Source organism: Carcharhinus amblyrhynchos, chromosome 19 (assembly GCF_965287045.1).
Source record: "Carcharhinus amblyrhynchos chromosome 19, sCarAmb.v2.hapA, whole genome shotgun sequence".
NCBI classification, from domain to species: domain Eukaryota; kingdom Metazoa; phylum Chordata; class Chondrichthyes; order Carcharhiniformes; family Carcharhinidae; genus Carcharhinus; species Carcharhinus amblyrhynchos.
The window spans coordinates 46,428,439-46,572,617 of NC_137342.1; the positions used below are offsets into that span (position 1 = coordinate 46,428,439).

Here is a 144,179-nt window from a genome sequence, read left to right on the forward strand (position 1 = left end):
CCACTTTGCCTTCTCCGTCCTCGGCTTCCCAAACTGTTTCTTTCAATAAAGCTCAGCCCAAGAAGAAATAGAACCTCAAACTTTCTATTATGCAATTTACAGCCTTATGGAATTAACAGATTTTATAAACTTTAGACACAAACCATTTTTCATAAGACGGTGGGCACTCCCTTTGTCTTCCTTTTCCTCAGCTGAGGATATCCCTTCCATTGTGGTAGGCAGGACCTTGGACTGTGTTCATCTCATTTCTTGCACTCCCCCCCGCCCCGCCATCAAAATATTGCTTGTGTCCTCATCTTCTACTCCATGAAAGAAATCACTCACTGTGTAAGGTTTTTTTTATTGTATTATAATTTACAAACTGCAGAAGATTCCCATGACTTTAACAGAAATACTGTCCATTATCTTCAAACAGAAACTCGCTTTTATTCATTTCCACTGGCTTCTTCCTGGAGCATCACGTTTACCTGCAAAATTAACAATGTGATAAGCAATTGAGTTTCTCAGGATTATTTCCATTAAGTACAAATCCTATCTTATCTTCTCACCATTAAGGTGAGTTTCTGTCGGTGTGAAAAGTATGAAATGTTTATTTTCAAATCTACTATTAAACATAGTGCACAATCAGGACAAATTAAAAGCATTGCAATTCTGCATTCAAATCTAATGGTACAAAGCAATTTTAAAAAAAAAAAATCGGTATGACGACCTGGAGTTATATTTCCAGTGCTTCATACTGCAAACTGTTAGACTGGCAATTCCTTCAGAAGGATGAAAGTCTGGTATTTCATATTTGTGATCTGGACTTGGTGCCTAACCAATCCTGGTTAACTGCTGAATAAGATTTGTGACTAAAATTGTACTAGAGAAAAGACTGGTTTTCTGTTCTCTTCAATGACTTAAGTTACACATCGAGCAGACAGAATAGGAAGATCTATTCTACAATTTGCTACCAGGCGTTGTATGTTTAACGATCCTTTTTTTTTGCCGCCTATACCAATATAAACCATTACCTCTTTGTGGTCCGAAAATGCTGCCGAGAGCTTAAAAACTCCTTGTAATCGCAGAAAGTAAAAAAAGGAAATATAATGATTCATGAAGCTGTACATGCGATTCAGTCATGGCCAAATTTAAGCCCAAAGTAACAAAGACTGCATGCCAGATGCATAAAAGCTATGTAAATTTAGTCAGAACAGCACTCAAATGTATTATGAAAATGATAAGCAAAAACACTATGTGGAATGCACAGAGCTACAAATGAAACTATAACGCATGCAATTTAAAGCCACACTTGACAGGAACAGAATTGATGCAGTGACAAACTATAATGAAAATAAAGTGAAATCAAAGCTAAACTGATGGCACGCATTCACCTATAATCCAATGTCCCTATAGCAAAACGTGACAGGGATTATTCAACACTGCAGGATGACATGGTTAGCTGACACCATGAGCAGATAGGTGCCAGATTCAATTAATTGTACAAAAGAATACATAAAATAATACATTTGTGTAAGGAAGAATGGGGAAAAGAAATACACCTTAAAGGATAAGTTTCAAATGTAGTGGAAAGCATTGGGATTCCCATTCTCATATGTGGTCTCCAAGATTATGATGGGTTATAAATAATGCTATTTCAGTGATAAGCGAGACAATAAAGGATTGATCAAATTTAAGATAATCGCAAAAAGTTATAATGGGGCAGTTACAGCCAGTGCTGCAAAAAGGTGGTAGATCCTCCTTCACTGCGCTCCTTTTACACCTCGCTGCTGGAGCCTTTGAGCTACTTCACTGTTTCACCCTCACTTGGCCTGAATCAGGAAGCTCAGATAAGACAGGGGCTTTGGGTTTCAAGCAAAGCTAAGTTGCAATGGAATGGTGATCCACTCCGAGAAGGTTACAGGCCAACGCAAAACAATTGCTGGAATTTTACTGCCTCGCCTGCCTGAGACTCGTAAGATCCCGCCCGAGGCCAACGGAGAATGCCATTCTGTGAACTTCCCCTGCCCCGATTCCGCAGTGGGCATGTTGGTAAAGTTCCACCTAATGTCTTACTTCACAAACTCAAATGTTATGACTCTCAGAACATAAAGGAACAAAATACTGTTTAAACATAAATCATAATTTTGTGTAGCCTTAGGGTGTTTAAGAATCCCAAGAGTGTAATACAGCACCTGGCCTTAAATTATCACGTCCTATTTTTAAGTAGTTTTTGAATCCTGGCATCTAGATTTCACATTATTAAGCTCTCATTCTTCACCTTTACACCAATTTGTTTATAATAGATATTTTTTGTACATTGCTCACTAAACTCTCCCCCTCCCATAAATGGGATTATACATTCACCATTATACTTACAGAGCAGCAGCACCGGAGATAATCTCAATCAGCTCCTTTGTAATGACAGCTTGGCGAGTGCGATTGAACGTCAACGTCAGCTTGTCGATAATTTCAGCTAAAAGAAATAATTTTATTTAAGAATGTTACTTTATTTCATTGTCTGCAAAGGTAGCTACTGACTCAGTTAACTAACATTCTGTATTTACATAAAAAGAAATATCAAGTTGCTGAATATGATTTTCTACTGAAGGTACTGACTTTATATTGGCAGGATTTCTGCTGGCACTGACTGCCCTCCAGTACTATGCTCAAGTGGCCATCATTCACGTGTACACCAACAGCATGAACAGACTACTCCATGATGATCAATCCTACTCCCACCAGCACCCCAATGCTCACATACAAGGATGAGAAACCCTGAGCAGCAATTCTTTCTCTCTAGTGCTCCTTGTGTGACTTCAGTTAATTTACTACATACCTGGTACCAGCTTGACATCTTCCTGCTCTGTAGGGACTTACGCACTCATTGCATACATTTGGTGAACCACTAGGAAAGCTAGAGCTCAAAATATCTCTTTGAAAATACTGTACAAGTTTCTTACAAGCATTCTTGCTGGCACTATCCATAGCAGTCATCCTAGCACTCTGCTCGCTTGTAGTGGATTCCTTCAAGCTCAGGTAAATGATGTTTGCCAGAGAGAACTCCTGGTAGTTTCGCAGAACATCGGCATCAATGTCATCATAAACACTAAGGTTCTCTAGAAATAAAATCAAAGATTGATTAATAGTTAGGTTTTCAGAAACATGGATAAGTTACATATTCGACAGTGATCTAAAGTGTGAAAACAAGGACTAAATTCGAACCAAGTTCAACTTCTTCCATAATAAATGTAAAACAGAAATATTTTCTACACAAATACTTAGATATAAAAACCTCACTACATTTGATCTTTATGACAGTACTTGTGAGATTAACACAATTCTGCATAACAGCAAGATACATTGCAAGGTTGAGCCACAGAATTTCCCCAAGAACTTGCAATAAGACAATATATTCGAAACCCCAGAAAATGTCTACCACCATACATGAAATTAGATGACAAGCCCTTTCTCCCCCCAACTCAGTACCATCAAGTGGATCTTTAAATGTGACAACAGGTCTGCTTCCATGTCTGAATGATGAAGTACACATGAAGATGGTTTCCATTTATAATAAATTACATTGCAGTCAAGTGAGTTGCATCACTGCAAGAGTACTAACTGAAAGATTTATGTCATTACCCTGTTCTGTATTTCTTTTACAGCTACTTGTTAAAATATAAAATAACCTTTATTTTATTAGATTTGTTTTGTAACGTTAAGTGTAATGCATAACTATCTCTGCAGAGTTATTTGCTTAGACTCAATAGCATTTCTCATTGGTAGTACCAATGTCAGTTATATATTTTGAAATTGTATTGAGCTACCACGATGCAAAGTGGCAATTCAACAAGGTAAACCGGAGTAACAGGATATTCACTTATCTACCTTACAGACAGCATGTTAACTTACCAGAGTTTGAAAGAGCATCAAAAGAGAAGACTGGTTTCTCCTCAGTCTTATAGGAAATCACGGACCTAAAAACAAGGATAAGTTATTTGTGATAACATTTAAGATTCAGCGGGGAGACCCTTTTAAAAACAATTAAGCTGAGTCTGTAGATTACTGAAATATGTAGTGCACAAAGTGGAGTAAAAGCCACATGATCCCAAAGCATTTTTCTTAACTTAAATGGCACCTAATGTATCAAAATGTTTTCTTCCCCTCTTAGGTATCTAATGTGTCATAGATTCTGAATCAATAAACAAAAGACATGCACTTCCTCAAATCGATCATGAAAACAATAAAAGTTTATTTATTATTTATTTGTCACAAGTAAGGCTTAACACTGCAATGAAGTTACTGTGAAATTCCTCTAGTCGCCACAGTCGGGTGCCTGTTCGGGTCAATGCACCTAACTAGCACATCTTTCAGACTGTGGGAGGAAACTGGAGTACCCGGATGAAATCCACGCAGTCACGGGGAGAACGTGCAAACTCCAGACAGTGACCCAAGCTGGGAATCAAACCCGGGTCCTTGATACCGTGAAGCAGCAGAGCTAACCACTGTGCTACCATGCCATCCCAATAGTACTAGCATCTTGATTCAGGGATAAAATATCCCAGTGCAGAGATCTGTACTGTTGACATAATTATGGAGGAATTTCATTGTTGACGTGGACTAGCATGGATTCTGTGCTGTGAACAGGGCAGAAGCCAGTTTGAAGCGTTTGAAACAGGAAATAGAGAGAAATTGGTTCCATGCAGGGAAACAATGCCATGTGTGTGGGGGATGTGCTGCTTAAGTGAATCAGCTATGTCAAAGTTGACCATTAGTGTCTGGGGGATTACCAGGGTAAATACGTGAGGTTATGAGGATCAGGCCTGGGTGGGATTGTTGTTGACATGATGGGCCAAATGGCTTCCTTCTGCATCGTCGGGATTCTATGATAATTGGGTAAACAATGCTTAGGAAAAGTAAAACATTAACAATATATTCTTTTGGACCAGTAGCTGGCCAAGCAACCTACCTAAATTTGTTGAATATAATAGCTCCTTTATCAAAGTCAAAGCCAGAGTTCAAGAGCTCAGAGGCAATAACTGAAGCATCACCAAATGTTGGTGGTTTCCGGCCAACCTCCTTAAACATCACCAGCATGTGACTTCCATGATTTCTGCAATTTAAAACAAAAACAGAGACAGACTCATTTGTTTTGAAAAGTTATAGATTGTTACCTTCCCACCATTTTTGCAGATGTGGTTTTACAACCTCTGAAATCGATGCCACTTTGCCTTTAATTTGTTAAACTAAGATATTGCTAAAACTGGTATCGGAGTATTACCTTGCAATTACACAAATATTGTAGCAGGCACTTTATAATTTAGCTCAATTCTGCATTGCTGTCAGTGATGTAAACCTCCAATTTTTAAGAATAGATTAAAATTTTGCAAGCAATCTGAACAATTGTCTTTAACCGCTTCGTACAGCAAAAACTGAAGACACAGTTAGTCTGGCGCCAAGAATTTTGCATCTTAAGACTGGTATAATATTATCAAATCCAGCATAAGATGAAGTCTAATATGGAAAGAGCGTCAACTGCAAAACCAGCAGTTCAAGTAGTTACAACAGCCTAAATGATGCTGGGGAAAAATAATGAACATTTAAGATGCACTTCTCCCAGCTAATGTTATGGAAGGTAACAAGCCATTTAAAATGTCATTACTAAAGTAGCAAAAAAAGCGGTGGTGGTAAGTATTCATATCATCTCAAAGCTACAGCATTTTAGCCAAGAATAGATTATCAATGTCCTTTGTTATTCAGCATGAATGTTCTCAAGCTCAAAGCCAACACATACCTATACAGCAGTGCTCTCAGCTTCTCACCAATTGTAGCAACCTTAACCTCTTTTCCTGCAGCAGTTAATTCCTGTATTTGACTTCTTATACTCTTAGCAACACTACTGTGGATACCACCACAGAGACCACGGTCAGAGGACACCCCAATGATCAGGTGTCTGGCTTGTTCTTCAGGAGGTTGAATTTCTGCCTTGTCATATAGAGCTTAAAAAACAAAAGGCTCATTAATAAAACTTGTATTCATATACTGCCTCTTCGCACTCATCAAAATAAGAACATAAAAGCACTTTTCAGATACAATCAATTCAAGTGTACAGCCTTCAATGTAAACAACCCAGCAGCTATCTTGCATAGCAAGATCCCATAAGTGGTGCAAGACGTGCTCAGTTTTTGGTGGAATTTGTTTAGGAAAAATGGCCAGCAAGAATCTACAAATAAATTATGTAGTTCTGTGGAAACACTAAATGGTGCAGGCTGCATAATGTACCAGAAACATCTTATTTGCACTGTATCTGATTACGTGCTCATTTACAGAATCTAAGTTTGACCAAGAGTCGTTTGCAAACAAATGAAATTGCTCGAACATTAAGATCAATAACCAGTTTTGCTCCAGCAGGAGTCACAAGACAGCATTAAGTGAACAAACTGATTCAGCTAGTTTCAGTCTCTCAGAACCCAACAGTTAGGGGCATCAACCAAAAAAGTTCCACATTCTTGTCCACAAATGCGGTATCTGTTACTAGGTGAGAAAGTCTGCCTACATCTCTATATTAAAATGTAATTATTCAATCATTGTAGGTCAATTGTTTTCTGTTTTCATACCAAGTGCTCCCGTTCCATAAATTCTTGCTGGTTTCAGTTCTCTCTCTGCTCTTGCATATTTAGCTGCAGCCACCATTTTCATGGATTGGGTAATCTTCTGGATGTTTTTGATGGACTTCAAGCGCCTGGTGACTGAAAGTAGGCAAATATTTAATCAGATAGCAGTTTATCAGGGCAATACTTTCACATGCCATAGCCAATACATTTTTCCATGAAGTCACCTTGTTCTACCAGCTTTTAAATATCATGTTCATCATCGCCAACCGTGGTTTCCTCTGGAAGAATATGAAAATCTATATTATGGCAGAAATACCTACTCAAATAGTAAAATTATCCAACTAAAAAAGGATTCATATTAATGAGAATGTCTGGCTGCATTCATTGTTTTCATTTCAATTAGGACTTTTTCCTATCTACTTGCACAAAAATAAAGAAGCCAATATTGAAGAGAGGGCATTTGTCAACTTCGTTCCTTTTTATTTTAAAAGAGTCCTTTGCCCCCAATATTTGGATCAGCGGTCTTTTTGATTCCAAACACAGGAATTCAGTAATAAAAGGATTATTTTAAAAATCAATCTCAATCTAATCTCAACACTGCTCGTGCTGTAAACTTGCTTCACTTTTTAGAACATAAGACCTAGGGGCAGGAGTAGGCCATCTGGCTCCTTGAGACTGCTCCACCATTCAATAAGATCACGACTGATCTTTTTGTGAACTCAGCTCCACTGACCCGCCTATTCACTATAACCCTTAATTCCTTTACTATTCAAAAATCTATCTTTGCCTTAAAGACATTCAATGAGGTAGCCTCAACTGCTTCACTGGACAGGGAATTCCACAGATTCACAACCCTTGGGGTGAAGAAGTTCTTCTTCAACTCAGTCCTAAATCTGCCCCCTAGTTCTAGTTTCATCTGCCAGTGGAAAGAACCTCCCTGCTTCTATCTTATCTATTCCCTTCATAATCTTATACGTTTCTGTAACATCCCCCCTCGCTCTTCTGAATTCCAGTGAGTATGATCCTCATAACCAACCGTCTCAACTCTGGAATCAACTTAGTGTATCTCCTTTGTATCCCCTCCAGTGCCAGTACATCCCTTCTTCAGTAAGGAGACCAAAACTGAACATGCTTCTCCTCCAAGTGTGACCTCACCAACACCTTATACAGCTGCGGCATAACTCCCTGTTTTGAAACTCCATTCCTCTATCAATGAAGTACAAAATTCCATTTGCCCTCTTATTTGCTGCATCTGAAAACCAACTTATTGCAATTCCTACCAAAATGGATAGCCTCACATTTAGCAACATTGTACTCCATCTGCCAGACCCTTGCCCACTCAAACTGTCTATATCCCTATGCAGATGTTGTCTTCTGCACCTTTTGCTCTACCACGCATCTTAGTGTCACCTGTGAACTTTGAGACACTACACTTGGACCCCAGCTCCAAATCATCTATATAAATTGTAAACAACTGCGGTCCCAACATTGATCCCTGGCGCACACTAGTAGTCACTAATCACCAACCAGATAAACACACATTTATCCCCACGCCTGGCTTTCTGTTAGTTAACCAATCCTCAATCCATTACCTGTTATGCTGCGAAACATTAACTTATGCAGCAGTCTTTTGTGCGGCACCTTATCGAATGCCTTCTGGAAATCCAGATACACCACACCCATCAGTTCCCCATTATCCACCATGCTCGTAATATCCTCAAAGAATTCCAGTAAGTTAGTTACATGTGTTCTTCAGAGCAGTGTACTTGGAAAGTGCTGGTGGTGAGTGGCTGAATACCTGTTTATTTCGAGATTTTTTTTCTCCTTTTCCTGTTCGCGAGGTTTTTGTTTGTTTTTTCTCTCCGTTGCGGAAGTAGCGCGGAAGTATAATAAGAAGGCCGCAGTAGACAGCGGGCAGCAGAGTGAACTGGGAGCAGAGTGAGAGCTGTAAGGGCTTTGGCTCACTGGGCTCAGGCGAGAGCAGGCATAGGCGAGGTGGGTGTTTCTGTTGTTGTCTTTCATCTTTTCCCTTTTTGTGTTTTGATCCCCAAAGGTACTCAGATAAATGGCATACTCAACTGGAAGACGAATTAACTGCATTCGGTGTCACATGTGGGAGTTTCTTGGGACAACTTGTGTCCCGAAAGTCCACATCTACGCTAAGTATTGGGAGCTGCAGCATCTGAGAGACCGGGTCAGGGAGTTAGAGCTGAGGCTTGAGGATGTACTTCTAGTAAGGGAGAATGAGGCAATAATGGATATGAACCATAGTCAAGTGGAGATACCAGGGCCTGGGGGGGGGGGGGGGGGGGGTTTAGAAACAGGTGGGTACCCGCTAGGAAGGGGAAAAACCGTTAGGAACGGAGAGAGCATTGGAAGAATACAGAGACAGTAGGAGAGAGCTCAAAACGGGGAGGTAGCAGGGTGAAAAGGGGGCATGAAATGGTCTTGGCAGACAGGATTAAGGAAAATCCAAAAGCATTTTACTCCTATGTTAGGAATAAAAGGGTGGTTAGAGGAAAAATTGGTCCTCTTAGGGACAGAGAAGGGGAATTAAGCCTAGAGTCCAAGGGAATGGGGGAGATCCTGAATGAATACTTTGCATCAGTATTCACGAAAAAGAGGGACCTGTTGTCAGGTACTGTCTTGGAGAGAGTTGTAGACCCGTCAGAGGAAATATCTATTACAAGGGAGGAAGTGTTAGGGTTTTTAGGTAGTATTAAAACTGATAAATCTCCGGGGCCTGATGGCATTTATCCTAGGCTGCTTAGGGAGATGAGGGATGAAATTGCTGGGCCTCTAACGCAAATCTTTGTCTCTTCTTTGGACACAGGTGAGGTCCCAGGGGACTGGAGAATAGCGAACGTGATACCGTTGTTTAAAAACCCAGGTAATTATAGGCCGGTGAGTTTGACGTCAGTGGTAGGGAAGTTGTTGGAAAGGATTCTTAGGGATAGGATGTACAAGTATTGAGTGTGGCAATTTGATCAGTGATACGCAGCATGGATTTGTAAAGGGGAGGTCGTGCCTTACGACTCTGGTAGAATTTTTTGAGGAGGTGACAAAAACGTTCGACGAAGGACAAGCCATGGATATCGTCTAAGTGGATTTCAGGAAGGCGTTTGACAAAGTCCATCATGGTAGGTTGGTGGAAAAGGTTAAGGCTCATGGGATACAAGGACAGGTGACTAGATGGATTGAGAACTGGCTTAGTAATAGGAGACAGAGTGGTAGTGGAAGGGTCCTTTTCTAGCTGGAGGACTGTAACTAGTAGTGTGCCGCAGGGCTCAGTACTGGGACCTTTGTTATTTGTAATATACATAAATGACTTAGAAGAAGGAGTAAGTGGTGTGATCAGCAAATTTGCAGAAGATACAAAGATGGCTGGACTTGCTGATAGTGAGGAGCAGTGTCAGGCAATACAGCAGGATATAGATAGGCTGGTATATTGGGCAGAGAAATGGCAGATGGAATTTAATCCAGATAAATGCGAGGTGATGCATTTTGGAAGAAATAATGTAGGTGGGAGTTACACGATAAATGGTAGGCCTATTAAGAGTATAGAAAAGCAGAGGGACCTGGGGGTGCAAGTACTCAAGTCCTTGAAGGTGGCAGTACAGGTGGAGAAGGTGACGAAGGTGGCCTATGGTATGCTTGGTATATAGGGAGGAGTATAGAGCATAAAAGCTGGCGTATAATGTTGCAGTTGTATAGAACGTTGGTCCACCCGCATTTGCAATACTGCGTCCAGTTCTGGTCGCCTTACTACCGGAAGGACGCGGAGACCCTGGAGAGAGTGCAGAGGTGGTTTACCGGTATGGAAGGACTGAGCTACGAGGAAAGATTGGGCAAATTAGGGCTGTTCTCCTTAGAAAGGTGGAGAATGAGGGGAGATCTAATAGAGGTCTATAAGATTATGACGGGTACAGATAGAGTGAACAGTGGTAAGCTTTTTCCTAGGTTGGATACTATTAATTACGAGGGGCCACGGGCTTAGGGTGGGGGGGCGCGAGGTATAACTCGGATGTTAGAGGGAGGTTTTTCACACAGAGGGTGGTGGGGGCCTGGAATGCACTCCCAAGTAGGGTGGTGGAGGCAGGCACGCTAGGGTTGTTTAAGGCTTACTTAGACAGGCACGAGCAGACTAGAGATGGAGGGATACAGGAGACTTTTCTAAATAAAGATCGAGAGCTTTGGGATGTTCCTGGGAATCAATTGATTCCTATGGACCTTCCAACATATTTCATGGCTCACTTGCTTTATTTCTGCGCTTCTGGGGATTTCGTAAATGTCTAAGTTTTGCATGTTTATTGATGTCTTTTCTTTTACTTAACAGGTGATTTGGTCGGCCTTGTTGACCAACAAGGGGCATACACGCGGTGGGTCGTACGAGGGCTGCTCTTGGATGTTGCTTCGAGAATTGCCTAGTGCTTCACGTTGTTAGTGTACGCTTAAACTGGACCATCTGACGGGCAACATGACAGCTCAGTGACTATCACCGTTTGCTTTGCAGATACATGGATTTGGGCCAGTGTCTGCGGGAGTTTGCACATTCTCCCCGTGATTGCGTGGGTTTTCTCTGGGTGCTCCAGTTTCCTCCGACATCCCAAAAACGTGCTCTTAGGCTGATTGGTGTAACAAATTGTCCCTAAATTAGTCTTCCCTCAATCTTCCCCAATAGGTGTAGACAAAGGTCACGGGTAGAGGAGGGCACTCAATGTTAAAATGGCGGTGCGGGCTCGTTGGGCCGAAGGGCCTGTTTCCCGTGCTGTTTTGTTCTTTATGACCTGCCCTTCATGAATCCATGCTCCACCTGCCCAATGGGACACTTTTGATGCAGATGTCTCTTTATTTCTTCCTTGACGATAGATTCAAGCACTTTCCCCACAACAGAAGTTAAGCTTCAGACAGAAAACTACTAAACTTATTTTATCCTGGTTTATACTAAAGTTTACATGCAATTTTTAAGGTTTTGTTTGATGCAATACCAAACTCTCGCAATGCAAATGTATGCCAGATTGCTGGCCTTTGTACATCCTATAATCAGTAAAAACACTGCATTCCAACAAATAAGTCATATGCACATGCAGAAATGCCAAGTGTCAGTACAGTATGTCTTTTAAAAATGTTATGGTACATAACATAATTTTTAACCAGGCAAATATAGACAATTAACTTTTCATGGATTGAAGATATGCTCATCAATCTCCCACAGTTGGTAATGTGGGTGGTTAGGACAGCCAATTAAGCTATCATTTTTACAATATATAGAGCCACAGCCAATGAGAAGCTTAAGTGGTGCAAAACTGCTCTTTCTATGTGATCTTGCCTACAATGAAACAGAAAGTTAATACCCATCTAACCAGTGATATCACTCATCTTGTTAGTTACCAACGCAGAAACCCATAAGATATTCATTGTTAATGCACCAAAGGAATCTTTGAAAACCATGATACCATAAAGGCACTCAGGTTAAAAACAGTCACGTGACTTGTTCGATATCTAAAAAATGTTCTATGATAATGGAAGAAAGTAGAATACTTACTGTCCTTCAGAGTCGCCATATTTCGGACTTGGCCCCTGTAACATAATTGAAACTAGATTTTAGCAATGATCAGCAAAAACATACATGTTATCTTGATGGGAAGAAACATACCTAATGTTTAAAAACAAAATTAAAGAATAGAGATTTTAACCTTTCTCTCAACACAGCAATGCTGGACAAATTGGCTACTGCAATCATGTCTATTGGCTGATTTTCTGGGATGCCTAAAGCTCTCAATCTGAGATGCAAACAGATAAATCCAGACTATAAACTTTGGCAAAGCTCTCCATGTTACAATTTGGTTGCTTAATGCATGAATTATCAGTCAAATTTCAAAAATATTGATCACGGTCTGTATTGTGCCAGACAGGTCAATGATGCTCAACTCTCTGCTTTGTTACGACTTTTTGGATTAAAGATCAGGAACAGCAAGTTATACTTTTTGATATTCCCAATTGTTCATGAAGGTCAACTGGTTCTATGTTCACAAGAGTCATTTAAAGACACCGTTACTTGTTGTGGAGATTCTAAGTGTACTGCTTTATAAGTGATCACAACTTCAGAATTTCAGAAATTCATCCTGTCTTTCACTGGAAGGTCAACAGAAAGCAATGTTTATTTCCTCTCTTTGCTGGGAACCCATAAATAAAATTTGATGAAATGCACAATGGCATGTATAGAGTTTATTATTACGCTATCACATGTTGTCAGTGGTGACATTTATATTAATAATATAAAAGGTGTCACAGAAAGAGGTTCTAGAGAAGTTGTGTTCTTGTCCTAGGGTTAAATAGAATAATTTATCACAGAAGACCTCACGTAAAACAGGAAAATATTTCCCCCTTGTCCAGAAGAGATTAAGCATTGTAACTCCAAGAGTGCTAACATCTTGATTCACAAAAAGGCAACTCTGAAAATCTTCCTTTACTCCACAAATCAAGCCAATTGCCTTATAACACTGGAAGCTGCAAGCAAAACTTAAAAGGAAACTTTGTATATTCAGCCCAACATTGAAAATAGTTTATATAAGTTAGTCACTTGAATATTTTCACATTGATTACCAAGCAAAGATAACACAACCTAATTCCACACAGTGGACCAGATTCAATTTCTGACCAGTATTAAATTAGCTAGCTTCTTTCAGATCAGTGATAAAGCAGTAGAATTAAGCAAATGTAAATAAAACACAACTTCCAACCCTTACCACTATACCTGTCAGAAAGTGTGAATAAGAGTCAAGGCCAACTTGTTCCCTTCTGTTATGTCCATCATAACAGAACAGAACATAACATTTAACATCGAAGGCCACAAGGCCTGTACTGCACTGTAATGTTCGATCAACAGTCATGAGGGGAACACCAATAGCTTAGCCTACTTTGTGTCCAAACCTTGACATGCAGAAATGACCAATTAATCACCTGTTGCTGCCTTTGGTGCTATATCCCAGTCAAAGTCACCTATTGTGTGAAATGGCAGGCAAATTGCAAATTTTACAATTGCAAATTTTACAAATCTCACTACAATAAAACAAAAGCACAATGCTGCAGATATTGAAAATCTGAAATAAAAATAGCAAATGCCGGAAAAACTCAGGTGTGACAGCATCTTGAGAGAAAGTTAATTTTTGAGTCCTTCTGATTCTTCATTCTGAACAGCATTCTATTTCACACTCAAGGATTTGTCATGCATTTCCAGCACTTCTGTTATAATTTTATATTGTCAATCACGATTTTTCTGCCCAATTTACCCCTCAGGTGGATAGTCAAACAAAAAACCCATGACATTATTGAAGACAAGGTCGTTAACCCAGTACCCTGATCAATATTTATCCTCAACATCAGAAAAGCTTTAAGTTTTCCCAAATGAACATAAGAACATAAGAAATAGGAGTAGGCCATCTAGCCCTTCGAGCCTGCCCCGCCATTCAATAAGATCACGGCTGATCTGAAGTGGCTCAGTTCCACTTTCCCGCCTTCTCCCCATAACCCTTAATCCCCTTGCCTATCAAAAACCTATCTACCCATGTCTTAAATATATTTAGTGAGGCAGCCTCTACCACTTCAACAGCAGAGAATTCCAGAGATTCACCAGTTGCCAATGGTGACATTTACTTTAGATAAGTTAAATTGCGTTTATTTATTAGTGTCACAGTAGGTTTACATTAATGCTGCTATGAACTAACGATGAAGACCCCATGTCTCCACACTTTGGCAGCTGTTTGGATACACTGAGGAAGAATTTAGCATGCCCGATACACCTAACTAGCATGTCTTTCAGATTGTGGGGGGAAACCAGAGCATCCAGAGGAAACCCATGCAGGCACAGGGAGAACATGCAGGCTGCACACAGTGACCCAAGCCGGGAATTAAACTCAGGTCCCTAGCACTGAGAGGCAGGAATGCGCCACCAAGCCGCCCTGGTCATCATATTGCTATGGGGGCGGGGGGGGAAGAAGCGGGGAGCTTGCTGTGAGCAAATTGGCTGTCAGATTTACAGCATTACAAGAGGATCTATAGTTTCATTGGCTGTAAAGTGCTTTGGGACATCCTGTGATATGGAAGGCACTATACAAATACAATACTTTCTACTTAAACAACTAGTCATCCCTCCCCAGCAGAAAGGAAGAAACTCCCCAGTAAGTGACTGCCCGGCATGGGGGCTCAGGTTAAATACAATCCTGGGATAGTGGGCATGCAGAAAGCATTGACAAGCCATGAGAGCCTTTCCAAATGAGTGTAAGCTCAGTGTACCAGGGCCTCAGGATTTCCTCTGGAAAAGGCCTCCAGCCTTGGAGGGGGTCATGCAACAAGTTCAAAAACACCGGGGTTACATCTGACTAGAACCTAAAACAGAATACTCTTCCCCCGAAGGAGCAGGCTGCCCTCTCCTGACTGCCAGAACCATGTCCTTTACCATTGGGGCTGAAAGAGCAGAGCGGAGCCACTTCTCGCGAACATGGTGAATCCTCCCGAGCGGATGCGGCTGAAGGTCAGACAGCGGCGACCGCGCATGCGCCTCCCCCCCGTGATGCCAGACACACGTGACCCTTCCGCCTTGGCGCGGTGCGCTGTGGGAGCTGTAGTTCTCCTCCTCCGCCCACACACTGCGGCCCGACAGGCGCGTGAACTACAACTCCCAGAAAACCCCGCGGCAACCCGCTCCAACCGAATTTACCTGCGATAAATAATTCCTCTCTCCATGTTTTATTATCCAGCGAAACCGAAGGGGGTCGAGAAATAGTGGGAGGGAATGAGAAATGAAATGGTGAAAGCAGTCGAGAGGCGGTTTGTCGTGGTTGAGGAAGCACGCAGGAAGCGGTGAGGTCAGCGCGCTCCGTGCAGTCAGGCCGCCGCTGCAGCGATGGGAAAAGCCGAGTTCCTCACTCCCAAAGCCATCGCCAACCGCATCAAATCCAAAGGGCTGCAGAAGCTGCGATGGTACTGCCAAATGTGTCAGAAACAGTGTCGGGACGAGGTGAGCCAGCTGGAGTGGCCTGACCCCCCCCTCCCCTACCCTACTGGCCTCTTGGACGGGTTGGGCCGAAGGGCCTGTTTATCTCTCTGAGTCTTTTAAAGGATTGGGGGCCTGGTCAAAGAAAAGACATTGTACCATCCCACCACCGCCACCAATTGTGTGAATTACACAATGAATCCCCACAGTGCAGAAGAAGGCCATTCAGCCTATCGAGTCTGCACCAACTCTGACTGAGTAACTTACCCAGGGCCCCCTGCCACTGTATCCCTGTAATGCTTAAAACTTTGTTTATTAGTCACAAGTACGGCTTACATTAACACTGCAATGAAGTTACTGTGATTTACCCTGCTGATACATCCAACCCAAACATTTTAGGGCACTAAGGGGCAATTTAGCATGGCTATAGAAGCTAGAAGTAGGAGTAGGTCATTCGGCCCTTTGAGTCTGCTCCACCATGTATTTTGATAATGCTCAATCATCAAATTCAATATCCTGATCCTGCCTTCCCTCCATACCCCTTGATTCCCAAGAGCTATATCTAATTCATTCTTGAAATCAGACAACAAATCAGCCAGTCAGCCTGCAAATCTTTAGACCGAGGAGGAAACCCACACAGGCCTGGGGGAGATGTCCAAACTCTACACAATTACCCCGAGGTTGGAATTGAAACCAGGTCCTGGGAGCTGTGAGATATCAGTATTAACCACTGTGGATTGCAAGGAAGGTTCACTCGGCTGTCTCCTGGGCTGATTGTCTGATGAGGAGTCTCAAGTAAACTGGGCCAACGTTCCCTGGAAGCAGTTCCAAAGGAGAGTCATATTGCCAAAAGCAAATTTACTGTGGATACTGTAAATTGGAAACAAAAACAGAAAATGCTGAAAAATCTCAGGGGGAGGGGGTTTGTTGCTGGTGCTCTGAGGAGCTTAACAGGCTGTGCTGCAACCATTCTACGAGCCTATGAAAATTTGTAAATGGCCTGACAGGATAGATGCTAAGAAAATATTTGGAAATCAATAAACAAGGACAACCATTTAGAACTGAGATGAGAATTAATTTCTTTATCAAAGTCTGTATTCCAGAGACCAGTGGATGTTGATTTATCAAGTGTATGCAAGACAAAATGGCAACAACAAAGTCATTGCTGTGGTAGTGAACAGTTGGTGAGATGCACAAGGAAGTGTGCAAAAAGATACCCAAAGAAAGGGGAACTGAAATTCAACTTAGTGGGCATGGACAGTGGACAACATTGCTATTGCTGCCTGTTGTATGAATTGTGCAATCCATTGATTTTAATGAAACTAAATATTAGGCGGAGGATTTAAATAGTCATAGATGTGCTTCTTGTTTTCTCGCCCAAGTCAAATTTCACCCTGAGTGTTTGACTGGGAAAGGATGTGAGGGCAGTTGGACAGAATGAGAATAACATATCAATTTTGGGATATTGATCATAGGAAGAAGACTGCCAGGATTGTTTGACAAATCTTTTAGTTTCTTTTTATGAACTTGCTGTCCTTGTGAATACGGATGAAACACCCTATGTTTTTAGAATGGTCAATCCACCTAACCTGCACATCTTGGTACTGTGGGAGGAAACTGCAGCATCTGGAGGAAAACCATGCAGACACTGGGGAGAATGTGTAAACTCCACACAGACAATGACCTGAGGCCAGAATCAAATCTTGGTTCCTGGCATTGTGAGGCAATAGTGCTAACCACCGTGCCACCCATACAAAAGTAAATCAAATGTTAGGGTGTATTTCTAGAAAGAAATAATTGAAAAATAGTCAAGCTATTAGCCTTTGTTAGACCACATTTGGAGTCTTGTGTACAATTCTGGTTGTCATATATTGTAAAAATATACTGAGACACTGGTGAGGGAGAGGGTTTATAAGGACATTGAGAAATACTACATGATATGCGACACTTTTTTTTGGGCATATGGGTCATTTTTAAAAATGATTTAAACTGGAATCAGTTCAAAGGTGATTAAATTAAAGGTATTGTCTACATGAAAGTTGTAGCTAATTGTGTCATTAGTACACACAACTATAGAGATTTACAGATAAAATTGTGGGCTGGAGCAGTTTAACATGAATAGGTGTGAAGTCATGAGACAGGGCAACATGAATACTGGAGGGAGAAGTTTCAGAACAAGAAAGGCACCTTAGAATATTGATATAGACATTGGTGGTACCAATAACCCAATATCCCAGGTAATAGAGAAACAAACAAAATATAAGAATGCACAACAGCATAAATCATTTCACAGTAACTTCATTGCAGTGCTAACGTCAGCCTACTTGTGACACTAATAGATCAACTTTAAAAAAGAATGATCTTCACATTCTATCTGGCTGAGCATGACTGCATTTGAATTGAGACCAGTTTTGATTTCTTACACTGCATATGGGATATCATGATATTAAAGCAGATTCAACAAAGGACTGCAAGATTCGTATCGGGTTTAAAATGATTGAGCTATAAAGAAGGTTTGTTTATTCGGGATGTTTTCCTTGCTTGACAAAGAGGAGACTTCATAGACAGTGTACAAATGTGTGGCAAACAGCTAATTGGACAATTGAATAGTTTCTGAGCGAAATCAGACAAAAACTTGCATATGCAGAGATTCATTTTGTATGTTGAGAGACTTCACCAGAAAGAAAGCAGATAATTGAATGGCCTTTTCTTCCCTGGAACATGTAGATATGCTAATATTGTGATTGCTGTTATATTCCAGAATGGTTTCAAATGCCACTGCATGTCAGAATCTCATCAACGACAGCTTCTGCTGGCATCAGAGAACCCACAGCAGTTCATGGACTACTTTTCAGAGTATGTACAGTGTGACACCTTAACACCCTCTGCTAAATGTGCTCAGTGTGATATTGTGTATTGAAACTCGTGGCTTTTAGGCGATGCATGAGGTTTTAACTTTGAAGTAAAATATAATTTCTTGGAACACCCCCCTGCCCTATCCCATCTTGCTGTATTGAACTTCCTTTATTCCAATGTTTTTGTCCTTTCCTGCCCCATTACAATTCCGTAAAATAATTTATTACATCTGCTCCAACATTACCAGGATAATCAATTTGACAACAGGGTCTGTATTTAATAAAACAATAATGTATATGTTTTTATTTAAAATTTTAACATCTTAGAATATTGCAGCATGCAGAAAAGACATCCATTCCTTTGAGTTTGCACCATTACTTTCCTCAGCATGAGATTTCTTGCTCGATCACACTCTTCGGCTTATAAGCCTGAAGTGAATTGGAAACTGGAAGGAGTATTGTACACAATCAATGGATTTCACCCAAGTCCTTTTTTTTTTAAAACAGTGATCTTGCATGTTCAGCAAGGTCCTGTAATTGGAGAAAGATGCGCACTATCGTTTAACTTAATGTTTGAATTGCTAAAAAAGTTGACCAATCTTTACATTGGTCTGATGTACAGTGTAACTGATGACAAGCTGATCTGCCTTTGTGAGGCTGCCTTTTATAGTTGATCTCCCAGGTTCCATGCGAATGCCAAACTAATGTAATTTGTGCTGGAGCCATAGGACTTGAGGTGTGGTGGTTCAATTCAATTACTTCAAAGCAATGCAATTGTTTGGTGTAATATCCCATTAGAGATTGAGAGCCTGGAAGTAATATCATTGGCAAAGGTGCCAGCTGAGATGAGATTTGTTTCTTACTTAATAAATTGTCCCGAGTCAAAATAAATTACCTGTTCGGTTGGTGGCAGTAGATTCAGTGGTAATCTTAAGGTAATTGTAACTCTCCTTAACAAAGGAAACGTTTGCTAGGCTATCAGTAAAAGTAATTTAGGAGATAGTACAACTTGGTAGTCTTTTCAGAGAGCAGGCATAAGTCCAGTGGAACAAATGCTGCCGCCTTCTGTGCTATATGTTGTTATTCTATGACTCTGTGGCATTTTGAAAAGATGTCAAATGTTACAGTGCCATGGTGGGACATTGACCACAATTTCTTTTCCTCTCCAGGGAATTCCGCAATGAATTTCTTGAGCTACTCCGAAGACGTTTTGGTGAGTTTGTGCCCATTTCATGCTGTGAACAACCTTTTTGGATCAAATTTTAAGTGAGCTACTGATAAATTTGATCAGCATTTGATGCTGGCTCATCTTTGTTTCTTTTTGAGCGGCATGGCACAGTGGTTAGCACTGTTGCTTCACAACGTCAGGGACCGGTTTCAATTCTGGCCTTGGGTCACTGTCTGTGTGGAGTTTTCATGTTCTCCCCATGTCTGCATAGGTTTCCTCCCACAATCCAAAGATGTGTGGGTTAGGTTGATTGACCATGCTAAATTGCCCTTTAGTGTCAGGGGAATTAGCGAGGTAAATATGTGGGATTATGGCGATAGGACCTGGGTGGGAATGTTGTCTGTGCACGCTTGATGGGCCTCCTTCTGCACTGTAGATTCTATGTTTTGTTTTAATAAGATTATATTGATATTAGCATTGCTCCGCAGTACATCATTTGTTCCCAGAAATTGAACTTACACACTGGCCTGCCATTCTTTTCCAGCCTGTCTGCTCATTCATGTTAGTTGACATTATGTGGCCTCTTGATACAATGATGACATTTACCCCATTTTCCTCTGATGATGTTAGAAGTGTGCTGTAGAAAATGTGAATACTGCTTTAGTTAATCTTTATTAGGACATTTATATTTTCTTCATGCCACATCAGTGTTCCCATGATGCACCATATTATGTAGTTTGCAGAAAATGTAAATAATCTTCCTATAGTGCTATCAGTGCCATTATTGAACAGATATTAATGCGCAATAATGACTAGCAGTGGCTTCCTTCCTGATCTGATTGCCCTTGTGGCGAAGGATGGTTACTTGTTGCTGTCTACCTCTTCCAATTTATCTGCATTTGGGATTTTTCCATACATGGAATACCAGGAATGGGTGGAAAATTAGGTGCTACACTTTGATACCACCTGTATTCATATCATGTCAGCCATATGGGTTTGGGATTTTGTTTTAATTTCTTACTGATAAAGATAGATCCAATGATTTCTGTGACTACAATATTCATTTTTTCTGATAGTAAGATATATGATTTAATTTTTTTCAGGAACCAAACGTGTTCACAACAATGTTATCTACAATGAATACATCAGTCACCGGGAGCATGTTCATATGAATGCGACAATGTGGGAAACGCTGACTGACTTCACCAAATGGCTAGGCAGAGAAGGTGACTGATTTCTGTGTGATTGTTATTCTTGAGTTAATTATTTGTGCTTCTCCTCAATATCTTCAGTTAATTAAAAATTGCCCTTTTGCATTAGTTTCACAATCTATGGTGCTTGGACCCAAGTTTCTCCACCTTTACTGAAAAATGGAGATTGCAGATAAATAGTGCATTAGAATTGGATTAAAGTTTAACTGAAATTTATTCCAAGAATCATAGCTGGAAGCAAACAAGTTGAAATGAAGCATCTCCCATCACATTTCACAGTAACTTCATTGTTAACGTAAGCCTACTTGTGACACTAAAATAAACTTAAAACGTTTATTTTTGCATCAAATCTGATTAGCTGAGCTGTTTGAGATCCATGTGTTATAAATTACTGTTCAGGCAGTTGTAATTATTGAACATAAGCTTGCACATATTGATCACCATAGCTTAAGTTCATTGCATTCAATTTCAGGTTACTGCAAAGTAGATGAAACACCCAAGGGCTGGTATATTCAATACATTGATCGAGATCCTGAAACTATTTGTAGACAACAGGAACTGGAGAAAAAGAAGAAGCAAGAGCTGGATGATGAGGAAAGAAATGCCAAGTTTATTGAAGAACTGGTTCGGAGAGGAAAAGAAGGGAAAGAGGAGGTAAAATGTTGATCATTTGTACTTGGCAATCATTATTATATTTCACTTTGTGGTCCACCTTCATGTTACCTGTTCCAAAGCACGCAGCATATTATCTGCAGTGGTTTACAGTCCTATCAAGGCCAGTTCTCAAGTGTTCCAAGGTTCCATCCTTGTGCTCTCTCATATTCCTCAACTACTTGTTTCCCTCATTAATATCATTCACATACTGGTGAACTTTAACCAATAACAGCTTTGGCTCCTGTAGTCATCATTTTTGACTCCATAGCTATCATTGTGTGACATGATCATGTGTCCAACATCAACTTAACATTGTGAAATTCACAGCCACCCATTCAAAAATTCCACATCTTAAACCTGTCTCCATCCACACCCGCAACCACTCCTCAATCCATCTCCTTCATCTGCACCAGATGGCAGGAAACTTGAGGGAAATCTAACCTTGAGCCTAGCTGCCATTCTCTCTCTTTTATTCCATCCATCACCAAGATCATCTATTTCCACCTCTGCAGCATTGTCCACCTCTATTTCTGTTTCATCTGAAGACCACTGAGACCCTTATCCATGCATTTGCCAGCTCTGGATTTGCTTCTTAATAGCACGGACTCCTCCAGGCACTGCTTGCTATCACCTTGCATTCTCCTTTTTCATATATTCAGTTTATCCAATATTCCAATAAAGTATAGATAGATGCATATACTTTATTCCACAACACATTGATTCTGTTCTCCATTGGCTTCTTGCCATCCTATAATGCAATTAATTCAAAGTGTTTATTGCTGTATACAAATACCTCCATGGCCTTTCCCATTCTACAATGCATTCTCTACCAGCCTTGTATACAGCTATGTATCCTCATACCTGGGTCTAACATCTCTCTACACTCTATGCTCCCTTTCCCTTCTCCACTTATAGTGGCAACTGTTTTGCTCTTTCCCTCTGGGAAGTCTTTCTAAATTGGTACGTTACCACTGTCCCCATCTTCAGAAGTCTCTACAAAACTTAGTTCTTCAACCGTGTCTCTGCTACAGCTTCTCATTTCACTGTTATTTGCTTACTGTCCTTTTTTTTGCATCTGAAATCCTTTGAGCTGCTTACAGTACTAAGGACAGTAATTAATGAACAGTAATTTAACTTTAGCCTTAGAACTACCGGGGAACACCTTTGGAAGTGCTGTCACTTGAATCCGTTGATGTTATCACTTTTACTAGTAACTCAATATTTTGATGGAAATGCTTGCTTTGTGACTCTTCATCTTGAAAGTAAACTCAACCCTATTTAGAAAAATAACTTGATTATTTGTATCAGATTGTATTTTGAGAAACTAATAAAACAAGTATTGATGTTTTCACAACCAATGTAAATTATATTTCACAATATTGGCTTGTCACATAGCACTTTTTGTTTCTTTCCCCCTCCATTTTTCTCTCTTTGCTCAACCCTCCTCTCCTGAAGGTAATAACTCGCTAATGGGCTGAATAACCTTCTTCACCTGTATTAGTCTTGTAATTGCCTCTTTTTATTCAGATAAGCAAATACACCATTAATCAATGAGTTAATTAATCTAGAACCACCATGTTCAATGTAATTTATTGGTGATGGGAGAGAAATGATGTTCTTGTAGGAAGTGGAAAATATAAAAGCAAAGTGTTTTAATCTTTGGAATCTCTACGCCACATATAAAATGTGCAGCCTGTTTGGTGTGGCTCAAAATAGAATGTTCAATCCAGTCTCAACTAGTTACATGTTGATCCAAATTCATAACGAAACATCCTCTTGTAGTTTGCAGTTGCCCCTTGAGTTGAGTATTTTATATAAGAAAATAAGAACATAAGAAATAGGAGCAGGAGTAGGCCATCCAGCCCTTCGAGCCTGCCCCGCCATTCAATAAGATCATGGCTGATCTGTCGCTGCTCAGTTCCACTTTCCCGCCCTCTCCCCATAACCCTTAATCCCCTCTCCTATCAAAAACCCATCAACCCGCGTCTTAAAAATATTTAGCGAGGCAGCCTCCACCACTTCAACGGGCAGAGAATTCCAGAGATTCACCACCCTTTGAGTGAAGAAGTTCCTCCTCAACTCCGTTCTAAACTCCCACAGACATTGCTGCCCAGCATACAGTGCTAATCACTGAGCTGACGTGTTGCCCATTGACCAGTCCAGAATTAGCATCCACTAACGGCCATGACGCACTGGGCGCCTCTCAGATCTACACCCAAGAACCATCCAAGTACAACCGGCCGAGTGCACACTCCTTGTTGAATTTCCATCTTGTACCCTCCGTATGCTTGAGGTCATTCAAAATTCTATTGCCTATGTTCCACCAAGTCTTGTTTATCCATTAAATGAAGCCTCAGTGTTAAAATTCTCATGCTTATTTTTAAATCTCCCCACCCCCCACACATGGTGTATCGCTCCTCCCTATCTATGTAAACTCCTCCACCCCTCTGTGATGTCAGAGACCTGTCAATTCTGGCCTCTAATACACCCTCTATTTTAACCACTGCACCATTGGTAGCTGTGTAAGCCCTCAGCTCTGCCTCCTGACCACTCCCTTGGGTGGCTCCTTAAAACCTACCTCTTTACCAAGCATTTGGTCATTTGCTCTAATGTCTCCTTATGTGGCTATGTGTGAGATTTTGTTTCATAACACGGCCATAGAGCACCATGGGACATTTTACTCTGCTAAAGGTATTTATATGGTTGCAAGTTCTTGATGTAAGAAACATGCTCACTGTTTCACTCTTTTTAGGATGTTCCAGTTTTTACAGAATTGAAAAGAGAAAATGAGGAAGAAAAAGGTATGTTTGTGACATGTGTGAGGATTTAGTTTTGTTCTCTTAACTTCAAGTATCGCACTTCATTCTATCTTCATTTCTTTGTAACCTGAGAGTTTAATCACTTTTCACTCCCAGTCAAAAATCCTATTGTCCCTGAAAGTACAGAGGTGTTGTAACCGTTCTTTTCTCCACCTGTGTCTATGTGGCACATGCTCCCCTTGAGAATGTACTACACAACAATTGGGAGCAGGAACCAAGGTTAATTTTTCTCCTTCCTAGCAGAATGTTGTTAGATCCAATGGAAGGACCCCGAATGGCACTTTTGCTGGTATTTGCAAGAATCAGATCTGAAACCATTTTGACTGAGTTCATTTTGACTCAATTTATCTGATCCCTATCAATTCGTCACATTTTATCTGTTTCCCTCCTGGGTCAGCTGAAAATTGTACTTCAGCCACCTAGAATCCATTCGAATACTGATTGTATTCTCTAACTATGCCAGTAAAATGTCACTAAATGGTTTCTTCTCAAAAAACCTGTGGATGCATTTCCTTGGAACATAGGAGCAGGAGTAGGCTATTCAACCACTCGAGACTGCTCCACCATTCAACTTAATCATGGCTGATCAACTACCTGGATGCCATTTCCCATGGTATGTCCATAATCCCTTGATGCCATTAGTAGCTAGAAATCTTATTGATCTCTGCCTTGAACATATACAATGACTGAGTTTCTACAGACCTCTAGGATAGAGAATTCCAAAATTTCACCACCGTCTAGGTGAAGAAATTCCTCTTCATCTCAGCCCCAAATAAGATGTTTTAAATGAGGAGTTCCTGGATTTCCCTTCCTAAATATTTTCACCTTTTTCCCCTCCTTTAAGATGGTCCTTAAAACATTCAACCCATTTGATGGTACGAAGGGCTTTTTCTGTGCTGTATGTCTCTATTAGTTTAAAGTTTATTTATTAGTGTCACAAGTAGGCTTACATTAACATTGCAATGATGTTACTGTGAAAATCGTCCAGTCGCCATATTCCAGTGCCTGTTCAGGTATACCGAGGGAGAATTTAGCATAGCTGGTGCACCTAACCAGCACGTGTTTCAGACTGTGGGAGGAAACCAGAGCACCTGGAGGAGATGCATGAGGACATGGGGAGAACCTGCAAACTCCACACAGACAATGACCCAAAGCCAGGATTGAACCCACTGTGAGGCAGCAGTACTAACCACTGTGCCACTTTGACTCCAAGCATTTTGACAGCCGGCTTAGCATCTCCTATTGTTTGATGCCACATTTTGTTTGATTAGATTCCCCTGAAGTGCATTGGAATGTTTTACCATGTTAAATGTGCTACATCAATGCAATGTTTTTGTTTATTTCTTAAAGATGAGAAACTATGCTGCATAATCAATGCATATGTTTAAACATTGGTACAAAGCACATGCCCAAGGGCCAGGCGCTAAGTAAACTGCTGGAGCTAAGGTTGAAATTAGAACTTCTTTACTTATTTTTCTTTGTCTGTTTCTTATTGCTTTTTGGCTACTTTTCGGTAAATTCTATGCAAGCTATTCCTGAATTAAAGCATTTTTAAGTTTTGGAGTTTAATTCTTTATCAAATAAATATTGGATGAATCACCTCCCTCCCATCCAGCACATTAGAATCATAGAATCCCTACAGTACAGAAGGAGGCCATTCGGCCTATTGAGTCTGCACCAACCATAATCCACCCAGGCTCTATTCTGGTAACACCTCATGTTCACTCTAGGTAATCCAGCAACACTAGGGTTAATTTAGCATAGCCAGTCAACCTAACCCGCACATCTTCAGACAGTGGGAGGAAACCAGAGAATCCTGAGGAAATCATCCAAACGTGTGCAAAGTCCATACAAGTAGTGACCCAAGGCTGGAATTGAACCTGGATCCCTGGCGCTGTGAGGCATCAGTGCTAACCGCTGTGCCACCATGCTGCCCCATTATTTCCCTCAATTTTGATCATATACTAACTACAGTTTAATTATAACTGGAGGAGTTGATTTGCATTATTTTTGGATTGACTTCCAATGTCCTACGGAACTATTTTGTTTGAAATGTTGCAGCATAGTTAGTACTCTTAGTGTAAATCTCTTAGTGTACTCTTAGTGTATTACTTTAGTATGTGCTTTTTCTTCTGAATGTTTTTGTAACTTTAATTAATTATGAAAGTTCCCCATATTTTAGGATGCTTTTGTGCTTTGACTCATTACAATAAGAGGGTTAAATTACATACACACATTTCTAGCACTTTAAATCACCATCAACCAAAGTCTAATTTCTTTCTTTTGTTTATAGTTGCCTTTAATTTAAACAAAGGACAATGTTCATCAGCAACTGCTGCTCCTAAATCTAGGTAAGGAAACTTTTTGTTTTGTTGTAACTTACTAATGCGCCCTTTAAAGACTTAACAAAAATGTTTATTTTTCTGACACCTTTTTGTGTAGGTTCTTGAGTGTAAAATGGCTGTTAACTGAGAAAAGAAATATATTTTACTAAAGAAATTGTGCCCTTCTAACATTACATTTTTAGGATCAATCGTTTAATATTTTCTTTCATAAATATTTTAATTGTATCATTTGTCCATGCTTTTAATAGCATTCTTTCTTTGAATTGAAATGCTGATCTTCACAATTATCTCACTCCTCGCTGGACAGGCAACTTGGCAACACAGCTTCTGCGACAACAATCTTAAGGCAGATAATAGCTAGTGCAGCTGTCCGTAATTATTCTTCCTCTTGGTTCTTCCCTCTGCTGCTTCCCTGTCCCCTAATGATACACTAACATCTAAGAGGCATTTTAATAACAGAGTAATCCAATCGTTACAACTTTCTTTCAGTCTTTTGCAGTCAACGATCTGCTTTTCTTCTGAATAACTAACCGTGAATTTCAGGAAACTGAGTAAAGTCACAGATTGTTACAGCACAGAAGGAGGCCATTTGGCCCATCATGCCTGCACCCATTCTCCAAATGAGCATAACTTAATGCCATTTTCTGGCCTTCTTGCCGCATCTCTGCACATTGTTTCTGTTCGTGCTCATCTAATGCCCTCTTGAGTGCATCAACTGAAACTGCCTTCACCACACTTACAGTCAGTGCTATCCAGACCCAAACCACTTATTGTGTGAAGTTTTTTTTACATCACATTTGCTTCTTTTGAGACTTTTATATCTGTGCCTTCTCGTTCTTAATCCTTTTACGAGCAGGAAGTTTCTCCTTATCTACTCAGTCCAGCTCTCTCATGATTTTGGACATCTGTCAAATCTCCTTTTAACCTTCTCTCCAAAGAGAACAATCCCAACCTCTCCAATCTGTCCTGACATCTGAAGTTTCTCACCTCTTGTACCATTCTTGTAAATCTCTCCTTCACTCTCTCCGTTGTGTTCACATCCTTCCCAGAGTGTGATGCCAGAACTGTATACAATTCTCCAGCTAAGATCCAACTAGTGCCTTGTATAAGTTCAGCATAATTTCCTTGTTCTTGTACTCTGTGCCCCTATTAATAAAGCCCAGAATACTGTACGGTTATTAAGAGCCTTCACCTCTCCTGCCACCTTCAATGATCTGTGCACATAAAGTTCCTCTGCTCCTGCACTCTTTTAAGAATTTTACCAATTATTTTGTTTTGTCTCTCCATGTCCTTCCTACCAAACTGCATCACCTCACATTTCTGTGCTTTGAACTTCATTTGCCACCTATCTGCCCACTCCACCAACTTTGTGCATTTGAAGTTCTGCACTGCCCTCTTCACAATTTACAATACTTCAAAATTTGAAATTATCGCCTGCATATTACGATCTAGATCATTAATATATATCAAGAAAAGCAAGTGTCCCAATAGCATCTTCCTGGGGAACAGCACTACAAACCTTCCTCCAACCTGAAAGATGCCCACTGACCATTACTCACTGTTTCCTGTTATTCAGTCAATTTTGTATCCACGTTGCTTCTGTCCCTTTTATTCCATGAGCTATAAGTTTTTGCACAATGTAAGGTGCAATACCACTCATCAATTGCAGTTGAATTTATTCTGTAAACTCACTGCAGTGAATGAAGATGCTATTCCAGTTATTCATATGCTAATTGGACATTGGATGAACTTGCTCAGATTTAAAATACAAATGAGAAAGGAAGGGATATGTGAAAGATTAATGTCAAAAATTTACCATGTGAGCTAGATGGGCATTTTTTCATTTGTTGCAAGTTATTCATTTGAAATGTCCATTCAAGTCCATGAAGAAAATTTTGACTGTTGCCCTCACTGTACAGGAGAGTCAACTAATATCATTCTGTCTGAATCTCAGTGTGGTCTGCAACCTAACCTCTAGCTGTGGGTAGGGAGGGTGAGGGAATGGAGAGGTGACAGCCAGTTGATTACAAAAGAATACTCAAACTGTATCGTGCATGTTTTTCAGTACTCTGGGACCAAGTGCATTGCAAACAATAGCTTCAGTAAAACGAAAGGAATTGGGCCACACCTCTTCCGATACAAAGGACAAGAAGAAGAAATCTGCACTGGATGAGATCATGGAGGTAGAGTACTGTAGTGTGTTTCACTCTTTTGCTCCTGTTATCCAGTAATTGATTTTGTAGTTCTGAATGTTTGTTTGAATGAAGAGCAGGCATTTTTGGGTTTGTTGCAGCCCATTATTCCCGACTTGAAACTTTCCACTGTTCAGTTCAGGAAATTCTCTCCCTAATTCCCTCCATCTCTCTACCACTTTTTTCTCCTTTAAAGGAACTTCTTCATGCCTAACTCTTTGACCAAGCTTTTGATCACCTGCTATAATATATCCTTAAATGGTTTGGTGTCAAATTTTTGTTTGATTTGATATGTTTATGGGCTATATTAATGCAAGTTTAGTGTTATAATGGCAGAGATCAGCTCCACTTGATTAGCCAGCAGCTAAGAGGTGGGAACATCATTGCGATTTTAAAATAAAGGTGCCAAAAATTATTTAAGCACCTGCACAGTTTTCCAGTTTCTACTGGGTCACTCATCATTCTGCCCAAGATTACCAGTTAGCAGTTGAATATGGGAGTAATTAGTTAATGGGGAAGAGTAAGATAGATTAAGGGGCTTGATGAATGTTTTGTAAATATTTTTGTGCATTTCTTTTTTTTTCGGAAGTGTGGATTCTCACACTAAAATGTTTTGCAGAATCGCAATAGTGTTCTGGCTATGCAAATACAATCAAGGAATGTTAGACTGATGAGGGTGAATCACAAATAGTTGGTAATGTGCTGCTCTGTTAGTTACCCCCAGATATTGTATCATGCCTCTGCATTTTGTTTCTTTACACTTCAGTTTTTTCTTGATATTGCTCACCCCGCCCCCACCCCCAAACCCAACCCCTCATTCTCCAACTTTTGCCAAAGCATGTTAACAGGTTGGAATGTAATTTGAACCTTTTTAAAACTTGTAGAAGTTTTTCCCTTCTGCAGCTACTTGCCTTGAAGTGATCACATCCCTGTTGTTCTCATTCACATTGGAAACTTTCCTAGTTCTCTCCCCTCAGTCTACTGACTCTCCATGAGCTTTCTGCATGTTAAGTTTATTAAGTTTATTTATTAGTGTCACAAGTAGGCTTGCGTTAACACAGCAACAAAGTTATTGTGAAAATCCCGTCGTCGCCACACTGGGCATCTGTTCGGATACATGAGGGAGAATTTAGTGTGGCCAATGCACCTTACCAGCACATCTTTCAGACTGTGGGAGGAAATCAGAGCACCGGAGGACACCCACGCAGTCACGGGGAGAACATTCAGACTACGCATAGACAGAGACCAAAGCTGGGAATTGAACCCAGGTCCCTGGCTCTGTGAGGCAGCAATGCTAACCACTGTGCCACCATGCCGCACATGATGTATACTGGAAGCTTCAAGTGAATATGCCAGCTGTCCTCCATTGTTAATCATTAATCTTCACACTTCTACAATATACTCAGGTAGAAGGTTTCCCCAACTTGCTGCGTTTATTTTCACTTAGCCAATAGGTTTAAGTGGTAGGGTGAATAAGTTTTGAGTTTAGAATCATAATTTTGAATATCTTTTTATGTTTAGTTCGAAGAGCAGAAAAAGAGAAGCCTCAGGAGAGACTACTGGCTTCACACTGTGAGTTCAGAAAGTAATTCTCGTTCTTATACATTCCTAGTACAATTACACATGTCTGGCCAACATAAAATGGAATCTGTTTTTTGTAACACTGGCTGTTTTTGTGTAAGATCATAATGCAGTTCCTTATAAAACAGTCTGGCTGCCATTAGCAACCTACTTGTCCTTTGCCTAAGACCGATTTTACATGGAAAAATAACCTTGTGGAATCACATCCTCCAAAAATCAGAAATACTAAATGTAGCACAAATGAATTTTAACTTGCTGAGTTATAATAAGATAATGACTTATCAATGATCCTTAGCAGATTTATGGATATGTTCTTCCAGGCCTCCATTCATGATCTGCTTGTCTATGGAGCGTTCGCTAAGCTGGGACTTGATTATCGTAAGAAGGCTGTCACAAGCTTACAACAGAAAGTGGACAATTAAAGTTTTCACAGAATTGTTAACTCTAGGGACTGGTTATTCTCCCTTGTGGTGTAGTGCCTCTCATTAGTCGTGATGAGTGAAATCCAATCACTCTGTTAGAAATCAAAGTCACACATCCACAACTTATGACAGTAGTGCTGAAATTGTTGGATGGGACTGGATCCTAACACAAAAATGTGGAGCAATGTTAAATAAAAACAAAAAATGCTGGAAGTACTCAGCAAGTCAGGCAGCGTCAGTGGAGAAAAACAGAGTTAACAGGCAGAATTTTCTATTTTTGTGGCTAAGTGCCGTGCCAGGCAACTGGGTGACACCCTACCCGCCAGCCAGAATAGCAGAAACTCGTGCAGATTTTGCACTTGGCATGTATGGCAAATCGGGAGCTGATTTGTCTGACTGCTGTCAGCTAAGAGGTCTGTAGATTCCAGCGTAATATTTAAATACCAGTCCAACACGCACATCTCACGGTCTCCAGCCCACTCATCTTCACCAGACAAATGCCCGGAACCTAGAAGCAAAATGCCAGCAGGCAGCGCTATATTTTGACCACCTCAGGTCCTAGAGGCCTTGATTCGAGGAGGCTAGGTGCAAAGGCATGTCCTCTACCCAAGGGATGAGTCCAGGAAGCGTAGCAACCTCGCTGCTGTGGCCTGGGAAACTGTTGTCCAAGAGATCTGCGTGGCTGGCAACCGCACCAGAAGCCCAACGCAGTGCAATAATGGATGAATGACCTCTTCTGCACTTCAAGGGAAGTCCTCCCCCTCTCAACTCTTTGCAGTATCAAATTATCATCATGGCATTATGTGTTCAAACGATGACTCTCTTCAAGGACCTCACAACCTTTAGCGGAGAGTCGCATATCAGCACTCATTCTTGCACAAATGCTTTCACGTAACCATCATCACATCTGCCAGTTGCTCACACTCCATTCTCTGTCCTTCCTGGGGTGGATTCAACTCGCAAGGCATGCGTTTTGTTCAGTCTCTATTCCATTCCCTCTTATCACATTGTTTCTTGCATCTTCAAACAAGCCAAGCTGGCTCACGCAGGAAAGTGAGCCCAAACTGCAGGAGGAATAACCGAGATCATTGCTCCCAGCAAATGTGAGGAAACTGCTGCTGACCTGATTGGGAAGGACAAGGACCTCTCCTGTGCCTACAAGGAGATTGGTCACTCCCAACAATCAAGTATGGATTATCTCACCATTACTTCATCAAATTGAGGCAATCAAAGTAAGTCAAATGTACTGAGAAATATCTTCAGCTTATCCACTAAAGCTGTCATTTATTGCTTGCCAGCACGAGCAGATCCTGTCCAGCCAGGCAATTGAACAGCAGGCAACGCTCCCAAACCACTTCTGAGGACAAGGCAGCTTGGGAAGGTCCATCACAGCATTCACCCACCAGCGGAGACACACATCTCAGTGTAGCATAGCTCTAGTTTAGATTCGGGGTCAATTTCTGGACAACACCTCACTGACTTTCCCGTAGCAGTCAGAGTCAGACACAGCCCCAAATCTCAGGCACTCGGAGGACTACTGGATAGCAACTGTCTGCTCAGCCCTAGACATTTGACGAATCTCTTGAAGTAGCTGCTAGCTCACTGGTAGAAATGCAAAGGCAGACAGTGAAACATCAGGCAGAGATTCATGAGTCACTCAGGCTAGAGTGAATGAGCGATGGAAGAGTTCATTCACATTCTGTCCGATGTTGTGGCTCCAACAGGCGAACGCCCTGAGGCCACTATGGTATTGTTGGCCACTGCCATGGAGACCTTGGTCCAGCAGGTATTGCTGTATTTGCACCCAGCTCTGTGCTCCATGGTCTCACAACCTGGTGGGCACCATGAGGATGTAGGCTACATGGGAACAGGGCACCTTGACCTCCCTCCAGGTGCCTCCATCTGCTACAGGAGTCAGGTCAGAGCCATTTGGCACCCACAGGGAGGATGAATGTTAAGCAGACACCTCATGGGTGTTCATTCAGGGCACTCGCAGGGTGTGCAGCTGCTCAGAAAGTCCCCTCTGCCTGTACCCACACCCCCCCACCCCAGCAGTAATCCTATTGAAAGATGAAGATCTGTGTGATGTCACCCTCAGTGCAATTGGTGTCCTGACCTCCCTTGTGTGTTGTTAGGAAGGTGTGTTTAAATCTTTATTGAGAATGATAAGAAAGATTTGAACCTTATTCCCCAAGGGACAGCAATGGACATGTCAAGGGACAGTAATGGCTCATCTTTAATGATACTGTAGCGACATCTGGTGGTCTCACTGTTAATGTCTGAACCTAAGACATACACTTTAGGGTGAGATATCGAGGCTGCCCCATATCTCATACAAACATCAGTGTTTGTATTCATGGCATCAAAAGCATCAAGTCTTGTCTCACATTGCTGTTATTCCTCTGTCAGAGTGAGCACCTTAACAGGTCACTGATCAAATCCTAGCAACTCATGAGGTCAGAATGCCCAAGTGTGATTGCAAGGCCTGCCCTCACAGTAATAGTTTGGTTATCCACTGAGATTACAGAGAATGGCTTGGAGAGCTAGGGTAGGTGTTTCCAGATAACCTCATTTAACTTTTACTTCTGGAACCTATCGGGTATTAATGTATCACTGGCATATCTCCTACATCTTCCTGCATCAAAACACTTATTCCATCCCTCTGACGCCCCCTGGACTTCCTGCACCACCTCATCTTCATCTTTCAATGAGCTGTCATCCTTCTCCAATTCATCCTCTGGCAAAGGATCACCGTTTTGCATTGCCTGTTTGTGAAGGGCACAACAAACTGATCATGTGGGAAACCCTCTCCAGTGCATATTGCAGAGAGCCATCTGAACAGTGTAGGCATCTCAGTTGCATCTTCAGAACTCCTGATCTGCTCAGAGTGTTGTGACCACAGTAAAAAGTCTGAACGAAGGGACTAACCCCGAAAGCTTGTGCGTTTACTATCAAATAAATCGGTTGGATTAGAACCTGGTGTTGTCAGACTTTTTACTGTGTTTACGCCAGTCCAACGCCGGCATACCCACATCAGAGTGTTGTGAGCAGCATTTTACTTCTTGGCACGAGTCTGAGGGCAATGCACCGGAGCCTTCAGCTAGTGTTTAAGTCCTTATCCCCCAGCAACCAGTCCTACACAGGTTCTGGTTCCTCCCAAATCCCAGACACCTGCATGTGACTGAAGATGTAGGAGGCATAGCAACTCCCAGAATAATGTGAACGCGTGCAGGATGTGCTTGTGATGCTCACACACTGGTAGTATATTGATGGAATGGCAGTCCTTGTGATTTATAAACATTAAGGAGGGAGTCTGATAACCACGTGGGTGCAGCCTATTGCACCCTGCATTCTTGGGAAGCCTGAGATGACAGTGAAATCTTTGAGCCTGGTTATCCTTGGCAGAGCAAACCTGACATAATGAGCCATCCTTTAAAGGTCACCTCCTTCATGCAGCAACATGGCGCTGACCAAAAAATGCTGCACAGGTCCCTTTTTGGTCCCTGGAAAGACCCCAGAGATTAAATTGAGTACTGCTGTCACCTACAAAGCCACTGGAAACAGGAAGCCTGCAACCCCACCTGGCGCCTGGTCTTCAAGAATGTGGCATATGTGATGTATGAGGTCTCTGGACAATCGCAGGAGCACCTACTGTGTCTCACTCATTTGTAAGTAGGAGACTCTTTGATGATAGACCCTCAATGGCGAGTCACCTCCGCTGTCCTCCCTAGCCTTTTGTTTATGCTCAGGCTCCCCCTGGCCATGTTCGCCAGGTGGTGCCTCCTTCACCTCACACCCCAACCCCTGATTAATCTTTGATCCGTTGAAGTGATTCCCACAAAACTTCCCAATCCCGGGTACGGAACTGATCCGTTGATGAAACAAGATGATCCATGAGTCCAACAGTACAGTGCTGCCCATAAAAATCAGATCCGCATAGACTGGAGAGCATGAACCCATCTGCCCCAGCAGAGTGCTGTTCAGCACAAAGGAATGGTGCTGCGTTTTGGGAGGTGGCTACATATGTTGCACTCCTGCCAAACGTCTTTTGTAACAGAGGTCCCCTTTGTGCCACACATTTTCGCACAGGTTTGAGGCCAATGGCAGGACATAAGATTGGAAGGCCTGATGAGATTTTGGCAAGCAGCTGTTTTAATGAGCGTTCATGAGATGCAAATGGCATTGCTTCATTGGCAGTGGAAAATTCAAACTGTTTTTATGCTGACGTTATGGTTCTCGTTGGATTCACTGTGGGCGGGAGGGGAGAATTCCGCCCTGTGTTTCAGTTCTTTCACTGGAGCAGCTGTCTCCACAGATCCAACCTGTTGAACATTTCCAGCATCTGCAGTGATCTTGCTTTTGTAAAAATTTTGAGGCGGTTCTGTAAATCATGTGGATCACCTAAATATGGCTGAATTGTGTTTTTGATTTATCCCATGCATTTATCACCTGCGCAGCCGAAACTGGGGTAAAATGTTGATGGAGCCCCTGATAATTCAATTGATAAGTTTTATTTTCTGTCTTATCAGGGAATAGTTGTTAAGTTAATAACCAAGAAACTTGGTGAAAAATATTACAAGAAGAAAGCAGTGATAAAGGTAAGGAAAAGTGTATTTTTGGACTCCATAAAAAGCTTGAGCTGTTAATTGCAGAGCTTGCACTGTAGAACCTTGATTAATTGCTGCTCACATTCTGCTGAATGAATAAGGCAAACCAGAGAATAATTTCATCTTCCAGTCCCTTGCCTGACAGTTTTACAGCTTTTTGATATATTTGGATCACCTAATTAAGTTCTCATCATTATGATAAGACCCACTTTTTTTCCATGTCATGGTGGTGGGAGTAAAGGCCACTGTCTGTCTGTCTGCTTGGAGTTTGCACATGCACCCCGTGTCTGTGTGGGTTTCTTCTAGATGCTCTGGTTTCCCCCCAAACTCCAAAGATGTGCGAGATAGGTTCATTGACCATGCTAAATTGTCCCTAATTGGCCATCTAATTTGGACCGAAATGCCTGAGCTGCAGTGAGAAGTTCTGCTGGATTTTTGGATAACAAAGCTCGTTATCCTACTGGATCAATTACTTAACATCAGAACAATCAATTCAAGATGCTCAATTGGCTTATTTAAGCAAAACTAAACACTGACTCCCTAAAATGATGATTGAGGATATTTCAAATTTAGTTGTATTGATAAGGCTGGAATTGATTTGTTGCTAGGCTGTTTACAGGAACTTACATGTGTCACTGGTAGTTCTGTTAACTCATAACTCAGAAGGTTGTGGGTTCAAGTCCCGCTCCAGAAGCTTGAGCACACAGCCTATGCTAATGCTGAGTTACAGTACTGATGGAGTGCGACATTGTCAGAGGCGCAATTTTTCAGATTGGATGTTAAACAGGATCCTGACCTTCCCCCTCAGGATTGATATAAAATATTCCGTGGTGCTATTCGGCGAAGAACAGGGATTACTCTTAGAATCCCAGCCAATATTTATACCTGATTTACCATCTAAAATCAAGATTCTGATCATATATCACTATTTCTGGGACACTGAAGTGTGAAAGTTAGTTGCCATGTTCCCTATGTTATTACAGTCACTACACTTCAAAAATACTTGACTAGATATTAAACACTTTCACCTTGTGAGAGGCAATGGATAAATTTATGTCTTATGAAAGCTAAATGAAAAAATTAGGGCAGCACAGTGGTTAGCACTGCTGCCTCTCAGCTCCAGGGACCTGGGTTTGATTCCCAGCTTTGGTCACTGTCTGTCTGCTTGGAGTTTACACATTCACCCCGTGTCTGTGTGGGTTTCTTCTAGATGCTCTGGTTTCCTCCCAAACTCCAAAGATGTGCGAGATAGGTTCATTGACCATGCTAAATTGTCCCTAATGTTAGAGGGATTAGCAGGTAAATATGTGGGGTTATTGGAATAGAGGTTGGATGAGATTGTGGTCGGTGCAGACTTGATGAGCTGAATGGCCTCCTGTGCTGTAGGGTTTCTATAAATTGTGACTAATGGAGTACAATTCACCTCACATTACAGGAAGTTCAAGAAAAGTACACTGCCATTATTAAAATGATTGATTCCGGAGACAAACTGAAAGTTGACCAGACTCATTTGGAGACGGTTATCCCAGCACCTGGTAAACTCACGTTTCTTTATTATATTTGTCCTGCAAGATTGATGGTAGCTATGGAAACCTAGGTGTTAATGGTAATGGCTGAAACATTATTATCGAACCCCTGCTATTTTAGGGAAGAAATTGTTGGTGGTGAATGGTGGTTACCGAGGAAATGAGGCCATTTTGGATTCTATAAACGAGAAGAACTTCAGTGCTACAGTAATCATAGACTCTGTAAGTACATATTTTCATTCCAACGGGAAAATGGTTAATGGACTGGCTATTGTCTCAGTGTCATGTATCCATTGAAGAAATTGCTTTGAGCTACTAACTTGCTTACAGATATTGATGAGTTAATGAACACGAAACAATTCACAAAGAACTTGGTTCCTGACGAGGCTTGGATGATAAGAATAGCAATGGTGAAAAGTAAATTTTAACATTGCACTGGATTTTTTTTTGAATCCTAAGTCAGTTTCCTGCCGCCATGTAATTTTACAAACAGCATCATACCTTTCAAAGCTGTTTATGAGATGCAGGATTTTCCGTTTCTGTGCTTGCCAGCCATCAGTTTCCTGCAGATTAAATTGAACAGTCCCAAAGTGATGTGATGAGGTGAAAAATCCCTGTCTGTTTGTTGAATTGGAAAGCTTTTCTAGGTTAGATTTGAATTTTTTTGTCTAGGGGATTTTTACTGTTTTTTTTAAACAAGGTTGATGATTAATCCATTGTTTTTTTTCGTAGGGGCCTTTGCAAGGGCGGAAGATCGAAGGTGTACAGTATGAAGATATTTCAAAACTGGCATGAGAAGCAGTCTTCTAATATTATAGTGTGAAATATTTAACAGCTCAAAGCATCATGTTGGTGTCTACTGATTTTTGAAACACAAACTCTACTGTGTCAGGGTTTTAAAACATTTTCATCCCTAACTTCAATATACATTTTGAACTTGTCTGCTTCCCCACCTCCCCCAAGAGGGCATGGGTGTATGCATTATGTTTCTTGTTTAATATAATTACTGGAAGCAATCTATTTAAACGCTTTGTGTTGTGGTACAGGGACTTGCGCATTAGTCAAAATTTGTGATTAATTTATATATTTGAACAGAAAAAAATAAAAAAATTATTTTGTAAGTATTTGTGATTATTTTTGCAGTTATAAAATCAAACCTTGAACTGTATTTAATATTCCTTTTCATTGCGCATTCTGGAATCAGATCTGTTGATTATGCCATTGATCTTCATTAACTTCAGCCTCCAATTAATTGCAATTAGTCCCTTCAACAACATCCAGCTGTCAAATGGAGACCACTGTACACTGAGTGGATATTGAAGAATATCCATAATTTGACAGTTACATGGGTAAAATAGATATAAAGGGATAGGGGTTAAATGTGGGAATTGGGACTAACTTAGGGGTTTAAAAAAAAAGAGCAGCGTGGACAAGTTGGGCTGAAGGGCCTGTTTACATGCTGTAAACCTCTGACTCAACTTTCCAGGTATGCATTCATTCACAGCTTGTTTATATGTGCATATATTGACCAAACCAAGAGCGCCAGGGACCTGCGTTTGATTCCTGGCTTGGGTCACTGTCTGTATGGAGTTTGCACATTCTCTCTGTGTCTGCGCAGGGTTTCCTCCCTGTGCTCTGGTTTCCTCTGACTCCAAAGATGTATAGGTTAGGTGGATTGAGGCCATGCTAAATTGATCATTGATGTCAGGGGAACTAACCAGGATAAGTACATGGGGTTATGGGTATAAAGCCTGGGTGGGATAGTGGTTTGTGTAGAGTCAATGGGCCAAATGGCCTCCTGCACAGTAGGTGTGTCTATGATTCTAACCCTAACTTGTGGACCATATATCTAGCCATGCAGCTTATTCATGTCCATATATTTTTCTTTTTTCTCAGGGATGCTAAAAATAAAGTGACATTGTAGGACAGAATTACTTAAAACATGAATTTTGACTTTGTTATTTTCCAGCCACTCATGTAGCTATAACAATTGTTCTGGACAGCAGTTTGAACATTCTGCATCCACAAGCCCTGCCAGAATTGGTGAGGCAATTGCATTATAATAACCTAGTGATCACAGCAGCTTTACTGTAGATTCCCCTCATACACAATGGAATGACCTAACCAATTGTGTTTATAAATTGGACATGTGTCCCAGTGGAGATTTCCTGAAAACAAATGATGGTATATGCCACATTGTAAAGGCAGAAGTAACAAGATAGTGTTTGCGTTGACCTTTGCCTTTATTTGCTACCTACACTGTGTTTAAAGATTTGAGAACGTCAGTCATACATTTGAAAAAATCGCAGTCCTGATTAAAAAATTTGCGAAACCTCTTGTTCATCCTACACTACAATTGTCATGATGTAGAGATGCTGGCTTTGGTTTGGGGTAGACAGAGTAAGAAGTCTCACAACACCAGGTTAAAGTCCAACAGGTTTATTTGGTAGCATGAGCTTTTGGAGTGCTGCTCCATCATGTGAGTGGAGACTTGGGTTCACAAACAGTGTATATAGACACACACTTAATTGCAAGATAATGGTTGGAATGCAAATCTTTTACAGGCAATCAAGTCTTAAAATGCGAGTGGAGAGAGGGATAATGACGGGTTAAAGAGGTGTGAATTGTCTCAAGCGTGGACAGTAGGATTTTGCAAGCCCAGGCCAAATGGTGAGGGTTACACAATGGTGTTGTGAGACTTTTTACTGTGCACACCCTAGTCAAACACCGGTATCTCCACATAATTAAATAACCTTCCTGTAGCTTTTTGGGAAGATACAAATATTTCCTTTTTTTTGAACCGTGTGTGGAATAAATTATTCAAAGCACTAATGTTTTTTGAAACCTGGAAAACCTTAATTTCTGGGTTAATAAAATAGCAGCAAAAAAAAAACCAACTTGATTTGTTTTTGAAACCCTTACTTTATTGCAGCCAAAACCAACATTGCATTTTTCTGCTTACAATTTCAAGAGCTGGTGAACTGGAAATTTTAATTTGTAACAATCCACAGCAAAAATAAGGTTTCACTTTCACGTTGCTATGCAACTTTGTGTATGGAAATCTGGAATATCAGTAGAACAAGACCTGTGTAATATATCGTTGACTGTCAACTAACAAGCATGATAAATGAGTGTTTAAATGGTTACATTAGCAAGAGAGTCAAAAGTATGTGAAGGGGTTGTAGAATAGTATTATAGTGGAAAAACGATTGTATTGGGTCAAGGGAATGTTCTTGCGACTATATCTTTAATAACAGTTTTAATAATAAAACTCATTTTCATTAATAGTCTACAATTATTTTTCAATGCTGCAGATTCTTATTCCTTCCTGTCTGTCCTTCTAACCTTTACAGTTTCATTAAGCATTCATGGATGCTCCAAGAAGCTGTAAAGGTGTGGAACAAGATAATCTTTGAAATGTCCATCGATAAAGCCTTTTCCGCTGTTGTGGATGAACCAGCATTGGACATCTGTTCCATTAACCGTATCTGTCCGGTAGTCCTTTTGTAAACCCCTGCAGGATAATGAAGAAAGTGGTTACATTGGACCATGCCACATTGTCTTCTCACTACAGATTTTCCCTTCAGGAAATGAAAGTTCAGTTTTCATAATTTCATAATCCAATCCAGTACCACACCTCCTGTGTGCATAACAGATCTTTATCTTTTAAGTCTAATTGCTCCTTTATTTACTAACTCAATGAGTGCAAGGAATAAGCAGGAAATACAAATATTGAGTGGCATCACAGAGGTGTGGCTAGAATCATGTGATAAAGATGAGAGCGATACAGAATGATTCAGAAGGACTAATGCCTTTCACTGCCACAGGACGTCTGTAAGTACATTACAGTAAAAAAAAACTTTTGAAATGAAGTCGCTGTTGGAGAATTTGAGGCAGGCAATTTGTTCACAGGACAAACTGCAATGTGATAATCTGTTTTTGTGACGTTGATTAAGAAATATTGGCTTAGACACCAGGGATAACTCTCCTGATCTTTTCTGAAACAGTGCCTTGGGACCTTCTGTGCCCATGTGAGAGCAGAGGCACCTCATCTGAAAGACAGCACCTTGCACAGTACAGCACTTCCTCAGTACTGCACTGGAATGACAGTCATAGAGGTTTACAGCATGGAAACAGACCCTTTGGCCAACTTGTCCATGCTGCCCCTTTTTTTTAAACCCCTAAGCTAGCCCCAATTGCCTGCGCTTGGCCCATATCCCTCTGTACCCATCTTACCCTACAGCTTTGATTTTTGTGCTCAACTCCTTGGGTGGGACTTGAAGCCACAACACTGTCATTCAGCTGAGCTACAATTGATGTAGTAACAAGTCTCAACACCAGGTTAAAATCAAACAGGTTTATTTGATAGTAAACGCCACAAGCTTTCGGAACACTGTTCCTTCATCAGGTAAGTGGAGAGTTCTGATCAGAACTCTCCAGTCACCTGACAAAGGAACAGTGTTTCGAAAGCTTGTGGCATTTACTATCAAATAAACATGTTGGACTTTAACTTGGTGTTGTGAGACTTCTTACTGTGTTTACCCCAGTCCAACGTCAGCATCTCCACATCATGACTACAACTGAAGTGGCAGAGAAGTGAAGTTGCTGGCACAGGTGGTGCTCTGAATTTTGAACAGGAACGAGGAAAGATACCAAAGCAATTGCCATTTTAAAATCTAGTAAAGGTAAGCACAGTAATCAGCAATCTACGTTGTCTGTCAGCTGAATGTAAATGGATATATGAAAAGAAGCCTAAGTAATTCCAGGAACATGTATAATAATATGTGCCATTCCAAGGGATTTGCGTATTGTAAAGGTTACTTCAGGGCAACTGAAAGGGATATGTGAAAGTAAGTTTGTAGAAGTGACTGCTTAACAAAACCCATGAAGCAAATGGATATTTTTTTTTTTTTATATAGGTGAACCTAACAAATCCAATTTAAAAACTTGTCAAATTCAGCTGGCTTAACATGTTTCATGAGCCCCTCAGCTTTCTGTCGGTGGTTGCTTCAGATGGACTTGTGGTTTGCAGTAAGTTGAGCTTAATCAGTCAAAGAAAACCTTATAGAGGCCTATAAAATAACAAGGGGCATAGATAAGGTAGATAGTCAATATCTTTTCCCAAACGTAGGGGAGTCTAAAACTAGAGGGCATAGGTTTAATGTGGGCGGGGAGAGTTGCAGAAGTGTCCAGGGGGGCAATTTTTTTCACATAGAGGAAGGTGAGTTTCTGGAACAAGCTGGCAGAGCTAGTAGTAGAGGCAGGTACAATTTTTATCTTTTAAAAAGCATTTAAATAGTTACATGGGTATAGAGAGATATGGGCAAAATTATGAGATATAGGAATAGTTTAAGGGCTTTTTAAAAAAAGGTGTGGCATGGACAAGTTTGGCCGAAGGGCCTGTTTCCATGCTGTAAACCTCTATGACTCTAAAATGAATCTCCTTTAAGATTTGGCAACATAGCCATTAATGGAAGTATTTTATCAATTTCCCGTCCACTCCTTTATTAGATCAATATATAACAAAAATCACTAATTACTTGTGCAAATTCAATGTAACACACATAATTGAACTTGACTATTCACCACCCGGATGTTGCCTGGGATAGAATATTTTAAGTTATGAAGAGAGACTGGATAGGTTTGGGTTGTTTTCGTTGGATCAGAGAAGATTGAGGGATGATCTGCATCATAACACAGAGGTGATTTTCCCTCTGCTCAATTTTGGAACAACCCACAAGGATATACCTCCCCTTGTAACCTTGTACGAGTGTGTGTGTGTGAGGTAGTAGGAAGTTACTGGTTTTGTATCTGACACACACTATCTTTAACAATTAATAGGTCTTTAATAAGGTTAACAATTTAAAAATAAAGTAATTAACAAACTGAATAAAAGCCCAATAGAATGCTGTTCAAATATTACAAGACTCCTTCAGAAATAATGAAATAAATCATTACAGAATTCAGTCACTCTCAACTAATATGCAAACAAGTGTTTTTTTGGAAGTATGAACTTCGTTCTCATCTGGAACACTATTAGTTGGTATCTCTCTCTATTTAGATGGTGGTTTTATTCATTCATGAAACTGGAGGATTTACATGAGAGCTTTGCCTTCCCACCTTCCAACTCAAGAGGTGGCAAGCATACTCTGCCAGTTATCCCCCCTTATCTGGGTTTATATACCTGGAATTACCTCACAGGGTTCCTGCAATCTGAGTGGTTTGAGACTGCTAACAACCCTCACATTTGAATTCCATTGGTTCTGTGTCTCTGCAAGCTGCTTTAAATTCATTGGTCCAATTCAAAAGCCTGTTGTGTTAGGTTGGATCACTGACTACTCAGTTTTGATACAAATGTTGCAAAAACCTGCTTTTGCAGCCTGCACTCTGCATTTTAAAATCCACGCGTAAAGATATCTGCTTTTTAAAGAATCAGTGTGATATGATTTCTTCTTTTGATTTTAGCATTTCTTTTCATTACCTGCATTTGTCAAAACACCACATTTTCAACCTTACAACTTCACAACACCTGAGTGAGGTGTACAAGATTATGAGGTCCATGGCCAGAGCAGATAAGGAGCAGCTGTTCCCCTTGGTTGAAGGGTCAGTCACAAGGGGACACAAGTTCAAGGTGGGAGGCAGGAGGTTTAAGGGGGATATGAGGAAAAACCCTTTTACTTAGAGGGTGGTGATGGTCTGGAATGCACTGCCTCGGAGAATGGTAGAGGTGAGTTGTCTTACATCCTTTAAAAAGTACCTGGATGAGCACTTGGCACATCATAACATTTAAGGTTTTGGATCAAGTGCTGGTAAATGCGATTAGATGGGAGATCAGGGTATCATTGCAGACCTGAAGGGCATGAGTCTGAGTGCTCTTGAACCAACAAATAATTGAAATCAAATCTTTACTGGCCAATATCCATTTTTTAATAAGTATGCATTTTGTCTAGTTATCCTGTGGTCATCAAAAAATTAGAAGTTACATGCACTATTGATCTATATATGTTAATAACAATAAGAACTAAAAAGTGGATCTTTGGAGGAGGGCAACTTGGGTCAAATATTAAGTCCCAAGCAGAAGTTGAGCAATCTCCTTTCCCCCTTCTGCAAATCCGACGATGGAGTTATTTTTTGCAAAGCTCTCAATGGCTGGTTACATTGCATTGAGGACAAACTTGGTAACACAACAGAGCATGCTGAGGAGGACAGGAAAAGCTGAAGCAGAGGAAATTAAAAAATATATGTTTCTTTACTTTGAACTTTATTGTTCACAGTGGCCCTGATGTAATGAGCTAGTCGCTTTGTTCACGTACCTGGTTACTGTAATTTTGTGACCTTTCACTTCCATGGTGGCTTGTGGTTTATTAGGATCCAAGCCTTGACGGATGTTGTACACGTTCACTTCAGGCTCGTGGATGAACTGACCTGCAATGGGAATCATTTCTTTAACTTCCTGGATAATGTGTTACCACAACATGAAACATCTTGGCTGTTTCACGTGTTGCAAGGCAGAAGGTTTGATATTTGCTGGAGCTTAGATGATGAAGACCATAGTAATGTTGCATTAACTGTATTTGGTGAAGAGGCAGTGGGGTAGTGGCATTGTCACTGGACTAGTAATCCATAGACCCAGGATGATGCTCTGCGGTTCAAATGTCACCATGGCAGATGGTAAAATCTGTATCTGAACCATGACCATTGTCCTAAAAATCTATCTGGTTCACTAATGTCCTTTAGGGATTGGAAATCTGCCATCCATGGTGTTTCCAGATCCGCAGCAATGTGGTAGACTATCAAACAGCTGAGCAAGCCACTCGGTTCAAGGGCAATTAGGGACGGGCAATAAATGTTGGCCCTGCCAGAGATGCCTGCATCTCATCAATAAATAACAAAAAGTTAAGTAAGATCTAAATGGTAAAAGTATGATTTGAGAATCAGTACAGTGCAGAAGGAGGCCATTCGGTACATTGAGCCTGCACTGACAACAATCCCACCCAGGTCCTATCCCTGTAACCCCATATATTTACCCTGCTAATCCCTGACACTAATGGACAATTTATCATTGCCAATCCACCTAACTTGCACATCTTTGGATCGTTGGAGGAAATCGGAGCACCTGGAGGAAACCTGCACAGAAATGGGGAGAATGTACAAACTCCACACAGACAGTGACCCATGCAGGGAATCCAACCCAGATCCCTGGTGACTATGCTGGCACAGTGGTTAGCACAATGCAGTGCTCACCACTGTGCCTGTCATAGTCCTAGATGACTATAGGCTGTTTTCCCCTTTGAGGGGGAGAAAGGACTGGTGGTGATTTAACCTGAGGATCACCACACCTCAGGTAAGGGGGAAGGTTGAGAAGGTGGGGCCTTCATGAATAACTTTGACCAGCTGTCCAGTCAACTGAGCTAACCGACCCCAAGACCTGAATGACCACAGGGTGAATTGTTACAACAGCAAGAATACAAAGCAAATAATTTTAACCCGAGTTGCCAGGTGAGGACCTCATGGCATTGAATGGGCTGTACCCAATTCTGTTAGATTCTCCAGCCAGCCATGGCAGGTTTTCCTGCAATGGAGCTGTCTCACCATTGGACTGCGATGTGGATGGTGGTTTACACTCATTGTCTGTTCCGCCATTGGGGAACCCACACAGAGATCAACTTTGACAGGGCCTGAAGACCCTGCCAGCAGGAAGAGCTGGAGAATTATGTCCTTAGGCTAACACTGCCCCAAAGAGAAAATAGTTATCATCACTAGCTGCACCATTTGTGAAAGGGATTGGTCCCAAGTTTGGTAGGGTGTGTCTTTTGGTTTGAACATATTAAAAGTGCCACATTTAGCCTTAAAATAGGATCTAAATGACAGTAATGAGTAAGGGCCAAATGATCTTTAATCCCTACATTGTTAAACTTAAGAATAGATAAAACATTGTGAAACACTTAAGGCCCTATTTTACCATTGTGTCACACCGGTTTTTGGGCACAAAAACGTGGTAAAGTTGGGTGTGAGGCCATTAATGCGATCCGCGCCCGTGTCGGCACAGATGGCCACTTTACCGAAACCTGGGAATGGCCGCGATCTGCTTCACGCCTGAAACGGGCGCAACAGCGATTTAAATGCATTTGCGTGTATTTCAATTGAATTAATGAACGGCCTGCCCAACTTTATCAGCATTTCCGCCTTTACCGCCACGTTCGCCAATCCGGAACCGCACCGTTAACGGACCTGCTAAATAAAAGTCTGAATCGGGGGCTCCAGCTGCTGAAGAACATGATCAGAGCTTCCAATGGCTGTCTGACTCAGATCAATGGGGAGGAGGAGGTGGGTCAGATCATTCTCTGGTGGGGAGGGGAGAAGGGCTGATCGTTGTTTGGTGAGGGAGGCGGGGGGGGGAGGAGGGCTGATTGTTGTCTGGTGGGGAGGGAAGAGGAACAGATCGGATGTTCTTCTGGGTGGGAAGGGAGGGGAAGTGAGGCCAGACCATTCTCTTGGGTGGGGAGGGTAGTGAGGCCAGATCTTCTTTGAGGGAGGGGATGGGAAGAGTGAGGCCAGATTGTTCTCTGAAGGGGAGGGGGAGCGGCAGATAAGATGTATCTCTGGTGGGGGAGGCCCGATCGCTCACTGGTGGAGGGGGGGTGGTGTGGGGGGAGCGGGCAGATGGATCTCTGATGGGGGGGGTGCGGTGGGGGAGTCTTTGCCACTCTGCAGGCGATTGGTGGGGGTGGGGGGACAGGGGTCGCAATCAGTCTGGGTGGCGGGGAGGTGGACAAGGGAGACAGTGATGTCTGTTGGTGCCATTGCTCCCACCTTTTCACTCTCGGGCTGCTTTCTCTGCTTTCTGCGTGGATGTGTGCAATTTTTCAAAATTTTTTTCTAACTGCGCATGTGCAGTTTAGATCTCCGATCGTTTTGGGTGCGCTAAGTGGTTCAGGCCTGTGATTATTTTTTCAAGCTGAGTGCGCATGGGAGCGCCTGAAAGCAGATTTTTAAGTCAGAACGTAAAAAATAGGAGCAGGAGTCGGCCGTCTAGCCCTTCGAGCCTGCCCCGCCATTCAATAAGATCATGGCTGAGCTGAAGTGGCTCAGTTCCACTTTCCCGCCCTCTCCCCATAACCCTTAATTCCCTTGAGTCGGATCTGAATTGTGCACAGATTCTGCACTTAGAATGAAAATCAGGCCCTTAACATATCAATTCTGAGTTAATGCCCGACAAGCAACTTGAACACTAAATATTTACCAATCAGTCCGTGGACACTTGTTGAGAAGTTGTTTGTAGGAGGAGCGTAAAATCCCAGGAAATCCACATTGGTTGGATGATTCTTCCAGACGCGGTGAAGTAAAATCAGGAAGACCATATCCTCTCCCAAAGTGATCGTGACATTAGCGTTTTTTTTCACTGAGACGACAACACTGGAACAAAAAAAAATACACACATAGCTTGAATAAATCTCAAGATTTACTGAATCAATCTGAATAGTAGTCCAGGCCTATTTAGCATAGAAACATAGAGGATAGGAGCAGGAGACCATTTGGTCCTTTGAGTCTGCTCCACCATTCATCACGATTATGGCTGATTACACAACTCAATAGCCTAATCCTGCTTTCTCCCCGTAACCTTTGATCCCACTTACCTCAAGTGTTCTTGAATACATTCAATGTTTTGGCATCAACTACTTCCTGTGGTAATGGATTGCACAGGTTCACCACTCTTTGGGTGAAGAAATGTCTCATCTCCCTCCTAATTGGTCTAGCCTGAATCCTCAGACTGTAACCCCTGGTTCTGGACTCCCCCACCATCAGGAACATTCTCCCTGCATCTACCCTGTCTAATCTTTTTGGAATTTTGTAAGTCTCTACGAGATGCCCCCTCATTCAACTGAACTCCAGCGAAAACAATCCTAACCGAATCAATCTCTCCTCCTACAGTAGTCCTGCCATCCCTGGATGGAGTTTGGTTTGGTTGTTGAAGGAATTACTCTGTCTGGTTTCTTTAGGGAGGAGAAGATGTGAGGAGCTCTGGGTCATTGCTGAGGATTTGGGATGGTCTTAGTTCACCTTTAATCTACTGAAAGCCAGCTTGTTAAACTTAGTGCATCTCTTTCCTGCGTATACAGTTTATTAACTCAATTTTACACAGATGACTGAACATCAATCAATATCCCTTTTCAGGATAAAACAAAAAAAAATGTAATCAGAAGAGAAAATGTTGGAAAATCTCAGCAGGTCTGGCAGTATCTGAAAGGGAGAGAAAAGAGCTCAGCTTTGATAAAGGGTCATGTAGACTCGAAACGTCAGCTCTTTTCTCTTCTTACAGATGCTGCCAGACCTGCTGAGATTTTCCAGCACTTTCTCTTTTGGTTTCAGATTCCAGCATCTGCAGTAATTTGCTTTTATTAAAAATAGCAATCAACTGTTCCTCTCAAACTTGACTTCCATGGGAACTAGCTCATTTTGTCAGTCTGTCTCCATTACAGCATCCTGAGTCCCAGAGAAAAGCTTGTTGTTATTTGCTGAACTGGTTTAAAGCCCCTTGTCATTTTGAAGGCAAGGTTCCCAAATGTGAGCGCAATATTCCAAAAAAATCAATTCACAATTAATACATGCAAGCTCAGCATAACTTATTCAATGTAGCTGCCTATGGTTGCCCTATAGATAGCAGTTTCACATGTTAAATGTTTTTATCCCTGTGAAGATAGCATCTGGAAAAAGAGGTATACAGTTGACTTTTTTTGCAGGAGCTTGCCTTGCTCACACAGGCTTATACATACAAATATGCACACATTTGCATACTTGTGCACACACACATACTTACACTTACATACATAAACACATATTTACATACAAATACATGGGGTGGCAGTGGTGTCATGGGCATTATTGCTGAACTAATAATCCAGGGTAATGCTTTCGGGACCTGGGTACAAATCCCACGGCAGATGGTGGAATTTGAATTCAATAAAAATCTGGAATTAAGAATCTACTGATGAGCATGAAACCATTGTCGGAAATATCCATCTGGTTCACTAATGTCCTTTAGGGAAGGAAATCTGCCATCCTTATCTGGTCTGGCCTAGATGTGATTCCAGAGCCACAGCAATATGGTTGATTCTCACTCAAATGCCCTCAGGGATTGGGCAATAAATACTGGCCCAACCAGCATACCAACATCCCATGAATGAATTAAAAAAAAATACATATTTATATACAAACACTAGAATCATATAATCGTGTAGTGCAGAAAGAGGCCAATTTGTGCCAATGAGTCTGCAGCAAGCACAATCCCGCCCAGGCCCCATCCCCATAGCCCCTTGCATTTACTCTAGCTAGTCCCCCTGACACAATTTGGCAGGCTTATCCACTTAACCCTCACATCTTTGGAATTAAATTACTGTGAAAATCCCCTAGTTGCCACACTCTGGTACCTGTTCGGGTACACTGAGGAGAAATTTAGCATGGCCAACGCACCTAACCAGCACGTCCTTTGGACTGTGGGAGGGAACCAGAGCACCCGGAGGAAACCCATGCAGACACGGGGAGAACATGCAAACTCCACCCAGACCATTGCCCAAGTTGGGAATCGAACTCGGGTCCCTGGCACTATGAAGCAGTGCCACCCCAAATCACTAATATCAACATATTTTATTTCTTTCACCTCAAACAGATACCTTTTGCTGACCAGTATCTGCAGACTCAAGTAATATCTCAAAGATTTACAAATGTACTTAACAATGAATATTTTGATGTTGCATTGTGCCGTTTGATGAGCTTACCTTGCATGAGTCAGAATGCTTGACTCTGACCACCAAAGGACAGTTTTGTGCTTCCCATCTTTCAAGCGGATCTTCTCTGTGCTGATCTCAAAACTGAGGTTCAGTTTGGTGAAATGGAGCCCGAGTGTCCCGAAATAGGTGTTCAGCTTCTGGTTCTGGGTTTTCTTACCGCCAATAATTTTACCATTGATCACAATACCTGTCAACAGAAAAATACAGATTGTCCACCTTAAAAGTGACAGAACCAGACAGTGCAACTTTTTGTTAATATCAAAGGTTGTGATAGCAGGGCTGACACAGAGGCCGGTATTTTGTTGGGGCAGGCGAGGGTCGAGGAATGGCATTCTCCATTGGCCTCTGGTGGGATCTTACGAGCCTCGAGTGGGCAAGATTCTGGCCAAAGTAAACTGTGTGAAAAGAGAACTCCTGAAAAGAGAAAGGTATTTTTCTTGTTGCAGTGTCAGTTCTCTGCCAGCAGATGCTGGTGTTGTACTATATATATTTTTGTCACTAGAATCCAACAATATCTGATAATGACTTATTTCTGTTCCCTCATTGCTGCTGCAAGGGGGTGTCCCATCATTAATAATCCAATGCTCCAGCACCTCTTGTTCTAAAGCTTCTTATAGCAAGACTATCAAACTTAATTTTTATACGACCTAGATTTTATGTTAATAATAACGAGGCTACCAGTGTTCTCTGTCCTCAGAGTAAAAGGGAGATGGTGGGGTAGTGATGATATTGCTAGGTTAGTAATCCAGAGGCTGAGGCTAATTCTCTGGGACTCTGGGTTCAAATTCTCTGGGGCTATGGGTTCAAGGCAGCTGGTGGAATTTTAAATTTAGTAAATAAATCTGGAATTATGAAGCTAATTAATCTCAATGAAGGTGACCATGGAAATTAGCATCAATTGTTGTGAAAACCCAGTTCATTAATGCACTTCTGGGGAGGAAATCGCCATTCTTACCGAGTTCTGCCCTCAGACTCTTAACTGCTCCTCAAATGTCATTGCAAGCCCAACCACCAGCTTCTTCCCTGCTGCTATCAGATTTCGAATGGACCTACCTCACATTCAGTTGATCTTTCTCTGCACCCTAGCTATGACTATAACATTACATTCTGCACTCTCTCCTTTCCTTCTCTATGTACGGTATGCTTTGTCTGTATAGCTCGCAAGAAACAATACTTTTCATTGTGTACTAATAAATGTGTGACAATAATAAATCAAATCAAATCAGTTCAAGGGCAATTAAGGGCAGTGATGCCTAGTTCCCATTTAAAGAAAAAAGAATTAGTAGCAACTTCCAGAGGCTGTACACACACAGTTAAAAGAAATGCTGAAGTTGCTGTCTGAGATATTTTGATCCTCCATTGGTCTACACTCTAACAGAACCTTGGCACAAGATTCAGCATTGAAATCTGTGCAATTTAAAGTTAATTTTTTTTTAGTGTCACAAGTCAGCTTGCATTAACACTGCAATGAAGTCACGGTGAAAATTCCCTAATCACCACACCCTGGCGCCTGTTTGGGTTCACTGAGGGAGAATTTAGCATGGCCAATGCACCTAACCAGCACGTCTTTTGGAGTGAGGGAGGAAACCAGAGCACCCAGAGACATGAAGAGAGTGTGCAGACTCCGCACAGACAGTGACCCAAGCCAGGAATCGAACCCGGGTCACGGGCGCTAAGGGGCAGTGCCATCCGGTGTGAAATTGGAGTGCATGCTCACTCGCCAGAAACTGCTGGGACTGGTCCATTCCAGGATGTGGACTTCTAATGCCACATGGTCATCGTTATTTAGTTTTGGTGGCTTTTTTCCTATTTTTTCTGTCTTTAATCTCATTGTTTTCATTCCTGCCGAGCTAAGTGAGGATCCTTCAATCTGATTGCTCAGGGGCCTTGATGTTGCTTGTCCTGCTGAAACATGTCACAGATGCTCTATAGCAGCCAGCTCGCCCGCTCAGATACCAGACTAGATCTATTTCGATTTCCAGACGATCTTTGACAAGGTGTCGCATAGCAGACTGTTAAATAAGTTCAGAGACCATGGTGTTAAGGGTAAGATCTTGGCACTGATAGACAATTGGCTGACTGGCAGAAGGCAGAGAGTGGGGATAAAGGAGTCTTTTTTAGGAAAGCAGCCAGTGACTAGTAATGTGCCTCAGGGGTCAGTGCTGGAACAACTTTTCACAACATACATTAAGGATTTGGAAGAAGGAACTGAAGGTGCTGTTGCTAAGTTTGCAGATGATACAAAGATATGTAGAGGGACAAGTAGTATTGAGGAAGCAAGGCAGAAAGACTTGGACAGGTTAGGAGAGCGGGCAAAGAAGTGGCAGATGGAATACAATGTGAAAAAGTGTGAGGTTATTTTCTAAGTGGGAAAATGCTTAGGAAATCTGAAACACGAAGGCACTTGGGAGTCCTTGTTTATGATTCTCTTAAGGTTAACATGCAGGTTTAGTCAGCAGTCAGGAAGGCAAATGCAATGTTGGTATTTATGTCGAGAGGGATAGAATACAAGAGCAGGGATGTACTTCTGAGGCTGTATAAGGCTCTGGCCAGACCCCATTTGGAGTATTGGGAGCAGTTTTAAGCCCCTACCTAAGGAAGGACATGCTGGCCTTGGAAAGGGTCCAGAGGAGGCTCACAAGAATGATCCCTGAAATGAAGAGCTTCTCGTATGAGGAGTGGTTGAGGACCCCGGGTCTGTACTCATTGGAGTTTAGAAGGGGAGATCTTATTGAAACTTACAGGATACTGCGAGGCCTGGATAGGGTGGATGTAGAGAGGATGTTTCCACCAGTGGGAAAAATTAGAAGCAGAGGGCACAACCTCAGGCTAAAGGGACGATCCTTTAAAACAGAGATGAGAAGGAATTTCTTCTGCCGAGAACAGTGAATCTGTGGAACTCTGAGTATCTTTAAGTCAGAGATAAATAGGTTCTTGATTCTTAAGGGGATCAGGGCTTATGGGGAAAAGGCAGGAGAATGGGGATGAGAAAAATATCAGCCATGATTGATTAACAGAGTAGACTCGATGAGTTGAATAGCCTAATTCTGCTCCAATGTCTTCTGGTCTTATAGAAGAAGTCTTCACTTAAAACCCCACATCAACCTCGTGGGCAACTGCCAGAATGGCAAACACAACTTCTGAGATGAGGAGAAATTCCTTTAGCCAGAGTGTGGTGAATGTGTGAGATTCTTAACCACAGAAAGTGATTGAAGTCAAAATGTTGTGTGATTTCAAAAAGAAATCAGATATAGCTCTTGGAGCTAGAGGAATCAAGGGATATGGGGAGAGGAGGGATCAGGATATTGAATTTGATGATCAGCCATGATCAGAATGAATGGCGGAGCAGGCTCGAAGGGCTGAATGGCCTACTCCTGCTTCTAGTTTCTACGTTTCTTCAACGTTGACTGCAAGCTCCGACCAATATAACTGATGCTGAATGAAGTCCATGCCAATACATCATCCTCTTGATTAGGTAAATATCTTCTGGAAGGAAAAGGTAATTGAGCAAACTCTTCAATATATTAACTGATCATTACAATCTGTGTTCAATTCTGGCATCTGCAGTTGTGTTAATGATTTGAATTGTGCATAATGTAGTGGAGATTTTCATTTCTACTATCTGCATAATAATCTGGAAGAGGTAATGACCTATGCATTGATTTCTAGTGACTGGCAAGCAAACATATTCCACAAGGGCAACTAATGCACTCGGCATGTTTACTGTCTGTGTGCTGAAGACAATAATGAGAATAGAGATAGAGAATCTGGTGAATGAGAATGAGATAGATAATCTGGTGAACTAGTGTGATGACAATAACCTCTCTCTCAATGTCAACAAAATGAAGAAGATAGTCATTGACTTCAGCAGACAGTGGAGAACATGCCCCTGTCCACATCAATGGGGACAAAGTAGAAATGGTCAAGAGCTTTAAGTTTTAGGTGTCCAGATCACCATGTGTCCTGGTCCTCCAATGCTGACACTATAGTTAAGAAAGCCCACCAACGCCTCTACTTTCTCAGAAGAGTAAGGAAATTTGGCATGTCAGCTATGATGCTCACCAACTTTTACAGATACACTACAGAAAGCATTCTTTCTGGTTTTAATCACAGGTTGGTATGGTTCCTACTCTGCTCAAGACTGCAAGGAACTACAAACGGTTGTGAATGAAGCCCAGTCCATCACACAAACCAGCCTCCCATCCTTTCACTCTGTCTACATTTTCCTGCTGCCTCGGGAAAGCAGTTAGCAGAATCAAGGACCCCATGCACTCTGGACCTACTTTTTTCTAACTTCAAAAAGATACAAAAGTCTGAGGTCGTGTACCAACCGACACAAGAACATCTTCTTCCCTGCTGCCATAAGACTTTTGAATGCACTTACCTCGCATTATTTGATCTTTCTCTACATCCTACCTATGACTATAAAGCCACATTCTGCACCCTCTCCTTTTCAATGAATGGTATGTTTTGTCCGTATAGCACACAAGAAACAATACTTTTCACTGTATGTTAATACATAGAACATAGAACATAGAACATTACAGCGCAGAACAGGCCCTTCGGCCCACGATGTTGCGCCGACCAGTTACAAAAACAATGACCCACTAGCCTATACCAATCCCTTTTCGTCCATAAACCTATCCAGAGATCTCTTAAACGCCCCCAAACTAGACGCATTTACAACTGCAGCAGGCAGGGCATTCCAATCCCTCACCACCCGCTGGGTAAAGAACCTACCCCTGACATCCGTCCTGTAGCTACCCCCCCTTAATTTAAAGCCATGCCCCCTCGTGCTAGCTTTCTCCATCCGAGGAAAAAGGCTATCACTATCCACCCTATCTAAACCTCTAATCATCTTATATGTTTCAATAAGATCCCCTCTTAGCCGCCTTCTTTCCAACGAAAACAACCCTAGATCCCTCAGTCTCTCCTCATAGGACCTCCCCACCATACCAGGCAACATCCTAGTAAACCTCCTCTGCACCCTCTCCAACGCCTCCACATCCTTCTTGTAATGCGGGGACCAGAACTGCACACAGTACTCCAAGTGCGGCCGCACTAGAGTAGTGTACAGTTGCAACATTACACTGCGACTCCTAAATTCAATCCCCCTACCAATAAACGCCAAGACACCGTACGCCTTCTTGACAACCTTATCTACTTGATTCCCAACTTTCAGGGATCTATGTACACACACACCTAGATCCCTCTGTTCATCCACACTATTCAAAGTCCTCCCGTTAGCCCTATACTCGACACATCTGTTGCTCCTACCAAAGTGAATTACCTCACACTTCTCCGCATTAAATTCCATCCGCCACCTCTCGGCCCAGCTCTGCAACCTATCTAAGTCTCCCTGCAGACTATGACACCCTTCCTCACAATCTACCACACCTCCAACTTTGGTGTCATCAGCAAATTTACTAATCCACCCAACTATACCCTCATCCAGATCATTAATAAAAATTACAAACAACAGTGGCCCCAAAACAGATCCCTGAGGCACACCACTCGTAACTGCACTCCATGATGAATATTTACCATCCACCACCACCCTCTGTCTCCTATCTGATAGCCAATTCCTGATCCAACTTCCTAGATTACCCACAATCCCATACATCTGCATTTTCTGCAGAAGCCTACCATGGTGAACCTTATCGAACGCCTTACTAAAATCCATGTATACCACGTCAACTGCCTTACCCCTATCCACCTCTTTGGTCACCTTCTCAAAAAACTCAATAAGGTTAGTAAGGCACGACCTACCTGCTACAAAACCATGCTGACTATTTCTAATCAATTCATTACACTCCAAATAACTATAAATCCTATCCCTAATAATTTTTTCTAAAACCTTGCCCACAACAGAAGTAAGACTCACCGGTCTATAATTCCCGGCAAAGTCTCTGTTCCCCTTCTTAAACAATGGGACAACATTCGCTATCCTCCAATCCTCCGGGACTACACCAGAGACCAATGACGACCTGAAGATCTGAGCCAGAGGCTCTGCAATCACCTCTCTAGCCTCCCAGAGAATCCTAGGGTAGATCCCATCCGGACCAGGGGACTTATCTATTTTCAGCCCCTCAAGAATTTCCAGCACATCCTCTTTATCAACCGTAATACTGTCTATTTTACACCCCTGCAACCCAATGTCCTCCTCAGCTATATTCATGTCCCCCTGCGTGAACACCGAAGAGAAATATTGGTTCAATACTTCTCCAATCTCCTCCGGTTCCACACACAACTTCCCCCTGCTGTCTGTAACTGGCCCTAATCTTGCCCTGACCAACCTTCTGTTCTTGACATACTTATAGAACGCCTTAGGATTCTCCTTAATCCTATCAGCCAAAGTCTTCTCATGTCCTCTTTTAGCCCTTCTCAACTCACTCTTCAACTCCCTCCTAGCCAATCTAAAGCTTTCTAGTGCACTATCTGAGCCCTCCAATCTCATCCGGACATAAGCCTCCTTTTTCTTTTTAACCATCGACTCAACTCTTTTAGTGCACCACGGTTCCCTAGATCTACCAAATCCACCATGCCTGACAGGGACATACCTATCAAGGACTCGCAGTAGCTGCTCCTTGAAAAAACTCCACATTTCAGACGTTCCCAGTCCCTGTAATCCCCTAATCCAATCCATGCGTCCTAATTCACTCCTGATAGCCTCATAATCGCCCTTACCCCAGCTAAAATTGCTGACCCGAGGTTCATGCCTATCTCTTCCCATCACTAAGGTGAACGTAACCGAATTGTGGTCACTATCACCAAACACTATCACATGTGACAACAATAAATCAATTCAAATTTAAAAATCTGTGCCATGCATGACTGATATTTATTATTTAGACACCTCCAGGTGAGCTTACTTTGATTCAGAACTTTGCACTCATGACAAGCAAAATTCTTGCATTAATAAGAAATGAAAACATTTTATTTTGTGCTAACCCTGAAAATATTACATCCAAATTGTAGGTGATTATGTCATAAATATTTCCCAGTTTCATTTTGGATTCTGGCTTCTTCTGCACAATCCCAAACCACAATTGCCCAGATTTTCCCCTTGTCTTCTGCCCCTTCTCTGTGATTTGTGTATTATCATCAACAGAAAAAGCAAACACACTATTCCCGTTCCTCCCATTGAACCACAACCCCCCATCCCCAGACCCAATGAACAAAGATTACCAGCTGCTCACTTTGTGTAAACAGCATTTAAGGGAAAACTCTCACTCGTATCAAGCCCAGTTTGTTCAATAATCCCACGGTGTCCCTCATCTGATGTCTTTGTTGAATGGCCTCTTTAGCCTTGGCTGGTAACTAATTCAATGTCGCCTCTTCCAGGATCATCAAAATGCAAATCCCTTCCTCGCAAGTGGAAGAATTGATCTCTCACAGTGGCAGGGTGGTTAGCACTGCTGCCTCACAGCGCCAGGGACACAAGCTCAATTCCTGACTTGGGTCATTATTTGTGCAGGGTCTGCACAGTGTCTGCATGGATGTGCTCCCGTTTCCTCCCACAGTCTGAAAGATGTGCTCTTTACATACATTGGCCATGCTAAATTCTCCCTCAGTGTACCCGAACAGGTACCGGAATGTGGCGACTCAGGGATTTTCACAGTAGCTTCATTGCAGTGTTAACGTAAGCCTACTTGTGACACTAATAAACTAAAATCTTCTTTAAAAAAAGTCTACCCCACATGAAATAAAATATTACTCTGTTTAGACTCCATAGTGTTTATCTTTAAAATGAAAGAAATTTGAGTAACAGTTTATTATTATTGTGCCTTATCCCGAATCATAAATTTCATTACAAAACTGTGCACAATCAATTATTTCCACGTAACAATGAGTTCAAAATAGGGGTTAAAAAAAGTAGCATTTCAAAAGAGTAAGCTGCTTGTTTTTTCTGTTACCTTTGATTGGATCTGACACCAAGCTGAGGATTTTTCCAGGCTGTGGGTTAATATTGAAGCAAACGTCCTGTTTACTCTTGGGCAGGTGAATGATGAAGTGTGGGTCATTTTCAACTAAATAGGAAGGATACATTAATAGTTATTAAACAGGTTTTCCAGCAGCATACAATCAGTGTGTGACTTCTTGCATTTGGTAGAGACAGAGGTTTACAGCATAGAAACAGGCTCAACTTGTCTGTGCCGCCCTGTTTCTTTAAATCCCTAAGCTAGTCCCAATTGCCCTCATTTGGCCCGTATCACTCTATACCCATCGTACCCACGTAACTGTCTAAATGCTTTTTAAAAGACAAAATTGTACCTGCCTCTACTACTATCTCCGGTAGCTTGTTCCAGACACTCACCATCCTCTGTGTGAAAAAAATCACCCCTCTGGATCCTTTTGTATCTCTCCCCTCTAACCTTAAGCTTATGCCCTCTAGTTTTAGACGCCCCTACCTTTGAGAGAAGATACTTCCTATCTAGCTGATCTATGTCCCTCATTATTTTATGGACCTTTATAAAATCACCCCTAAACCTCCTTTCCGTCAGAGAAAAAAGTCCCAGTCTATCCTGCCTCCTTATAATGCAAACCATCAAGTTCTGGTAGCATCCTAATAAATCTTTTCTGCACTGTTTCTAGTTTAATTATATTCTTTCTATTATAGAGTGACCAGACCTGTACACGGTACAATGGAAGTTAGCAAAATGTATTCACATAACATAACTGTATAGCTATATAATATTTAGTATATAGCACAGCAGTAAACAGAAGGTTAAACTGGCTGAGATGAAACTTTTCCCATCAGGGACAATGTTAAGGGCTTTGACAGTAGGATTGGGTAGAGAAGGCAATTTAATGAGGGGATAGGAGATAGACCTTTCCATGGTCCACCCCTCGCCCACTCCAATTCCCTTGGCAGGCAGGACAGTAAAATTCCAGCCATTTCTCACCTGAGTTTTCATAAACATGCTTCCAGTAAGTGTATCTCATCAGCCATGGGAAGCAGGAACACTGTCTGGTTATTCCCATTCTTCACCCAGGTACATTCAGGCCAATTATAACTTTCATCGCTTGCCCAAGCTACATCAACCAAGCTGGTAGAGACCTGGAATTAAATACCTTACTCTCCAGGTTTGTATCGATTAACTATTCAGTCCAACACATCAGTACAAAAGATCAGGTGTTTTCTTTCACCTTCATACAAGCCAAGCTGTCACAAAGCAATGATGTGGAGATACTGGCGTTGGACTGGGGTGGGCACAGTAAGAGGCCACACAACGCCAGGTTAAAGTCCAACAGGTTTAATTGGAATCACGAGCTTTGAGCACTGCTCCTTCATCTGCACTCACCTGAAGAAGCATCACTCCAAAAGCTCATGATTCCAAATAAGCCTGTTGGACTTGAACCTGGTGTTGTCAGACTTCTTACTATCACAAAGCAGGTGAGAGTGAGCCCAGACCTGGGAGGGTGAGGGACAGCAGAGATCCTTTCCCTCACAGAATTCGAGGAGGTTACAGCTGATCTTGGTGGGAGGACGGGGATCGATCCTGTGATGACGTAGAGACTGATGTGGAGTTTCTGGTGTTGGACTGGGGTAGGCACAGTAAGTAGTCTCACACACCAAGTTAAAGTCCAACAGATTTATTTGGAATCACACGTTTTTCGAGCATTGCCCCTGCATCTGCATTCACCTGCTACCAAATAAACCTGTTGGGCTTTAACCTGGTGTTGTGAGACTGCTTACGATGGCTGGCCTGTATGGATCACAGCTCCATCACTTCATCAAATCCCAATAATCAAAGTGGGTGAAATACCTTCAGTTCATACACTAATACACTTGGCAACACAGGTGGCTAAGGTGATTAAGAAGCATATGGCTTGCTTGCCTTCATTAGCCAGGGCATTGAGTTGGGAAATCATATTGCAGCTGTACAAAACCTTGGTTAGGCCACATGTGGAGTATTGCATGCAGTTCTGGCCTCCACATTATGAGAAGGATGTAGAAGCTTTGGAGAGAGTGCAAAGAAGATTCAGCAGGAACCTGGTCTCGAGGGTGTTGGCTATGAGGAGAGGTTGAATAAACTAGGATCGTTTTCACTGGAAAGACAGAGGCTGAGGGGAGACCTGATAGAGGTCTACAGAATTAAGAGAGGCATAGACAGGGTAGATAGTCAAAGGCTTTTTCACTGGATGGAAGTATTAATTATAAGGGGAGGTCCACAGGTTCAACGTGAGACTGGGAAAGTTTAAAGGAGATGTGCAGGAGAAGTTTTTTTTTTACGCAAGAGTGGTGGGTGCCTGGAATACACTGCCAGCAGAGGCCGTGAAAACAGACACATTAGCAACATTTAAGAGGCATCTGGATGGGTACATGAATAGGGAGAGAATTGAGGGATATGGGCCGAGTAAGGGCAGAAGGTTCTTTTTTAGTTCAGGCATCATGATTGGCACAGGCTTGGGGGGCTAAAGGGCCTTTTTCTGGGCTGTACTTTTCTTTGCTCTTTCTTAACACACTGTCTTGAGGGCACCAATAGCCAGGCAGCTGCCCAAGCTCCCACAGCATGCCTGACACTGAGGGGGACTCATGATGGTTCATCACAGTGCTCACCCATACCCTCCACTAGCGCAGAAACATACCCCTCTGCAATAGTGGGACACAGGGATAGCTCAGGTTTCCAGCACTCAGGAGAACTATCCTCCATGTCCTGACCAATTATCTCTCAATCAACATCATAGAAAAGCAGACTGATCCTCATCATATCATTGGGGGAGCTAGCTGGTCTCAAATCAGCAGCCATATTTCTTATAACACTGACTACATGTTAAAACATTGACTGTATAGCACTTTGAGGTGGTTGTAAAGGGTGCTATATGAACACAAATCTTTCTTTCTTTAGTTCTACAGGTGATTCTTAAGAATTGCAAAAAACAGAAGGCATGATGAACGTTCTGGTATCATTATGTATCCTTTACCTACTGTGCCACCAAATCACATTGAAGTTTTAATACAGTTTTTTTAAAGTTAATCCAGATGGGGGGAAATGAACTGTTAGTAAGATTATCCATGATATCAGTGACATGTACATGATTATTACCTGACGTGACAGGACCTTTCAATCCTACTTTTGATTCAGTTGCAGGGCCAATTTGTTGCTGAGGTAGAGGCGTAGCTATGCTCTGAGCCCAAGTTGGAATGCTTGCTGGCTTCTTCCCAATAATAGGGGTTCCTGCAGAGTACCAAATCAGAGTAAATCATTTGCTAAGAAATTCCACCTAGAAGTCATTTTGTGAAAGTGTGATTGCTACAGTTGAGATGCAGCCAGTGAAACCATAAGACCATAAGACAAAGGAGTAAAATTAGGCCACTCGGCCCATCGAATCTGCTCCATTATTCAATCATGGTTGATATTTTTCTCATCCCCATTCTCCTGCCTTTTCCCCATAACCCCTGATCCCCTTATTAATCAAGAGCCTATCTATCGCTGTCTTAAAGAAACTCAATGACCCGGCCTCCACAGCCTTCTGCGGCAGAGTTCCACAGATTCACCACCCTCTGGCTGAAGAAATTCCTCCTCATCTCAGTTTTAAAAGATTCGTCCCTTTAGCCTGAGGTGAAGAGGAATGGACAAGGTGGGGAATGAGAGAATGTGGTTGGTGAAAGTGGAAGAATTGTTATTTTATAATAGAACATAGAACATAGAACAGCGCAGAACAGGCCCTTCGGCCCACGATGTTGCGCCGACCAGCTTTTTTAAAAAAAAACACTAACCCACTAATCTAAACCAATCCCATTTCGTCCATAAACCTATCCACAGATCTCTTAAACGCCCCCAAACTAGGCGCATTTACAACTGCAGCTGGCAGGGCATTCCAGTCCCTCACCACCCTCTGGGTAAAGAACCTACCCCTGACATCAGTCCTATAACTACCCCCCCTTAATTTAAAGCCGTGCCCCCTCGTGCTAGCTTTCTCCATCCTAGGAAAAAGGCTATCACTATCCACCCTATCTAAACCTTTAATCATCTTATATGTTTCAATAATGGTCACGAAAACCCACAGACTTAATCATAACAAATGAACCAGCCATTCATTCCTGTGTATAACTGAGTGGACATTGATAGTATTTTGATGCTTTGAAAACAAATTCAATCATTCGTTCCTCTGTTTAAAAGAGGCTGATACCAAGGTGGGAAGTTCCATTTCTTAAACAGATTTCCAGCTGAGGCAAGAATATTTGTGTGTAGCTCACTGGCTGCAATAGCAGGATTTTCCCACCGCATTGTTGGGTACTCTGTACACAAATGATCTGCAGGCATGGCTCACGCAGTCACGCTGGTGTGGCAGAGCTGTTGAAGGTCAGCAACACTGGCCCCCTTTTGAAAGGGTGCCCCGATCTCTGATATGAAATAAGGAACTCCATTGCCACCGACCCCCACATAAATGGAAACCCCTGCAAACGCACAAGGGAGGTGTCCACAGGGACATGGGGAACCTGCCACATCTCCCCCCAACCACTACCGCCCCAATGGACCCCCCAGATGGTTCCTCTTTTGGCACCACCTCTTGGCACTGCCTCTGCCACTTCCCCGGTGGTCAATGCCAGGGGGCAGTGCCAAGGTGCTAGGATACTGTCCAGGCATGTTCGTCCCCACCGTCACCGCCCCCCACCCCAGGAGTTATACCTGTGTGCTCCTGGTTGCTCCTTTTGCCTGGTTCATGTTTTGCAAAACTTGTTGCAAACCTCGCTAACATAATGTCACATTGTGGAAAAGGGAATTTCTACCATGGTCAGACAATGGTAACTCTTTAATGAGTTGTTAATTTACTGACATGAGGTTTCCAACCTTTCTGGTTTTCTGATTACCGCTATATTTTGCGCCCATATCATAGTTTGCGCTCACACCAGGCATAGGTACAAAATCATGGTCTACATTTTACGTTGTTAAACAAACAGTACCAAAGCTGATTAATTCTGGTCGCTGGGTTAACATTGTCAGGTACCTTTCCAAACAATTCTTGCACAGAGAATTTTGGAATGATAAAAATGCTGAAAATAAAAATAAAAACACAAAGGCCACACACTAATAAATAAATTATTTCTGTTCTGCTGAAGGATACCCTTCAACACTCAGGTGTTGACAGAGCAACTTTGTATTTTCACTATTAAGCATCTTTAGTTCAGAGGCAAGTTTTGTACCATAATAAGTCTTCAGTGAAAGAAGTTCCTTCACCAGAATCCCTTTATTTACAGTTCCAAAAGCAGTACACAGAGTGCTAACAGCCAGGAGTCTACCTTCAGGAGTGCCAGATGAACTGACAGTCCCAGTTAAATAGAAGGAAAAAACTCCCTGATTAGTCCATCAATTGACTCCCCAGTCAGGGAGTTCATATTCCATTAGGCCCACCTCAATGGCCTGATTGAAGTCATTACACATGCATTGTAAAGTTAGAGTGATTCCTTCTAGTGCTTATTCCATATTTGACTTTATTTTACAAAGCCTCATTACAAAAGCGCTGATATTTGCTTCTGGAAAGTGCTTGGAAGTTAAGAATGTGTTTATGCCGATCTATATTACTTGTGGAAGAGAAACAATGGATTCTTCACTCTTCATTGGACATGGTAACATCAAGTGTGGAATTGTTCCAGAAATCAGCAAGATCCAATTCTGCGTGGTTAACGTGGCGTTTGGGCTGCTAATGGCAGCGGAAGTGTTTTATTTGAAAATGTAGAGGCATGGGTTTTGTTGGTGGCTGGCACCTGGTTCGCTCCCCCTGCCATAATCTCAGCACTTCAATAATCCGCTGTGCAGGCTTGCAGTTAACACCAACTCCACATCACCACCCATCCCCTCCCCCCTGCGCGAAGAAATGGAGGCATTCCTCCAGCCTGGGTGCACTGAGCTCCGAGTTCATAGAATCATAGAGTCCCATTTGGCCTATCAGGTCTGCAGCAAATCGCCAACAGAGCATCTCAACCAGACCCTAACCTTGTAACCCCATGTAATTACCCTGTTAATCTACCCAACCTGGTACACTAAGGGACAATTCACATTGCCAATCCACCTAACCCGCACAACGTCTTTGGAGTGCAGGAGGAATCTGGAGAACCACGCAGACATGGGGAGAATGTGCAAACTCTGCACAAGGCCAGAATTGAACATGGGCCCCTGGCACTGTGAAGCAGCAATGCTAACCACTGTGCCACCATACCACCCCAAAGTCCAGTCACACATTGTGGCATTCAATACATTGCTTCACTGTCGGAATTAAATTTGATGTTGGAAGGGAGTGTGGGTGTGGGGGTGTGGAGATGATGCCAGCTCATAGGCTTGTTAGTGATATGCAAATATGTTATAACGTAATTCCTAATATTGCACGCTGTCTTGCGCTGATAGGGGAGCAGGAACATTCTCATCCTGCGTATACCTTCTGGGAAGCCTGTCTAAGGCCTTCTAGTGATATTTTCCATTTGAAACACAAATATTCCCACCACAAGCGGCAGCAGACCATTCCAGCTAAAGCAGGAGAGGAACATTGTAATTGGTCTGATATACATCTTTACCACCTATGGATATGGTGGCATATAGTTAGTAGGCACAGAGTAGGCTAGGATTGTGAAAGTTTCAAAACAAAATCCAATTTTTACTGTTTTAAGAGACAGTTCTTTAGGATAAGAAGCTTTTGAGTTATGATAAGTTTGAAGTTGCTTCTAGGATAAAAAGCCAGTGTTCTGATCATTATTGATACAAAGATGCCTAGGTTAGGTGGATTGGTCATGTTAAATTGTCCCTTCGTGCCCCAGGATGTGTGGTTTAGGAAGGTTAGCTGAATAAATAACCTGGGGTTTGACAAAGGGTCACCTGGACTCGATACGTCAGCTCTTTTCTCTCCTTACAGATGCTGCCAGGCCTGCTGAGATTTCCCAGCAATTTCTCTTTTGGTTAAATAACATGGGGTTATGGGGATAGAGCCGACTTGATGGGCCGAATGGCCTCCTGCATCGCACTCTGTGGTGATGATGATGATGAATAAACTGTAGTTCATACAGCTCCTTACTGTGTTATTTATGATGATATGTTGATTATACCCGCAGACAATCAGAGGTCACATCAGTTATGTTTTCAATGTGGCTTAGTTAATCACCCATAATTTGCCATTGTTACAGAAATCTTCAAAAATTATGTTAATTACCTTCTTAATTGTGGTAATTATTTGTTCTCTTATGGCGAACATACACGGTTTCAGTGCTCTGCATTCCTCCGACCTTTCTGTCATAAGAACTAATATTGAGCTTGTGACGATTTACATTGGGTTGTTATATATGAGAAAGTGCTCTGACGGTTATTTTAAATTGAGGGAAAACCTGAGGAAAGCACTTCAAAAAATATATTTGGCATCTTTCAGACATAGGGGCCCAACTTGCTGTTAGGCCATCCAGCATTCTGTTGCTGCCTCAGATGAACTCCATCTGAGTGCCTGCAGCTGATGAGTTTTGCCCAGTGCTGGAGCCAATAACCAACCCTGGGGAAAGTTACAAACTGTGGCCAGGGGGCCGAGTGCAACAACGATTACAGCAACAACTGCAGAATTTTTTTTAAAAAATTCATTTGAGATGTGGCTGTTGCTGATGGCCAGCATTTATTACCCATAATATTTATTTATTAGTCACAAGTAAGGCTTACAATGGAGTTACTGTGAAATTCCCCTAGTTGCCACAGTCCAGTGCCTGTTCGGGTCAACGCATCTGACCAGCACGTCTTTCAGAATATGGGAAGAAACTGGAGCACCCGAAGGAAGCCCATGCAGATACGGGGAGAACGCCACACAAACAGTGACCCAAGCTGGGAATCGAACCCGGGTCCCTGGCGCTGTGAAGTAGCAGTGCTAACCACTCTGCTACCATGCCACCTTGCATCCTAGTTACCCTTGAACTGAATGGTTTCCTAGGCCAGCTCAGAGGGCAGTCAACCAGATTTCTGTAGTCGCAGATAAGAATGGTAGATTTCCTTCCCTCAAGGGCATTAGTGAACGAGATGTGTTTTTCCAACAATCGACAATGGTCTCATGATCATCAGTAGATTCTTAATTCCAGATTTTAAAAAAATTGAATTCAAATTTCACTGTCTGCTGTGGCAGGATTCAAACCTGAGTTCCCAGAACACTAATTTCTGGAATAATAATCTAGTGATAATACCACGAGGCCATTGCCTCCCCCAGTGGCAACTGTGACAACGAGTGACAAACATATTGGGAACTTTGGTTATAATTAACCACAGATGCAGCTTAAAAGGCTGCAGTGAGTCATGACCTGGCCTATAAACTGTAAGCTGACATTTCCTGCATTGAGATAAGGATAGTTGCTTGGACTATGATAGACACATGCCGGAGCCATTATTATCACCACATATAGCGAGTTTATGAAACTTAAATGCAGCTTGGTATAAACATTTGGGAGAAGTTTACGAAAAGCTCCATTGGCCATAATCAAACATTGTGATTGGTTTCTGATGATATCATTGGCTGAGTGCCAAAGAACTTTCTGGAAGATTAGGAAAGTTTGAGTTTCAGCCTTTGACTCCAGCAATAACACAAGACCCACCATCACAAGTGTGTCCTGGAGAACATCTTCAAGAGAAGACAAAAGAACCACGAGGAGAGATCCATATCGGAAGGGCATGGGGAAGTGATGGCCTAGTGGTATTATTGCTAGACTATTAATCCAGAAACTCAGCTAACGTTCTGGGGACCTGGATTCGAATCCCGCCACAGCAAATGAATTCAATAAAGATTGTCGGAAAAAGCCATCTGGATCACTAATGTCCTTTAAGGAAGGAAATCTGCTGCCCTTACCTGGTCTGGCCTACATGTGATTCTGAAGCCACAGCAATGGTCAAGTGTAACTAGAGATGGGCAATAAATGTTAGTCCATCCAGAGATACCCATGTCCCACAAATGAAGGCAGAAAAAATTAGGTCATTTAGCTCACAAAACTGGGTCATATTCGCTTTCAGTTAAAAGTTGAGTGTTAAAGTTCAAGAGTTGAAGTGCAATGAGATAAAAGTGTTGCAACTGTTGTAAGCTGATGAGTTTGGTATCTAAAATGTTGAGATTTACATGGAAACAGGCCCTTCAGCCCAACTTGTCCATGCTGCCCTATTTTTTTAAAACCCCTAAGCTAATCCCAAATGCCCGCAGTTGACCCATATCCCTCTATACCTCTTGTACCCATGTAGCTATCTAAATGCTTTTTAAAAGACAGAATTGTACCTGTCTCTACTACTACATCTGGCAGCTTGTTCCAGACACTCACCATCCTCTGTGTGAAAAAAATGCCCTCTGGACACTTTTGTATCTCTCCCTTCTCACCTTAAACCTATGCCCTCTTAGACTCCACTACTTTTGGGAAAAGATTATGACTATCTACCTTATCTATGCCCCTCATTATTTTATAGATCCCTATAAGGTCATCCCTCAGCCTCCTATGATCCAGAGAAAAAAGACCCAGTCCATCCAACCTCTCCTTATAACTTAAACTATTAAGTCCTGACAGCATCCTAGTAAATCTTTTCTGCACTCTTCCTAGAATAATAATAATAATAAATAATAATAATAATAATAATAATAATAATAATAATAATAATAATAATAATATCCTTTCTATAATAGGGTGACCATAACTGCATACGGTTTTCTAAGTGTGGCCTTACCAATGTCTTGTACAACTTCAACAAGGCATCCCAACTCCTGTATTCAATGTTCTGACCAATGAAATCAAGCATGCCAAATGCCATCTTCACCACCCTGTCCACCTGCGACTTCACTTTCAAGGAGCTATGAACCCATATCCCTAGATCTCTTTGTTCTGTAACTCTCCCCAATGCCCTACCATTAACTGAGTAAGTCCTGCCTTGGTTCAATCTTCCAAAATGCATCATCTCGCATTTGTCTAAATTAAACTCCATCTGCCATTCGTCAGCCCACCGGCCCAATTGTTCAAGATCCCATTGCAATCGGAGGTAACTTTCTTCACTGTCCACTATGCCACCAATCTTGGTGTCATCTGCAAACTTGCTAACCATGCCTCTTATATTTCCATCCAAATCATTAATATAATTTAATTAATGTTTGATGAATGAAAGTTCGTTCAAGTGAATTTGAGTCCTGTCAAAGTACCTGGAAGGAGATTTAAGTTGAAAGCATGACTATAAAATGTTCCTCATGCTGAATGATAACGAACCTTTACAACATCCGTTCCTGGTGCTCTTTGGAGAATCTGCCAGCAGCTTCTGACCAGTTTCCTCACTTTCCACCAACATGGCCGTCACAGGAGTTACAAATTGGTGAACCAGTGCAAGACCCAAAATTTTGCTCGTGATGTTCCTCTTCTGTAAAGCTGACTGAGCCAACGCCCTGTTGTGAAAGGGAAATGGAGACAACTTTATGTGAATAAACCTTAGTGTCTGACAAAAAGGACAATCAACATAACACAGATGGACAATACCATCATGGTAAGAGTCTCACAACACCAGGTTAAAGTCCAACAAGCTTATTTGGAATTACGAGCTTTTGGAGTGCTGCTCCTTCATCAGGTGAGTGGAGGTTGGCTCACAAACTTGGCATACGTAAGCAAAGATAATTACAGATTGGAATGTGAAGAATGGTTGGAATGTGAGTCTTTACAGGTAATCAATGAGATTGGCGCGGCTTATCTCTGCGGCTCATCAATCGATAAGAGAGGGGATTAAGGGTTATGGGGAGAGGGCAGGAAAGTGGAACTGAGCAGCGACAGATCAGCCATGATCTTATTGAATGGCGGGGCAGGCTCGAAGGGCTAGATGGCCTACTCCTGCTCCTATTTCTTATGTTCTTATGTTCTTATGTCAAGCGCCATATACCGACACACATTCCAACCATTCTTCACATTCCAATCTGTGATCATTTTGCAATTTTGTCTTTGCCTATATATGTCATGTTTGTGAACAAATGTTAATAATGAGCAAATTAGCCATCATGTTCAGGAGGAAAAAGAGATACGTTGTGAGTTGGTGAATCATCAGAACTTGTGACCCAAGCTCAGAATTGAACCTGGGTCTTTGGTGCTGTGAGGTAGCAGTACTAACCACTGTGCCACCTCGCCTGCGTAACTCTTGGTTTTGGCCTCTTGCAGGGTTTTGTGTCCGTGTCAACATTGGCACTCGTGGTGAGTGCGGGTGCAAAATCTTAGCCAACATTTGTTCTCATTGGAGCGATGGAGGTTGAGGGGAGATCTGATAGAAGCCTACAAGATTATGAAAAGCATGGATAGCGTGGATAATCAGAAGCTTTTTCCCAGCGTGGAAGAGTGAATTACTAGGGGGCACAGGTTTAAGGTGCGAGGGACAAGTTTTAAAAGGAGAATAATGAGGCAGATTTTTTACACAGAGTGGTGGGTGTCTGGAACTCATTGCCAGGGGAGGTAGTGGAAGCAGATACAGGACTTTTAAGGGACGTCTTGACAAATACATGAATAAAATAGGAATAGAGGGATATGGTCCCCAGAAGTGTAGGGTGTTTTAGTTAAGTCAGGCAGTTTGGTCAGTGCAGGCTTTGTTCTTTGAGATGACCTTTCATCAGATAAGGTATGTTGACCAAGAATACTAACCTCTCAGCTAACAGCTGGTTAATTGTAAGATAGGCCCAAAGCTGCTTTGTAAACTCAGGAAGAACGTATTTCTGCTTAGCCAGACTCTTGTCGAGCTCATCCGTTGGCGAGTCTACTTCAAACGTGAGGTCATCATTTGCCTGAGAAAGAACAGAAAATGTAAAGAATGTGTCAGGGTTTCACATCAATGCATTATATTAATCTTGTTACATGTTAATAATCTGGAATTGCTTTGGAATGAATTCTGGTGGACTTTTACCAGCAACGTCCGCTCACAAGAATGAAACATTTTCTGTTGATGCCCTGAGATTTCTCCACAATGTTTTTACTGTCTTTGTGTTGTCATGTGCACTGTCTTCAATTTGCTGTGCTGTGCCCTGATTAAATTATCTATTCCAGTGCAAAAGATGAAAAATAAAACCAAATCTTTAAATCTAACTAGCAGTGTGATTACCAGATGATATATTTGTGATTAGGTTTCTTTAATCAAAAAAAATCAGACACATTGGGACAAAATAGAAACAATCTTTATTTGCAGCTTCCCTTCCCCAAAACACGTGAAAGGCACAGAAAGTGCTGCTTGGAAAGCATTGCAGTAAACAGAAATATACCTGAAAAGACTTCTTCACATGTTCAACTGAAATTTAAGAACATAAGAAATAGGAGCAGGAGTAGGCCATCCAGCCCTTCGAGCCTGCCCCGCCATTCAATAAGATCATGGCTGATCTGCCGCTGCTCAGTTCCACTTTCTTTGCTGGTTAAATAAAATCATTAGCTAGCTTGCTTTTAATAGTGAAATCACTGTATTAAAATAAATTTCACGCGCACATAAATACTCCATACATAGTGCTCAAATATTCACATGCAGTCCTGAATATTTATCACAGGTACATTCACGTGTGCACAATTTGCCTGCAATGTGTGATAGATTGTACAACTTGCTAACACTATTATTGTGAGCAAAGAACAAAGAAAATTACAGCACAGGAACAGGCCCTTCAGCCCTCCAAGCCTGCACCGACCATGCTGCTCGACTGAACTAAAATCCCCTACCCTTCCGGGGACAATATCCCTCTATTCCTGCCCTATTCATTTATTTGTCAAGTGCTCTACAATATGTTCCTTTTGCGTTGTGACCCTTTTCCCAGTTGTTTCCAGTTCCATTAATTCCTGTAGCTTTATTTAAGCTGCAGCTGGTGCCTTGTCCAGAGTTTTCCAGCTGAGGTTCGTGCCACAGTGTGGTTGTGGAATGAGCTACTGGGGTCACTAGCCCAAGGCAGTCCCAGGTCTGGCTGTGGGGCCCTTAAAAAGTACATTTTTTTTTGCCAGTGGCCATAGCCTAATCCAGTGAGGTCTGAGGCCCATTTTTCTGCAACATGGTAGGTGTCTGAGTTGTTTTTGTTTCTGTATCGCCGATACTTAAACCTCCACTAAACTCAACAATCCTCTCCCTCCACCACCGATTTTCAACTGTGAAGCAACAAAATGGAGACACAGTGGAGAAAAGTTTCAGAAGTATTGACTTAGTCCAAACTCTAGCTCCACAGAGTGAATTAGAAGGATTTAAGTAGACGGAAGTGAACTGAATATTAATGAGTTTTGTTATTTACTTATGGCTTTCTTGCATAAAGTGCACGTTAACAAATGCAAACTAATGATTAACACAACCATTTCTACTCAAGACAAACAGCAACTTTGAAATTGAGACAAATGCAAGCCAATGTAATGGACTGCCAAAAGCAGATATTTTTAGTTTTGGTGTCTGTAATACCTTAGGTGAGCAGTTCTGAAAATATAGAATCATAGAATTCCTACGGTGCAGAAAGAAGCCATTGGGCCCATCAAGCCTGCATTTACTTCGCTGACAAGAGTATCCTACCCTATCCCCGTAACCCCATGTATCTACGCCACTAATCCCTCTAACCTACACATCTTGGGACACAAAGGAGCAATTTAACCTAATCTACATATCTTTGGACTGTGGGAGGAAATCCAGAGGAAACCCACAAAGACAAGGGGGAAACGTGCAAATTGAATCCAGGTCCCTGGTGCTGTGAGGCAGCAGTGCTAACCACAGTGTCACTATGTGTCAATTCATAGCAAAAAGTCTGACAACACCAGGTTTTAGTCCAACCGATTTATTTGATAATACTCACAAGCTTTCGAGGGGACTGCCTCTTCGTCAGGTGAATGGAGAGTTCTCTCCATTCACCTGACGAAGAGGCAGTCCCCTCGAAAGCTTGTGAGTATTATCAAATAAATCGGTTGGACTAAAACCTGGTGTTGTCAGACTTTTTACTGTGTTTACGCCAGTCCAACGCCGGCATTCCCACATCATCAATTCATAGCAGCATAGCCAGTGTCAATTGATAAAACGTGTAAATTGGCATAGCAATACCAGATTAAACTCATTTAAACACAAAATGCCACTCACCCCATAGTTAAAATAATTAAGAACAAAACTGAAAGAAAGAGACTGTGGCATTTTAGTAGACGCAATTGCTAATATGTTGAACTAGTTCACACCAGCAATCACGAAAACTAATAGAATGGTGAGTTACAAAGCCAGCACTGTAGAATACAAACCAGAGGAAGTCATGACTAAGCAGTATAGTTCTCTGATCAGGGTGCACCTTGAACATTTTGCCTAAAAGTCAGACAGGGTATGGAGAATAGCTAAAAATGCTGATCCCTCTGTCACAGAGCTGAATTGAAAGGAATATCTTCAGAGACTTGGGCTTGTCAGACAATCTAGGCTATCCTAACTTAAATGGTAAGAATAGGTTAACAAGATGCAAGCAAGAGGAAGTTAAAGACTGATGTCAATAAATTGTTCTTTAATTTTATCAGACACATCATGAATTATGGCACAAGTGTTATTAATATGAAGTGATTTGGTTGCTGACTAATACAAGTCTATGAAAAATATTCCTCTGCTCATCCCACATTCTTAATTATTTGGTAGCTTCTGTAATTTTATATATCCCACTTAAAAATAAGATATTCAAAATGATATATTTGGTAGGTTATTGCTATTAAACCTTATTTTTCAGACCAAAACTATTCAAATTATATTCAGTTTGTTTCCTATCACCTGACACATTAACAACCCAATTTACAACTCCGCTGTGAATCGTACAAATATCCATTTTCTCTGAAATTTTTTGTTGAAATTTGAATTGTTTAAAACAGTCCAAAGCTTCAAGTTTAAGATGAATTATTGCTGAAAATCTCAGACAATAATCTAGATGATTAAACAACTAAAAAAGTTCAGACCTATCCTGCTTGCACTCCAGATTTATACCCACCTCACTTATAGGTAGTACGTACTCTAAGGTTACTATATACATTTATGGCTTTTCATCATTTCCTGCTGCCTTTTGCCAAGTATCTTGGTCTTTGCCAATTTTTCCCATTTAGTTCATATTTAGTCATAATGATACATGGAAACAGGCCCTTCAACCCAACTCATCCATGTCAATCAGGTTTCCTAAACTGAACGAGTCCCATTTGCCTGCATTTGGTCCATATCCCTCTAAACCTTTCCCATCCATGTACCTGTCCAAATGTCTTTTAAATGTTGTAATTGTATCCGCCTCTACCACCTCCTCTGGCAGCTCATTCCATACATGCACTTCCTTCTGTTTGAAAAAGTTGCCCCTCAGGTCCCTTTTAAATCTTTCCCCTCTCACCTTAAACCTGTGCCCTCGAGTTTTGCACTCCCCTTACCCTGGGAAAAAGACCTTGGCTATTCACCTTATATATGCCCCTCATGATTTTATAAACCACTATAAAAGGTCATCCTCTTCCTCTGGTGACACGGTAGCACAGTGGTTAGCACTGCTACTTCACAGTGCCAGGGACCTGGGTTCGATTCCTGGCATGGGTCACTGTCTGTGTGGAGTTTGCAAGTTCTCCATGTATCTGCATGGGTTTGCTCCTGTTTCCTCCCACAGTCTGAAAGACGTGCAGATTAGGTGCATTGACTCAAACAGGCACTGGAGTGTGGCGACGAGGGGAATTTGACAGTAACTTCATTGTGGTGTTAATGTAAGCCTTTCTTGTGACTAATAAATAAACTTTACATCCCAGGGAAAAAGTCCCAGTCTATCCAGTCTCTCTTATAATTCAAATCTTCCAATCCCAGTTATACATTTTAGGTTCAAACACTTAGGTGACTTGTGTTGGTATTTCAGTTGAAGTATTTCACTGCTAGTGGTACCATCATTTGGATGAACAAAGAACAGTACAGCACAGGAACAGGTCTTTCGGCTCTCCAAGCCTGCGCCAATCAGGATGTTTGCCAAAACTAAAACCTTATCCACTTTCGGAGTCCTCATCCTTCCATTCCTGGCCTATCCATGTATTCGACTAGTTGCCCCTTAAATGCTACTTTTGTACCTGAGATGATAAACCAAGTTCCTGTCTATCTGTTCAAGTTAATATGGAGGTACTGGTCGCAGAAGAACAAAGAGTTAATTTAGTGCCCTGACTACATAGCGACAATTGCTAAATTCCATCATGTAATTCATTGTAATAGCACTTTGGCTGTTTTAACATTGTTAACAACTGCAAGCTTAAATTCCTTTCATCTTCTTCCTGCATCCTTTCCTAATTTCTCACTCCCTTTCCTCATTTCTTGTCGTTTGTCCATTGTTTCTCACCTTCCTTCTGTTACTTACTCATTCCCACGTTCTCTCTCCACATCTTCAGCCCACCCTTCGCTCTTTATGTTGACTTTTCATTTTATTGTCAGCGCACAGTTGAGAAATGAACTTGTGTTAAGAATGGGGCTAATGAGCATATTGTTACTGTATCCTTGTTGTGTTAGGAGCTTTAACAGACTGCAACTCACTAAAAAACATTTATGTGAAGTGAAGTATAATCTCTACTGGAAATTTTGGGCTAAACATGCAACAAGTAATTGTTACAACTGCAAGAACTAGGTTATATTTATCAAGTTTCAAACAGTTGTGCTGAGATCAGTGTGTTGCTGTGTGCACTTACTGAAGATGCTGTCACCAGGCATTTTATATTTGAAGGCTCCTTCTTTGCTAATTTTCCTGCCACAATTAGCTCAGAACCGCTGAAATACTTGTCAAACCGATCCTGTGTCACATCTGTCACATCGTCACCATAGTGTATTTCGATCTTTCTCAGCAATGGAGTGGCCACTTCTTCATAGAAATCCTGTCATTCACAATTAGAACCACAGTCTGGTAACTAAATTGGACTTGAACTTTTCAACACATCAATACGGTGATATCATCCAGAATGAATTGTGCCAGAAGGGGGTTCTTTAGGAATAGTAGGGCCCAACCTGTCGTATTAGTAAGAGGACTGGAAAATCGAGTGACAGATACTCCAATGTACACCCCCATGGAGTGGTAAGCCACCCTTTGCTTAGTTGGAGGTGAGTTATGCTGTCAAGTGTTGACCTTGCATTTGCCCCTCCACATAGATTATTACAAGTGGACAACCTCCCAGCATATCCAGGAAGGTGATTTTTTTTTCTTTCATCTTTCATGAGATGTGGGAGTTACTGGCAAGGCAAGCATTTGTTGCCCATCCTAATTGCCCTCAAACTGAGTTCAGCTCAGAGTCAACTACACAAAGTACATTGCTGTGTGTCTGGACTCACATGTTGGCCAGACCAGGTAAGGATGTCAGATTTCCTTCTTTAAAGGATATCAGATAGGCTTTTACAACAATCAACAATGGTCTCATAGTCACCATTAGACTTTATGTCCAGATTTTTATTGAATTCAAATTTCACCATCTTCCATGGTGGGTTTCAAACTTGGGTCCCCAGACCATTACTCTGGCTCTCTGGATTACTAGTCCAGTGACAATACCCCTAACACCATTGCTTCCCCTATTTGGATTTGGAATGGATTAGACAGGGAGACCGTGAACAAATTCTCTTTGGAGCAAAGATATCCTTATAACAAAATAACCTCGAAATAGGATACAACTTTGAAGTGCAAAAATAGAAGAACCAGTAAAGGAATGGAAAGAATAATAAAGCACATAGTTAAAAGAAAGTAGATCAGACTAAAAAAACTCCAATTTTCACTTAGATAAAAGCAAATTAGTGATGTTGGAATCTGAAACAAAAACAGAAAATGCAGGAAAATCTCAGCAGGTCTGGCAGCATCTGTGGAGAGAGAAGAGAGCTTGAAGCCTGAATTTGTGTCTGAATGACCAAGAACGAAGGGTCATCCTGACTTGAAATATTAGCTCTATTCTCTCTCCACAGATGCTGCCAGACCTGCTGAGATTTTCTAGCATTTTCTGTTTTCATTTGATGCTTGCCAATGTAAAACTGTAAAAGTTATACAAAGGAAATGACTTGGGGTGAAATTATGATTCTTACCATCAATTTGCCCAAGAGAAATGTCTCTAATGCAACCATGAGTATATTTTTTTGACTAATTAGGGATAATGAATCTGTCACAGTGCATCTTAAGGTTAATTGCAACATCAACCCTTTCACCACTGAGAAAGAAATGTTGGAGGAAAGAATTGGATTTACTGTCCACAACTGAACTGACACGGAAAACAGAAGCAATGGGAGTTAAAAAATCAGAAGCAAAGGAGCCTTCACTGATTGTTATTAGTAGTGCATTACCATCAGCTGACTGGATGCATTGACATTTGCGTGAATGCGCCGAGCTACTCCTCGGTTTTCGAGAGCTATCCTTTCCAGAAAGTCATAGTCCACGTCAAAACCAATTCCGAGGCAGTAGAGGGAGAAGTCTTCCTGCATTTGCCTTCTGACATTCCTTTGTATGTTGCTCAGTTTAATTTCACCTGCATATTAAAGTCAAATTCTAAAAATCTGGACTCCATCTTTGCATTTTTAAAATATACAAATGTATGTGCAGAGAGAATTCATCACTCGTTAATAGTCATTATCTTTGAATGGAAGAGAAAGACCTACAGCTACATAGCTCATCCCATTTAACCTTTGAAGGGTCATCCAGATTTGAAACATTGGCTCTATTCTCTCTCCACAAGTAGGATCATAGGACCCTTACAGTACAGAAAGAGGCCATTTGGCCCATTGAGTCTGTACTGACCATAACCCAACACAGGTCCATCTCCTATAACCCCATATATTTGCCCTGCTAATCCCCCTGGCACTAAGTGTTAATTTAGCATGGCCAATCAACCTAATCCACATATTTTTAGACTGTGGGAAGAAACCCATGCAGCGAGGGGACAAAGTGCAAATTCTGCTCAATGACTTGAAGCTGGATTTGAACCTGGGTTCCGGGTGCTGTGAGGTAACAGTGCTTACCGTTGTGCCACAGTGGCACAAAGGTTAGCACTGTCAGACCTGCTGAGTTTTCAGCATCTTCTGTTTTTATTCAAGATACTAGGGTGAATTTGCATAAAATAATATTGGTGTATAAATATTATTAACACAGACTCATGGGAGCGCAGAACTTAGGTGTTGCTACAAAGAAGAAGCTTGTCAAAGCTTTTCAAATTGTACTCATCAGGGCATCACCACTCATCCTGTGAATTTGTCCTGAGTGCAAGATGGAAAACTTTGAGAGCATGTTTCTTTTTTCAGCAATTTTAACATATCTTTGCATGTCAATAACCGACCGTACAATATTTACCTATGGGATATTTGCTAGCTGGAATAACACCTTAGACCAAGCTAATTCTTTATTTGGTCCATATTCTCAGTACTTTCTTGTATGGCTGTCAAACATGGGTGACTTACAGCTACCAGAATAAAAGCTCAGAAATTTCCATCTTCACTGTCTGGCATGAATTCTGTGTATATCCTGATAGGACAGAGTCATTGATACAGTTGTCCCCTCAAAGGCAGAGCTCCCAAGTTTGTTATCACTTATCAAATGGTGACAGCTTTGTTGTCTATTGTTGGGATTTCCACAGGATTGAAGACAGTCACAGACCCAAGGACTTTCTACTGAGACAGATGACAGATAGAATGCCTGAAGTTCCACTTCAAGGGAACTGGCAAGTGTTGCCTCAAAGCAATTGTGGGAGCCAGTAAGCTGATCACAGAAAATGGCGACACATCCTGTGTACTGGTATGCACCACCACGATGATCAGAGTCCATGTGCCTTGGTAACAGAGGCCAATGCCCAAAACAACAATGCACAGTGACATCTGGTAGCTTCATATACAACACCCGTGTCAGAACTTGCCTCTCAAGAATTGGCCTCTTTAACCATCAGCAAATGTGTGCCATCTGAAGACACCCTATCTGAAATGGATTTGTTTGTTCTGTGTCCATCATCGACTCAAGAGGGGGGTGGCATGGTGGCACAGTGGTTAGCACTGCTGCCTCACAGCATCAGGGGCCAATTCTGGCCTCGGTTGACTGTCTGTGGGGCTTGTAATTTCTCCCCACTTCTGCGTAGGTTTCCTCCGGATGCTCCGGTTTCCTCCCACACTCCAAAGATGTGCAGATTAGGCGGATTGGCCTTGCGAAATTTTCCCTTAGCATCAGATGGATTAACAGGGTAAAAATGTGGTGTTACGGGAATGGGTGGGATTGTTGTTGGTGTAGACCCAATGGCCTCCTTTTGCACTGTAGGGATTACACGAACAGCATCTTTATTCCGGCCATCAGACTTTTGAATGGACTTACCTTACATTAAGTTGGTCTTTCTCTACAACCTAGCTATGACTGTAACAGTACATTCTGCACTCTCTCCTTTCCTTCTCTATGAATGGTATGCTTTGCCTGTATAACGCACCAGAAATAATACTTTTCACTGTATACTAATACATGTGACAATAATAAATCAAACCAAATCAAATCTTTTGTCAGTGAGAGGGTACCAGCTGTAGAATTATTCTAGTTGTCAGGATGACAGCAAACCAGAGACCAAAAATTACTGAATTCTTCAGTTCATTTACATTTTAAAAATAGAAAAATAAATGATTGGTACCTACATAGTGGGAAGTAAAGCATCACCAGTAATAAATATTATCAATGCTTGCTTAGAAATGGAGATATTTAAAATCATACTGGAGAAACGATATTTCTAAAACATAGAAACGTAAAAAGCAGCATAGCTATGAATTTAATATGCCATTAAAATATCTTGTTAAATCTCGTTTAATAAGGTGCAACTTTTGGCAAAGATTTTTGTATTAAGCCGGGAAGCAAGACAGTGAAAGTTCAATGATTTCTGCTTGACTATAGGTTGTGGGGATCAGTGTACCCTCGAGATGATGCGCAGACCCTCTGATAGCAATTAACTGCACACGTGTGGACTCCGGAAGCTGCACGTCAATTTCAGGGAAGCAACAACGGTAATCACAGATAATTTTCCACTCTTCCTACCAGAAAATCTAGGCAAAGCTGAAATTCCAGCAACGTTTCACACTCATCGCTGCTTTGGCATTCAGAAACTCAGCACAGGTTGCTGCCAGGTAAGGGTGGCGACGCGTCTCTGAGTGTGGACGGTGGGCAGATTAGTAGCCAGTTTTGTCGCTGCAGTTAATCTTTCCCATAGACAGCCTGGTCTTAGGAACAGGAATAAGCAGCCAGGCAGTGAGGTGCTGCAAGAAGGTGGAGAGAGCAGGAGAAGCTTTTTGTGTTGTCAGAAAACCCACTGGAGTTGGTGCAGCATTGAGTTCTTTAGTTTATGGCATTAAATGGATAAAGGTTGTAAAGGTTTTGTTTAAAGTTTATTTAATAGTGTCATAAGTAGGGTAATATTAACACTGCAATGAAGTTACTGTGAAAATCCCCTAGTCACCACACTCTGGCCCCTGTTCGGGTACACTGAGGGAGGATTTAGTATGGTCAACGCGCCTAACCAGCACGTCTTTCGGACTGTGGGAGAAAACCGCAGCACCTGAAGGAAACTCACGCAGACAGGGGGAGAACATACAAACCCCGCACAGACACTGACCCAAGCTGGAAATCAAATCCTGGTCCCTGTGAGGCAGCAGTGTTGACCACTGTGCCACCACATACTGGTCAGACATCATCTCTTGTCATAATTGTCGCTCTGTAAATTTCATTTTGCAATTAGCAACAAAGGAATTTGTGAATGGAAAATCTTTTCTAGTTATGTTTGGAGTCAGGGGTGACAAAAGATATCATAAGGCAGTTTCAGGTGATCTCCAAGGTCATGCCTGAGATTTTAAATTGTTACACTGCAATAGTCTTCACTCCTGCAGATTATACTCAGTTACCATTAATGCAAAGTGTCTCGGCAAATGCTAAAGCGGATGCAGATTCAACCCTGAAAAAATAAAGGGTCTGAAATTGGATTGAGCTAGTTGTCCAGACAGTATTTACCTGAGGCTGCTCGGGGAATAGGAGCTGTGTTAATTGAGGCCCTTATTCATATATTTAATAGCTGCTGGAGTCTTTAATCATTTCTATTGACTGGAATGAATTTCACATTGTACCAATATTCAGAAAGGAAAACAAGTCAGGCACAAGAAATAAATTATAGTCCCATTAGCTTAATGATAGTTATAAGAAAGTTGTTTGAAGCAATCATTAAGCATGCTGTGTAAGAGTACCTTGAATGGGAAGGATTATTAGAGCTTGGCAATATGGCTCTGGAATGGAAGGTCACGTTGTAAGAACTTTGATGGAATTATTCAAGGTCGTTAGATTGATGGATGTAGGTAGGCCTGCAGACATTGCACATTAGAACCTTTAAAGAATTTTTGGAAGGTGCCTTTTACAATCTCTGTACATCCCAAAATGCATTACAGCAAATGATGTGCTTTCAAAGTGTAGCCATGGCTATAATGTTGGAAAAACCGTAGACAATTTTCACACAAGAAAACTCTACAAGCAACACAGATAAAATGAGCAGCTATGTTTTCAGATGTTTGTTGGGGGATAATTATTGGGCAGAACACTGGGAGTCATAAAGTCATTGACGTTTACAGCATGGAAGTAGGTCCTTTGGCCCAACTTGTCCATGCTGCTCTTTTGTTTTTAAAACCCCTAAGCTCGTCCCAATTACTTGCATTTGGCCCATATCCCTCTATACCCATCTTATCCACGTAACTGTGTAAAATGCTTTTTAAAAGATGGAATTTTACCCACGTCTACTACCGCCTCTGGCAGCTTGTTCCAGACACTCACCACTGTGAGAAACAATTGCCCCTCTGGACCCTTTCATATCTCTCCCCTCTCACCTTAAGCCTACGCCCTCTAGTTTTAGAGCACCTCTACCTTTGGGAAAAGATGTTGACTATCTAGCTGATCAATGCCCTTCATTATTTTTTAGATCTCTAAGATCGTCCCTAAGCCTCCTACACTCCAGGGAGAAATGTCCCAGTCTATCCAGCCTCTCCTTATAACTCAAACCATTAAGTCATGGTAAAATTGGGAGAAATCACCTATTCTTTGCATAATTGAATATTTTGGGTGGGATTTTACGGCCTCGCTTGTCCCGAAACCATAAAATCCCGCTCGAGGTTAATGAACTTTCCCATGGTCCACCCCTCGTTCCAATTCCTGGGCTAGACTGGGCAGTAAAATTCTGGCTATTATGTCTGCACAAGGAGACAGGCAGCACCTAATTTTAAGGCTTCATCCCAAAAGATAGCATCTCTTCAGGACTGTATTGAAGTGCCAATCAATATAACGTGTTCATGTCATTGGAGAGGAGCTTAAACCCATTAGCTCCTGACTCCAAATCCAGAATGAATTTACTGATCAATAACTGACTTGTAAGATGGAGGGGCAAATTTTCCTGTTTTGCCCACAACGGGAATCGTAGCAGGTGACAGACGGACCATGGAAAAGTCCATTGACCTTGGGTGGGATTTTCCGGTTTTGGGGCGAGCACAGCTGAAAATCTCATCCAGAGGCTTATGAAATTGGAGGGAAAATCTTGGGAATTAGTTTTCTTTTTATTTCTTCTTTCACGGGATTGGGTGTCACAGGCTAGACCAGCATTTATTGTCCATCTCCAGTGCTTTGAGAAGATGGTGGTGACCCAGATTTCTTTTAGATAGAGGGTCATCATTAATGGTAGTGATTTACATGCAGAGAGGATTGCCAGTAGAGTCTTTCAGGGATTCCCTTTAGCACCATTAATATTTAGAATCTAAAATAATCATCTGACTAAGTACGTTGGGGGAATATTATTCAAGAGTTTAATAATGACAACAAGGTTTGCGTTAAGCTCAGAATCTGGACTGAGAAAGAACAATGGCCATCAAATCTAAATTGGATGTGTAAGCAAGCATGTACCTGGCAGATGGCTTTTAATATCAATGATTGTCATTTACATGAGCAGGGCTAATGCGAAGCATTTTTATATCATGCTTCATGTGTTTGTTGGCATCAGCTTCCCCGAAGGTTGGTTGCCATGGATCTCCATCTGTGTGCTGCCCTGTGCTGCCTCATTCTGCAGAAGTCAACTCCATCCAGTACATTATATCCACCATTCCTTTTCCCCTCTGCTTCCTTCGCTGACAATTTTCTATCAATATTCCCTTCCAATAATCTTGTCTACTCGAATGATGTGACCAAAATATTGGGCATGAACTTACCAGCTGTTCATGCCCCACCGTCAAATGCAAATAAAGATGGAGAACTTGGTGCTTAGTCAAATCTCTGGTCACTGTGGTGGGACAAGAAAATCCCACCGGTGTGAATGGCTAGAAGATTCCACCCTTTGTATCTATCTCTCTTTAAAATTATGCACTAATTTCCTCTTCTCCAGTCATTTCCAATCTTTACTGGTCTTTCTGTTGGTAGGATATGTGGAACATCCTCCTGTATGCTCACATCTTGAATACATTCAGCTTATCAATAGTTTCTTTGTTTGTTCTCCGTGTTTCTGAGGCATACTACATGGATGACAAAACGTAACACTTCAGCATTCTTTTCCGAAGATTCAGGTTCAGTTTCTTTGATTCTGACAGGTCTTTGATTCTGTCAAAGTTGGTCTTGGATCTCTCAATTCTCCTTCAGATCTCACAATCACTTCTTCTATCATGCTATGTCATGATCACATGCCAAGCTAAGTTCAGAATTAAAGTTTAAGGAAATAGATCTTAGTTTTAGAGTATGAGTGTCTAAAAGTTCACTGAGTGCTGGAAGATCGTAACGAAATAGAATGTATCATTAGGCCAATGCAGTCTAAAACAAAAAGCATCACAGTTAATGCCCAGTACAAGCCCTTAGGTGGGCTTTACCTCGGTTGAGAGGTGGCCTGATTAGAAGTCTACAAGGTTATGAGAGGCAGGGAGCTGCCTTCAACCATGCAGTGTCTGAGCTGGAGGTACAGTCACAGTGCTGTGTGCCAAAGCGCAGAAGCTCCAGCTTAGCTTATTCCTCCATGTAGTGGAGGTTGTTGCAGACATTGTGCTCCTAGGTGGCACAGTGATTAGCACTGCTACCTCACAGCGCCTGGCACCCAGGATCAATTCCTGACTTGGGTCACTGTCTGTGCAGATTCTGCACATTCTACTCATGTCCGTGTGAGATTTTTACGGGTGCTCCAGTTTGCTCCTGCAGTCCGAAAGACGTGCTGGTTAGGTGCATTGGCCATGCTAAATTCTCCCTCATATACCCGAACAGGCACTGGAGTGTGGCGGCTAAGGAATTTTCACAGTTTCTTCATTACAGTGTGAATGGAAGCCTACTTGTGACAATAATGAATAAACTTAAAAACAGGGGGTAGAACGATCAAAATAAAAGCAAATTACTGCGGATGCTAGAATCTGAAACCCAAAGGGAAAATGCTGGAAAATCTCAGTTGGTCTGACAGCACCTGTAAGGAGAGAAAAGAGCTGACATTTCACGTCCAGCTGACCCTTTGTCAAAGCTGATAAAATAGATGTAAACCAGCCTCCCATCCATTGACTCTGTCTACACTTGCCGTTGCCTCGGCAAAGCAGCCGGCATAATTAAGGACCCCACGCACCCAGGACATTCTCTCTTCCACCTTCTTCCTTCGGGAAAAAGATACAAAAGTCTGAGGTAACGTACAACCGACTCAAGAACAGCTTTTTCCCTGCTGCCATCCGACTTTTGAATGGACTTACCTTGTATTAAGCTGATCTTTCGCTACACCCTAGCTATGATTGTAACACTACATTCTGCACTCTCTCATTTCCTTCTCTATGAACAGTATGTTTTGTTTGTACAGTGCACAAAAAACAATACTTTTCACTGTATTTTAATACATGTGACAATAACAGATCAAATCAAATTCAACAAGCACATTTCAATCAGAGATCGCAAAGACCAGGCGAATCAGTTGAATTGTTTTCACTGATGTGTTTAAGCTAGTTTAAGCTGACAGAAGACTTTTTGAAATTGCATTTTCGAGGATATGTCGATTGCGTGATAATATTCAGAAATATTTCCTGGGTGCATTTTGCTTTCAATTGTTTAGTGAAGCTAAACCATGTTTGGCAATGTTTGTAATTGTGGCTTAATTGATAGTAGAATCCCTACAATGCAGAATGAGGCCATTTGGCCCATCAAGGCTGCACCAACTCTATGAAAGAGCATCTTGCCCCGGCCTTTGCCCTATCTGCTGTAACCCCACGCATTTACCAAGGCTTCATCTCCATCTAACCCTATGCATCTTTGGACACTAACACCAATGCCGGCATCTCCACATCATGTTTACACTAGCCAGTTTGTGTGGCTTTGATGCATTGAAAGGTGAATTCATTTGTGATCACATTGTTGTTAAAATCTGCGGTGAGAGCTATTGAAACTTTTGCAGAAGTACAACAATTCAACACTCAAACGAAGCTAGCCCAGCCAAACTCTGGAGTTAAATGATTCGTTGAGACACTGAGAATTTGGATGAGTCCGTTAGTTGAGTACGCCCAAGGGCAGGCGGTTGCAGCCGCTCAAAATCCTGCCAAAACAGGCAACGAGCAGAAAACTCTACAGCAGTGATCTTGAGGTGCCTACGCTGTGGCTACAAAGAAGCAACACAGACAACCAGATTGCCCAGCAGGGGGCACAGAGAGTGTTTCCAATGTGGAAAGACAGAGTACTTCTAATGGTTCTATAAATCTAACAATTTTGATAAAGGAAGATGGCAAGAAAACATCTATGAAGTGAAGACAATTCAACTTATTGGAAATAACAAAGGCCATGAGATTACAGAGTTCCTAGGTGAAGTAAAGGTGCATGACCAGAGTTACTCCTAAGCAGAGAGTTGATATATATATATATTGTTGGATCAAATGGCCTCAGTGCCGGACACTCCATGTAACTTGATGTACTATTACATTCTTTATTTCATTAAGATACTCAGAGTGCTTACCAACGGTGGGGTCTCCATCCGAAACCAGAATGATGAACGATACAGATCTTGGATCCAGAAGACCCAAGTTATTGGCTTCCGTCAATATATAAATGGCTGAAAGGATTGCTTCATTAATGTTTGTTCCTGGTTAAAATAAAAGATTGAAACAGTAAATGAATGATGCATGCAATAAAAATGGATCATTGCTCTGCTAATCAGACTGAACAACATGGAGAGAGCGATGTGTAGCACTCGCAGGAATTTTTAAAAATTTGCTTCATCTGTTTTAAAAAGATGAACGTCCCTTCTCTTTTAAACTGATGGCCTGTTACTTTCCTGCGTCTAGAAATGTCAGATTCTTTGAGTTGTATATTGATACAAGCAGTGACCTAGTTCCTGTCTCTTCACAATTCAGAGATTGTGGGCTGGATTTTACACTGTTCCACCAGTGGGTTTGAAGGTGGGAATGGGAGGCAGAAAAAACCCAGTGGATGGCCTGCCACTTCCTACCCACCCATCCCCACCCTTCACACCCACCCCCCACCCCCCACCCCTGGACCTGATCAAAATTTATGGTGGGTGGGGGGAGAGTTTCGCTGCGCCTGCCTTGTCTGGGCCAATTAAGATTAGGGGCCTTGTCCTGCCACCTTCAGCATTTTACCCATGGTAGAGGTAGGCCCACTCTGTAGTGACTTCACTGAGGCCCACAGTGTGGACCTCTTAGCATATGAGCTCCCTAATTAAAGCAGTAATGAGTTGGTCTATCAGGGTGCTCTGCCTATGTACATTAAGTGGAGTGTCAGAGTTACTGACGTTTATTGTCTGTAGGGCCTGTCGGAGTGTTACTACCTAAGTAAATCTAAATTTGGTGAAGTCTGAGGAATTATTTCAGTCACCTTGAGAGAAGTACTGGGTCCATTGGATGTTCCCCTTCCCTCTTTAAATATGACCTCTTGAACCCAGTCCCTAGTCCCTTCGTCCATTCACTGAGACCCTGAACCCCGGACATACCTGGGCTGCTTGGTGTGGTAGGTCTGCCAGTAACCCTAACACTCCACATTATGTACACCAGTAAGGCTCCTTGATAGACCAACTCATTATTGCTTTAATCAGAGAGCTGATAGTCTAGGAGGTCCACATGTAGTCCCAGCACTGGCCACAGCTCCTGGCTGATGCTGCTAGAGATACTTTTTTTTCTATGTTCTGTAGCCTGGTAGGTAGGGATATGATCAGTGCAACTTGTGGGCCAAAGGGCCTGTCTGTGCTGTTTTTCTATGATCCATACTGAGCTCCTGGCCATTGATTGGTGGACAGCTCTCTAAGTTGGGACTGATTCCCGAGAAAGCAGCAGAAATCTTGCCCTAAACCAACTGATTGTGTTCCAGAATTATATTGCAGTGGGGCAGCAGTAGTGGGTGGCTTGGTGGCATAGTGGTTAGTACTGCTGCCTCACAGTGTCAGGGACCTGGCTTCAATTCCTGGCTTGGGTCACTGTCTGTATGGAATTTGCACATTCTCCCTGTGTCTGCATGGGTTACCTCCAGGTGCTCTGGTGTCCTCCCACAGTTCGAAACACGTGCTGGTTAGGTGCATTGGCCATGCTAAATTCTCCCTCAGTGTACCCAAACAGGTGCCAGAGTGTGGCGACTAGAGGATTTTCACAGTCACTTCCTTGCAGTGTTAATGTAAGTCTATTTGTGATGCTAATAAATAAACTAAACAGTAGGGATCATGGTCAGGCTCCCCGAGACATTTTAGCTGCAGGTGGAGAGGTGACCATGGTGGAAATACCAACCTCACACATCGACAACACTTACAAGGAGCAAGACAGAAAGGCAGTTGCTTCACATGGATTGAGCTGGAGCTGAGAGTTTATAATTGTTGTCCAATGAGGGGCATACACGCGATGGGCTGCTCTTGGATATTCGAGAATAGCCTAGTACTTCATGTCGTTAGTGTGCGCTTAAACTGGACCAGATGCTGGGCAACGCGACAGCTCAGTGACTATCACTGTTTGCTGTGCAGACACATGGATTTGGGCCGGTGTCTGTGGGAGTTTGCGCATTCTCCCCGTGCTTGCGTGGGTTTTCTCCGGGTGCTCCGGGTAACAGCTTCCGGCTATTAGGCTGATTGGTGGTAATAAATTGTCCCTAAATTAGTTTTCCCTCAATGTGGAATGCCATAAGCATAGATAAGGGTCATGGGTGGAGGGGGGACTGGTAATGTTAAAATGGCGGCGTGGGCTCATTGGGCCGAAGGCCCTGTTTCCCAGGCTGTTTTTGTTCTTTGTAATCTCCTGCTAATCAGCAACTTTTCTTCACCAACTAAATTAACTACAAATTCACCAGATGTTTAACTGGACTAAGCTTTATCAGCATCCTGTATGGTAATGGGTGAAGCATATCTTGCCCATTTAAAAAGTCTCCCACACCTCCAAGATTCAAGCAGCGTTTCCTCTAAGCAGCACAAGTGTGCAGGGACCAATAGGCAGTGCACCAGCAAATGCATGCCAGGCTCAGTGACAATCTTACAGGGAATGCACAGTTCAACAGACCAGCTCTGTACAGCAAAGAGACATTAGAGGGAGCATTGATTAGGAGTATGATGGAATATCCATCACTTGCCTGAAAATGGAGTAAGCACAGGCAGTTAAGAAGCTCAATACGTTACCCAAGGCAAAGCAGTTCACCTGATCAGTGGCCCTGTCACTGGACTCTATATCTGCCTCCTCTGGTACACACTGGTTTCGGCATGTACAGTTATGGAATGCAACACAGTAACTCTCCAATCTTGCTTTGCCACCACAATCCAGGAGAATGACCTCTGCCTTCAACATGTCCAAGAGCCAAATATCTCAAAAACACCATCATTTTCAAATCCTCTCTGTGTTGTCCACCAACCTGACTTGGATATAGATCAATGTTCCTCTACTGTTGCTGAGTCAAAAAATAATGTCTACCTAGCACCATCGTGGAGGGAGCATATTAATTACCGTGATTTGCAGAAGTCCAAGAAGGTGGAAAGGCAACCAGGTGTGGGCAATAACTCCAGCCTTGCCTTCATCCCATTAGCAAATTAAACATGGATGCTTCTGTATACACATTTTGTGGTTTTAAAGGGGCAAGCCAAACATAAGCTCCCTCTTATAATATTAATATATTGTACATTACATGGTTTTAATGCTCAGGCTTCAAGCAATGTACCACGAGATGATACACAAATAATCAATGAATTATCAGGAATGGAACCCACCTCATTGAGAAGGATTAAACCTGAAGAGGTCCGTCAATGGCTCCGAGTTTAGCCATGAAATAATTTTCACCTAGATCTCAGCTTGTCTCCCCCAGTCTACACAGAGTTATCTGATCTCAGCCCTGTAGCCGTACGGTTATTAGGATTGGCCTCAGCACTCTGAGTTAGTCAGGGCTCCACTCGTGCTAACTATTCAACAATCTCTGCTGTGGCACACAAGATCAGGCTCAACTGTGACGCCCACCCGAGTGGAACAGTTTGCCAGCAATCACCGCAAGGCTCACACAGGAATGAGATGCTGTAGTGGAAACAGTCCATGCCTTCAGAGGAGGGGAGGAAAAGAAAACTGGCAGAAAAAATTGCTGAGCAAAAAGGAGAAGACAAATAAACAATTACCTTTGAGGTAAATTTTTCAGTCATAGAGGCATAGATGTTTACAGCATGGAAACAGACCCTTCGGCCCAACTTGTCCATGCTGCCCTTTTTTTAAACAGCTAAGCTAGTCACGATTGCCCACATTTGGCCCATATCCCTCTATACCCATCTTATCCATGTAACTGTCATTTTAAAACAGAAAATTGTACTCGCCTCTACTACTACCTCTGGCAGCTTGTTCCTGACACTCACCACCCTCTGTGTGAAGAAATTTCCCCTCTGGACACTTTTGTATCTCTCCCCTCTCACCTTAAACCTATGCCATCTAGTTTTAGACTCCACTACCTTTGGGAAAAGGTGTGACTATCTAGCTGATTTACACCCCTCATTATTTTATAGACCTCTAATAAGATCACCCCTCAGCCTCCTATGCTCCAGAGAGAAAGGTCCCAGTCTACCCAGCCTCTCCTTATAATTCAAACTATCAAGTCCTGGTAGCATCCTAGTAAATCTCTTCTACGCTCTTTCTAGTTTAATAATATCCTTTCTATAATAGGGTGACCAGGATCGTGCACAGTATTCCAAGTGTGGCCTTACTAATGTCTTGTACAACTTGATGTCCCAACTCCTGTATTCAATGTTCTGACCAATGAAACCAAGCAAGCTGAATGCCTTTTTCGCCACTCTGTCCACCTGTGACTCCACTTTCATGAGCTATGAACCTGTAGCTCTAGATCTCTTTGCTCTGTAACTCTCCCCAACGCCCTAACACCCTTGAATTACTGTTTTGCTGAAAGTTAATGGAATTGCATATTGATACCACAAAGGTAAGGTTACCATAGTCCCAGATAACCAGGGGCAAGGTTGAGGAGGTATTGAATCTATGGTATTGGTGTCAATCTCCATCATAAACAAGCCGCCCTGCCAAATGAGCTAAACCAACCTCCCAGTGCAAGCTCAAACCTGTGATTCCTCATTTAGCAAGTACTACATTGTAATTGTGCTGTTGTGAGGATTGAGTCCAGGCTTTTCCCCAAAGGTGAGATCAGCGGTGAGTCTCCCTGGCCTATTCTTACACACTTTGTAAACACGTACCACCGTTGGGCTGGATTCTCTCAACGTATTTTTTGGCCTCCTTAATCTGGCTGGGAGTGGCTGACACCAGGTGGTCGTTCCAGGCACGGATATTGTGGTTGAAGTCAATGATGGTGAATTGGTCCTCAGGACGGAGATCAGCCAGAATCGTCGCCATGGCTTCAACGGTCTAATTCAGAGAACAAAAAATATTGATCGGTTGAAATGGAGTTTGCTTATCGTTGGATTCAGATCTCCAGAACAACAGGTGATTTTGAAAATGGTTAGAGGGCGGAATTCAATGGACAATGCCAAGCTCTGTTGACCTCGGCAGGGATTTCCAACCTTGAGGCAAGCGCGACTGGAAAATCCCACCTAAAGAGTTACATTTCTGACTTTTGTCCAGTTTATTTCCATACACATGCAAAAATATAGCTACTCATAAAAAGAAAAACCATATAATCCAAGATGTTGTCAAAAGCTTACGTCCTTCTACAAAAAGAATATATTTTCTGAAGGCCTTATCTCTTTGGCTGAGGTTTCATGTGGATTCAAGAACATATCACAAAATCTTAGGTGCACTTGTGTTATCAACCATCTAATAAATCCGCTAATTTGAAAATTTTGGTCCACCTTGTTGTCCAACGAGGGGCATACACAGTGGGTCGTGCGAGGGCTGCTCTTGGATGTTGCTTTGAGAGTTGCCTTGTGCTTCACGTCATTAGTGTACGCTTAAACTGGACCAGATGCTGGGCAACATGACAGCTCAGTGACTATCGCTGTTTGCTGTGCAGACACATGGATTTGGGCCCGTGTCTATGGGAGTTTGCGCATTCTCCCTGTGCTTGCATGGGTTTTCTCTGGGTGCTCCGGTTTCCTGCCACACCCCAGTGATGTGCTCTTAGGCTGATTGGTGTAACAAATTGTCCCTAAATTAGTGTCCCCTCAATCTGGTTTCCAATATGGAGTGCCATAAGCGCAGACAAGGGTCATGGGTGGGAGAGGGGACTCACAATGTTGAAATGGGGGTGCGGACTCGTTGGGCCTGTTTCCCGTGCTGTGTTGTTCTTAGTTCTTTATATATGGTGAGAGCGCACATAACTTGTCAGTGGCATAAGATATCCTAAATTTTACTCTAAAACATGTCCTTCAAGTTCCTGGATAAGATCCAGGTGGCACCATTGAATTATCTTTGCGTGTTATTTTAATGTTATCATTAAACTCTTTAATTAAACTGACGATTGTGTTCAAATAGTGCAAAGAGGATGTTTGCACAAAAATGTACCCAGTGAGTCTCCAAGAGAAAGATTAGGAAATGGAAACAGGTGATTGGATTCTATTGTCGTTGGATGCCATTGTTCTGAATGCAGGAAACTTAGAAACCCAAATTGCTTCTTGAACTTGATTTTACCATCCATTCACGCCACAGTCCTACTGGTGAAGTTGGAGAATTTGATGGCAAGCCAAATCTCCATTCATTGCAATGAGATGGGAAGAATGATCGAAATTTTCTCAACCTTCGAGATGCTGGGTTACAGAAAAAGATGGATGCATCTGCTGCATCATTTCAGAACCTTCAAGATATCTTAACACTGAAGAAATATTACTGGAGCAAAAATGTTTACCTGCTTCATTTTAATTCCCCACATGGAGCCGCTGACATCAATGACAAAGACAATGTTTTTGGGAAGCGGTGGAAGATTGCTTGGGGCAAAAAAGTGAGCAAAGTAACCATTGGAAACCTGGAGTGAGAGAGAGAAAAGATTGGCAATGCTTTAGTACCAAAATAAGTTTTTCTCCCCTCCGAAAAATGTGTAAATAAGTCAACAAGGTGCATCTGAAATGTTCTAAAGGTCAGGCAAGAACCTGAATGCTTCCGCCATTGAGTTCCCGCTTCACATCATATCTCACAACAATGCTTCCATCAATGGCAGAGTCCGAACAATTTGGACATTTCCGCTGCTGGTCCATAGTTGGCTTGAAGGAAATGTGGGCCTAAAAAAAAACAAAATGGAACTGTGAGTGCCTCAATGACATTCAAAGTTGAATCTGGCATTGGTCTCTGGGCCCTCATTTGGGAGATATTACAAATGTGGTGTCTGTTTCTCCTCCACACAACTTATCAAATAACTTCACCACACAGAGTGGCCTATTGCTTTTGTTACTTTGACAGGTTTTGCAAAAGCTTAAAATAAAACTAGACATTAACACTGTAACATACTCCGGAGATAGCTCAGCAGACTACCTTGTTACTCTGCTGAAACTGGAAGTTTTCACTAGGAAAAGCAATATTTCAGTGGGCAGCATGTGCCCCAGTGGTTAGCACTGCTGCCTCACAGTAGTAGGGACCCAGGTTCAATTCCAGCCTTGGGTTGCTGTCTGTGTGGAGTTTGCACGTTCTCCTAGTGTCTGCGTGGATTTCCTCCGAGTGCTCTGGTTTCCTCCCACATTTCAAAGATGTGCAGTTCAGGTGGATTGACCGTGCCGAACTGGTCCTTAGTGTCAGGCGGATTAGCAAGGGTAAATATATGGGGTTACGAGGGTAGGGCCTGGGTGGGATTGTGGTCGCTGCTGGCTGAATGGCCTCCTTTTGCACTAGAGAGAGATTCTGTGATTCTATATTTTGTGTGGGTTGAAGGTACTTGGATTATAATGAGTACTTTGGCACAACATGGCTGATTTTAACTGCATCCACTTGACATAAACAGAGAGACATTGGCCTGAAATTGGTACGAGATTATTCACTGTCCCATTTATGATGGCACGACAGCCACTTGATAGTGGCCTTTAGGTGGATGGCATGTAATTTTTGGGATTCCTTGGCATGGATAGGATCCCAATTTGCAATTCTATCATAGAAGTGCATGTTATAAAAATATTTGGATTTCCACTAACTTCTTCCTCAGATTGAATTTCCCTTCCTAAGACCAGCACAGTCCATGTCGGAATAGGCTGTATTTCTTGTGTTCCCCAACCCGTGAGTTGGAGTGCTGATTTGTTGCATGGCACTTGCTGAGGCAATGCAGATCAGGCTAAGATACTCAGCCTTTCTGGCAACCACAGCAGGACTCTGTGCTAAAAGTTTAATTCAGCCCAACCCTGCATATGTGACATATCTGCATGGCCTAAGGTTCAACCAAATTGTGCTTAGCAAGGTTTTTGAATTAAAAATTTGTAGTCAAGAAAACTCTATCTCATGCTTCTATTCCTTTAGGGAAACATGCAGAAAATGCGAATTAATAAGCTAGGCTATGCAGATGAATCCATAATGAATACTATATTGAAATAATACAAATACATTCAGCTTATTCTTCTAATGTGGTGGTGGAGATTTGTATCATATTTAAATATTTCTTTAATATCGGACTATCCTTTCTCTTCTGTTAACGTGCTGGTAATTATTTTCCAAGAAACAATACGCGAATAAAATTAGTAAGAGACAGTATTAGGAGAATTAACTACACAAGAGTTGACTATGCAGTGGTTAGAAAAGAAAAAGATTTCAGAGTACACAATCCACCTGGCAAAAGTGAATTGAAGTAAAGAATTAATTTATTAAAAAAATAATATTAATCACAAGTGTGAATCAGGCATTAGCTTCTGGTAGCTCTGAGAATAAGCACCCCTATCCAGCTGTAGTATCTGTAACGGGATATATATCAGATTAAAAACTTCATAAAGTCCCTTTAAGTAAATGTAAGGTAGTGGAGTAATGTATTATTGGGCCAAATATTATCAGAGAGTTCTGTAATTGAAGCCACTCAAAACTTGTTGTGATTATATTTTGAGATTCAGGGCAGAACAGGGGATGGCATGGTTGGCACAGGGGTCGGCATGGTAACAGAGTGGTTACCACTGCTGCCTCAGAGTGCCAGGGACTCGGATTCAATTCTGGCCTTAGGTGACTGTCTATGTTCTCCTCGTGTCAACATGGGTTTCCTTTGTATGCTCTGGTTTCCTCCCACAGTCCAAAGGTTAGGGGGATTGGCCATAGTAAATTGCCCTTTAGTGTCCTAAAGTGTGTAGATTAGCTGGATTAGTCATGGCAAGTAGGGATTATAGGGCAGGAGAGACATCCTGGGTAAGATATGCTGTCAGAGAGTCAGTGCAGACTGTATGGGCTGAATGGCCTCCTTCCGCATGATCAGAATTCTATGATTCTATGTGTATTTTGCATATAAAAGTGTGACAGATGAGTGTGACAGGTTGACAACCCAACTGACTTTATAGTATGAGCCAGTTGTATAGCAAGCCCAACTTAATTGTCAAACAGAGCTGTACTCAGTGCAGAAACATTTTAGATCCTGCAAGTAATGATTGGAGTTCAAATGCAAAAGCTGAATGCTGAAAATGTGACAGAAGGAGTGATGATGCATTGCCAGTGTCTGATAGCTGGAAGACCAGTGTTATTCTAGGGGATTCTGATGGGCTAGAAATAATAGCTTCAGTCTTTGGGTAGAACATTCAAAAGAATTGCAGATCTGCATTCCGATCTCTGCCATTTGGTATTCAGGATGTGTCTGGCACGTCACTCATCATCAGAGAGAAATGTTTCAGCTTGGTGCTCTTTGGGAAATGGTTCTAGTGGAAGGTTGCATACTAAGCAGCCAGACACTGAGTGGCCCACCAGATATCCCTACGTTTACATTCAATTTCTGGCACTTACAAACTCGCTTTTTCAAAAAAAAATCTTATGTTTCAAATTCACCTCTAAGACATTGCGCAGTGAGCAACTGAAGAAGTGGTGGAATAGCTCCAGTGTCTTTGAGACCTGGAAGACCAGTGTTATTGGGGTGGCACAGTGGTTGGCACTGCTGCCGCGCTGCACCAGGGACCCGGGTTCGATTCCCAGCTTGGGTTACTGTCTGTGCAAAGTCTGCACATTCTCCCCACGTCTGTGTGGGTTTCCTCCAGGTGCTCCCATTCGTCCAAAAGACGTGCTGGTTAGGTGCATTGGCCATGCTAAATTCTCCCTCAGAGTACCCGAACAGGTACCGGAGTGTGGGATTTTCACTGTAACTTCATTGCAGTATTAATGTAGGCCTACATACTGAACTAGTATGACAACTAAATGTGACAACCAGTGACATACTAAATAAATATAATATAGGATTCTGAGAGGCTGGAAATAATAGTTTAGGCCTTTGGATAGAACATTCAAAATGATTGCAATACTGCTTTCCGATCTCTGCCATTTGTTATTCAGGAGTGTCGTGCATCATAATAGTTTTCCTTGTAAAGCCCCTTTAGAAGCAGTAACTCACGTTTACCTTGTTTTCTCCTTTGGTTATATGGATCAGCCCATCAAACTGTGCTCCAAGCATATTGGGTGCTTCGATGTGGCTGATACCTTGTGGCTCAAATATATAGACATCAACCTGAGGGAAAAATAGATTACGTTTTTAAAATATTGATTGCTCGATTAATTAATGATATCAAACCACCTTTTATTTTTCCTCTCCTGCAGATGGTAACTTTTGGTGGATGTGAACATATTCACATTATTGTCAACAACATCATCAAAGCAAAGTACAATACTGCAGATGCTGGAATTCTGAAATAAAAACAGGAAATTCTGGAGAAACTTGGCAGGTCTGGCACTATCTGTGGACATGATGTAGAGATGTCAGCGTTGGACTGGGGTAAACACAGTAAAAAGTCTCACAACACCAGGTTAAAGCCCAATCAATTTATTTGATAGTAAACCCACAAGCTTTTGGAAACTCTGTTCCTTCGTCAGGTGTGTGGAAGGTTAGCTGTAAGGACTCACATTCTAATCAGTATTCTGTAAACTACGTATGCCTCTATATGCCCTTCTCTGATCAGTACCTTCCACACACCTGACGAAGCAACAGTGTTTCCGAAAGCTTGTAGGTTTACCATCAAATAAATTGGTTGGACTTTGACCTGGTATTGTGAGACTTTTTACAGCATCTGTGGAGACAGAAGCAGAGTTAATATTTTGACTCTGTATGACGCTTCTCCCAAACTATGGATCGAAAATGTTAACTCTGTTTCTCTCCTCAGATGTTGCCAGACCTGCTAAGAAATCAGGTCCCTGGATCAGGAGCAGGAAATCTAATCATTCCTGTTCTCTAGTTGAGTGATGTTGAACCAGTTACAGTGGCCCCATTGGTGCATGAGGTGAGGCTGGCTATTGCAGCAGAAATTGAAACTAATATGCGACTTACCTGGTCAAAATGTTGCAGTTTCTCCATCACTCAAACCAGCCTCCCATCCATTGACTGTCTATACTTCCCGCTGCCTCAGTGTCCCGGATATTCTACCTTCCACCTTCTTCCATTGGGAAAAAGATACAAAAGTATGAGGACACCTACCAACTAACTCAAGAACAGCTTCTTCCCTGTTGCCATCAGAGTTTTGAATGGACCTTTCTCACAATAAGTTGATCTTTCTCTATACCCTCGCTATGACTGTAACACTACATCTTTCACTCTCTCATTTCCCTTTCTATGTATGGTATGCTTTGTCTTTTCAGCACACAAGAAACAATACTTTTCACTGTTAACCAATATATGTGACAATAATAAATCAAATCAAATTAAATCAGATCAAATCAGTGCCACGCATGTGTTATATCTAACTAATGAGCTGTCAGGAGTGAGAACGTTTAGGTATCTAGTTTAGTGAATCTCCTATTGTCCCCAGATTAGTCTGAAATTTGAAAAGCTTAGCTGCTAACCTGCTCATCCTCTCAGAAACAGCTGCAATAAGTGGAGAAATCCAGGTATTGCAGTCACACAGGAACTGTTGAGTGTGATAATGCCATGCTTTTAAGAAATGTTTTTGAGTCATATTTCTGTGCAGGAATTTTTTAAGTCTGTTCTAACACTGGTGCTGCTGGGTCTGTATCCGGCAGCCTTGTATTGTTACTGCAGTGGTATAATTGTTCCTAATTGCTAGAATGTTTGATTTAATCTGGATTTGTGCTGTTCCATTGTTTTTAGTGTTTTGCCCTGGGGTTTTGCAGAGTAGGGCTTGATTGATAGCAATATCAGGTGACTGCATTGACCAGGCTCACAGAGAGAAACCCAACTCAGTTGCCTTTTAGGAACTGTAAAAAAGGAACAGTTTGAGTCTTTCCGAAATCTGGAGACTGGGATCTGCTAGAGATTAGGCTTATTTCTCCAAAGTTCTACTGTTTGGTGATATATCCTTCTCTGTAAACTGCTGCATAGGAGTCAGAAGGAAAGTGTCTTTCTGTCTCTGTCCAGAGGGGTTAAAATGCTGGAAATCTAGCATCCACATGAGCATATCTGTTTTTGTCCTGATTTACACATGGGATTTATGCCTATGGGGATACTGCTTACATTGGAACTGTAGAAATTGCTAGTTGTTAAGAATTATACCTTGTCATGTTTAGATATTTCCAATTGGTAAAAGTTATGTTAATTATTTTTATTATATTTTACCTGTGTTGTTAAAAGTAAAGATTGTTTTAATAAAAGCTTCCTTGTGGGTAATTCGAATCAAACCTGGAAAGAAACACATTATGCTCACCCTAATGCCAAAATCAGAAACAGTCAGAGTTTAGGCTAACTTCATAATATACCTCGGAGTTTCTGATCTGCTGCCTAACATGAGTCAGTGACAGATGGCACTAGCTGAACATTTCCTCAGGCTCAGTAACTTGGGGGAAGGTCTAGGACATTTGTCTTAGGGCTGGGAAGGTAATGTCATTGGACTAGAAATCCAGAGGCCCAGATTAAAGCTCTGGGACGTGTGTTCAAATCCCACCCCACGGCAGCTGGTAGAATTGGAGTTCAATTAATTAAAAGAAAACCAGTAATTAAAAAGGCAGTCCTGGTAATGGTGACCATTCAGTTGCTTTGAAAACCTGTTTGGTTCACCTGTTCTTTCGGGAAGGAAATCTGCTGTCCTTAACCGATCTGGCCTACATGTGACTCCAGACCATAGCAATGTGGCTGAGTCTTAAATGCCCTCTGAAATGGCCAAGCAAATCACTCAGTTCATTGGCAATTAGGGATAGACAACAAATACTGGCCTTGCCAACAATACCCACATCCAGTTGAAGAATAAACAAAGTAAAAAGGTGAAAGAAGAAAGAAAGGTCTAATCTTCATTTATCTACACCTTTCTCTTGCTTCACAGTCTGCATGAAGACAGCATGCTGTGTAATTTATATGTTGAATGCTATATAAAGTGGGCATTCCATTACAAGGCAGCTTCAGACTCACAGTGGGCCTGAGGAATATGGAGTGAATTAGAGGAGGCCAAACCAGCTGTCAACAATTAACACCAATGACTTGTTCTTTGCACACAAGTGAACACAATTATCGAATCTGACTCAAATGTTTAAAACACTTCCACACTGCTTTGTCATGAAAATAGCATTGAATTATTTAGTCATGGTAAATCAGAGGTTCTGATTGCTTTCCCAAATCTTTTGAGTTGTGGAATTCCTGGAGATGCCTTAATGGCAACAGGAAACCCCAAACATTCTCATAATATTGATGGCCCTTTGAGGGCAAAATAGATGCAAATACAGAAAGCAAATGTAAATGTAAACAGGGTTTCTCTCGCTATATAGAACATTGAACACTACAGCACAAACAGGCCCTTCGGTCCACAAGTTGCGCCGATCACGTCCATACCTACCAAGCCATAGAACTATCTGTAACTCCCAATCCCATTAAATCCCATATACTCATCCAGAAGTCTTTTAAAAGACCCCAGTGAGTTCGCCTCCACCACCATCGACGGTAGCCGATTCCACTCACAATTTATGTAAGGTATAGATATTTATATCTATGTATACATTAGGAATTGGGAAGAGGCACCCACAATCACAAATACATTCACCAGCTGCATGGACCCTCATATTAACCTCTTGCCAAGCCATCCTCACATGACCTCAACATTAACCACTGGAAATAGTACTCACTTTAGAAGTGGTTAGTCTAAAAGGTTCTCTTATTAAAAAAAAATAATTTTTTCTTTTTGTCAATTTTTATGGGAGGAGTGATGCTGGAGAGCTGATAGCCATATTGGACACACACACACGCTCACCTCTCTCTCACAAGCACACACATCTCTCTCCCTCTCTCTCAAACACACACAGCTCCCTCCCTCCCTCTCACACACACCACCCTCTCTTACACACGCTAATTCCTTTACACACTCAGCCCCGTCATACCTTCAAAACCCCTCTCACACACTCAACTCCCCATGATCACAGAGATTCACTCCCTCTGTCACACATACTCGCATTGATCTTCTCACACACTCATCTTCCCTCGCACATTCAAGCCCCTCACACACTCATCTTCCCTCGCACATTCAAGCCCCTCACACACTCATCTTCCCTTGCACATTCAAGCCACACACAGACACACAACACTCACTCCCTCACACACACAGACACACACAGACACACACAGACACACACATCCTCATCCCCTCATACATTCACCCTCTTTCTCACTCTGAGACCCGCTTGATAATCATTCCCTCAACCCCCACTCCCCAACCCATCGAGGCCTGTGCTGGATACTCATCCCTCGCTCTGAGACCTGCACTGGCCACCCCATCCCGTTGTGCTCTGCAGACTCCAGTTTGGGAGCCCCTACATTGAATATAACAGCACATTTTCTCAGGGAAATTACCTGTGCAATGCATGTGTAAATTGAGTGAGATTTAATGCACTCAAACTCTGTCCACTTGAATAGAGTTATTATCAGACCCAATAGATTTTGAATCAAATGAAGAAGGTATTAGAAGGGTGAACAATTGTTTGGCCAGGTAGGCGGGTTTTAAGGAAGATGTTAAAAGTTGGAGAAAGAATGGTAACAAACTAGATTTACTGGGATGCTACCAGGACTTGATGGTTTGAATTATAAGGGGAGTCTGGATAGACTGGAACCTTTTTTTTCCTGGCACATAGAAGGCTGAAGGGTGATCTTATAGAGGTCTAAAAAATAATGAGCTGCACAGATCAGCTAGACAGTCAATATCTTTTCCCAAAGGTAGGGAAACTAGAGGGCATAGGTTTAAGATGAGAGGGGAGAGATACAAGAGTGTCTCGAGGGCAATTTTTTCACACAGAAGGTGGTGTCTGGAACAAGCTGCCAGAGGTAGTGGTAGAGACGGGTAAAATTTTATCTTTTAAAAAGCATTTAGATAGTTACATGGGTAAGATGGGTATAAAGGGATATGGGCCAAATGCAGGGATTAGCTTAGGGATTTTAAAATAAGGGCGGCGTGTTTCTATGCTGGCAATCTCGATGACTCTGGAATATTTGCCACCTGGTTAGTGTGAAACTCCTAGACTGCACAGTCCAAATGAAAGAATGTCAGCAATACCTGGAGCTGTTTCACTAAGTTGCCTGGGTGGAGAATGATAGTCTGTTCATATAGACCCAGTCGTCGTTGTAGGAGTTCTTGGCAGTAAAGTTCGAAGCTGACTTTGCTCCCTCCAGGTACATTCACTTCTGCTTTAAAACTTTCCATCTCACGGACTGAGGTGCTAAACATGGAAAGCATGAATAAATTATTAAACATCAATAAATTACCCAACAGACATCTTGTTTTGATGGTTGAGTATCTTATTGGGCAATGAGCAGAACATACACAGGAAAGGAGAGAATCATTTTATAGAACATAGAACATTACAGCGCAGTACAGACCCTTCAGCCCTCGATGTTGCGCTGACCAGTGGAACCAATCTAATGATCCTCTAACCTAAACTATTCCAATGTTATCCATATGCCTATCCACTGACCATTTGAACGCCCTGAAAGTTGGCGAGTCCACAACTGCTGCAGGCAGGGCATTCCATGCCCTTACTACCCTCTGAGCAAAGAACCTACCTCTGATATCCATCCTATAACTACCACCCCTTAATTTAAAGCTATGTCCCCTCGTGTTAGCCATCACCATCCGAGGAAAAGGTCTCTCACTGTCCACCCTACCCAATCCTCTGATCATCTTGTATGCCTCAATTAGGTCACCTTGTAACCTTCTTCTCTCTAATGAAAATAACCTCAATTCCCTCAGCCTTTCCTCATAAGACCTTCCCGCCATACCAGGCAACATCCTGGTAAACCTCCTCTGCACCCTTTCCAATGCCTCCACATCTTTCTTATAATGCAACGACCAGAACTGTACACAATACTCCAAGTGTGGCCGCACCAGAGTTTTGTACAGTTGTAACATGGCCTCACAGCCCCGAAATTCAATCCCTCTACCAATAAAAGCTAACACACTGTACACCTTCTTAACAACCTTATCAACCTGGGTGCCAACTTTCAGGGAGCTATGCACACGTACCCCGCGATCTCTCTGCTCGTCAACACTGCTAAGAGTCCTTCCATTAGCCCTATGTTCTGTACTCCTGTTATTCTTATCAAAGTGAATCACCTCACACTTTTCCACATTAAACCCCATTTGCCACCTCTCGGCCCAGCTCTGCAGCTTATCTATGTCCCTCTGCAAACTGTAACATCCAGCCTCACTGTCTACAGTGACTTTGGTGTCGTTAGCAAATTTACTAATCCATCCTTCTACACCCTCATCTAGGTCATTTATAAATATGACAAACAGCAGTGGCCCCAAAACAGATCCTTGAGGTACACCACTTGTAACTGGTTGGGTTTGGAGGCCACTCAACCACTGGGGACACCCAACGATGAAACAGTTGAGGGTATTTTCCCATCCACCTTGCTGCTGGAATTTTAACAGGCGGGATGTGGACAACGTGAAACCCCATTGACAGCCAGGTGGGAACCTCCAGGTTTTACCCCAGTGTGGCTGGAGTATTCTGTCCAGTGTGTGTAATACAAATAAAGAACAGATATATCACAGAAACTTGTACCTGATCATCCCAGCAGCCTTGCCTTCAGCTCGTGCTTGTGCAAAAAGATTTCTCGCTACACTTTTTTCATGCACAGATCCAACAAATGTTATATCATTCACAGTCCTATGCAAGAGATGGAAAGCATATTAATTAATTTTGTTGCAGTAATGACACATGTTTCTTTTGGACTTCATTATCTAACTTTTTCTTCCCATTCTCTCTATATCATAATTGCCTCGAACTCTGCCGCATTCCCAGTCAAGGGAACAAACTAGACACTCACTTCCAGACCTGCTCCTTAGGTACTTACAAGACTCATGCCCAGATTGATTTTTCTCCCTTTTGTTCCTTCACCTCCTGAAAGGTCAGACTTCAGGCTGGGATCTCGATTCCCAAGTGCCATCCAATACGTTGCTACAGCGACTCGCGGGAGAATTCACACTGAACGTGGGCAAGTTATTGGACGTTGGACAAGCAAACAGAAACCTCTCGCCAACTTATTATGGTCACTGCCTATTGACCAAGGCTGGGATTTCCCAGACCCACCACCATCGCTTGACGTTTGGTTGCTCTGCAGTTTTTCCCATCCTGCCTGCAACGCTGGTAGGACTGGAAAATCTGGCCACAAGGCTGGGAACCGTGGCTATTTTCCCTATCTTTGTCCCAGGGGTTTGGAGGTTAATCACAGTGCTCCTTTAGGTCAAACCTGAGGCTTAATGATCGGCATGACTTAGACAAAGAAGCCTTGCTTACCTACAGCACCTTTCATGACCATAGGATGACCTAAAGCGCTTTGCAGCCAATGAAATAGTTTTGAAAAGTAGCCACTGCTGTACTGTAAGAAACATGGTGGCTAATCAGCGCACAGCAAGATCCCAAAAAAAGCGCTACATGATAATAACCAAATAATTTTTATAGTAACGCTGATTGAGGACTAATTATTGAGCAATGTCCCCTGCTCTATTTCAAACTTTTTTAATGCATTCATGGGACATAGGCATCACTGGCTGGCCAGCATTTATTGCCCATCCCTTGTTGCCCAAAGGCAGTTGAAAGGCAGCCACATTGCTGTGGCTCTGGAGTCACATGTAGGCCAGACCAGATAAGGCGGACAGATTTCCTTCCTTAAAGTACATTAGTGAACCAGTTGGGTTTTTTTTGATAATCAGCAATGGTTTCATGGTCATCAGTAGAGTCAGAGGTTTACAGCATGGAAACAGGCCCTTTGGCCCAACTTGTCCAATCTACCTTTTTTTTTAAAAAGTCCCTGACCTAGTCCCAATTGCCCACATTTGGCCCATATCCCTCTATACCCGCCGTACCCATGTAACTGTCTAAATGCTTTTTAAAAGGCAGAATTGTGCCCACCTCTAAGAGCAGTGGGCGAGAAGAGGATTGGGAAAGGTTTAAATGTCAACAAAGATTGACAAAGAAGTTGATAAAGGAGGGTAGGAGAAGCTATGAGGCTGGGCTAGCACTTAATATAAAAAAGGATAGCAAGAGTTTTTATAAATATATAAAAAGGAAGAGGCTGGCTAGGGTGAACGTTGGTCCTTTAGAGGATGAGAAAGGGGAGCTAGTGGTAGGGGATGGGGATATGGCGAAGGTCTTGAATAACTTTTTTGTTTCTGTCTTCACGGAGGAGGACGTGAATAATTTGCCGGGTGTTAGCGATGGAAAGGTGGTAGGAATGGAGGGTCTTAATGACATTACTGTTACTAGAGAGGTGGTGCTCGACTGGACCGGATGGAATGCATCCGAGGGTTCTGAAAGAAATGGCGGAGGTGATAGTGGATGCCTTGGTGGTTATTTTCCAGACGTCGCTGGATTCCGGGGAAGTGCCGGAAGATTGGAAAACGGCTAATGTTACGCCGTTGTTTAAGAAGGGTGCCAGGCAAAAGGCGGGGAATTATAGGCCGGTTAGTTTAACGTCTGTGGTAGGTAAAATGTTAGAATCCATCATTAAGCAGGAAATTGCGAGGCATCTTGAAGGGAATTGCTTGATAGGGCGGACGCAACACGGTTTCATTAAAGGGAAGTCGTGTCTGACAAATTTACTGGAGTTCTATGAGGATGTGTCTAGGGCAGTGGATAGAGGAGAGCCGGTGGATGTGGTCTTTCTGGATTTTCAGAAGGCGTTTGACAAGGTACCTCACAAGAGGTTATTGCAGAAGGTCAGGGGACATGGAGTTGGGGGTAGGGTGTTAGCGTGGATAGAGGATTGGTTGTCAAATAGGAGGCAGAGAGTGGGGGTCAATGGGTGCTATTCGGATTGGCGGATGGTGACTAGTGGGGTGCCCCAGGGGTCGGTGCTGGGGCCTCAGCTATTTACCATTTATATAGATGATCTGGAGGAGGGAACCGAGTGCAGGGTGTCGAAATTTGCTGATGACACCAAGATTGGGGGAACGGCAAATTGTGCGGAGGGTGTGGAGAGTCTGCAGAAGGATCTAGATAGGCTGGGCGAATGGGCCAGGAAATGGCAAATGGAATTTAATGTTGGCAAGTGTGAGGTGGTCCACTTTGGTAGGAAGAATGGTAGGAAGGACTATTACTTACGTGGCGAAAAACTGCAGCAGGCGACGGTGCAGAGGGACCTCGGGGTCCTTGTGCATGAATCGCAAAAACCCAGCTTGCAGGTGCAGCAGGTGGTCAGGAAGGCGAATGGGATGCTGGCCTTCATAGCGAGGGGGATTGAATATAAAAGTAGGGAGGTCTTGCTGCAGCTGTATAGGGCATTGGTGAGGCCGCAGCTGGAGTACTGTGTGCAGTTTTGGGCGCCGCACCTGCGCAAGGATATTTTGGCCCTGGAGGGAGTGCAGAGGAGGTTTACTAGGCTGATACCGGAGTTGAGGGGATTGAGCTATGAGGAGAGGCTGAATAAACTAGGCTTGTACTCGTTAGAGTTTAGAAGAATGAGGGGAGATCTCATTGAGACGTATAAGATGATGAATGGGATGGATAGGATAGAGGTGGAGAGACTCTTCCCGCTCAAAAAAGACAGTAGGACTAGGGGGCACAGCCTCAAGATAAAGGGGAGGCGGTTTAGAACGGAGTTGAGGAGGAACTTCTTCACTCAAAGGGTGGTGAATCTCTGGAATTCTCTGCCCGTTGAAGTGGTGGAGGCTGCCTCGCTAAATATTTTTAAGAAGCGGGTTGATGGGTTTTTGATAAGAGAAGGGATTAAGGGTTATGGGGAGAGGGCGGGAAAGTGGAACTGAGCCACGACAGATCAGCCATGATCTTATTGAATGGCGGGGCAGGCTCGAAGGGCTAGATGGCCTACTCCTGCTCCTATTTCTTATGTTCTTCTTATGTTCTTATACCTCTGGCAGTTTGTTCCAGACACTCAACACCCTCTGTGTAAAAGATTTGCCCCTCTGGACGCTTTTGTATCCCTCCCCTCTCATCTTAAACCTATGCCCTCTAGTTTTAGACTCCCCTGCCTTTGGGAAAAGATATTGACCATCTAGCTGATCTGTGCCCCTCATTATTTTATAGACCTCTATAAGATCACCCCTCAGCCTCCTATGCTCCTGAGAAAAAATCCCAGTTTATCTAGCCTCTGCTTATAACTTAATCCAACAAGTCCCGGTAGCATCTGAGTAAATCTTTTCCTGCACTCTTTCCAGTTTAATAATATCCTTTCTATAATAGGGTAACCAGAATTGCACACAGTATTCCAAGTGTGACCTCACCAACATCTTGTACAATTTCAACAAGACATCCCAACTCCTGTATTCAATGTTCTGACCAATGAAACCAAGCATGCCAAATGCCTTCTTCACCACTCTGTCCACCTGTGACTCCACTTTCAAGGAGCTATGAACATGTACCCCTAGATCTCTATGTTCTTTAACTCTCCCCAACGCCTACCATTAACTAAGTCCTGCCCTGGTTCAATCGACCAAAATGTGTCACCCCGCATTTATATAAATTAAACTCCATCTGCCTTTCGTCAACCCACTGGCCCAATTGATTAAGATCCTGTTGCAATCGAAGATAACTTTCTTCACTGTCCACTATGCTGCCAATCTTGGTGCCATCTGCAAATTTACTAAGCATGCCTCCTATATTCTCACCCAAATCATTAATATAAATGACAATGGACCCAACACTGATCCCTGAGTAGATCATTAATTCCAGATTTTTTTATTGAATTCAAATTCCACCATCTACTGTGGCCCAGGTTCTCAGAACATTAGCCGAGTTGCTGGATTAATAGTGTAGTGATAATATCACTAGGCTATCACCTCCCCAACATAGTGCCAATGGGAATGTATACATTCTCCTGGGAAGTCAGGCAGGGTCTCAGTTTAATGTCTCATCCGAAAGCAACACTTCATTTACTCATGAAGTCACTGAGAAAATGGCCTTCTTACTTTCCAGCTCTTACTGTGGGAAGCATTTGGTTTGTGCTTAACATCTTTCCATGACAACATGGTTAAAATTGAGAATTCGTGAAATGGTAAATTATGGTTGCAAATCTATATATAGTGCAAAGAATTTGAAATAAATTGGTTTATGCGTGGCTGATTTGCCTTTGATGGGCAATGCTTTATTTGGCTTTCAAAGGCACAATTTACTCAAACTTAATTCTGAGCATTGGTTCCAGCTATAGCATGCTGACAGCTTTGCCTGCAGCTGTAGAATATGTAGCTTCTCATATAGGGGCATCACAGGACTAGTAATCCAGAGGCCCAGGCTAATGCTCGGGGGACAAGAGTTCAAATCCCACCATGTCAGCTAGAATTTATCATAAATCTGGAATAAAGTCTCAGTAATAGCAACCATTAAACTATTGTTGGCTGTTGTAAAAAACCCATCTGGCAGCATGGTGGCACAGTGGTTAGTACTGCTGCCTCACAACTCCAGGGATCTGGGTTTGATTCCCGGCTTGGGTCACTGCCTGTGCAGTGTTTGTACATTCTCCCTGTGTTTGCATGGGTTTCCTCCCAGTGCTCCGGTTTCCTCTCAGTCCAAAGATGTGCGGATTAGATGGATTGGCCATGCTAAATTGCCCCTTAGTGTCCCGGGATGCATGGTTTAGAGGGATTAGTGGGGTAAATATTGCAGGGATAGTGCCTGGATGGGATTACTGTGGACTGACTCGATGGGCTGAATGGCCTCCTTCTGCACTGTGGGGATTCTATGGCTCATTAATGTCCTTTCGGGAAGGAAGTTCGTCTTCCTTATCTGATCTGGCCAACATGTGAATTCTGATCCATAGTAATGCCTAACCAGCCTCAGTTTAAGGGCAATTAGGGATGGGCAACAAATGCCAGCTTATCAGCAATGCTCACATTCCCCCCATAAAATAATGTTAAAATGCTTCCATTTGTTGATTTCCCTGACATTGATATGCTTGCCAATGTCCTGATGAGTGCAAGATGAAAAGTTTCAACAAAAAAAGGCCTTGCTTCTCACCAATGTCTAGAATTAATTTTAGTTTGAAATTTCATTAAAAACTGCACTTCTATTAACTTAATAGCATTTAAAACTTTAAAAACGGGACATATTGACCGGTCAAACTCAAAAGTCAACAGCCTAAAGAACAACTCACATGAGCCAATAAACACAAAAAGACGAAAGATCCAAAGTCCAGCCAATTCACAGAATACATCATCCTTTTCAGTAAAATGTTCTTTACTGATCAAGGGTGTGATCTTACCGGCCGTTCACACCCCGCTGCCTCAGTGAGGGAGGTCAGAGAATTTGGCGCTCAGCCACATCTTCATTCACTGCAGCGGGATCGTAAAATCCTGCCTGTTTGAAAGGCTGGAAAGTTCCATCCCAGGTTTTTTTTTCAATAAATCATTACTTCAAAAACTTATTTTTAACTGAAGCTTTAAGATATTACAACTGCGTTTTATGATTAGATTAACAACCGATATTAAAAACACAGGGGGGTGAATTTGGTCATCGCTGGTGAGGAATGGGCTCGCAGTGAATCAGCCCTCTCTCTATTCAGCATTGCATTCAATTCTCGTTTCGAATTTCCAACAATGCTGCTCACCGGTGGCTAAAGACTTTAGGTGGAACTTTACTCATCTGCCCGCCATGGGAATTGGAGCAGGTGAGGTGGGGGGGAACACCATGGGAAGGTCTGTTGACTTCGGGCAGGATTTTACGGTTTCGCAACAAACGAGGCTACAAAATGCCACCCGTTGATTTCTGTGCAGGCCTCAGAATGGGTGGGAACAGAGCCTTGCTTAACTATTAGGATTGGATTCTATGCTCATTCTAAGACCTGGACATGATCTTCGGGGGCCAATAGTTGTGGGTGTCCAGCCTCTGCCTGGTGTGAAGTGCCATCAAAACCATCTCGTAGGTATATTCATAAACGGCAAAAAAATTTAGCAAAATGTCCCCACAAAGGCACCCAGCTACTAATGGTCACTGCATGGACCCCTACTTCCTCTCCCTCACTCCTGATCCAGGAGTCGGACGTGAGCCAAATGAGAAGTGGCAAGGCAGGAGAGAAAAGGGGACATTTCCTCTCTCTGTCCGACTCCACAAACCATACTGTCAGCTGGCTCAACCTGGTCACTGGCTGATCTCCTGTCAAAGTGCTCAGGCTGTCTCAGAACTCTTGTGGACCACATGACTACACCGGCTTCTGCTGTCATTCTTGGGGTGATGACTAACTTTAGCCACTTGATCATCAGAGCAGTTTATAATTGGCCCCATGGACTCTCAGGGGCCAATCTATCACATTCCTCCATGGCTGTATCAGCACAGGCTCCACACTGGGCTGCACTAATCCACATTAACTGTGGATCCCACATTTGAGCCATAGGTTTCAGTTGAGGTGACAGTGGCAGTGATACCTCTGGCCACACCACTATTTGGGTAGGGAGAGGAATACTCGATAATCCTATTTCTATTCAGTGACCCTCCTGAAAAATGTAGATGTGCGGACATTGGAAGCAGTTGGGACAAAGTTTGATCAGACTTCCTGCCAATCCCCTTTGTTCAGTCTCACACGTGAAGATAAACCACGGGTATTCATTTTAAGACTTGGGGAGCGTTTGCCAATCGATACCCCGTTGAGAAATTGTCGAGCGACATTGGGATAAAGCATTTTTTATTCATGGGAAACCCATCCTCAGTTTGCCTGTGAAGTGAATGACTTGCTCAGTCATTTCAAATTCAACCACATTGCTGTGTAGGCCAGACCTGGTAGGTTGGGATTGTAGATCAGTGAAGTAGATGGGTTTTTACAACAATCGACAATGGTTTCATAGTTATCATTACACTCTTAGTTCCAGCTTTTGTTGAATTCAAATTTCACTATCTGCCCAATCACTTTCACTATAATCCAAAGGTGTGCAGGTCAGGTTGCTTGGCCATGCTAAGTTGCCCCTTACTGTCCCAAGATGTGCAGATTAGGGATTTGCAATTTGGGATTACGGGGATAGGGGCTGGGTTGGATTGTTGCTGGTGCAGAGTTGATGGGCCGAATGGCCTTCTTCTGCACAGTAGGGATTCTATGGTGAGATTTGAACTTGGGTCCTTAGACCATTACCTTGGTGCCTGAATGACTAGTCCAGAAATAGTAACAGGTTGAAGAGCACCTGACAGAGAAAGGATGAAGACAGGTGAAGGATCTTATCCTGAGATTCAGAACATTTTGTGCACTAGGACCTGTTTGTAAAGTCACCCACCAGGAGCTGTTAAAATGGACAGCTTTTCTTGCTGTAAGTACTCACATTGTGAAATTGGAGATGTAGGCTCCCTCTGGGATCTGTATGTTGAACGCCACATTCTGGGCACTCGTTTCCTTGTTCACTACCTTAGTGCTGAAGACTGTTTCAGCAAAGCGTGAGGTGATAATGGATTTAACTTTATAACTGTGTATGGTGACATGCTCATCAATGGGATCCTGTTTGACAAAACAAAGGGTTTTAACATTTGTCTGCAATGAGGGTGTTCATTTGTAAAATAAAATAAGTGATCGCTGCCCAGAAACTTGTTGCCCAGGGTCAGTGATAACACAAAGAAGCTTTTACATTACTAGACAGTTCCCCTTGAGTGATATTATCGCTTCTCAGACCCACTTTCCGTGCATACTTTCTGAATGAGTTGAACAACTAAAACCAAATGTGGGCGTTTTTAGTATTGTGGACTTCTACCTAGTTTAAGTTTCAAACATATTTGGCATCAGCTTACTGCTGTTGGCAAAGGCAAGAGCTTTTCAACTCAACTGCCGGGCCTAGACTTGGAACTTGGTCCCAAAGGTCAAATAATAATCTGGATTTTAAATGTCAGTGGATTTCTGGCTGGCAATTTACACCAGTGAGTTAATTTCCTGTGAGTGCCAGAATGAGACTAAGCCTGAATTAACAGCCTGCTTAACTTCCACATCCAGCTTCCTAATATTCCATGTGGAATCTGGGCAGGTAATGTTGGAAAATTGCATGAGCTGGTTGGATGGGAATACTGGGGAATCAGCCGCAGATTACTTCCATGAGGTTCTGTGATTGAGGGCGTGGAGATAAGACCATCATGGGCAACGTCTCAGATTGCCCAGAGCAATACTTCTCCTGGATCCTTGACTGAAATGAAACATTAAAAAAAAAATCTTCTGGGGCCCCTTTCCAGCCCAAATACTCTTCGTTGAGTTACCCTAACAGGAAACTCATGCAAATCTGTGCTATAACTTTGTTTGTTCTTTCCAGAAGGATAGGGGGTTTTAGTTCAGTCGGGCAGCATGGTCAGTGCAGACTTGGAGGGTCGAAGGGCCTGTTCCTATGCTGTAATTTTCTTTGTCCTTTTGTTCACCCAGGGAAAATTGCAGTCAGTTCCCAGTGGTGTGACAGAGACCAATTGCTTTTAGCTTGACCCAGTTTAACAGGGTAAAGTATGAGCCTGTCAGATCCTGTGTCTGCCTGGGTTTCCTCCAGGTGCTCTGGTTTCCTCCCACAGTCCAAAAGACGTGCTGGTTATATAACATTGGCCGTGCTAAATTCTCCCTCAGTGTAACCGGAGTGCGGCAACTAGGGAATTTTCACAGTAACTCCATTGCAGTGTTAGTGTAAGCCTACTTGTGACAATAATAAATAAACTTTAAACTGAGGGTGGGTAGATAAATTGGAAAATTTTAACTGCCCACATTGCTGGGTTTCCACATTTACCCATCTCTCTACTTATTTGTTTATCCGTCCATCAGAAGTCTCCTCTGATCTCTGAAAGAGGCACATAATATTTACAATGGAAATAATCAATTTCACTTACACAATGGGGGAGAAAATTATCTCAAAGAGCTATTTCATTTTATTCAATGGATAATCAACCTTTCAGTAAAGGACACAGACACACTGTAGGGATTCTACAATTCTGCGACAAATGATAGATGAAAGACAAGAAAATTTGTGAAACTTGTACATATAAATTATTTACAAAAGTGAAGTACCAGTAGAAGGAAAAATGTCAATAACCGACTAGTCATGCAAACATCATGATCAGTAGATAGATAATGGTTAAACTGGTCAGCAAATTCAAACACGACAGGACAACAAGAAAAGGTAATCCCACCTCCTCCTCTGTGCTGCTGCCATCGCTTCTCTGTAAAAATACAAAAGTAAAATGGTAAAACAATATTTGCCGCACGTTTAGCAAAGGTAACTCATTGGTGTCATTAGAGAATGCTGCTTTGAGCTGAAGCAAGTATTAATTAATGAAAAAGGTACTTTATGAATTTGTTAACATTGGCAATGCTCAAATTCAGGGAGCTATTACGTTGTTTCAGTAATATTGCTAATGCAATTCTATGAATTAAACTGTGCAACTCTGAGCTCTTGATTCAAAGATCAAAGTTGACATTTGTATTCAGGCTCAGCTCAGTGGTGGGCCTTCAACATCTTGGCCAGGCTCAGTTGGCAGAGGTTTGCTTTTCTGAAGCAGTTAAGTGAAACTCTCCGTTCATTTACCAGGGCACAACTGTAGCATTGATTGGGATATATCATTTCTCAACTAGTCTGTTGGTATATATTTAAGTGGTTGTGTGATTGCTTTAAGAGATGATCCCATAATTTAATGGTGATGTCATTAGGGTGTTTCTTGGGCAGTTATTTAATTTCTATCTGTATTCTGTGCACAGAACAACATTTCAATAACAAGCGTTACTTTGAATTTACACGTGCAAAACACTGCATTTTCTTTTTGCTTGAAACCCACAACTCCTAACATAGCTAGGACATTATGATAAGAAAACTGGCAGTGAGGATGGGACTTTGTTTCATTTAAAAACTTAGAAAAGTTCCTAAGTAGAAGAAAAAACATTGATGGCAGAATTTTATGAGAATTTGCCAAGTATTAGTTCTATGAGGAAATTGGCATAGAATTCTCCAGCTTCACAGCCTGGCTTTCTTTCCCAATCTTGAAACTTTGACTGCATCAAGAAGAGTGGGCATAGTTAGTACCGTCAGTCTGGCCAGGTGGGGACTTTTAGAGCCAGAAAGCAGCTCCACCTTTTAAAAAAGATGCCCAATCATTGAAACAAAAAGTAATCTCCCTTCCCTCCACCATGGAGGTATCTCCAGCCTTCTCCTGCCTCCCACCCTCGAGGTCATCCCTCGCATCTCCATCCCCTTCACCTGCCCGATCATCTCCAGCATTCCCCTCCCAATCATCCCCCCCCCCTTACCCCACCATCATCACAGACATTCCTACTTTGTACAAATGAACAACATTGCAAAGAATTGCTCGTATCAACTTTTCTCTGTACAATAGGAAGTAAAACCTACGATTTGCTCCAGCAAAGCCAGGAACCAAAACTTACAATGACTTGTCTGCACAATTCTATGACATAAAATATCATCAGAGTGTTATGCTTATGCTAATACATTATCACACTTGCCTTTACCTATTGAATAGCTGCCACCAATTAGTTTTGTTAATATTTGTTACTTTTCACAGTAGATCATTTGCCTGTGATGGCTTCTCAAGTTCAGAGACATACCTGAATTGATCCTGTGATGGGGAAGGTGATGGATTTGATATTGAAGTGAACAATAGCTGGGATGAATCATACACATCCTGACTTGAAACTGTGCCAAAGAAGTCCTGAGTTGACCGTCTATTGTGGGGAATCTGGGTGAAGAGACCTGAGTCTGGGTGGAAGACTTCTTGAATAACTACATGAAGGACATCCTTGTGTAGTTCAGATGAAGGGATTAGAACTTAGTTATTTTTGATGGCTCAGATTAAAGAAAAAATGGTATAATGTGCATCAGGTGCATGAATAAGAAAGACACGGTCATTGTCCCTTCTACAGTCTTGGGTGTGGCCTAAAGTGCCATGGCAATGAAGGCATGTAGGCTTTGCTGGTCTATTTAAGAATTACATATTCTTAGTCTTAACTGATGAACACTCAAAGTGACCAAAAGTTGTCATCACGAGGTCTACTACAACTGAACAAAAGTTTTGCAATATTTGGTAAACTTGAACAGAGTGTTAGCGATAATAATTCACAATTTACTTCACAAGAGTTTAAGGATTATCTCAAAGTAAATGGTATTCAGCATAGAAAAATCCACATCTGATCATCCGTTAACCAATAGAAATATTTGTACAGTCCTTGAAACATTCATTAAAAGCTTCAGGAGAGCAAGGTTCGTTATCACATCATCTTTATGGCACACTATGACTACCCAAGGTTCACCCACATTACTACTCTTAAAGAGGAAGCTGAGAACTATATTTGATTTGTTTTTACCTCTGAAAAATTCAGAGATAGTCAAGCATCAACAATAATTTCATGTTGCCAGATGAGAGGTGTAGGCAAAGCAATGCTCATTTCAACAAGGAGATTGAGTGTTTGTATGTAATTATGCCACGAGCGAGAAATGGGTGCCAGCCATAATTTTAGCAAAAACAGGTCCAAATTCTAGCAAAAACAGGTCCAAATTCTTACATGGTTCAAATCGAAGATGAACTAATTTGGTGACGCTATGCTGATCAGTTGTTGTCGCCTTAAAATGATTTCTCAGAAACATCTTCAGAAGTACCAATTTCTTTAATCCCTACTGTAGTGAATGCTGCTACGGGAGACTTAGTTAAATCTAAGTTGGTTGATGATTGTGTCTTAGTTGCTATGTCATGTGAAAGTGATGCAGGATTAGTTCCAAGAGACAAAGTGTCTACTAAAGTTCCAAATTATACTTCCAGACTCAAGGACATCCAATTCTAGAACGTTGTATAAAACCAAAGAGAAATACACATCTTCCTGATTGGCTTTCTTATTGACTGTGTATAGTGAGTAATGATGGAATCTAGAATATTATTAATCCTACTGGGAACATCATAGTAATTTGTTGTCATGACAACATAAGAACATAAGAAATAGGAGCAGGAGTAGGCCATCTAGCCCTTCAAGCCTGCCCCACCATTCAATAAGATCATGGCTGATCTGTCGTGGCTCAGTTCCACATTCCCGCCCTCTTCCCATAACCCTTAATCCCCTCGCTTATCAAAAACCCATCAACCCGCGTCTTAAAAATATTTAGCGAGGCAGACTCCACAAAGAGGGGAGGGTTATTATGTATTTAAGTCGTTGTTTGATTGTTTTAAGAGTTGATTTGATGGTGATATCATCAGGATATTTCACAGGCTGATGTTTACTTTCAGTTTGCATTCGTTGCAGAGAACAGCTTTTTAATAAACCAGTTGTGCGTTACTTTGAATCTACGCGTACAACCCACAGAATCCTTTTGTTTAAAATCCACAACCCCTAAAATGGTTAGGGCATTATTGTTAAGCCTCTCAGTCCAGTAATAAAAGATGATGCAAGTCCAGCTTCTTCACAATTATATTCATTTTGAAGAATCATAGAATCATAAAATTCCTACAGTGCAGAAAGAGGCCATTTGGCCCATCGAGTCTGCACTGACTACAATCCTACCCAGGCCCTATCCCTATAACCCTATGCATTTACACTAGCTAGTCCCCCTAACACTAAGGGGCAATTTTAGCATGGCCAATCCATCCAACCCGCACATCTTTGGATTGTGGGAGGAAACAAGTGCAGTCATGGGGAAGACGTACAGATTCCGCACAGACAGTGACCCAAGCTGGGAATTGAACTCGGCTCCCTGGTGCTGTGAGGCAGCAGTGGTAACTACTGTGCCACTGTGCCAACCTTTGGTTCGACAATAGACCATCAACAATGCAGTTGATGTTGTCTACATGGACTTTAGCAAGGCCTTTGACAAGGTACTGCATGGTAGGTTGTTGCATAAGGTTAAATCTCATGGGATTCAGGATGAGGTATCTAAATGGATACAAAATTTGCTTCTTGACAGAAGCCAGAGGGTGGTTGTAGGGGCTTGTTTTTTAAACTGGAGGTCTGTGACCAGCAGTGTGCCTCAAATACTGACTGAAATTTCTCAATATACTGAAACATGGCAATCTCTCTGGCCCAGATAGGGAACAATTTAAGCCACTGTTCCTCACTCCTGTAAATATTAAGTTCTTAGAGATTCAAAAAGCTTCAAATGTTAAATGGAACATTTTTCTCTTGCTTGTCCTTTCTCCCTCTCTTTTACTGCAAACGTTCTTTCCCTCTCTTTGTTTGTCTTTGTGCTGATTTGACTTTAATTTCTACACGCACACGCACACATTCCATTGTTCCTTTCTCTATCCTTAAATCTCATCTTATTGGTTAAGGAGATTGACTATTGAGCTGGACACTCTCTGCAGTCAGAGATGACCATTTGTCTAAGCCATTATTAACTTGTACTTGGAAGTTATGGCACAAACTATATTCATTCGAGTTGAAGACATGATGCACAACACATGGTGACTCACTTATTTTCTGATGATGCTGAGTTAAAAGAAGTGAATTGTTTTGGACTGTGGATTAATTTTAACAATGTGCAAACTCACTCAGACCCTTTAACAGGAAAGAGAGGAGGCTTTCATTTCATCTCGTTCAATTCTCATTCAATTCCTTATCTCTGAGATGCACAGTGTTCTCGCTCACCATTGTAAAGAGCAAGATTTTTTATTCGCATTTGACCTATTTCACCCTCATTCAATCTTTCCATCAGCAAGGCCATGAACCCTCACTTATGTTTGATAAGCCACATCAGTCAATCAACAGTTAGACACATTGCAAAGTCCAAAAGCCAAAGTATTTGATACACACACAAAAGAGAAAAAGCAAAGTTTTGCATCACTGAAATCGTAAAACTTTGCCTTTCTCTTTTCCTGAATGAAACAAAAATCAACAATCTCTCACTGACCTACATCAGACAGAATTAAACATTGACAATTTGTATATTGCCTGCAAATCAGAAGTGACATTTTCTCTGCAACGAGAAATAAACTTTCTTAACACCGTTCCCATCCATCAAAGTGGGGACTTTCAGATTTTAAAATACTTTCTCCCTAATAATAATATTCACGATAGTCACTTAGGTCTCACCTTAGACAAGTAAGCAAAATAAAGATTTCTGTGCCCATAAACTGGGTTTAGCTCAGTTGGCTGGATGGCTGGTTAGTGACGCAAAGTGATGCCAACAGCATGGGTTCAGTTCCCGTACCGGCTGAGGTTATTCATGAAGGCTCTGTCTTCTCAATCCCGCTGCTCACCTGAGGTATGGTGATTCTCAGGTTAAATCCCTGCCAGTGGCCTGTGGTCATCTGGGATTATGACAACTTTACCTTAGGGCAGCATGGTGACAGTGGTCAGCACTGCTGCCTTACAGCACCGGGGACCAGGATTCAATTCTGGCCTTCGGTGACTGTATGGAGTTTGGACATTCCCCCTGTGTCTGTGTGGGTTTCCCCTGGATGCTCTGGTAATACATTAATTAGCATGTCAAGATGTGTAGGTCAGGTTGATAGGCCATGTTATATTACCCATTAGTATTCAAAGGTTAGGGGTAAATAAGTGGGGTTATGGGCCAAGCCTAAAAGAGTTGCTGCAGACTCGATGGGCTGAATGACCTCCTTCTGCACTGTGTAGGGACTCTATAAAAATCAAAGCCATTCTTTTGGATAATGGAGTACTTTTTTTCTTATTTGATACCCATTTCCCTCATCCCTTGGGATGGCACGGTGGCACAGTGATTAGCACTGACTCACAGAGCAAGGGACCTGGGTTTGATTCCTGGCTTGGGTGACTGCCTGTGTAGAGATTTACATTCCCCTTTGTGTCAGCATGGGCTTCCTCCGGATGCTCTAGTTTCCTCCCACAGTCCGGAAGACATGCGAGTTAGCTGGATTGGCCATGCTAATTTCCCCTCAGTGTACCCGAACAGGTGCTGGACTGTGGTGACCAGGGGATTTTCAGCATAACGTCATTGCAGTGTTAATGTAAGCCTACTTGTGATACGAATGAATAAACTTTAAATTCATCTAAACAAACACTCTGAGGTTAGACATTGAAAAGAACAAATGCAGAGTACAATACTTTTACTCTACCCTAATACTGTGCCTAATTGCATAAAATAGCTGTGAGAACTTTGGTTCATTTCCATTAGCACCATCATTTTGCCCTTTGTAATTTGTACAAAGTTATGGTGACCTTTTTGTCTGCACTCCCATCCGCTATGACCTAGATCTAGACTGCACACAAAGTTGTTCAAACACATCACTCATTACTGCGATACCAAAAGAGAAAATGCTGGAAAATCTCAGCAGGTCTGGCAGCATCTGTAAGGAGAGAAAAGAGCTGACGTTTTGAGTTGGGATACCAACAGCGTCTAAAAGGTCCGAAAGGTAAAAAGAACAGCACAACTTCAAATTCACAGCTCGTCCCTTTACTGAATAAGCAGATTGTAAAATTGTGTTCCAATGGAAAGAAAGAGTTCCATGTGTTATGTGTCAAGTGTACAGTGATACAGTAACTCTATTACTAGAGCGGTAATCCAGAACTTGGACTAAAGATTGTGAAGACATGAGTTCAAGACCAGTCCTGAATTGAAATTCAGTTAATTAACTAAATCAGGAATGAATAGCTTCTTCCCTGCTGCCATCAGAATTTTGAATGGATCTACCTTATGTTAAGTTGATCTTTCTCTACACTTTAGTTATGGCTGTAACATTACATTCTGCACCCTCTCTCTTCCTTCTCCCCTATGTACTTTATGAACTGTGTGCTTTGTCTGTATAGCATGCAAGAAACAATATTTTTCACTGTATTCCAGTATATGTGACAATAATAAATCAAATTAACTCAAAGTGCTGCCATTAAATGACCTAAGCAGCCTCGGTTCAGTAGTTTCACTTATTATAAATCAAAGAAGAGCAGGGGGAATTACCCTGGTGTATTGGCCAATGTTTATTCCTTAACCAACATTATTGAAAAAAGATCTAGTCATCAACTGGTTACTGTATGTGGGAGTTTGCTGTGTGCAATTGGCTACTGTAATTCCACCTCCAATGCTACTTCAATGGCTTTACATTGTTCTGAGACATTCTAAGGATGTGAATGATGCTACATCAATGTTAAGAATCAGCACCTTAAATAGAGCAAGAGGAAAGGGTTAAGAAAATTGAAAAGGTGAAAGAAAAAACAACCATTATACGCAAACTAACAAGCTGCTGTGGTAATGAATGTAATTTTAATCTTTAGTTCATAGTGGACATTGGAGGGGAATGATTTCCCATGTTGCTGTGTATAAAACATCATAATTATATGCTGTCTCAAAGCTTTTACACAGTTTCTGATGCAACTGAAGAGATTTCAACCATTCTTGTCCCCAGAGTCAGTGAAAATCTTTGAGCTGCATCAAATCTTTTTTTTAAAATCACCCTCCATTAGTGCAGGTATTGATTCAACCAGACAACCGGTCTGTACCAGTGAAGTATGTCGCTGTCAGAGCCAATGGATTTAACCATACCTTATGGCGTCTCTCATATCGGTTTGTATTTACAGGAGGACCATCTGCAATCTTATCCAATGTGGGAGCTCCAAGGTGCTGATACATAAAGAAATAAGTTTGTTATTGAGGTTGAATGATGTAGATCTCTTATTAGTTAAGAACAAGTTTCATTAACAGATCTCCCCCAACACTGAGAGACCTTTGCACCCCTCAGATTGAAAAGTAATTAAGAAAATGCTCAATACTAGATCCTATGTTAAACCTCACAATCCTAAGTAATGAACAATGTAACATGATCCAATCACATGGATTTATTTAATTGTTTTAGTATTTTGTTCTTGTTGTACAAAATACAGGGAATGGTACCATTACTGGGCGAGTAATCCAGAAGCAAGAACTGATGGGCGGCACAGGGGTTAGTACTGCTGCCTCATAGGGGACCAGGGACCCTGGTTCAATCCCTGGTTTGGGTCACTGTCTGTATGGAGTCTGCATGTTCTCCCCGTGTCTATGTAGGTTTTCTCTGAGTGGTCCGGTTTCCTCCTCACAGGCGTGCTGGTTAGGTGCATTGGCCGTGCTAAATTCTCACTCAGTGTATCCAAACAGGCACCCGAGTGTGGCTACTAGGGGATTTTCGCAGCAATTACATTACAATGTTAGTGTGAGCCTCCTTGTGACACTAATGAATAAACTTAAACTTAAAAACAAAACTGGTGATCAATTGATATGCATTCAAATGACATTTGGGGAATAAGTTCAATGAATTAACTAACATTTGGAATAAAAAGCTTGTCTCAGTAAGAGCAAGTATAAAACAACCAAACCTACACAAAAATCCAACTGATTCACTCATGCCTTTTAGGGAAGGAAATCTGTTCTCCTTACATGGTCTGGCCTATATGTGACTCCACAGAAATGTGGTTGACTCTGAAATATCTCTAGTAAGCCTCTCAGTCATAATTAAGAAAGTGGTTCATCGTCATCTTTTCAAAGGCATTTAGGGGCTGCACAGTAGCACAGTGGTTAGCACTGCTGCTTCACAGCTCCAGGGACCTGGGTTCAATTCCTGGCTCGGGTCACTGTCTGTGTGGAGTTTGCACATTCTCCTTGTGCCTGCGTGGATTCGGTGCTCTGGTTTCCTCCCAGAGTCCAAAGATGTGCGGGTTAGGCTGATTGGCCATGCTCAAATTCCCCTTAGTGTCCTGGGATGTGTAGGTTAGAGGGATTAGTGGGTAAATGTGTAGGGATATGGGGGTAGGGCCTGGGTGGTATTATGGTCAGTGCAGACTCGATGGGCCGAAGGGCCTCTTTCTGCACCGTAGGATACTATGATTCTAGGGGTGGGTAATTAACTCAGCGACACCCAGAATTCGGGCATGAATATTTAAAAAGCTACGTTCGGAAAAATGACTCTAACCAAAGTGATAAAGAATACTTATGCAAAGTGTTGAGAAACTCTGCATCCTCAGTTAAAGCAAAAAATGGTTGGAGGAAAAAAAAATCAATCTCCGAAACATAAAAATAATTCAGTTTTCAAATCACAGCAACACAATGGAACCTTTAATTCAGATATTCACTTGCAAACTTTGATGCACAATGTTAATGATAAGAACATAAGAAATAGGAGCAGGAGTAGGCCATCTAGCCCCCAGAGCCTGCCCTGCCATTCAATAAGATCATAGCTGATCTGAAGTGGATCAGTTCTGCTTTCCCGCTTTCTCCCCATAACCCTTAATTCCCCTGTCTATCAGAAACTTATCTACCAGTGACTTAAATATATTCAGCGAGGTAGCCTCCACCACTTCAAGGGGCAGAGAATTCCAGAGATTCACCACCCTTTGAGTGAAGAAGTTCCTCCTCAACTCTGATCTAGACTGCCCACCCCGCCCTTATCTTGAGGCTGTGCCCTCTAGTCCTGAATGATCACATTCTTAAAAATAAGAAACAAAGGCCGGGCAATGTGTCAACACTGCAACGGCACTGACACTCACATCGGAAAAGTCACCGGCAATTATTTCAAGACTTTGTACTTCGGGCATGAAGAGGAACCAGGCGAAGAGGACGAGGTGTTTCATGCTGCCTGCGGTGCCCACACTGATGGTGCCAACACCAGACACAACGGCTGGCAGTTCACTTATAAATTCAGGCAAAACAACTGGAAAGGTTACATTTGAAGTCCCTTTCTTGACTCCGCTTAATACTTTGCCCTTAGCTGTGGTCAATATTTGCACGTTACCAAACCTGCAAATAAGCTGCAGAGGTTATGTAAACATGATGATGTTCTCTGTAACGTTGGATTATAACCACTTTGGAACCTGATTGATTTTACTCCCGCCTCTTTTGCTTTGTAGATTCTTCATTGTCGCTCTTGAACAGAAATTGGGGGATTTGAAAAAACATTAAAATTACAGCTACCAGTGAGGGAAGCTACTCTACAAATATTAATAATGATGAAGCATGTCAAGTTATGAATGAAGAACACATCCAGAGCACCATTGCTCATAAGCTGTTCTATTTGTTCAAGGCTCAGTTGGATTCTTGTTTAGCTCCAATTAAATATGTTCTCGGTGATGCATTAATTTGTGACTGTAAATATAAGTTTATAAAATCTGGAAAATGACCTCTCTGTATAAATTTGGACTCCCTGATGCACAGATATGGAGGAAAAGTGCTATAACAGTTAATTTGGCTGGATGGATCAAATGGGCTCTTTCTGCACTGCAGTGATTCTATGAGACTATGAATTAATTCGCTGGAATTCTACCGCCCTGCCCATCACGGGAATCGGAGCGGGCGAGGAGCAGACAATGGGAGGGCTGTTGACCTCGGGCGGGATTTTCCGGTCTCAGGTCAATCAAGGCCATAAAATCCCACCCATCGTCTCTACATTTCACTGAAAAAAAAGTGTAATGATTTCCAATCATTCTGTTAGTGACTTACCAGTGCCCGTCTTTGGGAGATTTGGATTGATGACAGGTGCTGTTGCAGATAAACTTGTGCGCTTAGTCACATTAGTTCTTTCTAGAGTTGAATCAATATTACATTTATTTGGGGAGTGAAGTCTCCTGAACCTGGATTAAAGCCAGCGTCCAGCCATGAACAGGCACCGGCGGCCACTCAAAGCAGGTTTCGATCCAATTTCCTTGATTTCCAATGTTTCAAGAAAGTTTGCTTTGACGGTGTCCTCCAGCACTACCATGTCTACCACTGTCAAGGACAAGAGCAGCAACATGGTAAGAGTGCCATTACCTCTCAACTCATTTTGCCATTTTTTTTACCATTTCTTCATTGTCTTTGGGTCAAAACATTGCACCTGATACCATCAAGGAGCACTATAGCCTTGAACATAGAACATAGAACATAGAACACTACAGCACAAACAGGCCCTTCGGCCCACAAGTTGCGCCGACCACATCACCTACCAACCTACAGACCTATCTATAACCCTCAATCTCATTAAACCCCATATACTCATCCAGAAGTCTTTTAAAAGACCCCAGCGAGTTCGCCTCCACCACCACTGACGGCAGCCGATTCCATTCACTCACCACCCTCTGAGTGAAAAACTTACCCCTAACATCACTTCTGAACCTCCCTCCCCGCACCTTAAATCTGTGTCCTCTCGTAGCGACCATTTCAAACCGGGGAAATAGCCTCTGAGAGTCCACCCTATCTATCCCTCTCAACATTTTGTAAACTTCTATCAGGTCGCCTCTCAACCTTCGTCTCTCCAGGGAAAAGAGTCCCAGCTCCCTCAACCTAACTTCATAAGGCATGCCTCCCAGTCCAGGCAACATCCTTGTAAATCTCCTCTGCACCCTTTCAATAGCTTCTACATCTTTCCTATAGTGAGGCGACCAGAACTGCGCACAATACTCCAAATGAGGCCTGACAAGGGTCTTATAAAGTTCCAGCATTACCTCCCGACTCCTAAACTCAATCCCTCGATTAATGAAGGCCAGTACACCATACGCCTTCTTGACCACCTCCTCCACCTGCGAGGCCGATTTAAGAGTCCTGTGGACCCGGACCCCAAGATCCTTCTGCTCCTCAACACTACTCAGACTTCTGCCCTTAATAGTGTACTCGTTCATCCCGTTGGTTCTGCCAAAATGGACGACAACACATTTATCCGCGTTGAAGTCCATCTGCCACTTCTCCGCCCAGTCCTGCATCCTATCTATGTCCTGCTGCAACTTTTGCCATCCTTCCAGATCATCCACAACACCACCGACCTTCGTGTCATCAGCGAACTTACTTACCCATCCCTCCTTGAGGAATGTAGTGAGTCAAGAAGAGGATTATCACTTTGAATACAATCTTGGCAACATCACCTACATCCCATGGAGAATTAAGAAGACAGTTACATCCTAAAAAAAACTGATGTAAGCAGGGATATTTGCCAATTGTTTCAATATTGACACAGGGAGATTTAGCATAAAAGTAGGGAGGTACTGTTGCAACTGCATATTTCACTGGTGAGATTGCATCTGGACAACTGCACACAGTTTTGGTCCTCTTACTTGAGAAAGGGCATAAATGCATTACAGATGGTTCAGAGAAGATTTACTAGATTGATTCAAGGGGTGAAGAACTTGTTTTATGGAGAGAGATTGAGCAATTTATGTCTATACTTGCTAGAGTTTAGAAGAATGAGAGGAGATCTCTCTATCACTCTATGATTAATGCCAACATTAAGGGCATTTAAATGATCATTGGATAAACATATGGATGATATTGGAATAGTATAGGTTAGATGGGCTTTAGATTGGTTTCACAAGGTCAGTGCTACATCGAGGACCGAAGGGCCTGTACTGTGCTGTAATGTTTTATGTTCTATCTAATTGAGGTATACAAGAGTTTAAATCAGATTGACAGGGTGGATAGAGAATGGATGTTTCCTCTTGTGGATATTCTAGAATGAGAGGTCATCGTTTCAAGCTAAGGGATGGCAGATTTAAAACAGGAATGAGGAGGAATTAGTGTTGGGAATTTCCGGAATTCTCTACCCCAGAGTGCAGAGGATGCTGGAACATTAAACACATTTAAGGAGGGGGTGGATAGTTTTTAATTAGTAACGGGATGAAGGACTATGGGGAATGGACAGGAAAGCGGAGATGAAGTCGAGATGAGATCATCCATGATGATACTGAACGGCGGAGCAGCTCGAGGGACTGAGATGTCTGTTTCTGCTCCTAGTTCTTATGAAAAGGTAATACTGTTGAATGCCAAGGGAAGATAGTTATATTCTCTATTGTTGGAGATGGTCATTGCCTGGCACTTGTGTGGTGTGAATGTTACTTATCAACCCAAGCCAGGCCTTGCTGCATTTAGACATGAACTGCTTCAGTATTTGTGGAATCGCTCATGATGCTGAACATTGTGCAGCCATCAGCGAACATCCCGACTTCTGAGCTTATGATGGAAGAATGGTCATCGATGAAGCAGCTGAAGATGGTTGGGTCAAGGACACTATTCTCAGGAACTCTCAAAGTGATATCCCAGGGCTGAGAATATTGACCTCCAACCATCACAACCTTTGTGCCAGGGGTGAGTGTAACCAGTAGAGATTTTGTCCCTTGATTCACATTGACCCCAGTTTTGCTGGGCTCCATGGTGCCAAGTTCAGTTAAATACTATCTTGATGTCAAAGGCAATGGGTGTAATCTTGTCATCCCTTCATGCCATGCTCTTGCTGCAGAAAGGCCGGAGAATTGGGAGGCTGGCCAAATCTCCATTCACTGCAACAGGATAGGAAAATCCCGCCGGTGTGAACAGCGGTAAGATTCTGGCTGGTGAATCTCAGTTGTGTTGTTTTGTCCAAGTTTGAACCAAGGCTGTAATGAGGCCAGGAGCTGATTGAAAGAGTACAAAGTCATAGGCATCCAGGACAAACGATAATAAATCTCGTATTTAAATTGCAAACTCCAGTTGAACAGGCAAGTACCACCGACATCTAGAGTCTTCACGCATCCTTTTGCAGTAAATGCCGTAGTATTTCTTTGACCGCCTTGTTTGTCAGCTTTTCATGCAGCTTTCCTCCCCTTGATCCTCCATCCGCCTTCCATTGTTCGTCTTCCTCATCCACCTCCTTGACCCTTGCCCTTCCTCATTATCCCCTCCTTCCACATTGTCCCTTCTGTCCACACTACCCCTTTGTCTTCTTCAGGCCACCAATGCCCTCAGCTTCATCTCACACTCCACCCTGGTCGAACCTTGCACCCTTGGCTGCAAGACTTCCACATCACAATGCTGTCTGGAAAGACACTGGTGTGTCGCACCAGGGGGAAAGGAGAGCCCTGTGTTCCCCAGCCTCGGGGATTGATCCGAGACAGGACGATCCATAGCATGGTGCTATCCATGAAGATCAACTCGGCATGGAGACGGAGAGCAGGAATCAGTCTGCCCTGGCAGAGTGGTGTACAGCACATTAGGAGCAGCATTGCGCTATGATAGGAAGCTGGTGCACTCTCCTCACAGTCTGTTGTGAACTGAGGATTGCTTTGTGTACGTCACTCATTACCATCTGAGTAATATCAATGTAATATCATGGTGATGTGACACAAGATTGACGGGACGCTGAAGGGAAGCTGTTTTAATGAATATTCCTGAAATGTAAATGAATGCAAATGACATTCACATCAGCAGTCAACGTGAAGACCGACATGTCATTAACCTGCCAGAGGAGAATTGCAACATAATTTTACGCTGGAAAGTTTCTGACTTTTTGGGCCAGATTCGCTGACCTCCTCTGTCCCTGCCCTGCTGCAAGTGTGAGCGGAGAATTTGACGTTCCAGCCCAAACTGGATAATACCACTAGGAAATGGCCAAGTGGTATTATCACCAGACTAGTAATCCAGAAACTCAGCTAAAGTTCTGGGGATTCGGGTTCAAATCCCACCACAGCAGATGGTGGAATTTGAATTCAATAAAAAATTTCTGAAATAAGAATCTACTGATGACCATGAAACCATTGTTGGAAAACCCCATCTGGTTCATTAATGTCCTTTAGGGAAGGAAATCTTACCCAGTCTGTCCTACTTGCGACTCCAGAGCCACAACAATATGGTTGACTCTCAACTGCCCTTGGGTAACTTGAAATGGGCAATAAACGCTGGCCAGCCAGCGATGCCCGTATTCCAAGAATTAATTTTAAAATCGATTCACTTTTAGTGAAACCGGAAATTCTTAGCTGTGAATGGGAATGGAATGGGCGGTGCAGGCGGGATGGGAAAGTGACACGGTGGCACAATGGTTAGCACTGCCGTCTCACAGCGCCAGGGACCCGGGTTCGATTCCTGGCTTGGACCATTGTCTGTGTGGAGTTTGTATGTTCTCCCCATGTCTGCGTGAGTTTCCTCCGGTTGCTCTGGTTTCCTCCCACAGTCCAAAGATTTTCAAGTTAGGTGGATTGGCCATGTTAAATTGCCCCTTAGTATCAGGGGGACTAGCTAAGGTAAATGCATGGGGTTATGGGGATAGGATCTGTGCAGGATTGTGGTTCGTATAGACCTAATGGCCTCCTTCTGCACTGTAGGATTCTATGATTCTATTCCATCACAGGGAATTCCACAATTGCAACAGCCTAAAAAGAGGTAGAAACAGAAAATAATGAGGTTTGATTTTGAAACAGCAAAAGGTGGAATAAGAATGAAAAGTAACTGTGGACTGAATATTTTTAATTTAGGCAGAATACCAGAGGAAAGTCCAGAGATGCTTTACCCATCACTAGAATACAAATTAGTAAATAAATCATTATTGACTTCTCAGTCCAATCTAGTCAAATAGCTTTACCGATATCTTATACCTCAATCGTTCTGATATTTGGACTGGAACCTGGAATTCTGTTGCACTCCCGCTCCATCAAAAGCAGACTGACGTTCAAATGGGACCAGTTATATATACAAATGTTTTTTTTTAAAAACAGATTTTGTACAGGTCTGAGTCACTGAAGAATGCATTACACAACAGTGTAACAATGATTCATGCACTACTCTCTCACGACGTCTCTTTTGTACCACCGACAAGATGCACTGCAGGAACTCATCAAATCTCCTCAGACAACACAGCCACGATCTTACCGGCCATTCACACCACACTGCACCGATGTTGGAGAATTTCGCGCTCAGCTAAATCTCCGTTCGCTGCAGCAGGATGGGAAAATCATGCCAGCGTGTAACACTGCCGCCCATCTTCCAAACCCACAATCATTAGCATCTAGAAAGATAAGGACAGTGGACGCTTTGGAACATGCATCAGTATATGAATTAGGCAGTAGAATTCTCAAAGTATGTTAGGTGGTGTGTGGGAGGGTGTCATCATGTAGTTTCCTGACTAGCGGTCTGCAGGTTAATTTAACCTGTGATTCTCTTTGAGGTCACTCCCGATCTTTGCCTTGGAGTTTAAAAAAGAAAGACTGAAATGTAACAATGCTTTGGGTGATCTGGCGGTATGACAGTGCGGCCAATGAAGTACTGTTGAGTGGCAGTCACTGTTTCAGACAGGAAGCTCCCACAAACATGTGACTTTTACCAGTTGTTGTTACACTGGTTGACGGATAGCAGGGAAAGTTCCCCCACCCTTCTAGAAAATAGTGGCAGCTCAAACCCCCCACACACCCCCACCCCCTAGCAACAGAGAAGGCTGAAGAAAAGCTCAAAACCATCCCAAGGGTTATCTAGACTTGAAATGTTCTATTCTCTCTCAGTATGAAGTCTCACAACACCAGGTTATATCGTGATTCCAAATAACCCTGTTGGACTTTAACCTGGTGTCATGAAACTTCTTACTGTGCCCACCCCGGTCCAACACCAACATCTCCACCTATTGTCTTCACAGACACTGTCAGACCTGCTGAGATTTTCCAGCATTTTCTATTTTTGTTTCAGATTCCAGTATCCGCGGTATTTTGCTTTTACCATCCCCTATCCTACCCGGTTCGCTGGCATCCCCCAGGCTTCTCACTCCACCACCAGCGCCCCTGTCCTCCCAGTCACTGTTCAGTTTGACTGGGAACCCCAGTTGCTTTTTGCAATATTCAGGCTTTCTGTTGTACTGTCTGCAAAGAGAAAGATTCTTCTGCAGTAAAACAAATATACTGTGCGTCCAGGTCATTTCCTTCTCTTCCCCACCCCTCTTGTTTAATAAGCCACGTTGAAAACTAACCACCCAGCATTGCAACCTGGTGCTTCTAACAGGATGAAGCATGCCACCATTCCTCTCCCTAGAGCCATGTCGCAATCATTGCGCTCACTCTGCATGACTGTAAGTCACAGCGCTTTAGTGAAAGCAGTCTGCTCATTAACCGTTTAAAGTTTATTTATTAGCGAGTAGGCTAACATTACCACTGCAATGAAGTTACTGTGAAAATCCCCTAATCGCCACACTCTGGCATCTGTTCAGGTACACTGAGGGAGAATTTAGCATGGCCAATGCACCTAATCCACACATGTCTCAAAAAAGACAATAGGACTAGGGGGCACAGCCTCAAGATAAAAGGGGGGCGGTTTAGAACGGAGTTGAGGAGGAACTTCTTCACTCAAAGGGTGGTGAATCTCTGGAATTCTCTGCCCGTTGAAGTGGTGGAGGCTGCCTCGCTAAATATTTTTAAGACGCGGGTTGATGGGTTTTTGATAAGAGAGGGGATTAAGGGTTATGGGGAGAGGGTGGGAAAGTGGAACTGAGCAGCGACAAATCAGCCATGATCTTATTGAATGGCGGGGCAGGCTCGAAGGGCTAGAGGGCCTACTCCTGCTCCTATTTCTTATGTTCTTATGTTCTTATGTCTTTCAGACTATGGGAGGAAACCGGAGCACCTAGCAAACCCAGAGAGCCACAAGAGGTGGCATTATTACCCTGGGGGAGTATCGCCCATCTCTCAGAGCTCAGTCGTCCACCCACATTGCCTGGAGAACTCGGAGGCTGCTTATCCTCGAATCCTTCTTCCCCACCCCACTCTTCCTCTCCCTCCCCCCTCCACTTCAGCTGCATCAAGCTCGCAAACAATGCAACGATTTGTTTTAGCGTTTTGAGGGGGGATAAACTGCCAGGAGATTCTTTTTTAATACGACTGAGCAGACAGTTTAATGTTTCAGCAGAAAGATGGCATTTCCTACAGTTGAGTGCTGCTCACTCATTATTTTGAGGCCCTTGTCATCTATGCCAAGGCACAAAGTGTTTCGTTGTAAATCCACCCTTGATCTGATTTATTATTGTAACATGTATTAGTATGTAGTGAAAAGTATTGTTTCTTGCATGCTTTACAGTCAAAACATACTGTTCATAGATAAAGAAAGGATAGAGTGTAGTGTTACAGTCATAGCTAGGATGTAGAGAAAGATCAATTTAGTGCAAGGTAGGTCCATTCAAGTCTGATGGCAGCAGGGAAGAAGCTGTTCTTGAGTCGGTTGTTGTGTCCTCAGATTTTTGTATCTTTATCCTGACAAAAGATAGAAGAGAGAATGTCGGGGGTGCATGGGGTCCTTAATTATGCTGGCTGCTTTGCTGAAGCAGCGGGAAGTGTAGACAAAGTCAATGGATGGGAGACTGGTTTGTGTGATGGATTGGGCTACAGTCACAACCTTTTGTAGTTTCCTGCAGACTTGGACAGAGCAGGAGCCATACCAAGCTGTGATACAACCAGAAAGAAAGCTTTCTATGCCGCATCTGTAAAAAAAATGGTGAGACTCTTGCACCTATAGTAAAGTTCCATTTAAAATTTGGCTGTTGTGTGTGGCCAGTTTATTTCATGGGCAACCCTTCTATCCAAGTTACTTGGTCATGCACTCACGGGTTTTGTTCTGGGGCAGAGGGTGGGAGTGGTGGTGGAGGTAGTGTTTGGTGGGAGTGCATGGTACCTTCCAGGTTGCTGCAAGCTGGTGCATCCAAGCAGCTTAACAGGAACTTTGGCCCATTGTGCTGTTAGGTAAAGGGGTTTCAGGATTTAGTCTCAGTGGCAGTAAAGAAATGGCGATATATTCCCAATAAGAAGTCTTACAACACCAGGTTAGAGTCCAACCAGTTTATTTGATAGTATTGGGGGTAGTCAAATAAACTGGTTGGACTTTACACCTGGTGTTGTGAGACTTCTTACTGTGTTTACCCCAGTCCAATGCTGGCATCTCTACATTGTGTATATTCCTAAGTCAGGCCGCTGTGTGACTTGGAGTGGAGCTTGCAGGTGATGGTATTTCCAAGTGCCTGCTATCCTTGTCCCCTTCTTGGTGGTAGAATTTGAGGATTTGCAGTCAAGGTTTATTGTAAATGAGAATCAAGGTGTGTCTGAGTATAGATGGAGAAGCACATGGCTGTTATGGAACCCATTTGATTCTCTTTGCAGTTAAATGATTAGCAGGAATATCTGTTGAGTTTTGGAGTAAGTGTGCAACGCTGTTACTCTTCCAATCAGACAATGCTTAATGCCCATGTGTAGAAATGGAAATCTATCTGGGGGTATCTGAATCCTTGTGTGCCCCAGCTCAACAGCTTCCTCTAGTCTGATAGGAATTCTCCAGTCTTGCACACCCCACTACCAGCTATGTCAGCTAGAACAGGGAATTTGGCACTCAGTCAAATCTCTGTTCCCAGCAGCAGGAGCGGAAAATCCCAGCCATGGGCGGGGTCAGAGAATTCTGGTCCAAAACCTATCAGTGTACTTCCTGCTTTCCATAATTTACCAAATAACTGGAGGCAATTTGATGTGGCTCCAGCAACAGAAACGGTTCATTAAACAATGATAACTATTTACACTGCAGTTTCTGACAGAAACAGATCTGCTCTCTTCTCCTCCCTGGTTCCAACTGAACTCCTCCCAGTCACCGAGGCACACACCCTCACTCCCAATTGGCCCGGCTTCCCGCACTTCCATTCTATTGAGTCCCTCCTGATCACCTGGCCTGCCAAGGATTGTCCCTTAAAAGGGTCCACATTATCACAATATCTGATCTTAAATTTCCCCCTTGACTTCTGTGGCTTATGATCGATTCTTTCCCTTGCTTGTTGCAATGTACATCTGCATACAGCAAACAAGATAAACTTTCCCATGGGAGTATCAGGAAAAAATATCTGCAATGCATACAGATGGGTTATCCCAATGAGGCAACAAAATGAAAGGAGTTCAAAGATTTAATGGCCTGGGTGTTGGACAAATACCAGTGGAAGTTAATGATTTTCTAAGTCTACCTCACCAGAAAATGCACAACAAGAATCAAAAGAGGCAAGCTGGTTTTCAAACTAATTTTTACTCAGATCATAGTTGTTTGGTTAGCTTACCCTAGACTGATAACATCTTTTTAATTTTCAATATTTTAAAAAGGAAACTAACATTAAAAGTGCATTTGATTATATCAGTGAAAATCTTTTGATTAGAAACTTAGAAACTACATAAGAAACATAAGAAACATAAGAAATAGGAGCAGGAGTAGGCCATCTAGCCCTTCGAGCCTGCCCCGCCATTCAATAAGATCATGGCTGATCTGTTGTGGCTCAGTTCCACTTTCCCGCCCTCTCCCCATAACCCTTAATCCCCTCTCTTATCAAAAACCCATCAACCCGCTTCTTAAAAATATTTAGCGAGGCAGCCTCCACCACTTCAACGGGCAGAGAATTCCAGAGATTCACCACCCTTTGAGTGAAGAAGTTCCTCCTCAACTCCGTTCTAAACCGCCCCCCTTTTATCTTGAGGCTGTGCCCCCTAGTCCTACTGTCTTTTTTGAGCAGGAAGAGTCTCTCCACCTCTATCCTATCCATCCCATTCATCATCTTATACGTCTCAATGAGATCTCCCCTCATTCTTCTAAACTCTAACGAGTACAAGCCTAGTTTATTCAGCCTCTCCTCATAGCTCAATCCCCTCAACTCCGGTATCAGCCTAGTAAACCTCCTCTGCACTCCTGCTCTGCCATTCATCTTGATCATAGCTGATGATTGAATTCAATATCCTGATCGCACAGTCGCCGAGCAGAGACTGAGAGCCAAGTTCCACACACATGAGGATGGCCTCAACCGGGATCTTGGGTTCATGTCACACTATCTGTAACCCCCACAACTTGCCTGGACTTGCAAAACCTCACTAACTGTCCTGTCTGGAAACGATAAACATCTTTTTAACCTGTGCTTAATGCTCTCTCCACACACATTGTTTGTACCTTTAAGACTTGATTAGCTGTTAAGACTCACTTTCCAATCATTATTCATGCAAATTTGAGTTTGTGATCAGAACTCCCACCCACCTGATGAAGGAACAGCCAGTTCCGAAAGCTAGTGGCGTTTGCTACAAATAAACCTGTTGGACTTTAACCTGGTGTTGGAGACTTCTTACTGTGTTTACCCCCAGTCCAAAGCCGGCATCTCCACATCATCACAGTGCCAGGGATCAGGGTTTGATTCCCAGCCTCGGGTCACTGTCTGTGTGAAGTCTGCATGTTCTCCGTGTCTGCGTGGTTGCTCCGGTTTCCTCCCATAGTCCGAAAGATGTGCTGGTTAGGTGAATTAGCTGTGCAAAATTCTCCCTCTGTGTACCTGAACAGGCACCAGGGTGTGGAGACTAAGGGACTTTCACAGTAACTTCATTGCAGTGTTAATGTAAGCCTACTTGTGAGACTAATAAATAAACTTTACTGGAATTCATTAGCTGGAAGCAATTTCAGCTTCAGTAATTGTTGTCGTGTAAAATCTTGTTTAACTAATGCAAAAATATGAATTATCAGAAAAAAGTCATTGAAAAAATAACATTCTGGTGTAAAAAGTAATCCTGTGACAAGGTTAATACAGCTAGATACTGAGCAAAGTACTGAGAATGCAATTAATTTTATAGTTAATTGTTGAAGATAATGTTCCTCCCTCGATTTGATTGATTTTCCCTCTGTTCAGTCAAGAGTTAGTCATTTATCTTCCATCTTCTAGAAAAATGAGTGGCAGTCCTACTCAATGGGGTTCCAAGTGCAAATTCAAGAGGTTAATTTTCTGGGTTTTGTGAATGAATACTTTAATTGCTGGAGTTGCAAATGTAAGTTTAAGTTTATTTATAAGCATCACAAATAGGCTTACATTAACACTGCAATAAAGTTACTGTGCAAATCCCTGAGTCACCACACTCCAGCACCTGTTCAGGTACACTGACAGAGAATTTAGCATGGCCAATACACCTAACCAGCACCTCTTTGGACTGTTGGAGGAAACCAGAGCAAACTCACGCAGACATGGGGAGAACATGCAAAACCCACACAAGCAGTGACCCAAGCTGGGAATTGAACCCAGGTCCCTGGCACAGTGAGGCAGCAATGCTAACCACTGTGGCACAGTGCCACCCATGGTGAGCAGTGGGTTAACTGGAGATCATTACCATGAATCTATTATTTTTCCAGGGTTCATGCTGTAGTGAGCATAAACTTCTGTAATCAAAGTACATACATTGGTCGCACCATCTGTTTATTTTTAGCTTAGAAGCTGTTGTCTGTTTATTATTTTTAACACAGCTTCCATTACACATTTATTTCCATGTTGGGTGAAGATCAATGTGAATGCATCAGTATGATTTGGGAATCAGTTGGTGATCTTCAGCTTGGATGCAATGATGCTAAGAGATATGAAGCTATTTGTGGTCTCCCAGTTCTGGGCTTGTGTTGACTGGGTATAAAGCTGACTTTTAAAAGTGGCTTGGCTACAATTTTTTTTTTAACCATTGGGAGAATGGTACAGCCATTAGCTGCTATAACATTAAAATAGAATTGCCTGGGCAGCAATGCCACTATGCTGTCACATGTTTGGGCACACGGTTATGCGTACAATCTTTAACCACATATCATTTCCTTGGGAACTGGATAATCGTATGCAAGGTGGCACGGTGCTTAGCACTGCTGCCTCACAGTGCCAGAGACCTGGGCTCAATTCTCGCCTTGGGTGACTGTGTGGACTCTGCACGTTCTCCAGGTGCCCTAGTTTCCTCTCAATCTGAAAGTTGTGTGGGTTAGGTTGATTGGCTATGATAAATTATGCCATCTTGTCAGGGGAATTAGCAGGGTAAATATGTGGAGTTACAGGGTTCAGACCTGTATGGGATTACTGTCAGTGCAGGCTCAATGGGCCAAATGACCACCTCCTGCGTTGTACAATTATATGATCTAAGTTCCAGATTCTTTCAATTTGCTAAGAACACCTACCTATGTGATACATGAGAATAACAGTGGCTTCTCAATTTGACTCTTGCTGTTTGCCTCTATTATCTGCACAGAAGTCAACACTTTGGTTCCTTTAGCTTGAACCAGTCCTTTTCGCTTGGTGTCTCTCCCGATTGGTACATAGCGATTCACCCTGTGTTCCCTCACCCTTTCCAGCATCAGCATTTCCCATTGTAGGGGCAATGTTTACTTTGTGTGTGAAAGCGAAACACTAAGATGTTTCACTTTCACCATTTTTAATGAGATAAAAGCCATAAAGCCACAGATGGATGGAGCATAGAAAGAGGCCATTCAGTCCGTGGTGTCTGTGCTATTAATAGAACGTAGAAAACTACAGCACAAACAGGCTCTTTTGGCCCACGGGTTGTGCTGATCATATCCCTACCTAGTAGCCTACCTATAACCCTCAATCCCATTAAATCCCATGTACGCATCCAGAAGTCTCTTAAAAGACCCAACGAGTTCGCTTCCACCACCACCAACGGCAGCCGATTCTACTCACCCACCACCCTCTGAGTGAATGTCAGGAAACCCCAGAGAATTTCACCAATGTTTTCTTACATAGCTGACACTTTAGGCTTCTGGGCATGAACAATGCAAAGATCATTTGGCACTAGGAATCCCAGCCATTGGACTTTCCTGCTGCAGGATTTAATGATCTGCAGCACCTTAAATAAATTATGACGTGAAAAATCATTTTGTATAAACTTCAGAAAGCGTGCCTAGTTTACAAGTCACTCAGAGTGTCATGGATCCCAATGTTCACTCCACACAATCAGGCGAGCTGCTGTTGAGAATCTGTGCCAATTATTATTGCAGCACTAGATGGCGCGCTGCAGCAAGACAAGTAATCTGGAACCGTATCTGAACGACCCGGCATGAATCGGTCTGACCACTTGAGAAATATTTAAACAACTTATTTATTGCCTTTGAAAATATATCTAACATCTAATTTTGCACCAAAACTGAGATGACCTGAGAAGCACAAAACATTGTCTTTTGCAGAACACAGAATCAGAATCCCTACAGTGCAGAAGGAGGCCATTTGGCCCATCAAGTCTGCACCAACCACAATCACACCCAGGACCTATCTCCATAGCCCCATGCATTTACCCTAGCTTGTCCCCCAACACTAAATGGCAATTTAGCATGGTCAATCCAGCTAACCCACACATCTTTGGACTGTGGGAGGAAACCAAAGCACCCAGAGGAAACCCACACAGACACAGGAGAGAACATGCAGTCTCCACAGAGATAGTGACCCAAACTGGGAATCAAACCCGGGTCGCTGGAGCTGTGAGGCAGCAGTATTAACCACTGTGCTACCCTGTGAAGAGTAAGTGGGCAGGGGAACATTTCTTAATCTTTAGGTGGGATTGCTGACTCCCACTAATGAAAAGAAGAGCTTCAAATGAAGCCAGCAGTGGAAACAAACAAATAAGTTAACAGCACCAGTAAGAGAAAGATGCAATTACAGATCCACTGATGAACTAAGTATAGAGATGATTTCCCAGTCATTATGGAAACTAACAACCGTGTCCACTGTAGTTTAGTTCATAGCCCTAGCCCTTCATCTCCAGGTTAAAACATTGTGGGTTTTGTCCTGCTCCAAAGACTTGAGCTCAAAAATCTAGATTGGCAGTCAAATGTTTTGCTGTTTTCTTTGGACAAACCAAAATCCTGGGTGAGGTTCTCCGACCTCCAAGCAGCGTGTTTCCCCCTGGCGGGAGGTGGCGTGTTGTTTGCTTGCGGCAGGATCCTTTGGTCCTGTCACTATCAATGGGAATTCCCATTGCCAGCATCTGGAAGAAGACTGGGGGAAGTTATCCCCAATGTCATGGTCCATATTTATCCCTCATGCCTCATATCTCTTTAACAGGTCACCTTTCTTATAAATGTTGTCCATTAATTTTAAGGGTTTCCCAACCTTCCTCAGTATCCAACTGATGAGCCTCCAGCTCTGAAAATATTTTGCATCTGATCCTGTTTTTGATCATGTTATATATTTAAATGGTTGCATGATTACTTTAAGAGCTGATCACATGATTTGATGGTGATGTCATTGGGGTTTTCGAGGATCCTGGTTTTAGTTTCAGTTTGTTCTCTGTACAGGCAACATCTCTTTCAATAAAATCTGTTGTTATTTATTGAATCTATGTGTGCAAACCTCATTGTTTCTCTTTGTTAAACCCCACAACCCCTAACAAAGTTGGAACATTACAGGTTGGAAGCGAACAGACTTCACTTTTCCATAGTAAAACTCATTTCTATACATCTACTTCACTTTTCCATAATCGTAAGGTTCAGTTTCAGAGAACATTGTGGGAAATTATATCCTGAGACCTTACATGTGTCTTCAGCCATTCTTCTTAAAAGTAACGTTTCTGTCAAAAAAAAACACATATTCCAATTGGCACCTTTAGGCAGCCATTTTCTGCTACCACATCAAATGGATCTGAGCCTGATGGTGAAATATGAAACAAGACAATTCTTTTCTTTGATAATAGGTTATATCACAGAACGCAGCCTTGTTGGCCTTTACCTCCTAACTATTTGATCTAGATGGTGCTATTTATAGTCTATTAATAAAAGAAGAACAAAATGATCAATAAAATAAATAAAATTGAGAGGTGACAGCCCATGATGGGAATTTACTCACTCCATTTACCATGGGAATCGTAGCAGGCAGAACAGGACTGTGCAAATGTCCATTGACTTTGGACAGGATTTTCCAGTCTTGGGGAGAACACAGCTGGAAGATCCCACTCAAAATGTCAAAAAGTTAACTAATGCAACCAAATAGTCATTGTAGGGGCTGAAGTTTCTTTATATGCATTCCAGGTCTTCAATCAAACAATGCTTGTCACCTGAGTATCTTTAGCAACACAATCAGCACACCATTAACAATGATCATGTTGCTCATTGTGGGAGCTTGCAGTGCATAAATTGGCTACTGCATTAGCTACATTTCAATAATGACTACACCTGACAAATGCTTCATTGACTGTGAAGCTCTTCAGAATGGCCTGAGATCATGAAAAGTCCTGACCTGATGTTTCCATTTTACACAACGAACCACTTACATCTAGAAGGACAAGGGCAGCAGATACATGGGAACACCACCACCCATAAGTTCCCTTCCAAGCCTCTCACCTTCCCGACTTGGAAATAGATTGCTATTCCTTCACAGTCGCCGGGTCAAAACCCGGGACATCCCTCCCCAGGAGCATTGTGGGTCAACCTACAGCAAGTGGACTGCAGCGTTTCAAGAAGGCAGCTCACCACCACCTTCGGGCGACACGGTGGCACAGTGGTTAGCACAGCTGCCTCACAGCGCCAGGGACTCGGGTTCATTCACAGCCTTGGGTCACTGTCTGTGTGGAGTTTCCCTGTGTCAGTGTGGGTTTCCTTTGGGAGATCCGGTTTCCTCCCACAGTCCAAAGATGTGTGGGTTAGGTGGATTGGCCATGCTAAATTGCCCTAGTGTTAGGGGAATCAGGGAACCTCACAGGGAATATGTGAGGTTACAGAAATAGGGCCTGGGTGGGATTGTAGTTGTGCAGGCTTGATGGGCTGAATGGCCTCCTTCTGTTATTTTAGGGATTCTATGATTCTCAAGATCAACCAATAATGGGCAATACACCTTGACCAGCCAGTGACACACATGTCCCACGATTGAATTAAAAACAATTAAATTGAATCCATCGTTACCTGCGCCAGCTTGCTAACCATCCAGAACTATTCTTACTGCTGCCATATCATGCACCACTTTGGCTATTTATCCACTTTTTTTCTCTTGAAAGATGCAATGGTCTCTGTCTCAACCACTCTGTGTGTATAAAACAATCCAGGCTCCAAAAATGTGCTGTGTAAAGAAATTTCTTCACGCCCCTTAAGTGACAATTTCAAGTTGACTGTCCCTCATCAATGGAGCCCCCAGAGCTTGTGTAAATCATTCATCAAGAAAGTGGCAGATTCAGGGTGAAGGAGCACCTCATGAGTCTGACGAAAAGAAATAGGGGAGGGAGGAGTGAGTGATGAGTAACAGTGAAAGGTATAAAAATGCTAATAACAATACTAGTGGGTTCACTGAATTTTCTAATTCAGAAGGATGTTTACTGTACAATATCATAAATAAAACATAAACCTATGATTACAAAAGCAATAAAACAAAGAATGCTGAAATATCTGTATGAATTATTCTTCATACGAATAAATTCCACCTGGAATATATCCGCTAACACAACAGTCTGAAAGTTTTCTGTTGTATTACCATTCATATGCACAGCTGGTTAAAAAAAAGTTCCATTTTATTGTCGGCATCTTTATTCCTTCACAGCATTTTGAAATTCTTTATTAGAAAAAGGTACTTATCGTGAATACTGATTAAAAGGAGACTCCAAAATAACTTATGTTTAATGCATTTGGTTTTTCTCGATATCTCCGAGCAGCAATAATTCAGCTTTTAAAATCATTCTTATCTGCGTCAGAAAAAGTCAGTTTGAAAAACGCTTTTCTTTTCCCTCATCAACTGAGAGCCACCGTTAACCAGGCTGGATGAGGCAAGTAACACTCTTTTGTCACAAAGTAATGGTGTCAGAAGGCCATCAGCTACGTAGGAAACAAAAAATATCAGTGCACAATAGCCTCCTTTTAATTGGGAATTTCATTTTTTTAAAAAAACTCTACCGTAACGCAGCTCTCCTTGTATTAAAGCAAATTTTCACTCTGACATGAGGGAAGCAGTATAAATTTAAAACACATGGACTCCAAGTTTCCTATCTCTTAGTCAGCAGCAGGTAACCCTCCTCTGACACCATAATCTGGTGCCTCAAGGTCATTAACCCATCTCAATGACAGTTAATGTCTGCGCCCAGGTAAATGGAGAAAGCTTCCACTTTGAAAGTCATTTTAACTGAACAGAGGAAATTATTAAATAGAAATACTTGGAACTATAATCAAGAAGTGTTAAGTGCAAATCATTAAATACAAGTTAGCAGCCTGGATGCAGTTTTTCACTTGCTTCAGATGACAAAGGATATTCAGAACTTTCCTCTTAATTTTGTGTTGCTTCTCTGAAGAATGAACCTTCGCAGATCTGAACAGTGTATGTGGCGCTGCTGCAAAGTGAAGATTATAAATAGAGATATGAAGATGAACACTTTGCCAAGTGGCTGCTTTAATAACATAAAATCGGAGGAAGGAAATATTTATTTAAACTTAGTGTCTTATCAGTAAAACTTCTCCAAATGTTTCACACCATAAATTACCCAAGTGCAATGATTTATGGAGGCGAATCATTTGGTGATAACAATATTCCACAAACAGCATTGGGAGAATGAATGAGTCGTTATTACATTTGGATACTACTGATTGAGAATGGCACTCCAAACAGGGCATTTGGTTCCTCATTCAGATCTTCCCTGAAAGCTTTCACAGCCACCTAAAGAGGCAGACAGGAGATCGGTGCAGAATCTCATCTATTGCAGCATTCGCAGTGTCGCTGGTTCAGAGCACAGCCCTCGATGCGCGGTTGTGTGCCTGTCCCCTGGGGCAGCACGGTGGCACAGTGGTGAGCACTGCTGCCTCACAGCTCCAGGAACCTTGGTTCGATTCCCGGCTTGGGTCACTGTCTGTGTGGAGTTTGCATGTTCTCCCCGTGTCTGTGTGGGTTTTCTCCAGCTGCTCCGATTTCCTCCCACATTCTGAAAGACATGCTGGTTAGGTGCATCGTACTGAACAGGAGCCGGAATGTGGCGACTGGGGGAATTTCACAATAACTTCACTGCAATGTTAATGTAAGCCTTACATGTCATTAATAAATAAACTTTATATTGACAAGGAAAGCCCAGTCTCAGTAAAGAGCAGTCACGCGCCTGCAGTGTCCCAGACTATGTCAACAACATCAGGGTGGCAAAATGTAAGGAAATCTTCCTCAACTGTGCAATTGGTGTCTTAGAATCATGGAATCATACAGGGCAGGAGAGGTCCTTCAGCCCATCGAGTCTGCACTGACACATGAGAAATACCTGACCTCCCAAAGGGGAGACGGTAGCCTAGTGGTGTTATTGCCAGACAGTTAATCCAGAAACTCCGCTAATGTTCTGGAGACCTGGGTTTGAATCGAGTCATTGATGTTTAAACATGGAAATAAGTCCTTTGGCCCAACTTATCCATGCTGCCCTTTTTCTTAACCACTAAGCAAGTCAATCTTTCCATGGTAGATGACAGAATTTGAATTCAACAAAAATATCTGGAATTAAGAATCTACTGATGACCATGAACCATTGTCGATTGTCGGGGAAACCCATCTGGCTCACTTTTGGGAAGGAAATCTGCCGTCCTTATCTGGTCTGGCCTGTATGTGACTCCAAGCGCAATGTGATTTACTCTCAACTGTCTTTGGGCAACTAAGGATGGGCAATAAATGCTGGCCAGCCAGTGACGCTCATATGGGTGGTAGTTGAGATTAGTCATGAAGTGACATAAGATCACCAAGTGCCGTCTGAATTCACAGGCTGCAGTATAAGCTCAGCCGGCAACACCCATCCTGGTTTCTGGGCATACACTCATATCTTCCTCTTGTAGGTCCACCAAAAAATCATATTGCCCAATGGGAGGCCACTCAGCCCATGGTAGCTCATTGAAATAGAACCACAGGGCGGAGTTTTCCCATCCCGCCTGCCACAGGAATCATAGCGGACAGGGTCAGAACATGCAAAGGTCCATGGACCTTGGGAGGTGTTTTACTAACCATACAATCCCTACACTGCAAAATGAGGCCAAACAGCCCATCAAGTCTGCATTGACTCTCAGAAAGAGAATCTTACCCAGGCTCTCCCTCCCAGCCTATCCCCATAACCCCATACATTTACCATGGCAAATCTCTCTAATCTACACATCTTGGGGCATTGTAAGGGGCAATTTAGCATGGCCAATCCGCGCAACGTTGGACTGTGGGAGGAAACTGGAGCGCCTGGAGGAAACCCACGAAGACACAGGGAGAATGTGCAAACTCCACACATACAGTGACCCAAGCTGGGAATCAAACCCAGGTCCCTGGTACTGTGAGCTAACCACTGTGCTACCTTGCCACCCTAAACTTTTTGGACTGTAATTATGGACAGAGGAGTAGATAGCTGGGCTGGACAGGGTGGGGGCGGGGGGGGGGGGGGGCGGCGAGGTGGGGGTGGAAACCACCTCCGTTCCCTCCCCCACCTCCCCGCCGGAGCAGTCAGTCAGTGAGCTTGGGCTAAAGCAGACCAGCTTCAATACTGCATAACATCAGCGAAAGGACGAGAGACAATGAGGGTCTTACTCTTCTTATCATGCTCTTATCTTGCTGTTTGGGGACAGGATTCCTGGGCTTTGGAGGGCGAAGCCAACAGCTTTAACACGGATGCTGTAAGTGAATACAGATTCATATTAAATATCACAAAGCGTGAGAGTTTAGAGAAACAAGTCTGGATAACTGTGAGAGGCCAAAAGAGCTGGATAAAAGACCAGCGATAAAAGGAAAAAAAATCAGGAAAATCCTACATTAAAACAGTGCAGTTTGTATTTTCTGCTGCGTTGTACAGTTTATAAAGTTTGGCAGCCAATGTTTCATTAAAGTGACACAATAATTGGATTGTCTGAAATGAGACATGTTCTGATCGAATGTGGTTTATAATTTAAGGAGTTTCAGCGTCTTCCGAGGCAGATCGTGGTGTCGCAGAGACTGGTAAGTCATTGAAACTTTATTTAGTTTGATTGTTGTCGCGAACTCGAATCCTGCAGGAATTTCCATCCCAGTGCAGCTTGTCGGTTTTGCGGGGGGGGGGGAGAAGGGGGAACTCCTGAGCTAGCACTTTCAATTCGGACCTGCACCAACATCCATAATATGGGGTTACAGGGCGAGCACCGAAACATTGCTCCACCTGCATTATTGCATTTCTAGTTTTAGGATTCCTTATTTCCCTTTGGCAATGTCAGCGCCATCTGGTGTGCGATGCGAATTAAAAAATAAATTGCATTGGAATTCCTCAATCGAAAGGGTTTCTGTATCATTAATTACACCGACAACAATCCCATCCCAGGTTTTAGCCCCATAACCCCACAAATGAGGTAGAGAGATTCTTCCCGCTTAGAAAGGATAGCAGGACTAGAGGACACAGCCTCAAGATAAGGGTGTGGGGGAGCAGCTTAGATCAGAGTTGAGGAGGAACTTCTTCACTCAGAGGGTGGTGAATCTCTGGAATTCTCTGCCCGTTGAAGTGGTGGAGGCTACCTCGCTAAATATATTTAAGTCATGGGTAGATAGGTTTTTGGTAGGCAAGGGAATTAAGGGTTATGGGGAGAAAACGGGAAAGTGGAACTGATCCACTTCAGATCAGTCATGATCTTATTGAATGGCGGGGCAGGCTCGAAGGGCTAGATGGCCTCCTCCTGCTCCTATTTCTTATGTTCTTATTCACCCTGCTAATGCCCCTGACACTAAGGGCCAATTTAGCATGGCCAATCTACCTAACTTGCACATCTTTGGAGTCTGGGGAGGAAACCCAAGCAGACACGGGGTGAATGTGCACACTCTGCACAGTCACCCAAAGCTGGAATTGAACTCAGGTCCCGGATGCTGTGAGGTGGCAGTGTTCACCACTCTGCCATCGTGCCACCCAAACACTGCTGTTTTATCAGCGAACTTACAATTTGTGGTTTCTTTTGGGTTAAACCACAGCATCTGGTGGAATTTAAATTCAGTAAATGACTCTGGAAAGGGCAACCAGGTGGCAGAATTGCACTGATGTCTTACTGCACCAGGAGGTGGAGATGCCGGTGTTGGACTGGGGTGGATGCAGTAGGAAATCTCACAACACCAGGCTAAAATCCAACAGGTTTATTTGGAATCATGAGCTTTCAGAGCTATTGCTTCTTGTCTCACCTGAGGAAGGAGCAGCGCTCCAAAAGCTCGTGATTCCAAATAAACCAGTCGGATTATTTACGCCTGAAATGGGCGCAACTGCGATTTAAATGCATTTGCGTGTATTTCAATTGAATTAATGAGCTATCCGTCCAGCTTTATCAATAATTCCCCCTTTACCACCACATTCACCAATCCGGAATCGTGCCAAAATGAACCTGCTGAATAAAAATCTGTTTTGGGTGCTCTAGTTGCTGAAGAGCAAATTCAGAGCCCCCTGACTCAGATCAGTGGTGGGGGAGGAGGGAGGCGGCTCAGATCATTCTCTGGGTGGAGGGGGGTGGGGGTGAGGCCAGATCATTGTCTGGTTGAGGGGGGGGGGGGGTGGGGAGGAGGAGGAGGAGACGGCTCAGATGTATCTCCGGTGGGGAGGGAGGGCCGGTCATTGTCTGGTGGTGGTGGTGGTGGTGGCGGGGAGGGGGGTTTGGAGGGCTGATCGCTGTCTGGTGGGGAGGGAGGAGGAAGTTCCTCTGCAGGGGGGGGGAGGAGCGGAGTGAGGCCAGACCATTCTCTGGGGTGGGGGTGGGGGGAATGAGTGAGACCACATCGTTGTGTGGGGGGAAGGGGGGAGGGAGGTGGGTAAGATGTATCTCTGGTGGGCGGGGGGGGGGCAGATGGATCTCTAGTGGGAGGGAAGGGCAGGGAGTCACGATTGGTCTGGGTAGCGGGGGTGGCGTTGATAAGGGGGATTGTGATGTCTGTGGGGGGCTTTTTGCCCCCAGGCCATTTTCTCCGTTTTCTGCAACCGGGGAGCGATCTGACACGGGCGCGCTGTTTCAAATTTTCTTCTAGCGGCACTTGCGCAGTTCAGAGCTCCGATCGTTGTCTAGTGCTTCGCCTCGTTAGTGTATGCTTAAACTGGATAACTGATGGGCAGCACGGCAGCTCAGTGACTATCACTGTTTGCTGTGCAGACACATGGACATGGATCGGACCTCCGACTTGGGTCGGTGTCTGTGGGAGTTTGCACATCCTCCCCGTGCTTGCGTGGGTTTTCCCCGGATGCTCCGGTTTCCTCCCACACCCCAAAAACGTGCTCTTAGGCTGATTGGTGTTAACAAACTGTCCCTAAATTAGACCTCCCTAAATCTGGCGTAGAGAAAAGTCATAGGTAGAAGAAGGTAGATGAGGCATTCACTGAATGTTAAAATGGCGGCACGGGCTTGTTGGGCCGAAGGGCCTGTTTCCTGTCATGTGTTGTTTCTTCTTCTTTGTTTTGGGTGCGCTAAGCCCCGCTCACAGTGTGAATGAGACCCGCGATTCGTTTTTTAAGCTGAGTGCGTATAAGGGCGCTTGAAAGCAATTTCTAAGTCGGATCTGCATTACACCCAGATTCAGCACTTAGAATGAAAATGGTAAAATCAGGCCCCCTGTCCTACTGCTATAAACTTTATAATACCAGTTTGAAAAATGGTAGCATTCTATCCCAGTCTCTTGGCCTCCCTTGAAAAGCATTATCTAGCTATGAGCTGTATCGCTGATGTGACCTTATGCTCATCATTAGGTCATCATTAACACATTAGAATGATTGAGCTATTTCCAAGAGATGTGCCTTATAAAGGCAGATGTTTGATTTTTGATCCTGGATTCATCCCATTCAACTGTAGGGACCTGATAATGAAAAAATGGCTTGAATTTACAAACCATTCCGCTCTGAAATGCAGTGTTCTGTGTGAATCAATCTTCTGGCTGAAGAAGAAACAATATGGCCACCACCATGAAAAGTAAATTCATTGCAAAAGTAAATAGCTACCTATTGAGTTTGCAGTGTAATTGGATCGTGACTGATCTGGATCACAGCCCCATTTAAGCACACACGAACAAACAAGTCAAGAGGAGCTGGACACTCAGTCTCTCGAACCTGCTCCACCATTCAATAAGATCATGGCTGATCCAATTGTAACTTCACCCCCACATTCCTCCTAACCCCCTTTGTTAATCAAGAATCTATCTAGTTCTTCCAAATACTGAAAAGTGCCCATCTTACCTTCTCAGCCTGCTGGTTGATGGGTGGGGTGAGCTGGTAAGATTGTGAGAGGCGGAAAATTGGGTTCGCGCTGGATTTC

The 144,179-nt window shown here is 42.5% G+C and overlaps 3 protein-coding genes across 5 annotated transcripts; 1 reads left to right on the forward strand and 2 right to left on the reverse strand.

Annotated features, from left to right (window-relative positions):
* Positions 1-320: 320 nt before the first annotated feature.
* On the reverse strand, positions 321-15,154 carry atp5f1c (ATP synthase F1 subunit gamma). 3 transcript variants are annotated; one of them, XM_080207707.1, is made up of 10 exons: positions 15,052-15,154; positions 12,139-12,173; positions 6,597-6,728; positions 5,774-5,978; positions 4,949-5,092; positions 3,892-3,956; positions 2,943-3,098; positions 2,359-2,455; positions 1,014-1,054; positions 321-467 (listed from the first exon to the last, which is right to left on the reverse strand). In XM_080207707.1, exons 1-9 carry the CDS (start codon positions 15,147-15,149, stop codon positions 1,045-1,047), a joined length of 942 nt encoding a protein of 313 aa, XP_080063833.1. In that variant the 5' UTR covers positions 15,150-15,154; the 3' UTR covers positions 321-467; positions 1,014-1,044. The 3 variants fall into 3 exon arrangements, with proteins under 3 accessions (XP_080063833.1, XP_080063834.1, XP_080063836.1); XM_080207708.1 differs by lacking the exon at positions 1,014-1,054; XM_080207710.1 differs by lacking the exons at positions 321-467; positions 1,014-1,054 and having other exon boundaries at positions 2,355-2,455.
* A 130-nt stretch (positions 15,155-15,284) lies between these two features.
* Positions 15,285-38,089, forward strand: kin (Kin17 DNA and RNA binding protein). The gene is made up of 13 exons (XM_080207711.1): positions 15,285-15,612; positions 18,350-18,444; positions 19,613-19,656; positions 20,715-20,837; positions 21,295-21,476; positions 24,229-24,277; positions 26,589-26,646; positions 28,706-28,823; positions 30,354-30,404; positions 35,365-35,433; positions 36,878-36,977; positions 37,090-37,190; positions 37,701-38,089. Exons 1-13 carry the CDS (start codon positions 15,499-15,501, stop codon positions 37,761-37,763), a joined length of 1,167 nt encoding a protein of 388 aa, XP_080063837.1. The 5' UTR covers positions 15,285-15,498; the 3' UTR covers positions 37,764-38,089.
* Positions 38,090-40,334: 2,245 nt separating this feature from the next.
* Positions 40,335-120,052, reverse strand: itih2 (inter-alpha-trypsin inhibitor heavy chain 2). The gene is made up of 21 exons (XM_080207908.1): positions 119,959-120,052; positions 117,996-118,063; positions 110,683-110,712; positions 108,858-109,030; positions 101,164-101,268; positions 99,654-99,816; positions 94,580-94,687; positions 91,176-91,304; positions 90,935-91,051; positions 89,331-89,499; positions 84,627-84,752; positions 75,985-76,166; positions 74,361-74,543; positions 69,354-69,493; positions 67,950-68,122; positions 60,808-60,939; positions 57,673-57,786; positions 49,745-49,943; positions 47,212-47,384; positions 44,282-44,393; positions 40,335-40,482 (listed from the first exon to the last, which is right to left on the reverse strand). The coding sequence occupies exons 1-21, from the start codon at positions 120,050-120,052 to the stop codon at positions 40,335-40,337; spliced, it is 2,838 nt and encodes a 945-aa protein (XP_080064034.1).
* Between the last annotated feature and the right edge of the window lie 24,127 nt (positions 120,053-144,179).

Excerpts from the sequence above, each read along its gene's own strand:
- atp5f1c (XM_080207707.1), bottom strand. The coding sequence starts at position 15,149 with ATGCGCGGTCGCCGCTGTCTGACCTTCAGCCGCATCCGCTCGGGAGGA. Across the intron at positions 12,174-15,051 it reads CTGCTCTTTCAGCCCCAATG|GGGCCAAGTCCGAAATATGG; the intron begins GTAAAGGACATG and ends ATTATGTTACAG. Across the intron at positions 3,957-4,948 it reads ATTATATTCAACAAATTTAG|GTCCGTGATTTCCTATAAGA; the intron begins GTAGGTTGCTTG and ends CCTTGTTTTTAG.
- kin (XM_080207711.1), top strand. The coding sequence starts at position 15,499 with ATGGGAAAAGCCGAGTTCCTCACTCCCAAAGCCATCGCCAACCGCATC. Across the intron at positions 21,477-24,228 it reads GAAAAGAAGGGAAAGAGGAG|GATGTTCCAGTTTTTACAGA; the intron begins GTAAAATGTTGA and ends CACTCTTTTTAG. Across the intron at positions 36,978-37,089 it reads GACGGTTATCCCAGCACCTG|GGAAGAAATTGTTGGTGGTG; the intron begins GTAAACTCACGT and ends CTGCTATTTTAG.
- itih2 (XM_080207908.1), bottom strand. The coding sequence starts at position 120,052 with ATGAAACACCTCGTCCTCTTCGCCTGGTTCCTCTTCATGCCCGAAGTA. Across the intron at positions 118,064-119,958 it reads CTTTTCCGATGTGAGTGTCA|CTCCCACATTGGATAAGATT; the intron begins GTGCCGTTGCAG and ends AGCACCTTGGAG. Across the intron at positions 91,305-94,579 it reads TAACCAAAGGAGAAAACAAG|GCCCACATTTCCTTCAAGCC; the intron begins GTAAACGTGAGT and ends GTTTTTTTTTAG.